This window comes from Rhinoderma darwinii, chromosome 3 (assembly GCF_050947455.1).
Source record: "Rhinoderma darwinii isolate aRhiDar2 chromosome 3, aRhiDar2.hap1, whole genome shotgun sequence".
Taxonomy (NCBI): Eukaryota; Metazoa; Chordata; class Amphibia; order Anura; family Rhinodermatidae; genus Rhinoderma; species Rhinoderma darwinii.
In genome coordinates, this window is record NC_134689.1 from 258,286,455 (window position 1) to 258,430,633 (window position 144,179).

Genomic DNA, 144,179 nt, shown 5'->3' on the forward strand with positions numbered 1-144,179 from the left:
GAGTGGTCAAGGAGCACAGATACTAGATGAAAGACTGGCTTTATTGGCTAAACGAGAGGTCGAGTCTCATCTAGCCGAACTTTCACCCCCGAAACCTTTACGGGATCGCCAAGGTCGATGGGATCCTACTGGAACTGTTCCTGGTTCCGGAGAATGTTGTTCTTCAAAAATGAATGCAGTTTTTTATGTTTCTGTTTTTCCCGGTTGTCTTCCCGGTTGTTTTATCCAAGCAGCTTTTTCAAGAATATCCTTTTCAGTACAGTCCAAAGATGTAATGTAAAAATGATTCAGTGCCTTATGTATGTTATATCGCAGCTTTGTAATAGAGATTATGGCGGTTAAAATAATGTCTCTTAATGTCAAAGGTCTAAATAGTCCTTTCAAAAGGTCGTCAGCCTGGAAGGAGGCTTTGAAATCTGGGGCAGACATTATGTGTCTGCAGGAAACGCATTTTCAGCAATCGAAATGTCCGGCCTTTACAAATGCTAAATTTCCTCATGTTTTTATGTCTAATGCGGGGAAAAAAAAGGCGGGAGTTTTAATAGCTATCAGAGATACGATAGATTTTAAATTGGTGGACTCCCGGGTGGATGAGGGGGGGAGATTTCTTGCTCTGATATGCTCCATTAATGATACCCTAGTCACACTAGTCAATATATATGCTCCTAATGTTTCTCAGATTAGATTTCTAAACAAAACCATAAAGAAAGTTCGCAAAATCCAGCAGGGACAGCTTATTTTCTGTGGAGATTTCAATATCATTCCAGACAGAGTTTTGGATTCTACCAGTAGGAGCAAGAGGTCTCTCCCCACTTTGTCAGGGTGGGTTCAACAACAGGACATATATGATGTGTTTAGATGTCACAATGCTTCGACAAGAGAATTCTCCTTTTACTCGCCTTGTCACCATACTTTCTCTAGGATAGACCTGTTTTTGGTAGATAAGTGGTTGCTGAATTCAGTGATAAAAGCTGAGGTGGGAGACATTACGTGGTCGGACCATGCTCCGGTCTCCATGCAGGTTGCGCTGTCACCCTGGAGTCACCCGCATAGGTCATGGAGGAACAATACCTTTCTGATGGCCTTGACCCAGTATAGAGGGCGTATTTCCTCCCAGATAAAGGACTATTTTGACCTAAACGATTCACCGGACATAGACCCATTTGTGCTGTGGAACGCCCATAAGGCGGTGATGCGCGGGCTGTTGATCCAACAAAGTTCTCATTATAAAAAACAAAAACAGCTGAACACAGACCGCATACTAGCACAGATTAAATCCCTGGAGATGCAACAGCAATCCTCCCCGTCTTTTACGGTTCACGATGCTCTGACTAAACTAAGACGGGAATTGAGAGAAGTACTGATTGCAGACTTTGATAAAAGTTTGACCTCCCTTCGCATGACATACTACACCTCACACAATAAGGCGAGTAAATATATGGCAAACAGGGTGAAACAAAGACGGCAGAAGTCGAAGATACCGTTTTTGATAGCGGAAGGAAGTGAGCCAAAAATCTCTAATCCCCAAGGGATAGCGGATAGGTTTAGCCAGTTCTACTCCAAATTATACAACTTACGGGGAGACCCCAGTATAGTGCCACCTACAGCAGAGGCAATAGATAGATTTCTAGATCAGATTCAGTTGCCGAAAATAACTCCTCTTCAACTAGAGCAGCTAAACGCTCCTATTTTACCAGGCGAAGTGTCCAAAGTTATAAAATTAGTTAAACTAGGTAAAGCCCCGGGGCCGGATGGGTTTTCATCCGAATATTACAAATTTAACGAATCTATTTTGACCCCTTACTTAGCTCGTATTTTTAATGTAGCCATAGATAGGGGAAGCCTCCCGGCCGAGATGTTGCAGGCTACTATTGTAACAATACCTAAGCAGGGGAAATCCCCGACTCTCCCAGCCAATTTCCGACCCATCTCATTGTTAAATTGCGACACAAAGCTTTATGCAAAAATATTGGCCCAACGTCTTTTGACAATACTCCCCACAGTGATTCATAACGATCAAGTGGGATTCACTAAGGGGAGACAGGCGCCAGATGGCACAAGGCGCATTATAAATCTAATTTCCAGGGTGGAGGCAGGTCGAACGCCCTCTGTTCTCCTTACTCTGGATGCAGAAAAGGCGTTCGATAGGATACACTGGGGATTTGCCTTTGAAACTATGAGGAGATTTGGTTTTTCAGGAGCCATACTAGGAGCAATCGGGGCCCTGTACTCTGCACCTTCAGCCCGGGTGTTGGCTAATGGGATGCTGTCTGAGCCATTTAGTATCACCAATGGAACAAGGCAAGGTTGCCCATTGTCTCCTCTGCTCTTCACTATGGTAATGGAGCCGATGGCGGAACTGATACGAATGGATATGGGGGTGCGGGGGATCTCTGTAGGACATAGACAGCATAAAATTGGATTGTTTGCGGACGATGTCATACTGACCCTTACAGAACCATTGTCCTCTCTCCGCAGAGTAGCAGAGATTTTAGCACAATTTGGCAACGTGTCCTATTATAAAGTTAATGCCTCCAAGTCTCAGATATTGGGAGTGGCCATACCATGGACACTGCGACAAGATATACAGAGGGAGTTTCCGTTTGGCTGGGAGGAGATGTCGATCCCTTATTTAGGCATAAAATTGTGCTCGCCAACATCTAAATTAGCTCATATTAATGTTCTTCCTCTTCAGGATAAATTGCAAGACGAATTAAATCGTTTGTCAGATACGGAACCATCCTGGATGGGCAGAATAATCCTGTATAAAATGCTTATTCTCCCCAAAATACTCTATGTGTTTAGGACAGTGGTGGCGCCTGTACCGGCTTTTATTCTCCGTAAGTTACAAGATCAGTTGATGCGGTTTATATGGAAAAATAAGAAACCTCGGGTAGCCAGACAAAGTCTATACATACATAGACAGAGAGGAGGAATGGGAGTACCGAGCCTAGAGGCCTACCATAAGGCCATAGTGTTACGACAATTGCGATACTGGTGCACCGCATCCTCTGGCTCTAGTTGGCCGACGATTGAGCAACACCTGATAGGGGATATTCCCCTGACCTCGCTACTATTAGTTCATGCAAAGTTTCCAAGGAAGGTACTTCCTAAATTTCCTACAGTAAGAGTATCGTTACAAGCATGGAGACATATCCTGACAGGGACACCCTCCTCTAATCCGGGGTACAAACTCTTTTTACCAATAGATGCTCTTGAACTGTTAATTCCTGATCTGAATGTACGTAACTGGGTCAGGTTAGGAGTGGCGACGCTGGCAGATCTTTATGGAGAAGATAGCATTAAACCCTTCTCAGAATTAAGAGAAGAATTTGCCTTGGCTCATTCCGAATTCTTTAAATACTTGCAGATTCGACATCTCCTCCCGACAAGGGCACACGCACAGGTTTGCATCCCCTCTAGGATACATCATCTGCTATTCGAGACATCAGTCATAGAATCTAGCTTAACAAAGTCCTTCTATGAAGTGCTATTGGGAGATATGATGATGGCCAAAAATAAATATATGCTACAATGGGAGAGGGACTTGGGATCCACTTATACCATAGAGGATTGGTCCAGGGCCATTAAGTGGACGTTAGGATCCACCGTGAATTCGAACCTCCTGGAAGTATATCATAAGCTGGTGTTACGATGGTATTATACCCCCCTTCAGATCTCCAAGATATACCCAGGGGCTAACGCGGAGTGCTGGAGGGGGTGTGGAGGGCTGGGGACCCTACATCATATATTTTGGGAATGTCCCATTATCGCTTCGGTGTGGGTGTCAGTGTTCAATCTGGCCTCCAGACTGTTGGAGGTTCAAGTGACACCAAATGCAGATCTAGCCCTTCTGTCTCTAAATATGGGAATAATTTCACCGGAAGATAGAGCCTTGTTTTGCCATATTTGTCTGTCGGTTAAACTATTGGTGGCCAGAAACTGGAAGTCAGTCTCGGTCCCGTCTTTGAGGGAAATTATAGAAGAAGTCTCATCCCATTGTGTATATGAAAGATTATTTGCACTCCGTCAGAATAGAATGAATAGATTCGAAGCTCAGTGGCAAAGGTGGACTGACATGTTCCCAGGTTAGGACAGACGAAGGTAAAATGGGGACTCACACGTGGATTACAAAGCAATAAGAGGAGAAGGGGTTAATAATAATGGTGGAACACATTAAAGGATATGAGAATGTTCTGAGAAAGCCTTCCCTGTTTCCCTATCCCTCCCTTTCCTCCCCACCTTCCCTTACGAGATAATGTTTTCAGGTTGCCTACCTCAGTTGTACAGGATAATATTACTCTGTTTGGTGAACATCTTCTTGATGATATAATTTATTTGCTTCTGTACAAAATGTTTTCTATGTTTAAAATCAATAAAAATGTAATGTTTAAAAAAAAAAAAAAAAAAATCAGGATGGGATGAGCTGCGCCCTCTAGTAGATGTCTCCACTCCTCCAGAGCTAATTTGTGGGCCAGTAACTCCCGATCCCCAATCGAGTAGTTGCGTTCTGCGGAAGTGAAGCGCTTAGAAAAATATCCACATACCATTGATTTGCCCTTGGAGCCTCTCTGGAACAGGAGTGTGCCAGCACCGATAGAGTATGCGTCCACCTCCAACGAGAACTGTAGAGTGACATCTGGATGATGGAGGATAGAGGCTGACGTGAAGGCACTCTTCAGGGTATTGAATATTGGAATAAACGGTCTGTAAAAATTGGCGAATCCCAGAAAGCGCTGTATGGCCCTCAAGCCTTGAGGGCGTGGCCACTCCAGGATAGACTTTAACTTTTCAGGATCCATCTTGAGAACTCTATTCGAGACAATGTAGCCCAGGAAGGGTAGAGCATCTTTTTCAAACGAGCACTTCTCCAACATGGCGTACAGACTATTCTCCCTTATCCGCAGCAAAACTTTACGGACATGTCTCTGATGCGTCATAGGATCTAGTGAAAAAATCAAGATATCATCAAGATAGACCACAACACAAACATAGAGGAGGTCACGGAAAATGTCATTAACGAACTCCTGGAAGACCGCGGGGGCATTATACAGGCCGAAGGGCATTACTAGATATTCATAGTGTCCATCACGGGTGTTAAAAGCAGTCTTCCATTCGTCACCCCGGCGAATCCGGACTAGGTTGTAAGCCCCACGCAGGTCTAGTTTGGAAAAAATCTTGGCACCACGTATACGATTAAACAGTTCTGAGATCAGTGGCAACGGATATTTATTTTTCACCGTGATCTGGTTGAGACCTGGGTAGTCAATACAAGGACGTAGGGAGCCATCCTTCTTTTTGACAAAGAAGAACCCGTCTCCTGCCGGGGAGGAAGACTTCTGTATGAAGCCCCTCTCCAAGTTCTCTTTCACATAGGGGGACATGGCAAGGAGAGAGGATATACCCTACCACGGGGATGGGATGCACCAGGAATCAGCTCGATAGGAAAGTCATACGCCCGGTGTGGGGGCAGCGTCCACGCCTCCCTCTTGCTGAAGATGTCCAAACATGCAGCATAATGACCAGGTAATCCTGCCAATGACCAAGGCAGAGGAGGCTGAGCCGAACAAATCTGCACCAGGCAACGGCTGTGACACACGGGGCTCCACTGAAGAACCTCTCCAGAGTTCCAGTGCAGGACTGGGGCATGTAGTTGGAGCCAGGGCAGGCCCAGCAGCATGGGGTTAACGGCCTTGGACTGGACATAGAATGATAGCAGCTCGGAGTGGAGTGCTCGTACTTGGAGCCTCAGTGGCTTGGTCACAGCTATAACTGGGTCTGGCAGAGGTAGTCCATTTACCGATGCTACCATCAATGGTCTCTCCAGAGGGGTAGTGGGTAATTGAAGAAGATCCACCAGGTCTCTACAAATGAAATTAGCAGCGGATCCAGAGTCCAGATATGCAGAGACCTGATGCGTTTTCTCACCGGACACTATGGTCACGGGTATGGACAATTTAGACGGGAGTCCTTCTTTGCCCAAGGTTGTATCTCCTACCAACGCTAGGCTTTGGGGCTTTTGGGGACACAGACGCACAGGATGGCCTCCAAGGCCGCAATAAAGACAGAGTCTCTAAGTGCATCTGCGTTGTCTCTACTGGGTAGATAGCTTACATAGGTACTTCCACACAGACTCTTTAGGAGGATCGGCATCTGAGGACAGCAGGGGTTGCTGCAAGGTAGAGACCGGACTAGGAAGACCTCCCTTCCGACGAGCTTCTTGGAGCCGTTCTTGGAGCCTTCTATCAATCCGGGCGGCCAGAAGGATGAGGTCCTCCAGGGTAGATGGCAGATCTCGAGCGGCAAGTTCGTCCTTAATTTTAGGAGACAGTCCATGCCAGAATTTAGCCACCAGGGCCTCATTGTTCCACAAGAGTTTTCCCGCCAGGGTGCGGAAGTGGATGGCGTATTCGCCCACGGAGATGTCTCCTTGGCGTAGGTTCAGAAAGGAAGGTGCAGCAGAGGAGACTCGTACAGGCTCCTCAAACACTGTGCGAAATGTCCGGACGAACCCCTGGAAGTCACGGGTCTCTGGTCCCTGTCTCTCCCAGATAGGGTTCGCCTATGCAAGGGCCTTGCCAGTAAGAAGAGAGATGATGAAAGTGACCCTTGCGCCATCGGACGAAAATGCCCTTGAATACAGGCTGAAGTGGATCTGGCACTGGTTAAAAAATCCACGACAGGTACCTGCATCTCCATCACAGCAGTCAGGAAATGGCAAAGAAAAACGAGGATCAACACTGCCAGGAGGTGTAGCAGGAGGAACAGCAGCTCATGCCTCCTGCCGACGTGCGAGAATGTTCAAGGCCTGGAGGAGTTGGTCCTGTCAAGACCGGAGGTCTAGCATATCCACCCGCATCTCTTGTGACGTCGTCATGGTCTTGTATCGACCAGCGGGGTCCATGGACTGAGTGTACTGTCACGTAGGGCTCGTGGACCCACTGGGCCATACTGCCTTGGCGGTATGGCAGCTGGCCAACAGGGCGCAGGTTAAAGTCTATAGTTCTTATAGGGTACCTGTGGCAGCTCGGACAGTAGCAAAGCAGGCTCGGCTGGGACTAGGCAGCAGGTAGACGTCAGGCGTGGAGTAGCAAGACAGGCATAGATACAGCACAGCACGACTACAGCACAGCACGGCACTTGACCAGGATAGCACGGGATATAGGTTACAGGATACAGGAACAGGGAACACCGGAACTGAAAAACACTAGGAGACCATTTGCGTAGACAAACTAGGATATGACAAACAACGCTCAGGCATCGAAGCAAGGGGCTAGGCCCCTCTTATAGTCCAGGGCACTCATGGGCTGATACTCATTAAAGTCCGGGATCCGGCCGAGGTGAGTGGAAGTGAGCGCTGGAGTCTCCTGAGGAGGAGACTGGGGCCAGCGCTCGCCGACCCATGGCTGCGGCCGTCAGGGGGAGAGTGAACCTGATGGCCCGCTGCCACGGTCATGACAATCTGTAATTTAATTCATTTCAATTAACTTCAAAACATTACAACATTAAATCTTATCACATACAGTGGAGGAAATAAGTATTTGATCCCTTGCTGATTTTGTAAGTTTGCCCACTGTCAAAGTCATGAACAGTCTAGAATTTTTAGGCTAGGTTAATTTTACCAGTGAGAGATAGATTATATATATATAAAAAAAAAAAAAAGAAAATCACATTGTCAAAATTATATATATTTATTTGCATTGTGCACAGAGAAATAAGTATTTGATCCCTTTGGCAAACAAGACTTAATACTTGGTGGCAAAACCCTTGTTGGCAAGCACAGCAGTCAGACATTTTTAGTAGATCTCCGGTAAATCCCCCACCTCCAGGAAAACTGGCCATGTCTGCCGACAGATATCTCTGACTAGTCTATCTCGAAGACTGTCTTACCATTATATCAAAAGTCGTTCCTCCAGACATTCTAGCAGTAGGGTATCCTTTCCTCTGATCCCTCACTGTATTGAACATCAAGACCATTGAATCAAACAGGAGTTACATAGTTACATAGTTAGTACGGCTGAAAAAAGACACATGCCCATCAAGTTCAACCAAGGGAAGGGAAAAGGGAAGGAAAAATTTCTACACATAGGAGCTAATATTTTTTTGTTCTAAGAAATTATCTAACCCTTTTTTAAAGCCATCTACTGTCCCTGCTGTGACCAGCTCCTGCGGTAGGCTATTCCATAGATTCACAGTTCTCACTGTAAAGAAGGCTTGTCGCCCCTGAAGCTTGAACCTTTTTTTTTCCAGGCGGAGGGAGTGCCCCCTTGTTTTTTGAGGGGGTTTTACAAGGAACAGGATTTCACCATATTTTTTGTATGTGCCATTAATATATTTATATAAATTAATCATGTCCCCCCTTAGTCGTCTTTTTTCAAGGCTAAATAGGTTTAATTCTTTCAATCTTTCCTCATAACTTAAATTCTCCATGCCCCTAATTAGCTTCGTTGCTCTTCTTTGTATTTTTTCCAACTCCAGGGCATCCTTTCTATGAACTGGAGCCCAGAACTGAACTGCATATTCTAGATGAGGCCTCTACTAATGCTTTGTAAAGTGGTAATATTACATCCCTGTCCCGCGAGTCCATGCCTCTTTTAATACACGACAATATCCTGCTGGCCTTTGAAGCAGCTGATTGACACTGCATGCTGTTATTGAGTTTATGATTTACAAGTACACCCAGATCCTTCTCAACAAGTGAATCCGCCAGTGTAGCTCCCCCTAGGACATATGATGCATGCAGGTTGTTGGTACCCAGATGCATAACTTTACATTTATCTACATTAAACTTCATCTGCCAAGTGGACGCCCAAACACTTAGTTTGTTTAAATCTGCCTGCAATTCATGAACATCTTCCATAGACTGAACTACATAGCTTGGTGTCATCTGCAAAAATAGAAATAGTGCTATTAATCCCATCCTCTATATCATTAATAAATAAGTTGAATAATAGTGGTCCCAGCACTGAACCCTGGGGTACACCACTTATAACCGGTGACCATTCAGAGAAGGAATCATTGACCACAACTCTCTGGATACGGTCCTTGAGCCAATTCTCAATCCAATTACAAACTATATTTTCTAAACCTATAGTCCTTAATTTACCCATTAGGCGTCTATTGGGGACAGTGTCAAATGCCTTTGCAAAGTCCAAAAACACTAAATCCACAGCGAACTCTCTGTCTAGACTTCTGCTCACCTCTTCATAAAAACAGATTAGGTTAGTTTGACAACTTCTGTCCTTAGTAAAACCGTGCTGGCTGTCACTTATAATGCTATTTATTGTCACATAATCCTGTATATAGTCCCTCAATAGCCCCTCAAACATTTTCCCCACGATGGATGTTAAGCTTACTGGTCTATAATTACCCGGGGAAGACCTAGAGCCCTTTTTGAAAATAGGCACCACATTTGCGCTGCGCCAGTCCCTTGGCACTATACCAGTCACTAGAGATTCTCTGAATATTATGAAAAGGGGGACAGAAATAACTGAACTAAGCTCTTTAAGAATTCTAGGGTGTAACCCATCTGGTCCCGGGGCCTTGTGCACATTTATTTTATTTAATTTAGTTTGGACCATCTCTACATTCATCCAATTCAGTATATCCACTGATATATTAACAGCACTGGCAGCGGCTACATCAGCTGCTCTTTCTTCAGTTGTATATACAGAGCTAAAGAACCCATTTAGTAACTCTGCCTTCTCTTGATCCCCTGTGATCAACTCCCCATTACCATTATCTAGGGGTCCTACATGTTCAGACCTTGGCTTTTTAGCATTTATATACTTGAAGAATTTTTTTGGATTTGTTTTACTATCCTTGGCCACCTGCCTTTCATTTTGTATTTTTGCTAATTTTATTACATTTTTACAGATTTTATTAAGCTCTTTATATTTTACAAAGGCTACAGCTGTACCCTCAGATTTGTATTTTTTAAATGCCCTTTTTTTGTCACATTAATTTCAAACATCTACAAACCCCTCACTGCCGGGTTATAGCTTTTGGTTAATACAGCCTGTGCTGCATTTTGGTGATAATTTCTTTAGGGGCCCTGGGTGTGAGCTAATATCAAAATGTAATTTGTGTAGGTAGTTATACTACTACGACACAGGTGGCAATTGGGGTAAGTGGCAGGGTCATTGATTGAATACAGGATGTTATTTTACAACGGTATTCAATCCAGCGGTCTGATGTTATACTACGACTGACTGACTGACTGACTGAGGATGTTATACTACATCAAAAGTCCATGCCGGATTTTCAAACACGTGCTAGAAATCAGTCTGTACGGATTCCCACCTTATGCCGGTCTGACAATGCATACAACTGGTGGTTCTTAAGGACCCTTACATACAGTATTACAATCTGGCAGTGTGTGCTAAAAGTGTATCAATGATTATTTAAAACAACATTCAAAGTTTTCCCTATTGCACTGGATTCTCCATTATCAGGACTTAACCATCGAAGCCCTTGTGGTACTACAGGATATTACTCACAAATATCCAACTTTTCTGCCACCTACAGTCAGTACCTCCCAGCTATTATCTCAGAGCAAACGGGTAACAGGATAACTATTAATCCTTAAGGATTTTACACAACAACTAAATAACAAAATGACACACTACAACAGAGCAGCACAAGTTGTTGTTTTTTTCCTCACTGTCCAAACTACAATCCTTCCATTTCAAAAACTTCACATGTGAGTTACAGCTTCTCTCAACCATGCACTACATCACTGCATTCCAAAGGGGGAGATCATCACTTCTCACAACTTTTTCTGGTTAACAATGTAATTTTCGGCAAAAATTCTCTCATGTCTTTCATATCAACAGTTCAAAATTACGTACGCACCTGCAATCTTTCATCACACAAAGTTTAACATACCTTTTTGGATCCATCTCTCATACCATTACTGGATAAAGTGCCCCGTCCAGAAGATGTGACGTAATGACAGCTAAATTTCGAGGCTTACGCAATATATGTGTGAATGGTGTAAGAATAAGCTCTTTACCTACCGCGTTTTTTTGTAATTCACAGATGTAAAGCCAGACCTCTCTAGTGAAAGCTATCAGACGAGCAATCGCCCAGGTTTTTTTGGCGCCATTACTGTCATGGAAGTCACTGACACAAAATATATTAGACTAAAATTTAGACAAGAGTTCCAACAAACACTCATGCCAGGAACTTTATCCAGCATCCTAATTAGGAGATTTCATACCGATATATATCGAGAGAGGAGAAATAACACAGACGCTGCTGATGTGCTCAAAATACTCATCTGGGGATTTATTGCCGAACTCAATGTGACAATATTTCTTATTAAGCTAATAGCAGACCATAAGAATATTTCAAGTACATCTTCATTAAAATGCTCACATCAGGTAACACCTGGAGACAAACATACAATAGATTGTTGTTAACTGTTCTTTCCCATAAGGGAGTTTGAACGCCCAGACATAAAGTACAACTACTTCAACAGCCAACCCGCTAACATAGATGTATGAAGGCCATGCAAAGAACACTAAAATACAAGACATTTCTTTGAGACCCCTCTAGAATTATATAGAGGAAAGGTCATTACAAAATGGAGAATACATATCTTAGTAATTCGGCATCATGCATGAGAATTCATATTGTAATTTAATACAGCAAATACACCATCCTTCACAGAGGTCAGAAAGAGGTTCCATTACTACTCATCTGTTGTATCCTAGCCGACGTTCCCGTTTACTATGATGACAGCCTGCCCTGACCATTGGCTCTGCTAATCATGAGTGACCATCTGCCACCTTTTCTGACTTTGGCTAGAATGGACCCTGCATCTAGTCTTCTGTTATTTATACCTCATCTGTCCATGTCAGTCGTTTTCAAACAGAGACTACCCTGGGGCTAGCGACCTAGAGATTCTAATGCCAAGTCCACAAAAAGGTAAAGTGTGGAACCCTAGCAAGCACTTAGATCCCGCTCCCCAATTCAGCCCCATGTCAAATCTATTGGCAACACAAAGGGTCCTTACCATTCTCAGATGGAAGTGATGAGACAATGATGGCTCCAATGAGGGCACATTCTGTGACCAAAATAAGAGGCGCACCCATGATGGTGTAGGGGATGTGGAACCAAACGACATTAGGTTTATTTGACTGCTGCAGCATGGAGAAGTACATGGGGGGCTAGCCTGGAAGTCAGGGGCAGAGGTCAATGGATTTAACCATTCTGGCGGCAGGGAAATCATGGCATCTTTTGCGGCGTTATTTTGGTACAGAGAATATTGGCCATCAGTAGGCTAGGGAGCAGAATCTAGATTAGATGAAGTGTTCACCTCTATTTGTAAATCCTCCATTCCTCGTGGGGGTAAAGGGCTTCTTTAGTGGTGGGCAGATATTAATGTGTCAGGAGTACTGGATGCCTTTCTTCTGGTTTTGGGGACTATGAAGACCATTAAAAACATTGTAAGGCTGGGTTCACACTACCTATTTTCAGACGTAAACGAGGCGTATTATGCCTCGTTTTACATCTGAAAATACGGCTCCAATACGTCGGCAAACATCTGCCCATTCATTTGAATGAGTTTGCCGACGTACTGTGCCGACGACCTGTCATTTACGCGTCGTCGTTTGACAGCTGTCAAACTGCGACGCGTAAAATGACTGCCTCGTAAAAGAAGTGCAGGACACTTCTTTGAAACGTAATTTGAGCCGTTTTTCATTGAATTCAATGAAGAACAGCTCAAGATTACGGGCATCAATGACACCTCGCAAAATGCGAGGAGGAGCATTTACGTCTGAAACGACGGAGCGGTTTTCTCTTGAAAACAATCTGTAATTTCAGACGTAAAAGCCAGTTATCGTGTGCACATACCCTAAGGGTATGTTCACACGTAGTGTTTTCAGACGTAATTCGGGCGTTTTACACCTTGAATTACGCCTGAAAAAAACAGCTCCATTACGCCTACTAACATCTGCTCATTGCTTGCAATGGGTTTTACGGTGTTCTGTTCCCACGATGTGTCATTTTACGTGTCGCTGTAAAAATACGGCGCGTAAAAAGACCCCACGAAAAAGAAGTGCCGGTCACTTCTTGGGACGTTTTTCATTGACGCCATTGAAAAACAGCTCCAATAAAGCCCGTAAAATACGCAGCGAAAAACACAAGTTGCTACAAAACCGTCTGAAAATCAGGAGCTGCTTTCGCCTGAAAACAGCTCATTATTTTCAGATGTTTTTGGTCACTGCGTGTGAACATACCCTTAGGCTATGTTCACACGCTTAACAAAATACGGCTGAAAATACATAGAGGTTTTCAAGGGAAATAGCTCCTAAATTTTCAGTTTTTTTTTTTTTTTTAGCAACGAGCGGTTTTTGCAATGTTTTTTATGTCCGTTTCTGGGGCTGTTTTTCTATTGAGTCAATGAAAAATGGCTCCAAAAACGTCTCAAGAAGTGACATGCACTTCTTTTTACGTGCCATTTTTTAAAAATGAGGCGTAAAAAAAACTCCCCGTCGGAACAGAACGCTGCATTTCCCAAAACGGCTGAAAATAGCCCGTGTGAACATATCCTAAAGGGTATGTTCACACGCTTAACAAAATAAGGCTGAAAGTACGGAGCTGTTTTTTTAACCAAATTAGCGTTTTTTGCGTCCGTTTTTGGAGCTGTTTTTCTATTGAGTCAATGACTCAAGAAGTGACATGCACTTTTTATGGGGCGTCTTTTTACGTGCCATTTTTTAAAAATGAGGCGTAAAAAAACTCCGTCGGAACAGAACGCTGTATTTCCCATTGAAATCAATGGGCAGATGTTTGTAAGCGTTCTGCTTCCGATTTTTCAGCCGCTTTACAGGACGTGTGAACATATACTAGCAGATTAAAAAGAAACCTTGCATGTAGTTTGACCCCTCAAGTGATATGTTACACATAGCTAAAAATATAATTATTTTTTCACAACAAACATTAATTTCTATAGACTTCTCCGGCTTTATGAGAGTCAATCAGCTATTTTGAAACCTCAGCTGCTTAGACTGGCTGTTGAGCGTAACAATGTGTTAAAGGGGTTGTCCACGACCGGACAATCAGTGCGGGTGCGACACCTAGAACCGGAATCGGTCAATTGCTCCGGCTGCCTCCAGGCGCCAGATGTTTTGAACTGTATGCAGTATTTGGAGCTGGAAGCAGATGGCTCCGACCACTGCATAGCTGCCGTGCTGTAGAGCTCAGCCGCTATTTCGCGAACGGAGCCATCTGCTTCCGGCTCCAACCACTGCATATCATTCAAAACATCCGATGACCAGAGGCAGCCGGAACAGCTGATCTGTGCGGGGCTTTGGGTCCGCACAAATCATATACTGATGACCTATCCGGTGGATAGGTCCTTCAGTTGTCCAGTCATGGACAACCCATTTAAGGTCTGTAAATATCTACATCTACTAAGACTTTACAAAAATATCACTATTGGAGCAACTGGAAAGGTGCCCAAACTTTTGCACATGCCAAATTTTAAGTTGTTCAACACTATCATGGGTTCAGCAAAGAGTAATGGTGGACTAAAATTAAAAATATAGAAATATTATTTTATTTATTTTTTTATCATGATGCGTTTTTTTCATTTGGTTGATGAACACCAATTGAGGAACATGCTAGTTTTTCTAGCAAAAAAACCAAAAACATGTTAAAAACGCAACAAAAACGCACAATGCAAACCCAGCCTTAGGGGGACTTCAAACAGAGTTTGACGAGGAAACCACGCCGCAAAATGCGCCAAAAAACATCCGAAAATGCCTTCCATTGAATTCAATGGGAGTCGGAGGCGTTTTTTCCCGCGAGCGGAAAAACCGACTCGTGGGAAAAAGAAGGGACATACCCTATCTTCGGGCGTTTACCCCTCTGACCTCCCATTGACATCAATGGGAGGCAGGGAAAGCGTATTTCGTGGCGTTTTATGCCCACGGCGCTCAATGGCAGATCGGCATGCAGGCAGAGGAAAGTCTGCCTCAAACTTCCTTCAGGAATTTTGAGGCAGATTTTGACCTGCTTGCACTGTTTTTTTGCAGTGTTTTTTGGCCGCGGCCATTGAGCGACGTGGGCAAAAAGCGCAACGAAAAGCTCTTTCTCTGCCTCCCATTGATGTCAAAGGGGAGGTCAAAGATGGAAACGCCTCAAGAAACACCATGACTCTTTATCCCGTGAGCGTTTTTTTTTCCGCTTACGGGAAAAAAAACGCCTCCCATTGAAATCAATGGGAGGCATTTTCGGATGTTTTTTTGGCGCGGTTCCCGTGTCAAAAACAGTGCCAAAAAACTATGTGAACATACCCTAAAGTACACAGCTTTGTCCCCTATATGTTGGGTAATTGTCTTTTCACTGTGCAAAATTTGAGGTGAGATGTTAAGACCTGCCTCTGATTCACGTCTCAGACCACAGGCAGTCACAGGGTCAGTTGCATCAGAGCTCCTGACTCAGCCAGATCAAGTCATAAGCTCTTTATGATGCATCAGCACAGACTGGGAATGACAGGACCAAAGCTTAACAGAGTTCAAAGCATGCAAAGTAAGCAGTTTATTTAGACTGGCTGGGGTTTCGTGAGCAGTAAAGGTATGTTCACATGCAGCGACCAAAAACGTCTGAAAATACGGAGCTGTTTTCAGGCGAAAACAGCTCCTGATTTTCAGACGTTTTTGTAGCAACTCAAGTTTTTCGCAGGCGTCTTTTTACGCGCCGTATTTTGAGAGCGAAGCGTAAAATTAAGGCTTGTCAGAACAGAACACCGTAAAACCCATTGAAAGCAATGGGCATATGTTTGTAGGCATATTAGGGGTGTTTTTTCAGGTATAATTCAAGGGCCAAAGCGCCCAAATTACGTCTGAAAACACTGCGTGTGAACATACCCTAAAACAGAAAAAGTGGAATTCTGTAAAATTCTCACAATTCATCTTACAAATTCGGTGTTCACATTTTTATAGGACTCTAAATATGGAACAAATTGACAATTCAAGTGGTTTTCTGTCTTTATGCAAATAGTGTTTATTCACTTCATAAGAAAAGGTTATGCAGCTTTTTAATACATTTTGGGTTTTAATTCAACATTTTTAAGAAGTCTGCTTGCTGACTGTGAATGTACGCATCCAGAGGCTGAAAACCTGTCTCGTTCATACCCAAAAGGTGCAAAGCTTCTTAAAGAGACTCGCCACATTATAAGTGCCCTGTCTCCTATATAAGGAGATCGGCGCTGTAACGTAGGTGACAGTAATGCTTTTTATTTTAAAAAACGATCTTTTTTCACAACGTTAGGAGCGATTTTGGTTTATGCTAATGAGCTTTCTTAATGCCCAAGTGGGCGTACTTTTACTTTCGACCAAGTGGGCGTTGTACAGAGGAGTGCACGACGCTGACCAATCAGCATCATGCACTCCTCTCCATTCATTTACACTGCACTAGTGATATAGTTATATCACTATGTGCAGCCTCATACACAAGCCCTAACATTACTACAGTGTCCTGATAATGAATACACATGACCATCCAGCCTGGACGTCATGTGTACTCAGAATCCTGACACTTCTGACTCTTTTTTGTGAGATTCCGGCAAGTGAAACCAAATCTCGCGAGATTACGGAGCTAAACGAGATTTGGTTTCACTTGCCGGAATCTCACCAAAAAAAAAAAAAAAAAAGAGTCAGAAGTGTCAGGATTTACCGCGGGAAAAAGACTCCTCTGCCTCCCATTGAAATCAATGGAAGGCATTTTCGGAACGTTTTTGATTAGTTTTGCGGCGCGGTTTCCGTGTAAAAAAACTCGTAAAAAAAACAGTGTGAACCCAACCTTTAAGTGTATTGAGCGAAGCACTTATCATATGATCATGACATGATCAGGACAGGTTCTATCATCTGCCTGTGTATTTAGTTAAATACAGGCTTAGGCCTGATTTACACGAGCGTGTGCGTTTTGCGCACGCAAAAAATGCGCCATTTGCGTGCGCAAAAGGCACTTAACAGCTGCGTGTGTCATCAGTGTATGATGCGCGGCTGCGTGATTTTCGCGCAGCCGCAATCATTATGACACTCCGTTTGGATGTTTGTAAACAGAAAAGCACATGGTGCTTTTCTATTTACATTCAGAGTTTGACAGCTGTTGCGCGATTCACGCAGTTCGCACGAAAGTGCTTCCGTGCGGCATGCACGGTTTTCACGCACCAATTGACTTCAATGGGTGCGTGATGCACGAAAAACAGAGAAATATAGAACATGTCATGAGTTTTACGCAGCGGACTCACGCTGCGCAAAACTCACGGACTGTCTGCACTGCCCCATAGACTAATATAGGTGCGTACGACATGTGTGAAAAGCACGCGCGTATATTATGCTTGTGTAAATGATGCCTTATATACTGGCATATAGATATCGTATAAGTGCATTACAGTGTACAAATAAAGAGAAGTAATCAAAAGTGGAAAAATAAATAGATGGAAAAAAATTACACTTCGTGTATATGCACACAGGACAGATAAGTTGCGGAGATTCCAATCAAATTTTTCGTGCGGGAATTCTGCTGCGTATTCGCAAAAGAAAAAGGCTGCACATTGAGAATCCGTAGTGCAAGTCAATCTCCACACCAGTGTCTTAACTACCGCTGTAGCAACTGCTACAGGGCCTGCGGCATGAGGGGGGCCATGCCCCCCCCCAAGCCCGTTGGCGCCGCCATGGCTGCTACACCGGTAGCGACACTACTAACCCTCTAACATTTATCGGCTGGGCAGCATGGGCCCTCTCATGCCCAGTGGCGTCGCTAGCACCGGAGGGGGCACCGGTTCTAGCGACAGCCACCCCCTCTTGCACAAATCGTACCTGCGTCTATAGCACGCAGGTACAAATACATGCATTAGCGCTGAATGGCCGGGCACGTTTCGTGCCCGACCATTCAGCGCCTTACAATGTCGCTGATTGGAGGGGCAAAATGACTTGCCCCGCCAATCAGCACCTTTCAACAACACCCCGCTTGTGGCGTTCAGCTCCAGCAGACCTGCTCAGAAGAGAGCAGATCTGCATTGCCACCGAACGGCACGGGAATGGGATCATGTATGTAAAGTTGTTTTTTTCCTACTAAAACTGTGAGTGGCATTATCTACAATGGGGGCTCTATCTAAAGGGGGGGGGTCTATATGTGGAGCACTACATACAGGGGGAGCTATATGTAGGACACTATCTACAGGGGTGGGCTAAATGTGGAGAAATTTCTATAGGGGAGCTATTTGTAGGGCACCATCTACAGGGGTGGGCTATATATGGGACACTATATACAGGGGTGTGTTACCTGTGGGGCACTATCTACAGGGGGGCTATATGTAAGGCACTGTCTACAGGAGTGGGCTATATGTGAGGCACTATCTACAGAGGTGGGCTATATGTGGAGCAATATCTATAGGGGAAGCTATATGTAGGGCAGCACGGTCGCGCAGTGGTTAGCACTATTGCCTTGCAGCTCTGGAGTCCATATGTGGGCACTATCTACAGAGGGCTGTATGTGGGGCACTATGTACAGGGGCTACTATGTAGGGCACCATCTACAGGGGGGCTATGAGGGCACTATGTACAGGGTGTGTGTGTGTGTGTATGTGTGTGTGTGTGTGTGTGTGTGTGTGTGTGTCACAATATATGGTACTATTATAATCAGGGACACAGTGTATGGCACTATTATAGTTAGAGGTGTTGAGAATTTTATCTTCGTTTATAGGTGTAGAAAGATTTTAAAAGTGAGACGCTGAAGATATCTGAGCGGAAAACTGCAGAAATGGGTCGTGGCCAGGAAAAATCCATCATAGAGGTCTGGACCGGAGGAAGAAGAAAATAGAAAAAGAACTAGAATCTGAGACTTCACCGGTGAGTCAAATTAATGTAAATGGTTATTCTGCCTCGAACCAGTACTGTAATCAATGTATGATCTGCAGCGAGATGATGGGTGGCATGAGTTTTATTTTTGTGAAACAGCATCTCCCAGCATATCCTTACCATTGTTCGGGCCATGCTGGGAGCTGTAGTTTTACGCCGTACAAACCTATACGGCAGGGGTGGCACTAAATTGAGCTTTATTTGTTCTGGTGTTGTATATATGTAATGAGCTTGGTTCTGGGGCTGTATTTCTGTATTGAGTTTTGTTCTTGTGCTGTATTTATGTACGGAGCATGGTTCTGGTGCTGTAGATATGTACTGACCTTTGTTCTGGTGCTGTAGATATATACGGACCTTGGTTCTGGTATTGTATATATGTACTGAGCTTGGTTCCAGTGCTGTATTTATATACAGAGCTTGGGTCTGGAGCTGTAATTATATAGGATATATTTCGAACAAAATTGCAGGGCAAATAGAGTTGTTTTTAATTCATTGTATATTTAACGGGAACCTTTCTGGTAGTTTTAACCCCTTGAACCGCCACCATGAGATAATACATGACCTGACAATATTTCCAAATGTATGTTTTTTTTCAGATGCTGCAAAATCTATAAAATCAACTTTTAAAATGGCGCACACCATATGCCAATTACTCATTAAAGGGTCATGGGGCGATGCCGCTATCCTGAAAAGTCACATAGTCCTGCCTTCAAACCCACCTTTCCATGTTTGCTTGACATCCCCCTGGCTGATACAACTTTTTCAGATGCGCTATTGCCTTGTACTACTTGGGGGGCTGTGTGGCACTATACACATGGGGGAGGGCTGTGGCTCCATCTACAGGGGGATGTGTGTGGCGCAATCTACAGGGGTCTGTGTGGCATTATCTACTAAGGGGGGTCTGTGTGGCACTATATACAAAGGAGGGGGGCTGTATGGCACTATATACAAGGGAGGGGGGCTGTATGGTGCTATATACAGGGGGGCTTCATGGCGATATCTACAGAGGAGCTGTATGACACTACAAGGGGAAGGTGGGGGCGGCATCTACGAGTGGGGTGTGACACTGTCTACGGGCAGGGCTGTAAGGCACTGTCTACAGGGGGCACTATCTCTAAGGGGGGGTTGCGTGTGGCACCTGGAGGGGGCCCAGTCAAGAGTTTGCTATGGGGCCCAGTCTTTCCTAGTTACGCACCTGTCCCACACAATTCAGCCTATTTTTTACGCAGCGTATGGATGACATTTGTTGAAATCTCATCCACTTTGTTGCTATTGTAATACGCTGCAGATGTTCTGCAATAAAATCAGTTTCAGAACATTTGCCTTGTTTGCACATACCCTGTGTGCACCTGTGTTATAAAGCAGAGCTGCCCCTAAAATATTCTGTCCTATTCAAGAGCACCATATTCTAATGTCTGATGAGGTATATTAAATGGATAAAAAAAAAAATAAAAAAAGATTGACAGAGATAGAGATATGTACATTAGATTAGTTGTGATTCATTGTATTAACCCCTTAAGGGATGTGCACACACACTAATTACGTCCGTAATTGACGGACGTATTTCGGCCGCAAGTACCGGACCGAACACAGTGCAGGGAGCCGGGCTCCTAGCATCATAGTTATGTACGACGCTAGGAGTCCCTGCCTCGCTGCAGGACAACTGTCCCGTACTGTAATCATGATTTCAGTACGGGACAGTTGTCCTGCAGCGAGGCAGGGACTCCTAGCATCGTACATAACTATGATGCTAGGAGCCCGGCTCCCTGCACTGTGTTCGGTCCGGTACTTGCGGCCGAAATACGTCCGTCAATTACGGACGTAATTAGTGTGTGTGCACATACCCTAACAGTACATACCCTGACCAGCCTATTTTGGCCCTTAATGACCAAGCTATTTTTTACGTTTTTCAATCGTCGCATTCCAAGAGCTATAACTCTTATTTTTGCGTCGACATAGCTGTATAAGGTCTTGTTTTTTGCGGGACAAGTTGTGTTTTTTAATAGCACCATTTTGAGGTACATATTTATTGATTAACTTTTATTAACTTTTTTTTTGGGGGGGGGGGAATAGAAAAAAATCTGAAATTTCGCCACTCTTTTTTGCATCCTAAATCTACGCCGTTTACCATGTAGTATAAATAACACAATAACTTTATTCAGCGGGCTGTTACAATTGCAACGATACCAAATTTGTATAGTTTTTGTATGTTTTACTACTTTTACACAGTAAAAACGCTTTTTTTTCAAAATTATTTGTTTTTGTGTCTCCATATTTGAAGAGCCGTAACGTTTTTATTTTTTCGCCGATGCGGTTGTATGAGGGCTTTTTTTTTTTGCGGGAAGACTTGTAGTTTTTATTGGTACCATTTTGGAGTAGATCCGACTTTTTGATCACTTTTTAATCACATTTTTTTTAAGTCAGGATTCACAGAAAACAGCAATTTTTCTGCCGTTTTTTATTTAATTTTTTACGGCGTTCACCATGCGGGTTAGGTAATATAATAGCTTTATAGTCGGGATCGTTACGGACGCGGCGATACCAAATATGTGTAACTTTACTTTATTTTGGTTTTTTAATAGTAAAGCAGTTTGGAAGGGGAAAAAGTGGGTTTTTCATTTTTTTTTTCACATTTTTTTTTAATTAACGTTATTAAACTTTTTTTTTAACTTCTTTACTAGTCCCACTAGGGGACTTTAATATGCGATTCTGCGATCGCTATTATACTACACTGCAATACTTTTGTATTGCAGTGTATTATGCCTGTCCGTTTAAAACGGACAGGCATCTGCTAGGTCATGCCTCCGGCATGATCTAGCAGGCATTCATTACAGGCAGACCTGGGGGCCTTTATTAGGCCCCCGGCTGCCATTAGAGACACAGACACTCGGCGATCGTATCGCCGGGTGTCGGTGGGAGAGGGAGCTCCCTCCCTCTCTCCAAAACCACTCAGATGCGGTGCTCGCTATTGAGCACCGCATCTGAGGGGTTAAACAGGTGAGATCGATACTAATATCGATCTCACCCGGCAGAGCAGGGACGCTCCCAGCCCTCAGCTGCCTCTGGCAGCTGAGAGCAGGGAGATTTGACAGCTCCCTGCTCTGTTTACTTATTCCGATGCCGCGACGTAAAAAGTCTATGGCATCGGAATAAGGCCCGTTAGTGACCGACGTAAAAACACGATGGGCCGGTCACTAACGGGTTAAGCCCAGAGCTCCAGAATTAACACCTGCCCGACATTTGCTGTATGGATACGTCATGGAAAGATAGTGCTTCCCGCATTTTGCCATATCCATATGACAAATGGTATTACAGCTGACATCCGGCTGTAATGGCGGGGACTGAAATTATCTTCGATCCCCGCCATTAACCCCTTAAATTCAACGGTCAAATGCGATCGCTGCATTTAAGTTGTTTGCAGCTCATCGGAACCCCTGCAATGAAATTGCAGGGGTTCCGGTGGCTGCAATGGCAACCGGAGGCCTAATACTAGCCTCCCGGTCTGCCTAGCACGGAAGCCTTCCAGGACCAGCCTGGCGGCGGAGCCTGAAAGGTCTCCGTAGCCAACGGCTGTATGTTACAGCTGACATCTACCTGTAACGGCAGGAACCGGAGCTAGCTCCGATTCCTGCCATTAACCCCTTAGATGTAGCGATCGTTGCATCTTAGAGGTTGCTAGCAGATAGGCAGCCCTGCAGGTGCCTGCGGGCTGGCGACTGCTGCTATGGCAACCGGAGACCTAACAATGGCCCCCTGCTCTGCCAATACGGAAGCTGATTAGGCCGCGCCGGGAGGCGAAGCCTAATCGGCTTGCTGTCAGTGAATGACTGACAGATCTAATACATTGCACTACATATGTAGTGCAATGTATTAGAAAAAAAAAATCTGACTGTTGGACCTTCAAGTCCCCTAGGGGGACTTTAAAAAAAAAAAAAAGGTATAAAAAAAAAAAAAAGTTTATAATAAAAGTTTCAAGTAATAAAATAAAGCACAATCGCCCTGTTCCCTTATCAAGTCCTTTATTATTGAAATAAATAAACCATACATATTTGGTATCGCTGCGCCCTTAACGTCCTGAACTATAAAAATATGTTATTTATTGCACGCGGTGACCGGCGTAAAACAATCCCGTAAAAAACTACACCAGAATCTGTTTTTTGGTCACTTTGGCATACAAATATTGAAATAAAAAGTGATCAAAAAGTTGCATGTATCCACAAATGGTACCTATAAAAACTATAGCTCGTCTCACAAAAAACAAGCCCTCATACAGCTCCATCGACTAAAAAATTAAACCGTTCTGGTTCTCACAACTTGGCGACAGAAAGAATAAATTTTTTACAAAAGTAATTTTATTGTGCTAGAAATTAGGTATCGCCGGAATTGTATTGACCCGCAGAAAAAATTTAACATGTAGTTTATAACGCATGGTGAGTGCCTTATAAAAAAAAATAAAAAACAAAAAAAAAAATAAACACTATGCCAGAATTGCAGTTTTTTGGTCATCTTGCCTCCTAAAAAATAGGATAAAAAGTGATAAAAAAGTCGCATGTACCCCAAAATGGTACCAATAAAACTATAGCCCGTCCCGCAAAAAAAACAGCCCTCATACCACTATGTCTATGAAAAAAAAAAAAAAGTAGTTTAGGCTTCCATATGTCAGGAAATAAATATGCAGTTGCCAGGCCCGAGAGGAACATTTCTTCTGTTCAAGAGGCGAACTATCAAGGCCCTAAAATTAGGGAACCAGGAAGGGGAGGGTCCAAACATATCTGCTGGAAGAGAGGGTGCCCGTATTATACCAGGTTAACGCTTCCCAGCAAAATTCCCCAAACTGCAAAGGTGCGGAGTGTGGACCAAAAGGCGGATAAGGAAGGACATTTATCAGTGCGACACCGGCCTGTGCAGAAAGGATTGTGTCACAGCGTAACACACATCTATGGATTTTACGTTTTTTTTTAACCCAATTATTATACCACCTGACTATGCCCCTGATGCCCAGCTTACATGTAACCCCACATTATAAACGGAAACACCAGCAATACTCAAACAAATCTTCTACTAAGCCAATCCACGCTCAAAAAGCCAAATAGTGCTCACTCCCCTCTGAACCCTACAGTGTGCCCAAACAGCGGTTTACTTCGACATATATGGCATCACCATACCCAGGAGCACCCTTTTAACAATTTTTGGGATGTGTGTCTCGAGTGGCATAAGCTGGGCATGACATATTTGCCACTGAAATAGCATATATAGGGAAAAATTTGAATTTTTACTTTGCACCATCCGCAGCGCAATAATTTATGGAAAAGTCCTGTAGGGTGAAAATGATCACTACACCTCTTAATAAATGCCTTGAGGGGTGTAGTTTCCAAAATGGGCTCACTTGTGAAATAATAAAAGAAACCCCTGACAACAGAGCCTCTGCAATTGTGAACCAATACTTTGTAAATCGCCAAATTAGGCCTCAATTTTACATGGTCTTCTTTCACTCCAGAGCCCTGTCAAATGTCCAGGCAAAAGACTAGGGTCACATTTAGGGTGTTTCTAGAATCGGGAAACACAGCATAATAATTAGAGAACTGTCTTGTTATGGTAGCACAAGCTGGGCACCACATATTGGCATATCTATGGAAAAAAATCCCATTGCAACATCGAGTGCACACTAATTTCTGCAAAACACCTGCAGGGTTAACATGCCCACTACACCCGTAGGTGAATACCTTGAGGGGTGTAGTTTCCAAAATGTGGTCACTTCTGGGGGGGGTTTCCACTGCTTTGGTCCCACAGGGAGTTTGCAAATGCAACATAACTACCAGAAACCAATCCAGCAAAATCTGCACTCCAAAAGCCAAATGCCGCTCCTTCCCTTCTGAGCTCCGAGGTGTGCCCAAACAGCAGTTTATGACCACATATGGGGTATTGCCGTACTCGGGAGAAATTGCTTTACAAATGCTGGGGTTCTTTTTTTCCTTTATTTGTTGAGAAAATGAAAAATTTTGAGCTAAAGCTACGTCTTATTGAAGAAAAGGGATTGTTTTTATTTTCACTTCCCAATTCTAACAAATTCAAAAGCAACACCTGTAGGGTCGAAATGCTCACTACACCCGTAGATTAATTCTTTGAGGGGTGTAGATTAACCCCTTAGCGCACCAGGACGCACCGGTACGCCCTACATTGAAGTGCTTTAAGGCACAGGGACGTACCGGCGCGTCCTGGCTAAAAACGGTCACCCTGTCAAAGGACAAGGTGACAGAACTGTGCCGTCAACTGTTTATGACAGTTGACCGGCACAGTAAGACGGCAGGGGACCATTCACAGCGGTCTCCTCCGGCGATCGCTGTGATTGGTCAGTCAAAGCAGACTGACCAATCACAGCTCCATGACGTGTGTATGTGATGGCGCTGGCTCAGAAGCTGAGCCAGCGCTATCACCGCCGGGAATCAGCTATCCGACGCCCCTCTGCAACGGCCAGGACCGGAGCTAGGCTCCGATCCGGCCGATTAACTCCTTCGATAGATCGATCAACGTGATCGATGCATCGAAGTGTCTTGTAGCCTGTCGGCAACCACGATGGTTGCCACGGGAGTGGGTGTCAGCTGTTTGTCACAGCCGACATCGTGCCCCAACAGCCAGGACCGGAGCAAGGCTCCGATCCGGCCGATTAACCCCTTAGATGCAGCTATCGCTGCATCTAAGTGATTAGATCGTACCCTATGGTTGCTAATGACAACCATCGGCACCCGCGGGTGTTCCGATGGTTGCTATGGCAACCATAGCATAACAATCGCTTCCTAGTACGGAAGCCTATTAGGCCCCGCCGGGAGGCGAAGCCGAATAGGCTTGCTGTCAGTGAATAGCTGACAGCTCTAATACACTGCACTATGTAGGTACTGCAGTGTATTAGAATAACGATCAGGGATTCATGCCTTCAAGTTCTCTAGTGGGACAAAAAAAAAAAAGTTAAAACAAGTTAATAAAAACGTTGTAAAAAAGTAAAAAAAAATAAGTGTCATGTTAAAAAACACTATAACAGCCTTTTTTCCTATAAGTCTTTTATTATAGGAAAAACCAAAAAACATAAAAAAAAGTACACATATGTGGTATCCCCGCGTCCGTAACGACCCAAACTATAAAAATATCACGCTATTTTACCCGTACGGTGAACACGTAAAAAAATTTAAGAAAAAATTATTCCAGAATTGCTGTCAGTCACTACCCCTCGCAAAACAGAATAAAAAAAGGGATCTAAAAGTTGCATGTACCCCAAAATTATACCATTAAAAAACGCAGCCCGTCCCGCAAAAAACAAGCTCTCCCACCGCTTTTTTGACAGAAAAATAAAAAAGTTATGGCTCTCAGAATCTGGTGACACCAAAAATAAATTTGAAACAAAAGTGATTTTATCGTGCAGACGCTTCAAAGCATAAGAAAAACTATATACATCTGGTATCACCGTAATCGTACTGACCCGCAGAAGAACGTAAAATTGTCATTCATAGCGCATGGCGAACGCCGTAAAAAAATAAATAAAAAACATCAGAATTGCAGGTTTTTGGTCACCTTTCTTGCCAAAAAAATGAAATACAAAGTGATCAAAAAAATCGCATGTACCCCAAAATGGTACCAATGAAAACTACAGATTATCCCGCAACATATAAGCCCTCACCCAGCTCCGGTGGAGAAAAAATAAAGACGTTTTGGCTCTCAGAATATGGCGATGCAAAATGTGCAGTGTCCAAAAGCGGATAAGATCGGGCGCCATTTATCAGTGTGACACCGGCCACATATCTGTGGATAATTATTTATTTACCCCATTATACTCTCTTATTATACCCCTGATGTTCTCCGCACAGCTTACATATGCCCCCACATCATAAATGAAATACCAGCAAAACCCCAAACAAAACAACTAGCGAGCAAAATCCACGCTCCAAAAGCCAAATGGTGCGCTCTGCAGCGTGTCCAAGCAGCAGTGTACGTCTACATATATGGCATCGCCATACCCGGGAGAACCCGCTTAACAGTTTAAGGTATTTGTCTTCAGTGGCACGAACTGGGCACAAAATATTGTGCACTAAAATGGCACATACCTGTGGAAATTTGCAATTTTCACTTTGCACCATCCACTGAGCATTCATTTCTAAGGGGTGCAGTTTCCAAAATGGGGGTCACTACTTGGGGGTTTGTTTTACTATTTGACCTCAGAGCCCTGCCGTTGTGGGCTAATGCTGCGAAAATCACCAAAATAGGTCTCACATGCGCCTTTCACTCCTAAGCCCTGTCATATGTCCAAGCAAATGATAAATGCCTTGAGGGGTGTAGTTTACAAAATGGGGTCACTTCTCATGGTTTTACACTGTACTCTGGTACCTAAGAAGGCTCTGCAAATGCGACATGGCGTCCATACACCAGTCCAGCAATATCTGTGCTCTAAAAGCCACATGGCACTCCTTCCATTTTGAGCTCTGCCATGTGCCCAAACAGCCGTTTAGGGCCACACATGGGGTATTGCCGTACTCGGGAGAAATTGGGTAACAAATTATGTGTTGTTTTTTCTCCTATTACCCCTTGTGGGGAAAAAAATTGGGTGCAAAACTACATATTTTGGGGAAAAAAATTATTTTTCATTTTCACTGCCTCATTCTAATACAATCTATGAAACACCTGTGGGATCAAAATGCTCAGTACACCCCTAGATGATTACCCTGAGGGGTAAAGTTTCCAAAATGGAGTCACTTCTCAGGGGTTTCTACTGTACGGGTACCTCAGGGGCTCTGCAAATGCGACATGGCGCCCAAAAAACAATCAACCAAAATCTACATGCCAAGTAGCACTCCTGCCATTCTGAGCCCTGCGGTGTATCCAAGCAGCAGCAGTTTATAACCACATATGGGGTATTGCCGTACTCGGGAGAAATTGCTTTACAATTGTTGGAGCGCTTTTTCTCCTTTATTCCTTGTGAAAATGAAAACAATTCAACATTTTAGTGGAAAGAATGTCGATTTTCATTTTCACTGCATAATCCCAATAATTCAGCAAAAAAGCTGTGGGGTCAAAATGCTCACTATACCGCTAGATAAATTCCACGAGGGGTATAGTTTCCCAAATGGGGTCACTTTTGCCAGGTTTGCACTATTTTGGCCCCTCAGTGGCTTTGCAAATGTCACATGGGGCCGCAAACCATTCCAGCAAAACTTGAGCTCCAAAAGTCAAATGGCGCTCCGTCCTTTCTAACTTCCGCCATGTGTCCAAACAGCAGTTTATTACCACATATGGGGTATTGCTGTGCTCAGAAGAGTTTGCTTTACAAATATTGGGGTGTTTTTCTCCTTTATCTGTTGTAAAAATGAAAAAAATCTGAGCTAAAACTACATTTTATTAGAAAAAATTTAAATTTTCAATTTCACGGCATAATTCCCATAAATTCAGCAAAAACCGTGTAGGGTCAAAATTCTAACTATACCCCTAGAAAAATTCCTTGGAGGGGTGTAGTTTCCAAAATGGGGTCACTTTTGGGGAGTTTCCACTGTTATAGTCCCTCCAGGGCTTTGCAAACACGACATGGCACCGAAAACCAATGCAGCAAAATCTGCGCTCCAAAATCCAAATGGCCCTCGTTCCCTTCTGAGCCCTGCCGTGGGTCCAAACAGCAGTTTATTACCACATATGGGGTATTACCGTAATTGGGAGACATTGCTTTACAAATGTTGGGGTGCTTTTTCTCCTTTATTCCTTGTAAAAACTAAAACATCGTATGTTTTTTCAAAACCTGTGGGCTAAAAATGCTAACTATACCTCTTAAAAAATTCCTTGAGGGCTGTAGTTTCCAAAATGGGGTCACTTTTGGGGGGGTTTCCACTGTTTTGGCACACAAGACCTCTTCAAACCTGACATGGTGCCTAAAATATATTCTAATAAAATAGAGGCCCCAAAATCCACCAGGTGCTCCTTTGCTTCGGAGGCCGGTATTTCAGTCCATTACCACACTAGGGCCACATGTGGGATATTATTAAAAATTGCAGAATCTGGGCAATAAATATGGCGTTGCATTTCTCTGGTAAAACCTTCGGTGTTACAGAAAAAACTGTATTACAAATGAATTTCGTAAAAAAAAAATTGAAATTTGTAAATTTCACCTCTACTTTGCTTTATTTTCTGTGAAATGCCTAATGGGTTAAAATAATTTCTGAATGTGGTTTTGAATACTTTGAGGGATGCAGTTTTTAAAATGGGGTGTTTTATAGGGGGTTTCTAATATATAAGGCCCTCAAAGCCACTTCAGAACTGAACTGGTCCCTGAAAAAATAGCCTTTTGAAATTTTCTTGAAAACGCGATAAATTGCAGCTAAAGTTCTAAGCCTTGTGAGGTCATAGAAAAATAAAAGCACGTTCAAAAAACGATGCAAAACAAAGTAGACATATGGGAAATGTTAACTAGTAAATATTTTGTGTGGTATTACAATCTGTTTTACAAGCAGATACATTACAATTTAGAAAAATGCAGATTTTTGCAAATTTTCTCTAAATTTTGGTGTTTTTACAAATATTGAATTTAACGACGAAATTTTTTCAGTATCATAAAGTACAACATGTCACGAGAAAACAATCTCAGAATCGCTTAGATAGGCAAAAGCATTCTGGAGTTATTACCACATAAAGTGACATGTCAGATTTGCAAAAATCGGCTGTGTCCACAAGGCCAAAATAGGCTGTGTCCTTAAGGGGTTAAATGGAGTCAGTCATTTTTTGGGCGTTTTCATTGGTTTGCCCCCTCACGGGCTTTGCAAATGCGACATGGCCCCCGCCAACCATTACTGCAAAATTTTAGCACCAAAAGCCAAATGGCGCTCTTTCCCTTCTAAGCCCTGCCGTGTGTCTAAACAGCAGTTTATGACCACATGTGGGGTATTGTTTTACTCCGGAAAAATAGCTTTACCAATTTTGTGGTAGAAATTAGAAAAAATTAGCTAAACCTACATTTTCTTTAAAAAAAATTAGATTTTAATTTTCACAGCCTAATTCCAATAATTTCTGCAATAAACCTGTGGGGTCAAAATGCTCACTATACCCCTAGATAGTTTCCTTGGAGGCGTGTAGTTTCCCAAATGGGATCACTTTTGGGGGATTTCCACTGTTTTGGCACCGCAAGAGCCCATCAAACCTGACATGGTGCCTAAAATATATTCTAATAAAAAGGCCCCAAAATCCTCTAGGTGCGCCTTTGCTTCAGAGTCCTGTGCTTCAGTACATTACCCCCACAAGGGCCACAAGTGGGATATTTCCTAAAACTGCAGAACCTGGGCAATAAATATGGAGTTGCATTTCTCTGGTAAAACTTTGTGTTACCAAAAAAAAAAAGATTACAAATAAATTTCTGCAAACAAAAAAAAATGAAATGTCTAAATTTTACCTCTACTTTGCTTTAATTCCTGTAAAACGTCTAAAGGGTTAAGAAACTTTCTAAATGCTGTTTTGAATACTTTGAGGGGTGAAGTTTTTAAAATGGGGTGACTTGAGGGTTTCTAATATATAAAGGCCCTCAAAGCCACTTCTCAACTGAACTGCCCCCTGTAAAAATAGCCTTTTGAAATTTTCTTGAAAATGTGAGAAATTGCTGCTAAAGTTCTAAGCCTTGTAACGTCCTAGAAAAAAAAAAGGACGTTCAAAAAACGATGTCAATCTAAAGTAGACATATGGGGGATGTTAATTAGCAAGGTCCACTGCATGGTCCCCCAGCCTTCACATAAAGTTGTTCTGCAGAGGATAAAAGACAAAATCGGGAGCAGACTGCAACGTTAGTTAAAATCTTTCGGTACTTTATTCCAAATACTCAAAGTAAAAAGCGCTCATAAATATTTAAAATCTCCATGTTTCACACCAAGCCTCTCCTGCCCGACCCTGGGTTTCTCCTAGTCTGGCTTGTTCCGTGGCATCATGCATCTACCCACACATAGTAACCCTTACCAGATACACTTACTAATCCTAGGTTTGCAACAGGCTCTGCAGATTTAGGGTATGTGCACACGTGAACTGTCTTTTACGTCTGAAAACACACTGTTTTCAGGAGAAAACAGCTGCCTCGTTTCAGACGTAAAAGCTCCTCCTCCCATTATGCGAGCCGTCTGTGACGCTCGTAAATCTTGAGCTGCTCTTCATTGACTTCAATGAAGAACGGCTCAAATTACGTTGCAAAGAAGTGCCCTGCACTTCTTTGCCGAGGCAGTCAATTTACGCGTCAAACGACGACGCGTAAATGACAGGTCGTCTGCACAGTACGTCGGCAAACCCATTCAAATGAATGGGCAGATGTTTGCCGACGTATTGTAGCCCTATTTTCAGACGGAAAATAGGTAGTGTGAACCCAGCCTTAGAGCTGTGCTACCTGCATATTGACTTTGTTCCTAGACCATTAGAATAGTAAAAAGAGGTTTACCTTAAATTGCAGACCTCAGATCAGGTCAACCACACTGAAGCCAAGAAGCACAATGTTTTTGTTTTTTTTGTGTACCCCGCCCACCACTGGGGAGTATGCAGAAGAACATGGCTGGGGAACTCCTGAACGAGACTGGAGTCTGAAGAGTATAAGCTGGGTATGCTATGTTCAGAGAGTCCAGGAGGGAAATACCAGGTGCCACACACAGTACTCGCCTGAAGCAGTAAGTAAAAGGAGGAAGCCAAAACAGTACCTCATGAGAAAGCGGAAGCAATTTAGCGTCACAGCAAGATACATTCCTTCAGGTAGGTCTACTCTAAAGGGCTTCTCCAGTCGTTCACCATCCGGTTCATGGCCAAAAATACGGACAATTCAGTCACATTCATTGTTAAAGGAAACTATGCAATATTTACACAATTCAACAGTAAAAGGTTTAAAAGTCCACTTACTAGACATGTAACTCACATGAACAAATGCTATATTACGGAATAAGAAAAATAACTGTACATTGAAGTAAACAAATGCTCATTCGTACTGGCCGATCGCTGAGTTTCTGGTTTACTCACTATGTAGGTAATGTAGTTCAAAAAGTGTGAGACAGAACTGCTCTAAAACTACATGCCGAATATGCCCCAGACCCACTAGTCCTCCTCAATGAATTAGAATATCACTTTTTGAAAAGAATTACTGAAATAAATTAACTTTTTGATGATATTCTAATTCATTGAGAAGGACTTGTATGTGGGAAGATCACAGAAGTCTACCAGGCAGGGCACGACTGGGACTGAAATTCAGCCCAGGCATTTTAGGGTATGTTCACACGATGAGAGGCATTTACGTGTGAAAAGACAGACTGTTTGCAGCTGCCTCGTTTCACACGTAAATGCTCCTCCTCGTAATTTACGAGGCGTCTGAGACGCTCGTAAATCTTGAGCTGTGCTTCATTGAGTTCAATGAACAGCTCAAATTACGTGGCAAAGAAGTGCCCTGCACTTCTTTGCCGAGGCAGTCCATTTACGCGTCGTCGTTTAACAGCTGTCAAACGACGACGCGTAAATTACAGGTTGTCTGCACAGTACGTCGGCAAACCCATTCAAATGAATGGCCAGATGTTTGCCGACGTATAGCAGCCCTATTTTCAGACGTAAAACGAGGCATAATACGCCTCGTTTACGTCTGAAAATAGGTTGTGTGAACCCAGCCTAAAAGTACACAGGCCCAATTTACACATTTTCCTCCAAAAGATATCAGTGGTGTTAAAATGGGAGTGGTTTGGGGGGGATGTGGCTTCACACAGAGTATGATTTGCCACATATTTTTGGTATATAATTGTCGTCAAGTGTCATCTCAGTCACTTTACATGCGATGCCAGGAATAAAATGGTTATTTTCTGACTTGACAGCCTATCGTTAAGGGTATGTCACACGGCCAAATTTCAGACGTATACGAGGCGTATTATGCCTCGTTTTACGTCTGAAAATAGGGCTACAATACGTCGGCAAACATCTGCCCATTCATTTGAATGGGTTTGCCGACGTACTGTGCAGACGACCTGTTATTTACGAGTCGTCGTTTGACAGCTGTCAAAACGACGATGCGTAAAAATACAGCCTCGTCAAAAGAAGTGCAGGACACTTCTTTGGACGTTTTTGGAGCTGTTTTCTCATAGACTCCAATGAAAACAGCTCCAAAAACGGACGTAAAAAACGCCGCGAAAACGGCGCGAAAAATGCGAGTTGGTAAAAAAAACGTCTGAAAAGCAGGGTCTGTTTTCCCTTGAAAACAGCTCTGGATTTTCAGACGTTTTTGTTGACTACGTGTGAACATACCCTAAAGGGTATTTCCATCTTAGATATTTACCATGTCTCTTTTTTCCAATTGCTGAACCCTTGTAGAATACCTAAAGACTACAACAAGACCCCACCCTCGAATCAGGTAAGTACTGGCAACTTTTCCATTAAGTCACGCCCTTTCCAGACATTGAAACTTTCTAAAAAAAAAATCAAGACTCCGCACCCTTGCCTACTTAGCTTCCAATCCCTAGTTTTACTGTTGCATAGAGGTCCCACCCACATTTTGGGGCCCCTGTGCAGCTGCCCCTGCTGCAAAGGCAGTATGTCCAACCCTGATGCAGAGTTCAGAGGGGTGGAAAGAAGACTGCATCATGCAGAAATAGGTCAAGGGAGGAGAGAGTCTCACTGCAGAATCCGGCTCATCTGGCATTTGACAGTTGCCATATGGGCAATCCGGCCCTGGAAAGCAGCATAGTAACTCATCATTTACAAACATATATGAAGGTGGAAAAATACATAATTAACATTTGGAACACATAGCTGGTAATTAAGAAATGTTCAGCAGTTAACAAGAATATCTGCAACATTGAAAATTATTTTCCACATGGAAAGTCAATCCGATCACTGACCGGGTGTGTGTGCGTGTGTGTAATTGTTACCGACTACGGCCCACTTATGAAATCAGTGGGCCTGATGAATTGTCAGTCCCCATTACATTAAGGCTGGATTCACACGAGCACATTACGTCCGTAATAGACGGAACGTATTTCGGCTGCAAGTGCCGGACCGAACACAGTGCAGGGAGCCGGGCTCCCAGCATCATAGTTATGTACGACACTAGGAGTCCCTGCCTCGCTGCCGGACAACTGTCCCGTACTGTAATCATGTTTTCAGTACAGGACAGTAGTTTCACGGAGAGGCAGGGACTCCTAGCATCGTACGTAACTATGATGCTAGGAGCCCGGCTTCCTTCAGTGTGTTCGGTCCGGGACTCGCGGCCACAATACGTTCCGTCCATTACGGACGTAATGTGCACGTGTGAATCCAGCCTAAAAGTGTTTTAAAGCAGACCCTGGAGACCATTCTCGCTACATGGTTTTGCTAAAAAAGCTATTTTAAATAAAATAAAAAGGGGAAGAGGCACAAGAAAAGCGTAACAGATGAAAACGTATGGTAAACCTTAAATCACAAAAACTTGCGATAGCATATTATTCTGATCAGTATGTGATGTAAGTGGAGGTATCCTGTTTAGGGGTTTTCTAGTCCCTAAAAATTGATGGCCTATCCTCAGGATAGGCTATCAATAGCTGATGGGTCAAGGTCTAACTCCCAGGACCCCCGCCAATGAGCGGTTTTGAAAGGGCCGCAGCACTTATGCGAGCGCTGCTTCCCCTTCATTTCTACTTGCTCGCAGTGAATAGTGAACACACATTTAGTGGCGATTCACGGGTATTGCAGCCTTCTTCTACCATTGACGTGAATGGGAGAAGGCTGCAATACCTGTGAATTGCCGCTACATCCGTGTCGACGATTCAAAGTAAGCAAATAGAAATGAAGGGGAAGAAGGGCTCGCACGAGTGCTGCAACCCGTTCAAAACAGCTGATCGTGGGGTTCCCGGGAGTCAGACCCCGACCAATCAGCTATTGATGGCCTATCAGTAGGATAGGCCATCAACTTTTAGACTGGAAAACCACTTTAAGTCTGACTTGAGCATTTCAAATTACATTTTTCTTCCAAGAGGAAATGTATTTTTTGTTAAGAGGGAACAGAAAGTAGCTGCTTCCTGCACCACATGACCATTTTCTAGTCCTCAGTCAGGACCACTTGCACGTGCTCTAAAAGATCATTTGCTGAACAAAGCAAAATCTGCTATATATAGACTGTAAACTTCATATTGAAAGGTTACCGAGAATACAAAAATGCTGTCACTGTAAATGCATAGCTATATATTCCTTTGTAAATATAAACTTTCCAGGCTATATACCTAACCTACTACATATAAATACACAGACACCTGGAACCAAGTTCTTGAAAGGAAAATATTTAACCTATTGCATTGGCGTAAAACAGAACCCCAACTTTTTATAGCTGACAGAAATCAAAAAGCATTTGATATAAAAAAATAAATAAATAAAATAAACAAAGCATATTTTATCTGATCCTGGAAAACTAATCAGATTAGATAAATTAATAGGGACCATGCTCAACGCCATATGATGATTTTTGGTATCGCTAGATGTAACTAGCTTAAGAGTAGCTTGTACTATGCTTCAACCTCAAACTCATCATATACCTGTTCTAGCATCATTATTTAACAGACTTTTCACTTACCTACACTTTCAATAGTGGTTAGTGCATGCAATTAGACTACATACGGTTTTTGTTTTTTTTACAGCTACTATGTTGAAGGTCTTCACTATTCCTTTACATCACTCAGACATAAGGCTGTTCTATATCTGTTCACCTCTAACACTGCTGCAAGACAAAACCTAGGCAATCCAGAACAGAAAACACAGATAAGTTATGGGTGGAGTAACGCTAACCAGTGTATTTCATTATAAGCCAGTGACATGTCATTTTTATAACAAGACCGATGTATAGCTTTATGAGGTGCAAAATTTCAAGCCAGGCCCATCGGCCACTTAAAGTGGATTTGCATCCTCAATATGTTGCCCTAGGTAGAGGCAGCATATTACAGGGACAAGTCCATTTGACTAATAGGATATGTACAAATGGAAGCGATAATACGCCAAACTCAGTTATAAATCCTGTGTAGTGATGAGGACGAGTGGTCTAGTCATAAATATACCAGACTCCTAACGATTAGTCCTGTATATTGTTTGATCGTTCCCGTTAGTCAAACGGCGCAATATTTTTTTTGTGCCGTTTTGGTTAATTGGAGAACAGAACAGTACCTGTAATATGCTGTGCTCCAGGTGACAGCATTAGAAGCATAGTAATGTGATGACCTATTACGACAACCAACTGCACAGTAATGTTGTAAGGCATGGATAGTGCTAACTATTCATATAAAGACTTTTCTTTTATAAAATGTATTAGAGGGGGGCTGTAGAACACATAGCCCCTTTGCATATGGTACGAAGTCAAAATCCAAACTATGGCAAGGCAGCAATGATAGCCAATAAATCACCCTACAATGATCATGTGACGCTTCCATTTCTACACCCAGATATTCTAAACACATGGGAACACACAAGAACATTTGAATTATTTTATTGAATAACTGTGTGGTTCTTGTAGAATAGAAACACCCCATTCTTTGTGTCTGTGTGACAGCCAAAAAAATATACATTATATATTTATATTAATAAACCCTCCCAAAAAATTCCCACTAGTTTAAATGTTTTTTTATTTTTTTTCCTTTTTTCACAGAAAGCCCTAAATTATCAATTTGTAGAGTTAATACGAAAATATATGTGAAAGTTAATGGAAAATATACACAAGAAATGTTAACAGATGCAGGTGTGTCCTTAAGTGCTGGGATATAAATGCTGTCCTCATCTAGGTTTACGTTCGTCTGTCAAACCAGTCTGCAGTTCTATCAGCTAATGTCTTCTGGCTGATCAGGCAGCAAGAGGAAATGTTGAATGCGTGTCCATACGTGAGGCACTAGGCTGTAATAGTAAAGATCCATCAACGCTCTGCACAGCAATGCGGAACAGACCTGACTCAGCACTGACGGGATTAGCAGAGAGTGACAGCATCAAGTAGATGTAGAAGTAAAACTTGTGATTCTAGGGTCTCTAAAAAGGCAAGAGGTATAATATTTATATATATTTAAAAAAATGGCAGAAGAGAAGTAGCATAGTTCGGGCTGTAATTCTGTTCAACGGCAGTTAGGATATAACCTTTGCTTCTGGTAGAAATGCTTCCCAATACTTGGCGAGCTGAAACAAAGAAACATTTAAGGTTATTCGGTCTGGTAAAACATAACAAAAAAAAAAAAGTAGGTATGATGTGGTAGGTGTCACAATCTCCTAAATAGCTGCATGACATCAATAGGATACACATGGGTTCTGTGCCCTGTCTCTAATGAGGCGTCCTGTAAGAAAGGCATGAGACAACTGCAGGCAGAGGAATAAGCGAACCACAACCTTAAAAAATCACCAGTACCAAGTAGTATCAACTTACTTCCAGTTGTGCTTTCTACAGGACACCGACAAGTCCTCTATTATGTATCACTCTTTATTCTCCAAGTTACAATATTCATGTCCTGTTGCATATACAGCACCAACATACTCCACAGCGCTGTACAGACATTGTAATTACTCACATCAGTCCCTGATAGGGCTCACACTTCTTTCCCTGTCTCTCATACAAACATGGGCCAATCTCATAGGAAGCAAAACAGCCTACCAGTAAAGTCTTTCTTCTATTTCTCGCTCAGTATCCTAACCTTAAGAAGCGTAAATATTCTTGTTGGCTAGACAGCAAACTGGAGCAAATACTTTTCATTCTTTAAAGGGCCACTAAACCAAAACCAATAGCTTTTACAAATAGGTATGTTAAAGTAATGTTATGCGACATTGCTTTATGAAAGGCCATTGTGCAGCTTACACTTGTTTTTGTTTGCCAAAACCAGATATATATTGCTTTTTTCCATACAGAGCGCCAAATCCTCTGGTTCCCTTCATACAGCAATAGTGTAAATTATAAATTTATGTCTGCTTGGTGCCACCACTAGCAGGAGCGCATTGCATCCATATTTGTATACAGCTCCAATTGAACTTGATAATAAATTCTTCAGTAAGCTCCTAGGCTGCTCTTGATCTCCTCAGTCAGACCAACAGTGCACATGGTACTTTCCAGAAACAAGCATCGGAAAGGTCCCCAGAGAGGTGCCAAAGGCTCACTGACCCATAATAATGGCATAATCAAATAGTTAAACACAATATTGTGAAGATACATTAAAGCAAACCCATCACATATAAAGTCCCTAAACTGCTGCCCTAGCGTTATTCAGAATGGTTATAGGTTCTTAAAGATGTCCCTTTTAGTATAGAGGCAAAAAAATATGTTATAACACAGCTCACTACTGTGAAGCGTCATTTTAGGGGTTTGGCATACATCATTACAAGCCAGGTCCAGTGGCATTCGGCTAATGTGCACATAAAGCCAAGGAGAGTATACCTAGCCTCACTGCGCATGCACCGGATGCCGCTGAAGCTGGCTTGTAATAATGTATCCCCGCCTGTGGGACATCAATAAAACCAGGACTGCATGACTCCTGAGGAGAACGGGACCATACCCCTGACTCTTCACAGGTAAAGCGTCCACCTTTTAACTTTATTTTTCCCTTTATGCTGCAAAATAAAATTTCAGAGTGTGAAATCTTTAGAAAGCTATTCCCATCCTGTGCAATGCTATGGCGTCAGATTGGGAGCTGCATATCTGATGACAGGTTCCCTTTAACTTTACTTTCCTTTCTGGGTCCTGTTCTATCGCAAAAATTCTACTGCATCTGCCTACCTCCAGAGTGTAATCAACCTGAATAACTATCCATAGATACATACACAAACATAACGTAATATATAGGTAAGTAATATAAAGTCTGAGGCAGGTCACTTACTTTGTGCTGTGAATTCAAGAGTGTTTCCAAGTATTTCACTATGTGACTTTTAAAATCCTTGGATTTCTCTTTCTGGAAAAATACACACAAAGCTTAATAGCATGAACTCCAGGACTTTTATTTTGACTGACTATTCTTAGAATAGGCCATCAATATCCGATCAGTGGGGGTCCGACTAGGTTCAGCGCCATAAACATCTGTAGCGGCTGTGCCTGGGATTGCAGTTCTCTGCAGCCCAACCCAATTTACTTGAATGGGACCAAAACTGCAATCCAAGAAACAGCTGCTACGGAAGTGTACGTCGCTGTGCCTAGTGAACTATAAAGAGGCCGGGGCATTAGTTGCTTTGGCCCTTTCAGTCAACTGATTGGTGGGGGTGCCAGGAGTCGGACCCCCACCAATCGGATATTCATGACCTATCCTAAGGATAGGCCATCAATATAAAACTTCCGTAGAACACCATTAATTTTGAATAAATGACTTTCTGGGTCTCATGCATCAAATAATTTTCAGCTAAAATAGATATAGTCCCCAATAAATATAAGTCCTTCTGTTGTCTTTTTTTGTAAAGTTAATATTCTCTTCAGCCATTTATTTCTACCTGCTTCTTAAAAACAAGGTATGATAACCACTATGGCCACAATTATGGCTAGCACATGGCTCCTCACCCAGCATTCCCAATGCTTGCATACCCAGGCAAACTTTCCATTCAGTTCTCTAGGTATTAAACGTGATGAAAATCCCTGTGGAAGACTTAAAATGGTGCTCCATGACACTTAAATTGATGGCCTAGCCTTAGAATAGGTCATTAACATCAGATTGGTTGTGGGCTGACGCCCACCATCACTGACTCCAACCAATCAGCTGACTGATCACACAGTTTACTTGGCACAGCGCCATACAGTTCAGAGAAAACGTGCTTTGGATTGCAGTTCTCTGCAGCCCGGTCCCATTCACTTGAATGAGACAAGAGCTGCAATCCCAAGCACAGCCACTATAAAAGTGTAAGGCGCTGTACCCGCTAAACTGTTAAAAAAATGAATGTCAGTCGGAACCCCACCGGTTAGACATTATAGTGACATGCCGCAATTGCATCTGGTGGGAAAACGTATTTAATATACACTATATATTCAAAATTATATTGAAGGGTGTTAACATGAAGTTGGTCCCCTTTTGTGGCCGCCACTCCTCTGGGAAGGCTTTTGTGAGGTCAGGCACGGATGTAGGATAAAAAACGTCGTGCCTGCAATTGACATTCCAATTCATTACAAAGCCTTTCAATGGGGTTGAAGTCAGGCTTGTGCAAGTTCCTCCACACCAAACTCTTCAAACCATGTTTTATGGACCTCGCTTTGTGCACAGTCATAACAGAAAAATACTTTGCCACAAAGTTGGAAGCATAGAATGGTCTAAAATGTCATCGTATGCTGTAGCATTATACTTCACTAGAAATAAGCGGCCTAGTTCAAACCCTGAAAACAGCGCCAGACCATTATCCCTCCTCCACCACCAAAATTTTACAGTAGGCATTATGCATTTCGGTAGGTAGAATTCTGCTGGCATCCGCCAAACCCAGATTCGTCCATCAGACTGCCAGATAGTGAAACGTGGTTCATTACTCCAGGGAACGTGTTTGCACTGCTTCAAAGTCCAGTGGCAACGTGCTTTACTCCACTCTAGCCGACACTTGGCATTGGGCATGGTGGCTTGTGTGAAGCTGCTCGCACAGTTCTTGAGCGGATATCACTTCCAGAGGCAGTTTTAAAGTCTGTAGTGAGTATACAATAAAGAATAGACTCCTTTTACGTGCCATGCCCTTCTGCACTCGGTGGCCCTCTCTGAGTTTGCATAGTCTACTGCTCGGTGGCCTTGCAGTTGTTACTCCTTAGATGCTTCCACTTAATAATAATAACAACACTTACAGTTGACCGGATCTAGCAGATCAGAAATTTCGCAAACTGACTTGTGGCAAAGGTGTCATCCTATGAAAAAAGTCACTGATTTCTTCAGTACGACCCATACTTCTAGCAAGGTTTGTCTAAGGCGATGATATGACTGATTTTATACACCTGTGTAATGGGCGTGGCTGAAACATCTGAACTTAAGAGGTGTCCACATATTTAGGCATTTAGTGCATGTTTTTACCCAAATTATGTATATTTACGGACACGGTCTTCTAAAATGTGTTATCAAAACAATTAATTTTACAAAAAGTCTTGAAAAATTCTTATTTTACACAATATATAACGGACTAATATTTGTTTGGTCTTGTAAAATATAAGCAAGAAAGAAAATATATCAGACCGCTGAAGAGTCGTGATTTAAAGAGAAGCTGTAATGGAGATACAAGTTGGTGTAATGAAGAAGCTTGTGTCTCCATGACTTGCAAGCTTCTTTTGCTACTTAGTAGACATGACTGTCTGGAGGACTGAAAAGCAAACAATTTTGGCTAATTCCACTTGTGTGCCCAGGGGCTGTGAGGACAACCAGAATTGCCATCATGCTCTTATTTCCAAACCGCATGTAAAAATTGTCTGGAGATTGTGTGGACATAGAAATTAAAGCATCGTCATTATATCAGATTGTAGTCATGCAGCTTATTATAAACGGACATGACACATCATGTTATGTATGATGTACAGGTACGTATCATTTTTACCAATATGTACCTCAAATCTTGTGACCTCCTTTCGAACGTTCACAGAAATCCTTTCAAAATCCCTCTCGAACTGTGTGACCCTGGACTCCCACTAAGACAAAACGTATAACAGATGGATTAGGAAGCAACCATGTTTATAGGAGTTCTGACAGCGTTGTCTTTTAAACAGAGCATTTGTATTTAGCAGTTCAGATTAACCTAAATGACCAGATTGTAAAATGCTAAATGGTGAAATTAGTTGTCTTTTTCTGGAAAAAGCACCATCATTGTCCATAGGCTGTATCTAGATTGCAGCTCAAGTCCACTCACTTAAATAAAGCAGAGCTGCAATACCAGGCACAGCCCATGGACAAAAATTTCACTTTTTTTTCCTGTAAAATAAGCAGACCCGTTTTTTTAATCTTAAACAACCCCTTTAAAATCGATATAAAGTAGGGGTTGGTAAATAACCATAACATACAAATCCGGCGTTGAACATTCAAATTAACGAAGCTGTTGGATATCTCAACCCCTTTCTGCCGCAGCTATTTTTTGGATTTTCATTTTTGCGTTTTCCTCCCCACCATTCAAAAGCCATAACTTTATTATTGTTTCTGTCGATAAAGCCGTATGAGGGCTTGATTTAGCGGGACGAGTTGTATGGTTTCATGGCACCATTTATTGTACCATGTAATGTACTGGGAAACTGGGAAAAAAAATTGTGAGGTGGAATATGAAAAAAAAGAAATAATAATTCCTCCATTATTTTATGGGTTTTGTTTTTACGGCATTCACAGTGCGATAAAAACAAATATGTTAACTTTATTCTGCGGTTAAATAAGATTATGGCAATACCAAATTTATATTGTTTTTTTTATGTTTTACTACTTTTACAGGGAAAAAAATAATAGTTAAAAATAAAACTTGTTTTGTGTGACCGTATTCTGAGAGCCATAACTTTATTTTTCCATCGATGGAGTGGTGCGAGGGCTTCATTTTTGCAGGGCGACAAAGCTTTTATTGGGGTACATGATCACTTTTTATTCAATTTGCTTGTGGGAGATGAAGTGAAAAAAAAATAATAAAAAGTTCCCCCTGCGTTCATCATGCGGGTTAAATAATGTTAAATTGTAGTAGTACTTTTACATAAGCGACAATACCAGTTCGAATTATATTTTTTTTTATAATGCTTTAGGGGGAAATAAAAAAAATAAAAATAATCTTTAATATAGATTTGGTTTGTACATGAATAAAACTTTTTATTTTTTTTATTTTTTATTAGTCCCCTTAGGGAACTTGAACCAGCGAACGTGGAATCACTTGCACCATATACTGCAATACTAATGTATAGTAGTATATTGGCAGGACTTAATAAGAGCACAAGGATGGCAGACCTGGGGGCCTTCATTGGGGCTGGTGTTTGGGAAGCCATAGGGGGCCGCCACCTTCTTTCTAACAGCTTAGATGCCATGATCGCAACATCTAATGGGTTAAACAAGAAAGTTGCATTGAAGTGTCAGCTCTAACATACAGCAGACACCCGCTTAGTATGGAGCAGGCTCAGTTGGTGAAATGTCAAACGTTGGCAAGGGTTTAAATGTATATGTGGTTCAGTAACACTTATTTTTTCCTGGCTTCTAAGATTGGATTACTTAAGATTTAAAAGGGAACTTGTGAGTGACTTTATGCTGCCATTTCGGAGGACATCTGAAATCACCTGCTCTCTGAACTACAGCACTGTGGCTAAGAGCGGTTCTCTTATTACAGTTGTGGGGGATTCGATATTGTTAAAACATTTGAGGGCATTTTAGGAATTTATATATAATTTAGCCTATACATCCAGTTTTTATTTTCATGATAATTTTACACTTGAAGTAAAACAAAACCAAAAGGTACAAGATAATGTTTTAATATAGTGTTTCTAAGGCATAGCCAAAATTGTATTTCATTCCATTGTTTGGTGGGGCATTATAGCACAACATATTCTCATTGCTGTTAATTACTTCCAAATCTTTCTCAGTAATACAGTGTATGCTCCCCCATTCACGTCCTCAGTGAATAGATCTAGCAGCAAGAAATTGCACATACATGTACAGGCCGGTATACATCCATACACACCATAATGCATATAAGAAGCGGTTTCACTTGATTTACTTCCCACTCACCTCAGAGATTTCATCCTTCGCCTGCTGTAATTTATCTGGCTTGTTGGCCCACAACAGGCGTGCTTCGTTCTCCCTCCTTTTCTGTAAGTTTGACTGGGCATCCTGCCAGCGCTGCCAGGACTTCATGCGTTGGTCAAATGCACCCTATAGTGGGCACATTGAATTAGTGATGCATTGCATGTACTGCAGAATACGTTTGCAAATCTGTACCTTGAACAAATACAACATGCTCTAAAACAATCAGGAGGATACACGGAAAGTAGTTAAAGAGGGTGTCCAAGATCAAACAAACATGGCTGCTTTCTTCCAAAAATAGTGGCACACCTGTCCAAAGGTTGTGTGTGGTATTGCAGCTCAGTTCTATTCACTTCAACTGGGCGGAGCTGCACCCATGGGCAGGTGTGGTGCTATTTCAGAAAGAAAGCAGCCATGTTTTTCTAATCCTGGAAAACCTCTTTACATAAAAAGTTACTTGACGCTTCTAAAAACAGTAATAAAACCTTGAATATTTGGTAAGGAACTTTGGTGCCAGCTAATCTGATTACTGGCAACGCATGAACACACAAATCTTCTAAAATAGAGTAAGATATCGGCACAGTGGGCAGCAGCATGCTTTTTAATAAGGACATTTCAGTCATTTTACACAAGATGTGAATGTTTTGACAGTTAATATGCCACCCTGTGCTCTGTGTGATAGCACAACAGGGACACATATCTGGCAAGCTGTGGTCTGCTTTGCCAGCTGCTTATCTCCCTTCTAGAAGTGAACTTCATCAGGGATTCCACGATTCACAGAAAATACACACCAAGTGGCTAGCAAGAAAAATATTAACACGGCACAATGGCAGTTTCCGTAATAGTATAAGTCATTGAACTGTCAGTGTCTACTAAACACAGTGAGCAACACAAAATCACTCATAGGCAAACACAGTACCAACTTATGTGCATGCTGGATTTTTCTTCTTTGCCACTTTGAGAACACCGTTCAGTTATCTGCTGGCATCATGTGGCCCAGGCACCCAGGGCAGGTGTCCCAGATATCTAGTGGCAATCACCAACCTGATCTGAAACTACCGTATAGATGCATTGACAGTATTGCGGCCTAAGGCCTCATGGACACGACCTTAACACAGCTCCATATTAGTTCAAGAGGACGAGTCATTTTTTTTTTTAAGCCACATACCTCCCCTTATTTCTGGCGTTGTCATATTTTATTCCCCCTAACAGTTATACATTTACGCCGTTTACTATGCAGCGTAAATAACATGTTACCTTTATTCTATAGGTTGGCACGATTACGAATTATATAAAAAGGTTTTATATGTTTTCCTATATTTGCACAATAAAAACCCTTTTAAATTTTTTTTACTTGTCTTTGCATTGCCGCATTCCAAGAGCCGTAACTTTATTTTTCCGTCGAGGTGGTCGAATGTGGGCTTGATTTTTGTGGGTGAAGGTGTAGTTTTCAATAGTACTATTTTGTGGTACATGGGACTTATTGATTAAACTTTTATTTTATTTTTAATGGTGGGAATGGGAGGAAAAAAAAAAATAAAAAAAACTTTTGCCGTTGCTTTTTGCATGTTTTTTTTGGAACGCCGTTCACCCGGCAGTTTAATTAATGTGTTAATTTTATTGTTCGAGTCGTTACGATTGCGACAATATCATATATGTGATTTGTTTTGACACTTACTAAATAAACCCACTTTTTTGGGGGGGGGAGGGGGGGGGGGGGAATGGATTTTATTTTTACTGTAATCTTAACGTTTATGAAAAAATAAATATAAACTATTTAACTTTTTTTTTTTAGGTCTGACTAGGGGGCTTCACTTTGCAATCTTTTGATCGCAGATATAATGCGTATACTTAGATTTAAACTGACATGAAATAATGCTTTGGTATACTGACTGGCAATCTATTAGGCCATCGCTCTGGCATGGCCTAATAGGCAGTTGCTGAAGGCAGACCAAGGGGCCTTTGTTAGGCCCCTGGCTGCCAAGGAAACCCAACGGCGCCCCACGGTTTCTTTGCGGGGGTGCCGATGGGGTGACAGAGGGAGCTCCCTCCCTCTGTCAAACATTAGATGCTGCCGTTGACAGCGGGCATCTAATGGGTTAAACTGCCGGAATCGGAGAGCGCTTCGATTCTGGCAGTCGTAGAACAGCTGTGCTCCTGCCGCTGATCACGTGGACACAGTGGCAGTACCCACGCGATCAGAGGACGGATATATCCGTCCTTATGCAGGATTTAGCTCCTGCATAAGGACGGATCAATCTGTCCTTCGTCGTAAAGGGGTTAAAACACATTGAACATACTCAGACTTTAGGACTACACTTGAGTATGGGGTGCTAGAATTTTTTCCAGACGGCAACAATAGCTGGGGGTGATCATGGTGTCCAAAACTACTTGTGAAATAGCTTTCCTGCTTACAGTATTGAGGAATAAAATTTAATGAATTGCAAAATAAAAATTCAGGTTTTTATAACAAATACCTGAGTGCCGAGTCTTACATTAATTTTGTTACGGAGTGGAGTCCTACTCAAGCACGGTCATTACTCGGAGTGCTGTATATCCTCTATACATTAAAATGGAATGACTTATGGATTCCAAATATCCACATTGCTGTGAACTCCATCACAGTAATGGGAAAAAAAACCAACTTTGTTGAATGGCCATGTTTTGATTGATCAAGCGTGTTGATTCTTTAGAAGAGTTATGTCCACTCACTCTAACTCCAGACAGGATACGGATATAGTCGGCCAAAAGCTCAGCCAGTAGGTAGAAGTCACTATTAGCCTGTTCCTGGTGTAGTTGTTCTATCTTCTCTTCTACTTCAGCTAGCTGGGACAGTGCCCGGGAAAGGGCAGTATTATCCTCAGAGCTCCCTAGCATAGCCAGGCTTTTGGCAAACTGAGCAGTATTCACAGCAAGGTCTGCAAAAAGAAGCAGACAATAAGTATCAACAAAATCCATCAAGACACATGACAATAACATGAGAACTTTTACCATGCAAATGTATTATGATTAAGGGGGAGAGAGAGGGGGAGGGGGCAGACAGTGAGAGAGACAGACATGCTGCCATACAGGTCTATGGATAGGGGAGGGGGAGAAGAACACACAAACATGCTGCATTTGCTGGTAAGAGTTACTGCATATTTCACCTCCGTACTGAATTCTCAGTCTGCTCATTACTGCTGTATAATCTCCTTCATGCTGCTGCAGAACACACACACACACACACACACACACACACACTTAGAGATAGGAGAGCAGGACTCCACCCAAGCTGACAACCATGAAAAAAACCTTGAATAAACAAATGGGTGGGAGCTGTGTGCCACCAAAGGGGACGTCCCAGAGTAGTCCCCAGGGGGTCACCTATTGCACAGACGCCTGCAAGACCTTGTGATCATGGAAAGCAGCTGCAGAGGCAGATGTGTGCACCTGATAAAAACAAACAAACGTGGAATCGGTCCCCCCAAGGGAAGCAGTTACAGAAATGTAAGTCTGCAAGTCGCAGACAACATCCAAGATGTGGAGAGAATGTTCCCTCGGATGACTGGGAGACTGACAATAGGACGGCAGAACATTGTCCTTATTCACGTGAAAAGCTGAAACAACCTTAAAGAGGCTCTGTCACCACATTATAAGTGGCCTATCTTGTACATAATGTGATCGGCGCTGTAATGTATATTACAGCGGTGTTTTTTTATTTTTGACGGAGTTATGACCTATTTTAGCTTTAGCGTCAAAAGTGATCGTTTTTCTAAATAAAAAACACTGCTGCGATCTACATTACAGCGCCGATCACATTATGTAGGAGATAGGGCACTTATAATGTGGTGACAGAGCATCTTTAAGCAAAAAGGAGGGCACCGTGAGAAGAACTGCCTTATTCTAATGAAGAGTCCGGAAGAGCGGCAAGACACAGCAGCCAGTTCCGAGACTCTCAAGATGGAAGTCATCGCTACCGAAAAAAAACACCTTCCAGGAAAGATGAAGGATGAAATGGAGCCGATTGCAGTAACTCCAAAACCAAGTTGAGAACCCAATATGAAATCGGAGGTTGACAAGGGTGTAATCGCGAGAACAACCCCCTGCAGAAAGGTCTAGATGTCGGACTTTGATGCCAACGGGCGAATGAATAAGATGAAAAGTTACGACACCTGTCCATTCAGGGAGGACAAACCCTGATTCAGGCCACCCCCTAAAGCTAAGAAAGAACTCTGAACTGGGCACCTGAATAATGACTCCTTGAAAAAGCAGAGTCGATTGCTCGAGAAAAAAAGGAGGCCGTCCTAGGAGGGGACGGAGAACAACGGACTGGAATAAACGCGCTGGTGGAAGACTTATAAATTCAATTTTGTATCTTGAGGATACTACTTCCTGAACCCAGGTGTTTGAAATGATGGAAAGCCAGACGTCCTTAAAGTCTGCCACCCGAACCGAGCGGGAGCGCACCTTCAGGCGGAGGTGGACTTACGGACTTACCAGTAGCTGTCTTTGTGGACTAAAGTCGGGGTCGCCTCGAGGGATGAGCCTCAAAGAAAAGTTTGGCCTACTGGTCCTGGTGGGACGGTTGTCTGGAAGACAGAATGTGGGAGAATCCACGAAAAGATCGAAAAACCGAGGACCTGCCTTCCTGATAGGAGCGGTCTGTTTGACCCTGTTCTGGGGGGAGGTGAGTGCTCTTACCATTAGTAGCCTCTGAAATTATTTTGAGAACTAGGACACCTGGAACCAGAAAGGACTGGTTGTAGGCCTCCTTTTCTCACTACAGTAGTGTTTGTACTTGTGTCTTGCAATAACATTACAAACACGGTCAGGTGGTCCTGTGTCCCCAGCAGCATCTGTAGAATGAAGGCGAGAGCAAGGAAGCTAGATAATGCCCCCCAACCTCCGCTACTGTGCAACCAATCAGAGGAGAGATGCTGAATCCCCATGAAGGGAGAGTGAAAAAGCACGCGGTAGTGGTTGAGCAGAGGACCCACCCTCCCGCTGTGAACCCATGCAGCCACAAAATGGTGCCGCCAGCACTAACCGGCAGAAAATGGTGCCAGTTAAAAAATGATTTAGGGGTCTGTAAAACCATAAAAAGGGAAGTAGTCAGTGGGCAGAGTTCAGGTGACCCCAGGTAGTGTGTTCTCTCGCGCTATTAAGCGGAGACCTCCATCTCCCAGATGTCAAAAGCAAAAGCACATCCTCAATGGTTCACCATTTGGTAAGGGAAGAAACTTGGTGAGAGGGATTGCAAGGTGCTCCTTAGGCTGGTGGGTGACCAAGATTAGCTGACGCTATTGTCCCACTTGTCTTCATATTCAGGGGGACAACGACGCATTTGTAGGACGACTCCATCTGCCGTTTTGTAGGTTTCCCAGCTGAAGAAGTATAAAATAGGAATTAGGCCTAACGGTAATTGTATTTCCAGGAATCCATCATGACAGCACTACAGGAGGTTGCCCTATTGACCTCTGTAGGGACAGGAAGACAGAGAGGTTAAAAGGCCCCTCCCACCACCCACTTGCCAGTGTTTTTCAATTACTACACCAGGATGGATGCAACCCTATTTTATTTCTAGGGATAATAACTGACATGTTCATTGCACAAATCAGAATTCAATAAGGGAGGGAATGTAAGAGTGCTGTCATGATGGATTCCTGGAAATACAATTATCAGTAGGTCTAATTCCTATTTTCCAGTACATCCCTCATGACAGCACTACAGGAGCAATACCAGATTATAATGCTCAGGGCGGGACTACGGATTGAAGGACTTTCCATCCAAAACTTAAATCCGTATCGGACAGAACATCGAGCCTATAATGTTTGCAAGACGTATGATGGTTTGACCAAGTGGCAGCTCTGCAGATTTGGTCCATAGAGGCTTCTCTTCTTTCTGCCCAGGATGCCGAAACTGCCCTCGTTGAATGGGCTCTGATGCCTTGTGGGGCACATAGTCCTTGGGACTTGTAGGCTTCTTGTATGGTAGTTTTTACCAATCTCGCTAGAGAGCCTTTCTTTCCTCTATTCTTTCCCCCAAACAGGACAAATAGATTTTTATCTCGTCTCCAGGAGGAGGTTCTATCCAGATACTGAAGAATGGTTCACCTGACATCCAGGCAATGGAATATTTATTCTTGTTGGTTTTTTGGATCTGGATAAAAGGAAGGTAGAATTATTTCTTGTGCTCTATGGAAAGCAGTAGATACCTTTGGAATAAAGGAGGGATCCAGCTTTAGGATGATCTTATCCTCTTGTACTTTTAGGTACGGTTCTATGACTGACAGAGATTGGATTTCTCCAATCCTTCTTGCTGAAGTAATAGCGACTAAGAATGCAGCTTTTAGAGTTAAAAAGTGCATACTAATTGTGTTGAGCGGCTCAAAGGGGGGCTCACAAAGAGTCGTTAACACCACATTCAAATCCCAGGTAGGAACAGATTTCTTTAGGGAAGGTTTCAGTTTAGAGACCGCTTGAGTGAATCTTCTGATCCACCGATGTTCAGCCAGGGGAGTATTAAAAAAATTTCCTAAGGCTGAAATCTGTACTTTTAAAGGTACTAGGACTAAGCCCTTTTTTGAATCCCGATTGTAAAAAATCTAGGATTTTCGCGATGTCGGGAGAAAAGGGGTCTGGTCCTGGGTCTCCATACCAGGAACAGAATTTCTTCCAAATTTTTTGATAGATTTGAGGTAACTTCTTTATGACTTGATAAGATAGTTGAAATTACCTCATCTGACAGACCGTGGTTCCTCAAGATCTGCCTTTCAGGATCCAGGCTGACAACTTCAGAGTTTCTATTCCCTGAAAGAATAAGGGACCCTGGGAGAGAAGATTCTCCCTGACTGGGAGCATGATAGGGTCTTCCAACGCTAGGTATTTTACGATTGGAAACCAACTTCTTTTTGGCCAATAGAGAAGAATAATGATGAGCTTTATCAAATCTTCCTGGATTTTTCTTAATACCATTGGTATTAGAGGAAACGGAGGTAAGGCATAGGCCAGATCCATGTCCCAGGGTTGGGACAATGCATCTACTCCCAATGGGTTGTCTCTGAGATTTAGGGAGAAGAATGTCTCTACTTGGGAATTTTTCCTCGTGGCAAACAGGTCTATTTGTGGATAACCCCACCTTCGGGTTAAGGACAGAAAGACTTCCCTGTTTAGGGACCATTCTCCAGGGTCTACTTTTTCCCGACTCAGGAAATCTGCTGATAGGTTCTCTGAGACTTTTAGGTGGACTGCAGAGACTGATCGGACATTTTCTTCTGCCCAACTGAAAATTTGTGTAGAGACGGCCTGAAGAAGAGTGTGTCTTGTTCCCCCTTGATGGCGAAGAAAGGACACCGCTGTCATGTTGTCCGATAAAATTCTTATATGCTTCCCTTTTATGATGGGTGAAGCTCTTATAAGTGTCTTCCATACGGCTTTTAGTTCTCTGAAGTTTGAGGACATCATCTTCATTTGAACAGGCCATGTGCCCTGAAAGTGCTGGTCTTGGATTACCGACCCCCAGCCGTGTTTGCTGGCATCTGTGGTAATCACTACATAAGGAGAAGTTCTCCAGGGGACTCCCTTGTCTATGTTTGTGCAGAGCCACCACAGGAGGGATGATTTCACAGTCTCGGAAATTTGAATTCTTGAATTCAGGGAGCTCTGTTTTCGATCCCACTGGGACAAGATCATATTCTGTAAGGGTCTGGAGTGAAATTGACTCCATGGAATAGATTGGATGCAAGACGTCATCATTCCCAACATCCGCATACATTCCCTTATGGAACAGGCATCTTTCCCCCAAAATTTCCTTACTTCTGCCAGTAGGAGTATTTGTTTCTCTCTTGGGAGGAAGGAATGTTGAAGGGAGGAGTCTAGCAGTACTCCTAAGAAGACCTTCTGTTTTTGGCGAGGAAGACTCTACTTCTGAAAGTTGATTATCCATCCCAATTCCTGTAGTAGGGAAAGAACCTGTGACCGATGACTGTCTAAGATAGACGGAGTATCTGCCGTCAACAAGAAGTCGTCTAGATATGGTATAATTACTATACCCTGACTTATGAATGCCATGATCTCTGCCATAATTTTTGTAAAAATTCTGGGGGCGGAGGAAATGCCGAAGGGGAGGCAGACAAACTGGAAGTGAAGAATGGAAGGACCGTCCTGAATTGCGAATCTGAGGAATCTCTGGTACGCGGGGTGGATAGGAACGTGATAATACGCATCCTTTAAATCGATCGTACACATTGATGCCTCTTCCCTTATTAGAGGAATAGTCGATCTGATAGACTCCATCTTGAATTTTCGATATTTCACGCATTTGTTTAGGACCTTCAGGTTGATTATTGTCCTGTAGGAACCGTTTGGTTTTTTAGCTAAGAAGATTTTTGAATAGTGGCCTTTGCATATTTCGTTGTGGGGAACTGGAGAAATGGCTCTCAATTTGAGTAGTTTCTGGACGTCCTGGATAAGGATCTGATGAAGGTCTTTTGTTTGGTACTGGGTTATTAGAAATTTCTCTGGAGGAAAATTCTATTTTGTATCCTTCTTCTATGATCTTTAGAACCCAGGGGTTCTGGGTTATTCTCGACCATTTGGGATAAAATTGTAGGAGTCTTCCTCCTATGCTCTTGGCGTCATTGCTTTGAGGGCTGGAATGAATTATTTGGGTTAAGGAGATATCCTCGACCCCTTTTTCCTTTGGGGTAACTCCAGCGACCGGACTTCCCTTTCCCGCTGTAGTTCTGTAAGGTAGGATCCCTCTGTTGGCGAAACCTCCCAAACTGAGGGTTTTTTTTTGGTTTCTCTTCAGGAAACCCCTTTTTCCTATCTGCTGCATTCTCCAGCATGTTATCGAGGAGAGGACCGAACATCAGAGACCCTGTAAACGGGATAGAACACAATTTGTTCTTGGACTTCGTATCTCCTGACCACATTTTGAGCCATAATGCTCTTCTAGCAGCATTTGAGAGAGCCCCATTCCTGGCAGCAAATCTAATAGATTCCACTGAAGCGTCTACCAAGAATCCGGTTGCCATTTTTAGTAAGGGTAGAGATTCTAATAGATCTTGTCGTGATGTCTTCATCATCAAATGGGTCTCCAGCTGGTTTAACCATATAAACATTGCTCTTGCTACTGATGTGGCCGCGATATTAGTCAAGATCAAAGCAGAGGATGATTCCCACGCTCTTTTCAGTAGTCCGTCTGCCTTTCGGACCATGGCGTCCTTCAACTGCGAGGAATCTTCAAATGGGATTGCATTTTTTTTTTAGCAACCCTGGCTACTGGGACATCTACTTTTGGGATCTCATCCCAAGGTTTAGTGTCTTCTGGATCAAAGAGAAGTCTGTTTTTAAAATCTCTTGAAATGAAGAGCCTTTTTTCTGAATCTTCCCATTCAGTTGTCACCATTCTTTTGAGATTTTCGTTTACCGGAAAAAACTTTGTTTTCCTTTTCCGTTAGACCTCCAAACATCTCATCCTGGATGGTATGTGGTTGGTCTTCTTCGGGAATATCCATTGTTTCCCGTATTGCTTGAATTAAGGTATCAGACATCTAGGAAGAGAAGAAATTTTTTTTCTCTTGAGTGGAAGAAGTTGAAGGCAAGAGTTCCTCTCCTTCTAACTCACCCTCCGATAGGTAATAACACTCCTGCTCCGAGTCAGACCCCTGAGAGGGAGGACAATATTTTTGATCCACTTCCATCCGTGGTCTTTTTGCCCGGGTGTGGGAGGGAGTTTCTTGAGGAGGGGTGAGGGAGGCTACTGACTGACCCACTTCTTCACGTATCATAGCCCTAAGTTCAGACATGAACGTTGGTTGTTCCTCCTTTAGTATTTTTGCAATACAATCCTGACAATTGTTTCCGATGTGTCTGGCAATTTTTTTGCACAAGTCGCAAATTTTTTAACCTCCTTTTTATCAGTTTGTCTCTGAGAGGAATCTTTATCCTAGAGAAAACAGAAGGTAGGTAAAGTATGGTGTACATACATAAGGAGTCATAACCCGTACCCCAAGGGTGACACTCACGTGACCCTGGGACATATCTGGAGTTCCATCAGGACGAGGAAGTTCCATACCGCGACAGGCAACGCAATATGCAATCCACAAAAATAATCCAAGTTAGAGTTATCAGCTCTAACTACATACCTGTGCGTGTCCCTTTAAATGTGGGCGTTTTGAATTTCCCGCCTTCCATGATGGCCGCGGACCAGAAGTAGCCCAACGTCATTTCCGGTCGGCTAGTCGTCCTTTCCTTGGAGTGCAGCCGCCATAGCCGGCGACTGAGGCTTGCTATGCGGCGCAGTGAGGATCCCTGCCGGTGTGTCCACGTCTATGGAGCTGCCGGGTCCGCGGCCAGGCCGAAGCCTGCTTGGGAATCCCCAGCCCCCACACACTACCCGAACCCTGCCTAGGATTCCTCCGGTAGGTGTCTCAGGGTGGGAGCTAAGGGACCCCTCGTTGGAGGGGTGTTAGCCTGGGCTTTAGGGGGAAGAGAAGGGGGAGTGCACGGACCCCCCGATCTTGCCCCCTGCCCGAGTTTCTTTCCTGCATAATACAGGAGCGACGTCTCTCGGCTCCTGACCCTGTGGGGACAGGAAGAACACTGGCAAGTGGGTGGTGGGAGGGGCCTTTTAACCTGTCTTCCTGTCCCTACAGAGGTCAATAGGGCAACCTCCTGTAGTGCTGTCATGAAGGATGTACTGGAAAATAAGAATACAAAAATTGGTAGACACTGCTGCAAAAGAAGGGTATCTGTCTCCTACGGACACTAAGCGGAGACTGAATAGCTCATGGTCTGTAGCCGAGGTATATCCTGTAGGAGGGGCCGCCTTATTAATTTTTAGCGTCAAGCCTCCTAGTGGCCACAGTATATAACCACAGTCTGTATCCCCCAATGTAACGAACGAGAAAGTGTTATTCCTCATGTAAACACATGGCAGCTTATGCAACACCACAAATATTGTACCTTTCCTGTGGTTTACTAGAGTTTCCACCACAGCATGAAGTTTACGAAGATGTTGCTCTTCACATTCCACCTCTTGCAACTTGTCTTCAAACCACTAAACAAAATTAAAAAAAAATGGTAAACAACAGTATATGTAACCTTAAGACAAAGGACCAATCCAACATAAAAACCTACTCTTGGCACCTTCTATGAAAAAGAAAGATCACAATGTTCTATCTGAAAGTAAGGGCTCTCCATAATGGAGAGCCAACTTACAACTAGTACCCCATCTTCGTGAATCAGAATTGGTGGACTTTTTAAAGGAGCAAATACACAGGAGATTGATACAGCTTTAAGGTCCTCTTATATGGCCCGTCCTGGGCCATGTAAAATGAGAGCCGATCAACTAGACTGCTCGTTTATCGGTGCTTGTTTGCTCCTTTCACAAGGAGCTATGTATGGGGACGAGTGCTCGTTACTCCGATCGCTCATCCCCATACATTCACGTCGGCAGCACGTCTCCCTGTTTACATAGGTAGATGTGCTGCAGACAACGATAATATTTTAGGCAGCTAAAACGATACGATCAGCAGATGAACAAGCGTTTGCTTGTTCATCTGCTGATCGCTGCCCTGTTTACACTGGACAATTATCGGCAACGAGCATTCTATGAATGAGCGTTTGTTTATAATTGGCCCATGTAAAAGGGTCTTTAATCACAAGCAAGATACTATGACAAAGTTGTCATGATGCTAGTCTCTTTCTCCCGTTAATTCAGAGAAAAGCAGCAGTTTCTTAATTATAACTCCTTATTTCTGAACTACGGTATCAAGCATCAATTTAGAGATTGCTCGCAAAAAATCCAAAACAATTAGCTGTTTTAATAACAGGAATGAGCAACACTGCTAAACGCCACTAGGTGGTGTCAGTGCACTGTACAAATGATAAACGTTCTTCCTTTTGATTTAAAAATGTACTGAAATAACTGGTGTATTGTTGGAAAAAATTGTAATTAGTAAACTAGTAGGGACAAAGTAGCTCCATCCTTTAGAATAGAGTTCATAAACTTTCAAATGCATTGGTCTATGCAGTCCCCAAGCCAACACATTAAAGTCCGCTCTGTAGAGATGTGCGTTCTATTTACAAGCGGCGAGAGAAACCCTCAACAAGGCAGGAAAGTAGTACTACAGGCTGTATAAGAGTATTCCCGCACTCTGCAGGCAGGGTAAATTCCTGCTCCATGTCGCACAAGATACATTCGATGCAGCAGATATCTAGCATATTCACTGCTTGAAATGAGCCATACGCTTGCCTTGTAAATTATGTTTAAAGCTTCAAATGGTCAGGTGATATCATTCAGGTTGTTCTTTAGATAAAGAAAGAACGCTTTCTGATATTATATACTGTACATATAGCCATCAAGCAATATTAGTATGAAAGGTGTCTACAGGAAAAAACATATACATGCTTATGTTGTGCTTGTCAAAGTTAGGTCATCAAGGATTGATTCTATTTTTAAATGACACTGCTCTGTTGGTCTAAAAAGCTGAATCCAGTACTTACAACATCGGATTCATTCATCTTGATGGTCATTTTGTTGACAGCATCAGTGGCTCTACTGAACATCTTGAGGAGACCAGCTCCACTAAGAGTCTGAGTACTGACAGCGCGAGGAAGCTAAAAGAGAAAAAACTTTGGTTGGAGTATTATAAAGACATAATGCAAAGACCAATGTTGTTCATTAATAATGCACAGTTAAGATTGAGAACTTATTAAGTGTTATCAGCATAAGTATAACCCACTTCATATCAGATAGAATTCACTCACAAGCTCTGTAAAACACAATAGAGTACTTCGAATCTAAATGAGGACATAAAACGTACCTCTTCCTTCTCCAGAAATTCACGGACATCTGGGTCTTGTAAAAGAGTAGGGTGGTTAACAATTCTTTGAAGGTATCTGTAATAAATACCAAGACACAGTGTACATATATCAGTCTGAACAAAAATGTTATCAATCTTTTTATAATAGAGTGTAATAGATCACCGGTTAGATCTAGTTGTCCTCCCAAGTTTAGTACGTTTTCTTTACACGTCACTTTGAAAATTAGTCAGATTGTTCTGCCTTTAAAACTAAATACTCTAACCAAGAGTTTACATGAGTGCAGGGGGAGACTACAGAAAAACTGCCTAGGAGTTAGACCTGGAGCACTCACATGGTTAAAAATACATAAGAAACAGTCAATGTAAGATGTGGCATTACTGGACATGCAGTCAAATCTCTCTAGAAAGGGCTAAGTAACTAATACTAGCCCATGCACATTGGTTTTAGACAGAGGAAGTCAGTGTAATGTCATTTACTGTCCATGGTACGGTAGACCTGGGATTTTAAGCCATTGACTGGGGGCAATAAAAGCATGTTTATTTTAGTGTCCTCAGCTTTGGGTTTACAGTCACCAAAACAGCATTTCTTTAGCTACTAAATAGAACTCTGAACGGTCTACATATGAGATGCCTTTTTATTACCATACTGGTTCCTACCTCTCCAAAGCAGCGCGCCTTCTCTCTAGAAAATCAGCTGAAGAAGAATCCTCTTTCCCCACCTTCACTTTGGTCATACCTGAGCAAAAACAGTGTCCATCAGATAAATGGTATTTTCCAGGTATACACATCTAACAATGCAATGAAACTACCGTAGTTATCTGGCCTAATGGCATTGAAAACCGTGGCGTTCAAGCTCAAACCATATTTATCAAGTACCATACCACTGTTTCCAACATCGATGACATTTTTGTAATTGTTGGAGAAGGGGCATGACATTGAACTTTAATTTTTGCTTTTTTATGCTTACATTTGACTTCTGTTTTGATTACATAATATATGCAATGCTTATGCAAAGAAAAAAGTTCTATTTCTTCCTCGGGGATAAAAATGTCTGTACCAGTACTACTCACCTATGAGGCTTTTCTCAGGAGGTGGAGCGATTATGACGCCTTGATGGGCATGCTTCTCAGAAAGCTTCTCAAAAAGGCCCAGGAAGTCACTGAACCGTCTCTTCACAGTGAAATGCTTGCTTCTGAACATTGGCAAATTGGTCTGGCATAAAAACAGGCCCAACTAATAAACAATTCAAGCAAATTGCATATTTCCAATTCTGTCTGTATTCTCTCTAGGGCTTCTCTGCCAGTGCATGACTCAACTGCGGGTTCCTAATTGCCGAGATAGATCGGGAACACTGGCTCTGTTTATGTGAGGCATTTAAACATCGCCCCCTACCCCACTTATAAAATGTAGTGGAGCCCTGCTGGACCTTCCAGGGCTGTCCCGTTTCAAACTCACGTGACAAAGATAAACCAGGGTTTGACAATCAAAACAAATCCATCCTTTGTCATTGCTCGGCGAGTAGAGAGGAAGCTGTTAAATAGTAAAAAACCTTCACCAATCTCAGTGCTAAGGGATAATAGACTATTTGGGGGCTTGGATATCGCAGAAAACTCCACTGGATTCCACTTAAACTGAACAAAATATTAATAAATTGATCACTAAGAGGAATGTTTCCTAGTTGTCCTTATTAATTCATCCAAGACTAAATAAATCCTGAAAGCATCTTGTTCTATTTGGACTGTTCATTAGGTAGTAAAGATAAAAATGTATTCTGTACAAATACAAAAAAAGGCGGCAATAAATATTTTACTCTATTCTTCCACACAAGTATGGAAACCATAGAATCTAATTAATGCTTCTGTTCTGTTGTTGCAGGTGCTAGATTTCAGAAAAGACTCCAAGAGGAAATCATAGAATTAAATAAAATACATCTGAATATAGAAAAGTTGGCATTCATTACTTACCTGAGTTGATACTTGATAAGCTACATATGCATTCATACCGTCACCTATTAGAAAGGAAACACAATTATTCTTTCCACAAAAGTAACTTAAAGGGGAACTGTGGTCTCCGTTATGCGATCCCCTCTGAGGGCAGCATAAAGTAGTGACAGATATTGATTTCAGCGGTCTCTCACTTAAAGGGAACCGGTCACCAGCATTTCACCTATTAAACTCTACTCCTCCCTCGCTGGCCGCTGCTGTCCAAAAAGTTCATTGCAGTTATCCCCTCTCCTAAACGCCTCCTCCGACCGCAAATAACGGTCTGCAAACAATTTGCGGCTTTTTTTGGTAATAATCCGTCAGTCTCGTTCGTTCCTCTTCTGCCTGCCGACTACCGAAATATCATCTAAGATAGCGCGCATGCGCCCGTCATGTAAGGAGGCGGGGTTCACTCGGAAAGGCTTGAGGAATGAAGATATGACTCTTATGCTCATTAGTATATGGCACATGAACACTAAAAAACTGAATACTAAAAAGGTACAGAGCCTACTTAGAAGACAATTATAGGTTATATAGAAATGATTGTTCACCCACTTCCACCAGGTAGTGCTGGTTTAATAGGTGAAATGCTGGTGACAGGTTCCCTTTAATGTTCAGTAGCTTTGGATAACTTACACCTTAATCCTTGGACATAGAAGTGTCACACTTATAACATAAACCACAGCTCCCGCCACAGCGGATTGACAGATTCTCCCTACTACTGTGCATAGAGGAAAACCTGTTAATCAGCAGCGGGTGGGCAGGGGCAGTGGCAACTCAAATAAGCATGACGCTTCTCTGGCCGCACGCTGCCAAGGATTAAAGCGCAACTTCTCCAGAGCGACATAATAGCACATAATTGGCAGAACGATGAACTGTCTGTCACTACTTTATGCTGCTCTCAGTGAGGACACGATAACAAAGATGACATGTTTCCTCTAAAAATGACAAAATGGGCTGAGCACAAGAACTGCATTATGGGTTAGTTATACTATACAAAGGAAAGTACAATGTATTCATTTTTAATGAAACAAAATACCATGATTTGGATAAGACAACAGGTCAAGAGCCAAAAAATGTCTTAGAATTGACCTCTTCTACACTGTAGCCTTAAACCATACAATCACGATTAACAAACAAGCTATTTTGAATTAATGTGTCCACTGCCACATACACAGCTCACCTTAACCATGTTCAAAACATTCAAAAGATGATTTAGACCCGTGTTTGCATCTGCGTCAGAGGCTCCATTAGGAGCCCCCATTGCAGATTCTGTTATTTTTGCTGGACAAAATAGCGCAGTCTACAGTGACATATTGTCTGGCAAAATGACAGAAACCATGACGGAACCCATTAATGTCAATAGGTACTGATGGGTGCCTTTGGTTTCAGTCATGCTACGGATCCGGCCCTTCTGTTTAACCCATTTAATGGAAATCGTAGCGCTGATGTGAACAGAACCTTAACCCCTTAAGGACGCAGCCTAGTTTTGGCCTTAAGGCTCAGAGCCCATTTTTCAAATCTGACATATTTCACTTTATGTGGCAATAACGTCGGAATGCTTAAACCTACCCAAGCGATTCTGAGATTGTTTTCTCGTGACACATTGGGCTTCATGTTCGTGGTAAAATTTGGTCGATATATTCAGTGTTTATTGGTGAAAAATTGCAAAATGTAGAGAAAATTTTGAAAAAATAGCATTTTTCAGAATTTAAATGCATCTGCTTGTAAAACAGACGGTTATACCACCCAAAATAGTTACTAGTTCACATTTCCCATATGTCTACTTTAGATTGGCATCGTTTTTTGAACATTTTTTTATTTTTCTTGGACGTTACAAGGCTTAGAACATAAACAGCAATTTCTCATATTTTTAAGAAAATTTCAAAAGCCTTTTTTTTAAGGTACCTCTTGAGTTCTGAAGTGGCTTTGAGGGGCCTATGTATTAGAACCCCCCATAAAACACCCCATTTTAAAAACTAGACCCCTCAAAGTATTCAAAACAGCATTTAGAAAGTTTTTTAACCCTTCAGGCATTTCACAGGAATTAAAGCAAAGTGGAGGTGAAATTTGCAAATTTCATTTTTCTTGCTGAATTTCAATTTTATTCATTTTTTTTTCTGTAACAAAGAAGGTTTTACCAGAGAAACACTACTAAATATGCATTGTCCAGATTCTGCAGTTTTTAGAAATGTCCCACATGTGGCTCTACTGCGCTCGTGGAATAAAACAAGCCCTAGAAGCAAAGAAGCACCTAGTGCATTTTGAGTCCTCTTTTTTATTAGAATATATTTTAGGCAGCATGCCAGGTTTGAAGAGGTGTTGAGGTGCCAAAACAGTAGGAATCCCCCAATAGTGACCCCATTTTGGAAACTACACCCCTCAAGGAATTCATTTATGGTTGTTACCATTTTGACCGCACAGTTTTTTTCACAGCACGTATTTGAATTGGGCTGTGAAATGAAAAAAATTTCATTTTTTCCAATAAAATGTCATTTGTGATCAAAATTTCTTATTTTCACAGGGAACAAAATACCCCATTTTGTTGCCCAATTTGTCCTTAGTGCGGCAATACCCCATTTGTGGTGATAAACTGCCGTTTGGGCTCATGGGAGGGCTCAGAAGGAAAGGAGCGCTATGTGTTTGTTGGAGTCCAGATTTTGCTGGATTGGTTTTCGGGTGCCATGTCGCATTTGCAGAGCCTCAGAGGTATCAAAGCAATGGAAACCCACCAGAAGTGACCCCATTTTGGAAACTACACCCCTCAAGGAATTCATTTATGGTTGTTGTTAGCATTTTGACAGCACAGTTTTTTCACAACACCTATTTCAATTGGGCTGTGACATTAAAAAAAAATGTCATTTTTTCCAATAAGATGTAATTTTTTATGAAAAATTCTTATTTTCACAGGGAACAAAATACTCCATTTTGTTGCCTAATTTGTCCTTAGTGTGGCAATACCCCATTTGTGGTGATAAACTGCCGTTTGGGCTCATGGGAGGCCTCAGAAGGAAAGAAGCGCTGTGTGTTCTTTGGAATGCAGATTTTGCTGGTTTGGTTTTCGGGTGCCATGTCACATTTGCAGAGCCCCAGAGGTATCAAAGCAATGGAAACCCACCAGAAGTAAACCCATTTTGGAAACTACACCCCTCAAGGAATTCATTTATGGATAATGTGACCATTTAGACCCAATAGTTTCTTCACAGAACTTATTTGAATTGGGCTGGGAATTAAAAAAAATATATATTTTTGCAAATAATATGTCGTTTTGGCTGAAAATTTCTTATTTTCACAAGAAACAAAATACCCCATTCTGTTGCGCAATTTGTTCTGAGTGCAGCAATACCCCATTTGTTGTGATAAACTGCCGTTTGGGCCCATGGGAGGGCTCAGAAGGAAAGCACCACCATTTGGCCTACTGGGGATTTTCTAGTGCTAAGTCATGTATGCAGAAGCCCCTGAGGTACCAGTACAGTTGAAACCCGCAAGAAGTGACCCCGTTTTAAAAACGACACCCTTAAGGCATTCATCTAGAGGTGTAGTGAGCATTTTGACCGGAGACCTACACCCCATAAACTGTAATGTGGGTTCTCCCGGGTATGGCAATACCCTACATGTGACTGTTATCAGCTGCCTGGGCACACAGCAGGGCTCAGAGGGGAAAGACGAGGGGGGATAAGCTGTGCGGGGGGCGTCAGGGTAAGTAAAATTGGGGTAAATTATAAACCAAGGGATGTATGATAAATTTTAAAACACTCTTTCATACAGAGCTCTGGTTATTCGGGACACGTGTCACATTGATATATTGTGTCATCCCTTATAGCAGAGTTTGCACCTCTTTTGACTTTTTCCCTTCTTGCCAGTTTGGGGAACTTCTCCTGGAAAGTGTTGCCCTGGTACGATGCGTGTGGCCCCGCTTCCAGAAGTACTGGGTGCCCCCCCTTCTTGGTCCCTAAAGATTAGGTTCTTGATAATCACCTCTTGAAATTCCAGGAAAGTTCCCGTCTGGCCTGCACATCGACGTAGCACGTACGCATTGTACAATGCCATCTGTATGATGTGCCCGGCCAGCTTCTTATACCACACCGCATGGCGCTGTAGGGCTTCAGGATTTGATCTGACAAGTCCACCTCTCCCATGTACCTATTGTAGTCCAGGAAGCAGTCTGGTTTGGGGGTGGCCTTTCCTTCATATATCCTAAATTTGTAGGTATACCCTGATGCACTCTCGCAGCTTATATATCTTCACGCCATACCTTGCCCTCTTACCCGGCAGGTACTCGCGGAATTGAACCCTCCCTTTAAAATGTACCAGGGACTCAATAGAAATACACTTCTCAGGGGTGAATGCTTGGGAAAACCGGGCACTGAAACGGTCTAATAGGGGTCTCCGTTTATACAAACGGTCAAAACTGGGGTCACCTCGGGGTGGGCATGGCTCATTATCAGTATAATGTAAGAAGCGAAGTATTGCCTCATTTATTTATTTTTTTAGGTTCCAGTTCAGTTCTGAAGTGGCTTTGAGGGGCCCATATATTAGAAACCCCTATCAAACACCCCATTTTAGAAACTAGACCCCTCAAAGTATTCACAACAGCATTTAGAAAGTTTATGAACCCTTTAGGTGTTTCACGGGAATTTAGAGCAAAGTAGGTGTGAAATTGACATTTTTTTTTTGTCAGAAAATCCTCTTTATACCATTTTTTTTACAACACAAAAGGATTTATCAGAGAAACGCAACTCAATACTTATTGCCCAGATTCTGCAGTTTTAAGAAATATCCCACATGTGGCCCTAGTGCGGTAATGGACTGAAGCACCGGCCTCCGAAGCAAAGGAGCACCTAGTGGATTATGAGACCTCTTTTATATTAGGCACCATGTCCGGTTTGAAGAGGTCTTGTGGTGCCAAAACATTGTGTGACCCCAATTTGGAGACTAAACCCCTTGAGGAATTCATTGTAGTTTTCTTGGGGTGCATGCAGCTTTTTGATCAGTTTTTATTCTATTTTTAGGTGGCGTGGTGACTATAAAACAGCAATCCTACTATTATTTTTTTATTCTATTTTTTTTACTGCGTGCACCGTGCGCTATAAATGACATATTCACTTTATTCTGCGGGGCGATACGATTACGGCGATACCAGATGTTTATAGTTTTTTTTATGTCTTATGGCGTTTGCTTAATAAAATACGTTTTGTAATAAATCACTCACTTTTGGTGTTACCTTATTCTAAGAGCCATAACGTTTTTATTTTTCCATCAATAAAGCCGTGCGAGGACTTATTTTTTGCGTAACGAACGGTCGTTTCCATCAATTTTTAGGTACATGCGACTTTTTAAACTCTTTTTATTCCATTTTTTGCGAGGTGAAGTGACCAAACAATTGTGATTCTGGGACGGTTTATTATTATTTTCTTTTACGGCGTTCACCGCGTGGGATAAATAACGAAATAATTTTGTAGTTCAGGCCGTTACGGACGCGGCGCTACCAATTATGTACAGTTTATTTGTTTGTTTATATATTTTTATTAATAATAAATGACTGATAAGGGAAAAAGGGGGGATTTTTAATTTTAATACTTTTAAATCTTTTATTTTCTTATTTTTACACATCTTTTTTTTACTTTTTTACTTTGTCCCACTAGGGGACTTGAGGACAGGAGGCCCTGATCGCTATTCTAATACACTGCACTACATGCATAGTGCAGTGTATTAGAACTGTCAGCTACTCACTGACAGCAAGCATAGTGGGTCCTGACGTTGTCAGGACCCACTAGGCTTCCATCTATGGCATAGCCGGACGCCATTGTTTGGTGTCCGTTGCCATAGTCACCATCGCCGGCCGCTATCGTGTAGCAGGCCGGCGATAGCAGCTTAACCCCTAAAAAGCCGCGATCTCTATAGAACGCGGCTTTTAAGGGGTTAATCAGCGGGGACACAGCGATCGGTCCCCGCTGTAGGAGCTGTGACAGCTGCTGTACGAGACAGCAGCTGTCACAGCTCCTGTATGTGTAGGGAGGACGGCCGAAACGGCCGTTACTCCCGAGACGTACTATTCCGTCATGGAGCGCGAACAGGGTGCTTTCCATGACGTAATAGTACGTCACTGAGCGTTAAGGGGTTAAGGAACAATGTTCTACGTATAATCGCACAATATCAGAAGTCAACATGATTAAGTAACACTGACAAGTAATAGCAGAAGATAATGTGATACAACTAGCTCTCTTCTTGTATGTACGCTGCTTGCAGCCAGTGCTTCTTTATCCTCTGGAGGATCTCTGCTAATCACAGGCTTCATAGAATATAATTAGCCGGTCTGCCAGGGACCACAGGAGGACTCACCAATCTTTTCTGGATCTGTGATACTGACGTACAGCTCAAACTCATCCTCTTGCTCTTCCTCTTCTAACTGAAAGCAAAGAAAACAAGCAATAAGAGAATACAGTGTCATGGTTTTAGTCATCCAGCTTTTCACTAGGAGTTATGAACTTCATTTAACCCCTTAATGACCGGGCCATTTTGCACGTTAATGACCAAGGATTATTTTTTGTTTTTTCACGGTCGCATTCCAAGAGTCTTAACTTTTTTTTTATTACGTCGACATAGCCGTATAAGGGCTTGTTTTTTGCGGGACGAGTTGTATTTTGTAATTGCACCATTTTTAGATGCTTACAATATATTGATTAACTTTTATTAACTTTATTTTAGGAGAGAATTGAAAATAAGCAGCTATTCCAGAATTAATTTTCACGTTATAAATTTATGCCCTTTACTATGCAGCATAAATAACATGTTAACTTTATTCTACGGGTCGGCACGATTACAGGGATACCAAATGTGTAAAGGTTTTATATGTTTTTTCTACGTTTGCACAATAAAAACCCTTTTAGAAAAAAATTACTTGTTTTTGCATCGCCGCATTCCAAGAGCCGTCATTTTTTTATTTTTCCGTCGATGTGACCGTATGTGGGCTTGATTTTTGCGGGCCAATGCGTAGTTTTCATTAGTACTATTTTGGGGTACATAGGACTTATAGATTAACTTTTATTTTATTTTTTATGGGGGGAATGGGAGAAAAGAGAGAATTTTGCCGTTGTTTTTTGCGGGTTTTTTGGACGCCGTACATCCGGCGGTTTCATTAATGTGTTCATTTTATTGGTCAAGTTGTTATGATCGCGGGGATACCATATATGTGTATGTGTTATTTGTTTTGACACTTTTACTGAATAAAACCACTTTTATTTGATTTTGACTGTAATTATTTTATTTTTTTTCAACAAACTTTATTTAACTGATTGACATTTTTTTTTTAAGTCCCACCAGGGGACTTCACTATGCGATGTGCCGATCGCATATATAATGCTTTGGTATACTTAGTATACCAAAGCATTATTGCCTGTCAGTGTAAAACTGACAGGCAATCTGTTAGGTCATGCCTCCGGCATCGCCAAACAGGCAGTTGCGGAAGACAGACCTGGGGGTCTTTGTTAGACCCCCGGCTGTCATGGAAACCCGAAGGCGACCCGCGATTTGTTTGCGGGGGCGCCGATCGGGTGACAGAGGGAGCTCCCTCCCTCTGTCAAACACATTAGATGCCGCTGTCACTATTGACAGCGGCATTTAATGGGTTAAACTGCCGGAATCGGAGCGCGCTTCGATTCCGGCAGTTGCAGCAGGAGCCAGGCTGTGTATAACAGCCGTGCTCCTGCCGCTGATCGCGTGGGTACACTGGCAGTACCCGCGCCATCACAGGACGGATATATCCGTCCTCCTGCGCGAACTAGCAGCTGCTGAGGACGGATATATCCGTCCTTCGGCGTTAAGGAGTTAAAATTCCCTAAGACTGCATACAGCTATAACTGAACACCAAGCATGTTGGGTTCAATTTGACAGTTCAGTTTGAACCAACGAAATTGCTCCAAAAGTCTACTGGCTTACAGCAATACCAAATAATGTGCTCCAAGATTTAAAAAAAAAAAAAAAAAAAAAAGAAAAAAAGGATCGAAATGTCAAGTTAAATGTACAAGTAAATGTAAGTTTTACATTACATGTTAATGGGGTTTTGTCAAACTCCATTCACTTGTATTGAACTTTGATTAGGATTTTCCATGCAGAATCTGAACTCACAGCCACAATACCCAGTTCTCCTATGGTTCTACTGAACAAACCTTAGGTCATCAAAGGGTGAAACTAGCATTAGGCTTTAGATGCGCAGAAATTTTTTTTTTTAACATTCTCACGTTCATCACTGCTAAAGCATTGCGTATCACACTAATGTCTTGCTGCTTCACAAAGAGAATATGTCCCTATTCAAATCTCTTAATTAGGTTATCTATTAGATACTCTAATGATAATTAATGCACCCACAGTATAGCTCCAAACTCATGTGACCATAGAAATGTAAGCTTTATGTAAAACAGAACTTCTCTCTCAGCTGACTGGTTGAGAAAGATCACCTGACCTGCTCCATAACTCCTTTAGAAGACACGTGCCAGTTACAAGAACCATCTTGGTCAATCAGCCTGTTTAACATACAGGACACACTTTCTTGGGGACCACCTTTGGAGAACATGCCAATCCTTAAATTCTCATCACAATCTTAAACATTCTTCAGTCATGTTAGACAAATTTGTGTTGTACTTTGTCTATAATTAACATGTACCTGCCGTATCTGGTGACCTTTCAGAATAAACCGTCATATGTATGTACATGAGGAACACTATTCCTGATTATATGGCTTTTAACCTGAATTTCCCTGAGCTAGTAAGTGTACTAGGATGAGAAAGAACCCTTACTAGAAGCTGAAGCAGTGTCTCCGTGTGTCTCTGCCAGATCATCAAAAGGGCTTTTGAAGTGGTCGCCGGGGGGGGGACGACGACGACGACGACGGACCCACCTAAAGTACATTGCAGTTTTGTAGCCGCGAATCGTGACTACAACCACAACAAAACTGCATTGTGTTTGTCCTGCAAAAGGACCTGCATACAAAGTCAGATGACCTTATAAGTTTGCAGTTCTTGTTACTGTTGAGACCTGTAGGTCACATGACCATGTTGGCATGTCCTAGTACAGCAGCAAGACTCCATAGAGAAGATTGAGCAGTTATGTAAGTATTAGGGTGGAGGGATTAGTTCAAGGGGTCTGTATTAGTTTAGGGGGCCTGTATAAGTTTAGGAGGTCTAGGGTCTGAATTAAGGGGTCAGTCCTGATGTGTGCATTAGTTTAAGGAGTCCGGTCTGGGGGTCTGTATTGATTTAGGGAGTCCGGTCTGGGGGGGGGGGTCTGTATTGATTTAGGGAGTCCGGTCTGGGGGGGGGGGTCTGTATTGATTTAGGGAGTCCGGTCTGGGGGTCTGTATTTATTTAGGGAGTTCGTTCTGGGGGTCTGTATTTATTTAGGGAGTCAGGTCTTGTGGTCTGTATTTATTTAGGGAGCTTGTTCTGGGGTCTATTTGTTTAGGGGGGTCTGGGGACTGCAATAGTGTGTGTTTTCTAGGGTCTGTGGGTTTTCTAGGGTCTGTGGGTTTTCTAGGGTTCGGTGTCTGAATTTATTAGTGAGTGTTAATGTATGGGCATCGGTTCTGAATTTGCTTAGGGGTCTGGTCTATGAAACAATTTAGGGGGTTTGGAGTCTGAATTTTTGTGTTTCTATAGAGTCTGGAAATGGCTGCAGAAGCGAGTGGCAAAGAGGTCTCGACAGAAAACTCTGCAGTGGTCAGGAGAAGTCGCCCAACAGTCTATGTCAGATGGAGAAGGACATAAAAGAGAACAACGTTACCTGTGAGTTGCTGGAGTTATAGAGGAGCCGTCACCTCTTCAGACATGACATAGGAAATCCTTGTATTCCACAAAAAGTCTGTGTAGTCCAGGACTAATATACAAATGGGCGTTATTCCCATTATCAGAAAGACGTGTCCCTACACAGTGTGATGCTGTCAGCAATGGTTGGAGAAGGTCAGTATGTAGGGACACCGCCCTTTGACAAGGGGAATCGTAACACCTATGGTCTATTTTATCCGCCACTGGTCTCTGCATCCCTTAAAGAGGCTCTGTCACCATATTATAAGTGCCCTATCTCCTACATAATGTGATTGGCGCTGTAATGTAGATAACAGAAGTTTTTATTTTGAAAAACGATAATTTTTTAGCAAGTTATGAGTTATATTAGATTTATGCTAATGACTTTCTTAATAGACAACTAGGCGTGTTTTTACTTTTTACCAACTGGGCGTTGTACAGAGGAGTGTATGACTGACCAATCAGCGACCAATCAGCGTCATACACTTCTCATTGTTCCAGCTCAGCTTCTTTCACTGCACAATCACGCTGGACTGGAACAATAAGAAGTGTATGACGCTGATTGGTCAGCGTCATACACTTCTCTTTACAATGACCAGTTGGTAAAAAGTCAAAACATGCCCAGTTGTCTATTAAGAAACTCATTAGCATAAATCTAAAATAGCTCATAACTTTCTCAAAAATGATCGTTTTTCAAAATAAAAACCCCAGCTGTTATTTACATTACAGCGCCGATCACATTATATAGGAGATAGGGCACTTATACTCTGGTGACAGAGCCTCTTTAAGCAGTTCCCTCCCTTCTCTATAGACTACTTTGGGCAGCATGTAACCTGATCCCTCAGTAAACTGATAAGCCATGGTTTCTCTCAAAACCAATAATAGCAGTAAATTTGAAAGTGAATGATCAGTGCAGGAGGCAGGGAGAAGTGGCTCATGAATGGAGAAGAGGTATTTTTCTCTAACAAGATGTATTAAAAAGCTTCTTATATTTGCTTGCACTATTTATTTATGCATTTTGTTGAGGGGTTAGTGACCATTTACAATACAAACAGCATGCATTATTAAATAAATATCTTAGACCCGATGAAGCTAGTGTACTTTGAAAATCCATGTCAGAACTTCCTTAAATTTCTCCTGCCTGAAATTAAAACGAGCATTTTACTCATAAAATGCTCATTTTAATGTCACGCAGGAAAAAATTAGTAAGAGATCTATTTAATAATGTGAAATGTGGTGACAGACCCTCTAACATCTTGAGGACCAGAACGATATCTTGATTTTTCCTCTTTACATCCCGGCACGCAAACTTTTTTTATTCTTTGCTCGATGTAGCTACATGAGTCTTTGTTTTTGCGGGGCGAGCTATACTTTATGTTGTTGCCATTTTTTGGTACGTTTACATTGATTTAGATTAATTTTTAATAAAAATGAAGAAAAAAAAAAAAGGTAGTTTTTACAGCATACACCAATCATAGGTATACTATAAAATTGTCGTGTAGGTTACACCGAAGAGGTGTATATTATTTTATGAATATTTTATGAATTGGGACTTATATTTATGAAAGTTTATTTCTTGTAAAACATGTGAATTTATTTGTATTTTTTAAATCTTTTATCATTTTCCCTTTTTTTTTTTTTTAAATCTCATAGGGGGACTTTTAGTTTTGATTTAGTGGTTAGGGAACACCTAAGTATTTTCCTCGATCGCGTCACAAAGATTACCAATCTGTAGAATGGCAGCATGTTATAAACCTGCCATTGAAAATATAAAGCAAGTATTTAGGCTGCTGAGAAAGGGCTTTGGTGATTATTTTAATGCCGGAGGTTGATTTTAATTTTGTAATGTACATGAATATGTGAAATGGCTGCGGTTACTGGAGAAAAAGCAATGGATTCTTGTGCAAATTACCTCTTCATAAGTTTTCTGCTTGGAGGTAGCGGAAGCGGCTGCAATAAGCGCAGGGGTACTAAGAGGAGTCTCCTCTTTTTGATTGTTGCGTGAATTGTCCACTGAAAGCTTGACAGTGGATTCTGTAGAGAAAAATAAAAACAGCAGAATAGTTACAGTTTAAAATGTTACCAAATGGTTTTCCCTTTATTACATGGTGGCTTATGTACATTGGAATATGATAGCTCTTTATTTACACCACAATTTGTTTAGGGTGGAAGCATGTACTGTTCTGTATTCCAGGTTGATCATTCTACTTCTAAAAACATTACGCAAAAGCCATCAGCCCTGACTACCCCATTAACATTATGCACATACAAATAAAAGCATATGGATCAGACAGGTATAATCCAACCTATCCAGTTCATGTATCCACAACAGCAATTGTTGACAGAACGCCCATAAGAAGTTACATTGATGGAGGATTCAGAAAATAACAATGTCTACAAGGAACATAAAACTCTACTCTCTGCACTCTCTCAGACTAGTTTCTAAAGTGCTATAGCACTACAAAATTCTTTATGTATACCTGCAAACAAATCCTGGTCATCATCATCCAGGAACATTCCATTTTCTCTTGAAGCTTCTGGGACCACCTCCTTCTGGAGCGGCGGAGCAATCAATTCTTTGCTCTGAAATAGAAGTAAACAGTGAGTTGAAGGAATTATGCAAAAGTGAAGACAAGTATCATGATAACAGGGGATCCTGGCCATACTTTCCACAAAACAGCTGAGCTAAGATTACAAACAGGATCGGAGGAGCAGGTTTCCAGTAATAGCACTAGGATGTATTGCTGATATACTGGTTAGACAAGTCAACACGGGAGACACTGAGGATCTGGCCCAGCTAACGCTCATCACATACAATAACATTTACAAAAACACCCGTTTCACCTGTAAAAGACAAATTTACAATTTTGGGAAATCAGTCAGAAAAAGACACATGCGGATTCACTACATGCTTTTTGACAGCCCAGTACACTAGCGGCATGGGTCCCTTATCTCCCACGATACAGGCAGGTTTTTACAACTCTTTTTTTTACATGCTCTATTTTTCTGACACTGGTATACAGAGATTGCAATAACTCAACTGCCCCTGTACCCAATGGGGATCACAATCTAATTTCTTCTCTTTCACCCTGACTATAATCCTACAAAATCCATGACTTTGTGCAAGTGTACCAAGAAGAATTGATGCTGTTTTGAAGGCAAAGGGTGGTCACAACAAATATTGATTTGATTTAGATCTTCTGTTCATTCACTTTGCGTTTTGTTAATTGATAAAAAAAAATTATTAGACACTTCTATTTTTCAGAGCATTCTTACTTTTGCAGCATTTTTCCACAACTGCCTAAAACTTTTGCACAGTACTGTATAAATGAAGGAACCAAAAGTTATACCATAAATATACCCTCCTACATTTGCCTTTAGATGTGAAATATTTTGGAGAGGGATATAAATATAGCCGTATGGCAGAAATGAGAACGCTACGTACATATAAAAAAAGCTCTGGGACTGGCGCTGGAGCGACAGCGCTTGATTGATGGGGCCAAGGATAGCGAAGTATTTCTTTTTTTGTTTTACTTATTATACATCTATTATAATATAATACATCTAATGATACATCAGCAGCCCCTTAGAAAAAAATTTTACAACCCGGATAACCCCTTTAAATAGCAATTGCCCTGGGTAAATAAGCAAAACAAACAATAGAAACAAAACTGATCGTTCATACATAAAAATCTAAATCTCTTGGAATTTTCTGGTTTGTTTCATTAGGTAAAAACAGTAGACTAAATGGAATGTTATCAATCTGTGCAAGTGGTCTGGACCAAAACGATAAGCCTCTGTTTACATCATGTTCAAGCCATATGCATACCTCTGACGGAAGGCTACAACATATCCCACTATATAAGGATATGTAAAAGAAAAAACTATACCACGTGGCATACTTATGAATGTATCCACCTCTATAGAATAGTGCAGTCTACTACACTATTCTATACAGCAAATAAAATAAAAATTATGCTGACGCACACAGACTCTTTTGGCAAATGCCAGATGAATGTGGGGACCTATGTGTGCATCTGACATATACGCCGGTAGCCTTCCTGGCATATATGCTGAATATAGGGCTCTAACGTGATGTGAACAGAGTATAAATTACCAACAAAAAGCACTGGAGTGATCTGATCACTGTCATACTACCTACACACTTGCAGTACTAGTGTGCACTCTTCCACAACCTACCAGAGATACTGGTTTGTTTGGTTTAACTTATGATGACATATGTGGAAAAGTAAACCTTACTGTGTACACAAGACAGGTAGTCTGACAGATCTGGTAAACTTAAAATACAAAAAAGTCATAGACCACTGAGATCCACGTCGAAGGTGTCCTACAATTTACCTTTGGCCCTTAGGTCTTGATAATATGGTTTAAAAAAACAAAACAAAAAAAAAAAACCCACTGTATTTGCGCCATTCTTTGGGTACAAAAAATTTCTAATCTGCTGTGACCTTTTTATTAACCAATAGTGCCTAAATTTTGAGCCATTTGCGCCATGCAGGTCAGTTTGTAAAAGTGGTGTGAAAAGTGGTCTGGCTTACTGATTGTCCAGGATTGAAACATTTATAAAATGTTTTGTGTTTTTTTTTAAAAATAAGTTGCAAATAGAAAAAGTTGACTATTCCACAGAGACCCTGGTGTAGAAAAAGTGAAGTAATTTTAGTTTTCTTCTTCATGGTTGGAAATCACACTTTTCAGCTACAACACATAGCAGTAGAACGGGGTTTAGGGGGCCTTGTTCTACAGATAGGTGCAGGTCCCACAGGTGGGACCCACATCTAACTGACATTTATGACATAGCCTGTGGATAAGTCATAAATGTCTCTGATAGGAAAACCCCTTTAACTCACTCCCACTGAGATCTAGCTGACTGGAAACCATTTTACTATAAAAAAATTAATTGTATCGGCTATTGTTTAGAATGGCATATCCTATCACTATTACAGTATAATATTATTTATCGAGCACGGAGAACGACGTAAAAAATAAAACAAAAAGTAACCCTCCAGAATTGCTGATTTTTTTTTGTCACTTTATTTCCCAAATAAAAGTGATCAAAAAGTTGAACGTACCCCGAATGGTACCAATAAAAACGACAACTCGCCCTGCAAAAAACAAGTCCTCACATTGCTGCAATGTCTGAGAAATAAACAAAATATATAGGTATAAAATATGGCGGCACAAAGCAATCTTATTTTTAACAAATTGTTTTTCCTTTGTAAAAGTAGTACATTATAGAAAATATATATATAAATTTGGTATCGCCATAATTACAGTCTCCCCCCGCCCATTCCACCCTACAAAGATTATTTTTTTCCAGTTTCCCAGTACAATATATGGTGCCATTAAAAACTGCAACTTATACCGCAAAAAACAAGTCCTCATATGCAGGGCCGGCCTTTGGGGCGTGCGACCTGTGCCATCGCACAGAGTGCATGACTCCAGCAGCTGGAAGGGAGAGCTGCGCTGGCTCCCTTCCCCTGCTTGTGTTTCTGAAGTGGTAATTACGCCGAGAGAAAAGAAGGAGAGCCCGGGTGGAAATGCAGTTGCAGAGTCACCGGGCCCACCTTCCCTGCTCTCGGCGTAACTACCGTTGTAAGAGCCATAGCGGTTTCTATCGGTGCCCTAGCCGCCTGCCAAACAGGCAACCCCATGCCCGGCGGCGCCGCTAGCAGATACTATTGAATACTATAGCAGAAAAGGAAGGTAGTGGGGCACTAAATTATACAGTGGGGAGGCATTATACTTTTTTATGGGGCATTTTTTGGGGTGGGGCGCCAAAATAAAATATTTCACAGGGCGCTATCTATCCGGCCATGCTCATATGGCTATGTTGAAGCAAAATAAAAAATAAGTTAACTTCTAGAAGGCGGGGAGAATTTTAAAAAAATAAAATAAATGGCTGTGGGGCCAGGGGGCTTAGGGTACTTGCAGCTTATCCACAAATTTGCTTAGGATTGTATGTGTTATAACGGCAGCTTCCTCAGAAGAACCTACTGAGGGGTCTCCAGTTTCCATCCGAGTTCCTGAGTCATATTTGGACGCTGCACACAAGTCATGTGTTCTGGGAGGTCAATGAAAAGCGGACTATTCTTTTCAGATGGTGAATGTGTAGTTTGTTGGAGAATTCCTGCAGCCCACAGAAATGTTTTCCATCAGCAAAATGTTTTGAAATCTTGCCAGAAATACAGCTTATATAGAGACAATAGAGATTTGTACTATCCACAAATAAGCAGAGGGAGAGGTGGTTTATGTGTTTCTTTACAGGCACGGTCCCCAATACCAACAATAAAAGGAGCGGCTCAACTCCCATTGACTTTTGGTGTGCCACACTCCTAACCCCATTTTATCCAAGTCGGGAACCTTATATTTCCCGTTTTGGAATTGCATATGAGATACAAGTCTTTATACTGTATCTGTGCTACAGTAACAAGCAGAACTGCCTATAGGTCTAACGTAAGGAATTGTATATACAAAACCCTGATATACCTGTATTTCCAGATTTCTCTCTTTACATGCAGGGAACATTTGATCAAAGAAGAGCAATGGAAGGGAAATGTGCTGCAAGAGCCGCAGGCAGGTAGTCATTTCAAGACATTAAACAGCCTTGGGGATTGTATAAAACGAACATAAAAAAAATCTGCCACGTCTGAACGCGCCCTTGCTTAGTTATCGGATTATTCCAGTATATAAGGTGAGCAAGTCTGATAATGCATGTATACACTATCCTCTAATATGCAAGAATAGATTCACCTTTAGTTACAGAAAAGTAAAAGTTTCCAGAACTGATGGAAAATGTTGTCACAATGTAAAGATTTTCCTACACACATTATCTGGGCACAATCACATGAGGGGTGTGGGGTGCCAGAAAAGTCACAAATATGGCATGTATATACAAGCGGTTTAACCTCCATCGCAGTCATGAGACAACTCCTTTAAACCTGTCTATATTAGAAAAATGAGGATCATATCAGCAAGTCTTTGTGTTGTTATCTGGGTCATTTTTATATGAAGCCACACAGTTAGGGTATGTGCACATGATATCGACCATTACGTCTGAAATTACGGAGCGGTTTTAAGGAGAAAATAGCTCCTGCATTTCAGACGTAATTGCTCGTACTTGCCTTTTGCGAGGCGTCAATTACGGGCGCAATTTGGAGCTGTTCTTCATTGAATTCAATGACGCGTAAAATGACAGGTCATCGGCACAGTAAGTCGGCAAACCCATTTAAATGAATGGGCAGATGTTTGCCGACGTATTGGAGCCGTATTTTCAGGCGTAAATCGAGGCATAATACACCTCGTTTACGCCTGAAAATAGGTCGTGTGAACCCAGCCTAATAGTTCTTTATATGCCTTATGACATTACTGAGCCATGAAAAAAAAGAAATCCCAAAATCAAGAGTGAATGAGATTGGCACTGCTACCTCTACTCAACGCACCTGGAGACTCAACCACCCCCTGGGAACTTACCTTTGTGGTGCTCTGCAGAACAAGCGTAGTCAAAGTAAGGGTATGTGCACACGAGAAGTGGCTTTTACGTCTGAAAAGACCAGACTGTTTTCAGGAGAAAACAGCTGTGTCGTTTCAGACGTAATTGCTCCTCCTCGAATTATGCGAGGCGTCTGTGACGCTCTTAAATCTTGAGCTGCTCTTCATTGACTTCAATGAAGAACGGCTCAAATTACGTTGCAAAGAAGTGCCCTGCACTTCTTTGCCGAGGCAGTCAATTTACGCGTCGTAGTTTGACAGCTGTCAAACGACGACTCGTAAATGACAGGTCGTCGGCACAGTACGTCGGCAAACCCATTCAAATGAATGGGCAGATGTTTGCCGACGTATTGTAGCCGTATTTTCAGACGTAAAACGAAGCATAATACGCTTCGTTTACATCTGAAAATAGGTCGTGTGAACCCAGCCTAAGAACAAAACCTGCAGCACTCACCAATTCTTTAAAGTGAACCTGTCATGTAGGTTATGCTGCCCCTTACTGATGTCAGCATCAATAGGTACCGGACACACTAGTGTGAAGTAGGTTTAGAGAACTTACATGCAACACCAAAGCCATCAGAGAAGAATCCCACTAATTCACGAGCTGCTACTCCGTCTGCCCCCTTCCCGCTGATAAACAGATTTCTCCCAATGCACAGTAATATTGAGAAATCTGTCAATCACTGGCGAGTGGGAGCGGGAAAAAGTAGCGTCATGCCCTTTCTTCAGGCGTTTCCATCTCTGACCTCCCATTGACATCAATGGGAGGCAGAGAAAGCGGTTTTCACTGAGTTTCTTGCTCGCGGCGCTCAAAAGCCGTGGCCGACAAACGCAGCAGAGTGCAGGCAGGTTAAAATCTGCCTGGAATTTTGAGGCAGATTTTTCCACCTGCAGAAAAAAAACTCAGTGTGAACAGGGCCTTAGATAGCTTGCTTGTAAGGAGAAAGTGGGAACACAGCGTTTTGACACAACATCCATCATCCCACCAGCAGATGGATCATGTACGCCAGGAATGCAACCAAGGGTGGAGTTGGAAAACAGTCGTTTGAATGTCTTCTGCTTAAAACTGAAATAGAACTAGGAACTAGCACGTTCTACCAGGATAAAGTAGCTGCTTCCTAATAACGCTTCGTTATTCATTTGCATATTTGGAAAAGTAGAACAGTAAAAAAACAGGAATATGGGGACATACCAATTTGCAGTCTACATGTTAGTTCTACATAGAACATGCAAAGTTCTTTCACCGAGCACACCTGCGTGGCCACCGAGCCTTTCACCGTGCACACCTGCGTGGCCACCGAGCCTTTCACCGTGCACACCTGCGTGGCCACCGAGCCTTTCACCGTGCACACCTGCGTGGCCAACGAGCCTTTCACCGTGCACACCTGCGTGGCCAACGAGCCTTTCACCGTGCACACCTGCGTGGCCAACGAGCCTTTCACCGTGCACACCTGCGTGGCCACCGAGCCTTTCACCGAGCACACCTGCGTGGCCACCGAGCCTTTCACCGAGCACACCTGCGTGGCCACCGAGCCTTTCACCGTGCACACCTGCGTGGCCACCGAGCCTTTCACCGAGCACACCTGCGTGGCCACCGAGCCTTTCACCGTGCACACCTGCGTGGCCACCGAGCCTTTCACCGAGCACACCTGCGTGGCCACCGAGCCTTTCACCGTGCACACCTGCGTGGCCACCGAGCCTTTCACCGTGCACACCTGCGTGGCCAGAGCCTTTCACCGTGCACACCTGCGTGGCCACTGAGCCTTTCACCGAGCACACCTGCGTGGCCACTGAGCCTTTCACCGCGCACACCTGCGTGGCCACTGAGCCTTTCACCGTGCACACCTGCGTGGCCAGAGCCTTTCACCGTGCACACCTGCGTGGCCACTGAGCCTGTGCAGTCACAGGACAGCAACGGATCACAGACATGACACTGTTACTAGTGTTACTCACAGCCCCGGTAAAGATGTCTTCTCCCTCGGTGTCACTGTCAGTGCCCGGTGCCTCCTCATCTTCATCTAGTTCCGGGGGACCGTGCTGTACTCCACTTTCATCCGCCATCACTGGAGCTACCGGAAGCGGGGGGATTACACAGGAACTCCGGACAGTAGCGGGCTGAGGGCGATGTCGAGCTGACGTCAAGCACTAAAAAACCAAAACAAATGCAGAACAGCGCCCCCGTGTGGTGGAACGTCGGTAATGTGAACTCTGGAATCATTAAAACTTATTATCCAGTATAGTCATATCGCCTATAAGTAAAATAATAAAACGCTGCAATAAACGTGTACAGAATAAAAAGGTGAATAAAAACTGTAGTAACAAAAACATGTACTAAGTACAGTGCATGTTAACTGGCCCCAACTACCTTTGATATGTTGGTTTAAAGCAGGGGAATGCAACTTTTGGAGAGGCAGAATCTTTGCAGAATCTCAGGATCTGGCTGACATTAGTATGCCACATGTATGTGATATGCAACATGTGTATTTTGCAGCTTGTATATTCCAGGCAAAGCGATTTTCCAAACATATGGAAAAAGAAAGTGCATTATGCTGGTGGCGAGTTCCCTGGGACATTTCTTCTGATCTATTTGACATAGGGTTGTAGTAGGAAATATTTATGAATTTGCAGATCTATAGGAGTATGATGGAAGGCTAAGAACACCTAGCTTACTCAGGACATGCTCTTTTATTAGCTGCCCCAAAAATCACACAATTACATCAATCTATGGAATTACCTCAGTTTTAATTGAACTGTGAAAATGCTTTTTGTATGGAGGTCCCCTGCCACTTTTGGTGAGGCCTTGCAGTTGCATGAAGTATGACAGATTTACTAAACATTCTTTACAACATTTCACCTTAGGTGACGGAGAACAGTGCCAGGTGAGAACTCTTCAACATCTGTGATGTTTGATGCCCTGTTTGAATGTGCCAGGACTTATTTCATTACCTGCCATTGATTTCCCTTAGTTCCTGGAAGTCCTCTTTAGCTCTTGCTTAAATGTGGATGTCTAATATGCTTTCTGCCTATAATATTGTTTTTCCTGCTGTTTTAACATGCCTTCCCCTCTCTTTTTCAATTTGTCTGTCATAATAGCGGTTTATACTTCTACTTTTGTTATTATACGCTGGGGAGCGCGGAATGCTCTTATGCATAGTTGTCACCTTCCCCCTGTAGGTGGCAGTCCAACCCGGAGCGCAGCGGACGCTTCTTGGTCCTTTGCAATTTTGTGCTTAGCTAAGGTGGCAGTCTCTTTTTTGCTGCCTTTTTTGTTGATGTCTTTGTTTTCCTTTAATGCTGTGATTTCTATCCCTAGGCTTTACCCCGTCCCCGTCCCCCCCGCCCTTCATTTACTTGTGGTGATCCTGGACTCCTGCTTTTCCTGCCTGTTCCGGAATGTTTCAAAGTGCGGTTCTGCCAACGCCCATGGCTGACCTCACTATAGCCTCCTCCAATGTGAAGGGGTTGAATACGCGAATCCTGCATCATCTTCACAAACGTAAGATACACATTGCATGTTTCCAGGAGACACACTTGGAAGTCTTAGGTCTCATGCACACGACCGCGCTCGTAATTACGCTTTTGCGAGCCGTGCTGCCATTATAAAGTATAGAAGCACGGCACGTAAAATGAAAAAATAGAACATGCTCTATTTTTTTAACGGCACGGGCACCTTTCCGTGAGAAAACGGGAAGGTACCCGTGACTAACAGAAGTCTATGGGACCCTTATTGCGGGTCGTAATTACGACCCGCAATAACGGGTGTTTTTACCGTCGTGTGCATGAGGCCTTAGTCCCACATGAGCCTACAATTGGGACATAGCATATGCAATGTCCTATAAATGAAATGAAAATCCTAACTCACATGAATGGTGCTATTTCTGGGTGGTTGAGGACAGGCGCGTAGCTAGGGGGGGCAGGCGGGGCATGCGCCGCGGGCGCAGCTTAGAGGGGGGCGCCAGCACCACCCCCTCCTGCACTATAATTGTACCTGCGTCTATAGGACACAGGTACAATTAGAATCAATGAATGGCCGGGTACGTTGAGCCAGCTCTATCACCGCCGGTAATCAGATGTCCGGCACCCCTCTGCAACCAGGACCGGAGCTAGGCTCCGATACGGCCGATTAACCCCTTCGATTCATCGATCAACGCGATCGATGCATCTAAGTGTCTTGTAGCCTGTCGGCAACCGCGATGGTTGCCACGGGCGCGGATGTCATCTGTTTGTCACAGCTGACATCGTGCTCTAACGGCCAGGACCGGAGCTAGGCTCCGATCCGGACGATTAACCCCTTAGATGCAGCTATCGCTGCATCTAAGTGATTAGATCGCACGCTATGGTTGCTAATGACAACCATCGGCACCCGCGGGTGTTCCGATGGTTGCTATGGCAACCGTAGCCGAACAATCGCTTCCTAGTATGGAAGCCTATTAGGCCCCGCTGGGAGGCGAAGCCTAATAGGAATGCTGTCAGTGAATAGCTGACAGCTCTAAAACACTGCACTATGTAGGTAGTGCAGTGTATTAGAATAGCGATCAGGGCTTCATGCCTTCAAGTTCCCTAGTGGGACACAAAAAAAAGGTAAAACAAGTTAATAAAAACGTTGTAAAAAAGTTAAAAAAAATAAGTTTCATGAAAAAAAAAGTTTCAAAAAACACTAACAGCCTTTATTCCTATAATAAGTCTTTTATTATAGGAAAAACATAAAAAAAGTACACATATGTGGTATCACCGCATCCGTAACGACCCAAACTATAAAAATATCACGCTATTTTACCCGTACGGTGAACACCGTAAAAAATTGTAATAAAAAACTATTCCAGAATCACAGTTTGTTAGTCACTACCCCTCACAAAACAGAATAAAAAAAGGGATCTAAAAGTTGCATGTACCCCAAAATTATACCATTAAAAACTGAAGCCCGTCCCGCAAAAAAAAAGCCCCCACGCAGCTTTTTTGATGGAAAAATAAAAAAGTTATGGCTCTCAGAATCTGGTGACACAAAAAATAAATTTGAAACAAAAGTGATTTTATCGTGCAGATGCTGCAAAGCATAAGAGAAACTATATACATATGGTAACGCCGTAATCGTGCAGACCCGCAGAATAAAGTAAAATTGTCATTCATAGCGCATGGCGAACGCCGTAAAAAAAATTATAAAAAACATCAGAATTGCAGGTTTTTGGTCACCTTGTTTGCCACAAAAAATGAAATACAAAGTGATCAAAAAAATCGCATGTACCCCAAAATGGTACCAATGAAATCTACAGATTGTCCTGCAACAAATAAGCCCTCACCCAGCTCCGGTGGAGAAAAAAAAAAAGTTCTGGCTCTCAGAATATGGCGATGCAAAATGTGCAGAGTGTCCAAAAGCGGATAAGATCTGGCACTATTTATCAGTGCGACACCGGCCACATATCTATGAATTATTTATTTACCGCATTATTATACCCTCTTATTATGCCCCTGATGATCATAAACTGAAATACCAGCAAAACCCCAAACAAAACTACCACTAAGCAAAATCTGCGCTCCAAAAGCCAAATGGCGCTCCCTCCCTTCTGAGCCCTGCAGCGTGCCCAACGGGCAGTTTACGTCCACATATATGGCATCGCCATACCCGGGAGAACCCGCTTAACAGTTTGAGGTATTTGTCTTCTGTGGCATGAACTGGGCACAAAATATTGTGCACTAAAATGGCACATACCTGTGGAAATTTGCAATTTTCACTTTGCACCATTCACTGAGCATTCATTTATTATAGAAAAAAAACCCCTGTGTGGTTAAAATGCTCACTACACCCGTTAATAAAATGCCTTCAGGAGTGCAGTTTCCAAAATGGGGGTCACTACTTGGGGGTTTGTTTTACTATTTGACCCCAAAGCGTTGTGGGCTAATGCTGCGAAAATCACCAAAATAGGTCTCACATGCGCCTTTCACTCCTAAGCCCTGTCATATGTCCAGGCAAATGATAAATGCCTTGAGGGGTGTAGTTTACAAAATGGGGTCACTTCTCAGGTTTTTACACTCTACTCTGGTACCTAAGGGAGCTCTGCAAATGCGACATGGCGCCCGTACACCAGTCCATCAAAATCTATGCTCTAAAAGCCACATGGCACTCCTTCCATTTTGAGCTCTGCCATGTGCTCAAACAGCCATTTAGGGCCACACATGGGGTATTGCCGTACTCGGGAGAAATTGGGTAACAAATTATGTGTTGTTTTTTCTCCTATTACCCCTTGTGGAAAAAAAATTGGGTGCAAAACTACATATTTTTGGGAAAAAAAAAATGTTTCATTTTCATACTGCCTCATTCTAATACAATCTATGAAACACCTGTGGGATAAAAATGCTCAGTACACCCCTAGATGATTACCCTGAGGGGTATAGTTTCCAAAATGGAGTCACTTTTCATGGGTTTCTACTGTACTGGTACCTCAGGGGCTCTGCAAATGCGACATGGCACCCAAAAAACAATCAACCATAATCTACATGCCAAGTAGCACTCCTGCCATTCTGAGCCCTGTATTGTATCCAAGCAGCAGTTTATGACCACATGTGGGGTATTACCGTACTCGGGAGAAATTGGTTTACAATTGTTGGGGCGCTTTTTCTCCTTTATTCCTTGTGAAAATGAAAAAATTCAACATTTTAGTGGAAAGAATGTAGATTTTCATTTTCACTGCATAATCCCAATAATTCAGCAAAAAAACTGTGGGGTCAAAATGCTCACTATACCGCTAGATAAATTCCACGAGGGGTATAGTTTCCCAAATGGGGTCACTTTTGCCGGGTTTGCACTATTTTGGACCCTCAGTGGCTTTGCAAATGTGACATGGGGCCGCAAACCATTCCAGCAAAACTTGAGCTCCAAAAGTCAAATGGCGCTCCATCCTTTCTAACTTCCACCATGTGTCCAAACAGCAGTTTATTACCACATATGGGGTATTGCTGTGCTCAGAAGAGTTTGCTTTACAAATATTGGGGTGTTTTTTCTCCTTTATCTATTGTAAAAATGAAAAAATCTGAGCTAAAACTACATTTTATTACAAAAAATTTAGATTTTCAATTTCACGGCATAATTCCCATAAATTCAGCAAAAACCGTGTAGGGTCAAAATGCTAACTATACCCCTAGAAAAATTCCTTGAGGGGTGTAGCTTCCAAAATGGTGTCACTTTTGGGGAGTTTCCACTGTTATGGTCCCTCCAGGGCTTTGCAAACACGACATGGCACCGAAAACCATTCCAGCAAAATCTGTGCTCCAAAATCCAAATGGCCCTCGTTCCCTTCTGAGGCGTGCCATGGGTCCAAACAGCAGTTTATTACCACATATGGGGTATTTCCGTAATCGGGAGAAATTGCTTTACAAATGTTGGGGTGCTTTTTCTCCTTTATTCCTTGTAAAAACTAAAACATTGTATGTTTTTTCAGAAAAAAAGTAGATTTTCATTTTCACAGACCAGTTCCAATAAATTTACCAAAAAACCTGTGGGCTAAAAATGCTCACTATACCTCTTGAAAAATTCCTTGAGGGGTGTAGTTTCCAAAATGGGATCACTTTTGGAGGTTTTCCACGGTTTTGGCACCACAAGACCTCTTCAAACCTGACATGGTGCCTAAAATATATTCTAATAAAATAGAGGCCCCAAAATCCACCAGGTGCTCCTTTGCTTCGGAGGCCTGTGTTTCAGTCCATTACCGCACTAGAGCCACATGTGGGATATTTCTAAAAACTGCAGAATCTGGGCAATAAGTATTGATTTGCGTTTCTCTCGTAAAACCTTCTGTGTTACAGAAAAAATGTATTACAAATGAGTTTCATGAAAAAAAATTGAAATTTGTAAATTTCACCTCTACTTTGCTTTATTTCCTGTGAAATGCCTAAAGGGTTAAAATACTTTCTGAATGCTATTTTGAATAATTTGAGGTGTGCAGTTTTTAAAATGGGGTGATTTATGGGGACTTTCTAATATATAAGGCCCTCAAAGCCACTTCAGAACTGAACTGGTCCCTGAAAAAATAGCCTTTTGAAATTTTCTTGAAAATGCGAGAATTCTAGCTAAAGTTCTAAGCCTTGTGAGGTCATAGAAAAATAAAAGCACTTTAAAAAACCGATGCAAAACATAAAGTAGACATATGGGAAATGTTAACTAGTAACTATTTTGTGTGGTATTACTATCTGTTTTACAAGCAGATACATTACAATTTAGAAAAATGCAGATTTTTGCAAATTTTCTCTAAATTTTGGTGTTTTTTACAAATAAATATTGAATTTAACGACAACATTTTTTCAGTATCATAAAGTACAACATGTCACGAGAAAACAGTCTCAGAATCGCTTGGATAGGCAAAAGCATTCTGGAGTTATTTCCACATAAAGTAACACATGTGTAGCGTCCATGGCCCGGGCCGTCGGGTTTACTCATCTCCCGACGCCCGCAGCCATGGATCTGTGAGCGCTGGTCTCCGTCTCCCTCCTAGGAGATGCCAGCGCTCACTTCCGCTCCGTTCGGCTGGGTCCCGTAGGGTGCGCGCACACGCTCGCGCCCGGTCTTATAGGGCCAGCGCACGCAATTAGGAAATCATCATCACTATCAACTGCCACGATTTCCTGGTCTATAAGAAGGCCCCTGGCCTTCTAATCCTTGCCTGAGCGTTGTTAGTCTTTCCCAGTCTGTCTCGCAATGGTCCCTTAGTGTCTCCCGTTCCAGCTGTTACCCGTGCCCTGTTACCGTTCCTGTATTGCGTATTGTTCTAGTTCCTGTGCCTACCACCGTTGGAGTGTCTTCTGCCACGTCAAGTGTCTTCTGCCACGTCAAGTGTCATCTGCCACGCCAAGTGTCATCTGCCACGTCAAGTGTCTTCCGCTTCATCAGATACTGCCCGCCACGTCTGGCGCCACCTGCCGCACCTGCCTCCATCTGTGCTGAAGCCACAGCCACCGCCCGGACTATTTCAGGTACCCAAGCATTACTGTCTGCCATTGACTTCCGCATAGACTGTGACCTGGTCAGCTGCCTCCCCGCTACGGCGGAGCGGCCTAGTGGTCCACATACCCTGTGTCCGTGACAGTACGCTCAGGCCATGGAACCCGCTGGCCAGCCCAAGACCCCAGTACAGAAAATTCAAACAGAGATGCATGACCTACGCACACGTCAGGATCAACTCCTTGAGGCGGTGAATTCTATCCTGGTCCGCCTGGATCTACTCGCTGTTCTACCCCCGGTTCTTCCCCCTGAAGCTGTTGCCGTGCCTCTGCCTGTTGCTCCCCTTGTTTGTTCCGGATCCTCAGTTCCTCTGCCCCTTCCTCCTCGCTATGACGGTGACCCCAGAGCATGTAGCGGATTTCTCAATCAATGCACAGTGCATTTTAGGCTACGGCCTCATCTCTTCCCCTCCGAGGAGGCCAAAGTGGCATTTATTATCTCCCTCCTCGCTGGCAAGGCCCTCTCATGGGCGAACCCAATCTTGGAGCAACAAGGACCTGTATCCGCGGACCTAGCCTTGTTCCTGCAGTCCTTTCGTTCGAGGAGCCGGGTCAAACATCCTCTGCCGCAGCTACTCTGTTGACCCTCAAGCAAGAGGGCTCCACAGTAGGGGAGTATATTATCTCCCTCCGTACCCTAGCAGCCGAGCTGGCATGGAACAATGAGGCTCTGGTGGCGACCTTCTGGCAGGGACTGTCCTCTCACATCAAGGACGAACTGGCAGCCCGCGACCTTCCTTCTACCTTGGATGCCCTCATCCTATTAGCCACCCGGGTTGATATGAGAATCCGGGAGCGCTCTCAAGAGGTTCGTCAGGAGAGCTGGGCCCACAGACCAGCACCCTCTGCCCAGAGACCACTATTGTCCACTCCTAGTGCGCTACCTGAAGAACCCATGCAGGTAGACAGAGTCCGGTTGTCTGAATAGGAGAAGCAGCGCAGACGCTCCTCTGGACTTTGTATGTATTGTGGCCTCAAGGGTCATTTTGTGCGCCAATGCCCACAGAAACCGGGAAACTCCAGTACCTAGGGTTGGTTGGAGAAGCAACTCTAGGTGGAACGTCTCCAAACGTTTAAACCTCTTCCAAATTATCAATACCTGTGGCCATCGTCACCGGACAGGCATCCCATCCTTCCTCCGCCTATCTTGACTCTGGAGCGGCTGCTAATTTTATCCACCAGGATCTAGTGGATCGGTTTCAACTACCCATAGTCCGTCTGTAGAGACCCCTGGCAGTTGCCTCTGTGAATGGTCTACCGTTGCCTGATCCGATCATGCTCATCACTGAGCCGTTGACACTACGGGTCGGAGCTCTTCACTCAGTACAGATCACCTTCCTGGTACTACCTAAGGCTATCAATCCTATCCTGCTGGGTCTGCCATGGCTCCGTCTACACGCCCCGACACTCGGCTGGAATTCTGGAGAGGTTCTTCAATGGGGTTCCAGATGCCATAGCCATTGCCTGTCACAAGTCCGTCCTGTTGTGCCCCCTCTGCCTCAGTCACTTTCCGGCCTACCATCTCAATATGCCAGTTTTGCGGATGTCTTTTGCAAACGAGAGGCTGAGACGTTGCCTCCACATCGGAATTATGACTGTCCCATTGAACTGGTTCCCAATGCTTCTCTTCCCCGTGGACGAGTATATCCTCTCTCCTTGCCAGAGACTTTATCGATGTCAGCCTATATCAAGGAGAACTTGGAGAGGGGTTTTATTCGAATATCTACCTCCCCGGCCGGGGCAGGCTTCTTCTTCGTTAAAAAGAGAGATGGATCTCTCCGACTCTGCATTGACTACCGTGGTCTCAATCAGATCACGGTCAAGAACAAATACCCGTTGCCACTCATTTCCGAGCTATTTGATTGCATACGAGGAGCCCAAATTTTTTCCAAGCTAGATCTGCGGGGGGCCTATAATCTAATCCGGATTCGCCGGGGTGACGAATGGAAGACGGCATTTAACACCCGCGATGGGCACTACGAATACCTAGTGATGCCCTTCGGACTGTGTAACGCTCCCGCAGTATTTCAGGAGTTTGTTAATGATATCTTCCGAGATCTCCTCTATATGTGTGTTGTAGTTTATCTCGATGATATTCAAATTTTCTCCCCAGATCTGATGACCCATCGGAGGCATGTTCGTCAAGTTCTTCTGCGACTAAGAGAGAATCGCTTGTATGCCAAGTTAGAGAAATGCATCTTTGAAAAAAGGTCTTTGCCCTTCCTGGGCTATGTCATCTCGGATCAAGGCCTCAAGATGGACCCTGAGAAATGAAAGTCTGTCCTGGAATGGCCACGTCCTCAAGGCCTAAGGGCCATACAGCGGTTCCTGGGTTTCGCCAATTTCTACCCGCAGTTTATTCCGAACTTTTCTTCTCTGACGGCCCCCATCTCTACCCTTACCAAGAAGGGTGTGAACGCCAAGGTATGGACTCCAGAGGCAGAGTCCGCATTCATTAGCCTCAAGAAAGCCTTCACTTCAGCTTCAATCCTCCATCACCATGACGTATCTCGGCAGTTCTCACTAGAAGTGGACACTTCCTCTGTTGGTGCAGGCGCACTTCTGTTCCAGAGGAGCTCCAAAGGAAAGGCAGTTGTATGTGGCTACTATTCAAGACTGTTTTCTTCTGCTGAGCGCAATTACTCCATTGGAGATCGGGAGCTACTGGCTATCAAATTGGCCCTGGAGGAGTGGAGACATCTTCTTGAGGGCGCTGCTCACCCCATCCTGATCTTCACCGACCACAAGAACCTCACCCACCTTCAGTCCGCTCAAAGACTGAATCCTCGTCAAGCCAGGTGGTCGCTGTTCTTCACCCGTTTCCAATTTCTGCTCCACTACCGTCCCGCTGACAAGAATGTGAGGGCCGATGCCCTGTCCAGATCATTTGAGACGGAAGACACGGTGGAGTCCCTTCAGACGATCATAGACCCATCCTGCGTTGTCACCGCCAATCCTCTGCAGCTTAGAAATATCCCTCCGGTGAGAACTTTTGTTCGGTTGGCAGAAAGAAAAAGAATTCTCCGCGGGGGACACAGTTCTAAACTAGCTGTGTACGCCGGTGTCCGTAAAACCCAAGACCTGATTGCTCGTCACTTTTGGTGGCCCACGCTACCTAAGGATGTTCTGGACTTTGTCTCTGCTTTCACGGTCTGTGCCTCTAATAAAGTGACTCACTCCAAGCCTGCCGGCCTGCTTCAACCTCTGCCTGTACCCAGTGCCCCCTGGCAGCATATCGCTATGGACTTCGTCACAGACCTTCCTCTCTCTGCAGGATGCAACACCATCTGGGTGGTGGTGGACCGGTTCTCTAAGATGGCACATTTTATCCCGCTGACCGGCCTACCCTCTGCTCCCTGACTTGCGAGTCTATTCATTCAGCACATCTTTCGCTTGCATGGCTTGCCTCTTCACATTGTGTCCGACCGGGGGGTTCAGTTTACCTCTAAGTTCTGGAGAGCCCTCTGTAAACTCCTGGATGTGAGTTTGGACTTTTCCTCTGCCTATCACCCCCAGTCCAATGGGCAAGTTGAGAGGATCAACCAGATCATGGAAAATTATCTCCGCCACTTCATCTCTTCACAGCACGATAACTGGGTACAGCTTCTTCCATCGGCCGAGTTTTCTTACAACAACCACACAAGTGAGTCCACCACTTCCACTCCGTTTCACATTGTGTACAGTCAACATCCCAGAGTTCCTCTTCCTGTATCAACTTCATCTCAGGTACCCGCTGTTGTCTCTGCATATGGGGACTTCCTGCAAATCTGTCAACAGACCCGGTCCTCTATTTTGCTGGTGGTGGATCGCATGAAGCGAAAGGCAGTACCAAGAGAAGAGAGCCGCCTCAGTATCTTCCTGGGACTAAAGTCTGGCTGTCCTCTTGGAACATTCGCTTGAGGGTGCCTTCATACAAGTTTGCTCCCAGGTTCCTTGGTCCTTTCGAGATCCTGCAACAAATTAACCCTGTCTCCTATAAGCTGCGGCTGCCTCCTACCCTCAGAATCCCTAACTCCTTCCATGTGTCCCTCCTGAAACCAGTGGTCCTGAACCGCTACAACAAGACTTCTAGTTCCACAGTTGCTCCCAGTGGTCCTTCTGATGTATTCGAGGTAAAGGAGATCCTGGGCTGCAAAAGGGTAGGAGGAAGGACTTTCTATTTGGTGGACTGGAGAGGGTTTGGTCCTGAAGAGAGGTCCTGGGAGCCAGAAGAGAACCTCAGCGCCCCTGCTCTTATTAAAAAGTTCCTCTCTCACTCTGGCCCCAAGAAGAGGGGACGTAAGAGGGGGGATACTGTAGCGTCCATGGCCGCGGGCCGTCGGGTTTATTCACCTCCCGACGCCCGCAGCCATGGATCTGTGAGCTCCCTCCTAGGAGATGCCAGCGCTCACTTCCGCTCCGTTCGGCTGGGTCCCGTAGGGTGCGCGCGCACACTCGCGCCCGGCCTTAAAGGGCCAGCGCGCCCAATTAGGAAATCGACATCGCTATCAACTGCCACGATTTCCTGGTCTATAAGAAGGCCCCTGGCCTTCTAATCCTTACCTGAGCGTTGTTAGTCTTTCCCAGTCTGTCTCGCAATGGTCCCTTAGTGTCTCCCGTTCCAGCTGTTACCCGTGCCCTGTTACCGTTCCTGTATTGTTCTAGTTCCTGTGCCTACCAGCGTTGGAGTGTCATCTGCCACGTCAAGTGTCTTCTGTCATGTCACGTGTCATCTGCCACGCCAAGTGTCATCTGTCACGTCAAGTGACATCTGCCACGTCAACTGTCATCTGCCACGCCAAGTGTAATCTGCCACGCCAAGTGTCACCTGCCACGCCAAGTGTCTTCCGCTTCATCAGATACTGCCCGCCACGTCTGGTGCCACCTGCCGCACCTGCCTCCATCCGTGCTGAAGCCACAGCCACCGCCCAGACTATTTCAGGTACCCAAGCATTACTGTCTGCCATTGACTTCCGCATAGACTGTGACCTGGTCAGCTGCCTCCCCGCTACGGCAGAGTGGCCTAGTGGGTCCACATACCCTGTGTCCGTGACAACATGTCAGATTTGCAAAAATCGGCTGTGTCCACAAGGCCAAAACAGGCTTAGACACTAAGGGGTTAATTAGCTCAAATTTGTATTTTGGCAAGATTGAAGAAAAAATTTTTTTTTGTTTTCTTTTCACAGCATACACTAATCATCATAAATTACGCTATAAATTTATTTTGCAGGTTATTACGGTCACGACAATACCAAATAGGTGTATATTATTTTATGTATTGGAACTTATATTTTAATCATGTTTATTGTAAAAAAAAATAGCATTTGTTTATTTTATTTTTTATTTAAGATTACTTTTTTTAAATTAATTTTACTTTTTGATTTTTATTTTTCAACTTTAATGTAGTGGCAGATATCTATATGCCAGTACATTATCCTGTGTACTGATAGTACACAGGCAGTTGTTAGGGCATAGCTAAGTATGCCCTAACAGGAAATATGGTAAGACAGCCCTGGGGTCCTTCAATGGACCCTGGGCTGTCTGTCCATATAAGTTATGTCCCTCTATTGTGTCACAGGGATTCCCTCACCTGTGGGGTGGAGATTCGCTCGACATTTATGTACAATGTCCCTTCCACTGTCATCGTACTCACAATCATGTTCAAGTCAGCTGAATACTCATGTCACAATCTGACTTCTCAGCAATGACCGTAAACACGCAACACTTTTACATATATTTGGCACTCCACACTGATACATTTTAATGTTTTACAGAACAGTAGGAAAAGTCTGTTTGCCCTCCTTCCATTTTCACTGTGCAGGAAAAGGGGCAGTCCACTTGACATGGGCAATGTTTTTTTGAGTAAAGACTTTTTTTAGAGGTAATCCACGCAAAGAATCTCGTAGCTGTGATACAACACTGCAAAACAAACATGTACAATATAAAATTAAAATCCAGTACTGCACAATTTTGGTAATAAAACCTATTATTATTAATATTATTATGTGAAATGTGGACATACAGTACAGACAGTAAAGTTCATAGAGGATAGGTCCTTGTAGACCACTATTAGCATCTTACCCTGAAAAAATGTATCTCACAATAATATTCACATATGAACTTCGTTAAGGCCTTGATGAAGCAAGGGCCAACTCGACATGGCCGTTATCCAATACCTCTTGTTTCACTGCGTGGTATTTTTATATGATAAGATGCAAAAATGAAGATTGAAATCAGGGCGAGTGCCACAGATTATTCCTTACATTGGAGTCTAAGGCCCCATGCACACGACTGTAAAAACTTCCGTAATTACGGACCGCAATTACGGACCTATTCGCTTCTATCATGCACAGACACCTTCCCGTTTGTTTACGGGAAGGTGTCCGGGCCATAGAAATGTTCCGAAAATTATGGAACATGTCCGTTCTTTTGCATTTTACGGGCCGTGCTCCCATACTTTGTATGGAAGCATGGCTCAAAAAATGCGGCCGTGATTATGGCAACGGCCATGTGCATGGGGCCTTATACTTGATTTTTTTTACTCACCAACATTCCTTACACAAGTATCTGTGTATATCCATCTCCAGCAATTTAGGCGTGACCACTAGTGGTCTCATCTCTGTGTGGGTGTGCATATACTTCCATTTCTTGGTCACATGAGAAGTAGATATACCACGACAAGATATTCCATCCTTAAGAGGAAAAGAAAAGACTGTTGAATAAATGCATGATATTATAGTATGTTATTAACTAGCCCTTCAATACATGCATTAATCTTTTTGTAAAAATGTAAATTCTGAGCTACAGGTAGTTTTTAACAACTGATATTACCTGCCACAATGGAGGCAGAGAAGAGTGCCGTACAGGTTTTATATTAGAGTTGATTTGCTTCCGAGTCTCCAGTACAGAACTAAATGACAAAAGGAAATATAAAACAAAGAAATCAAGGCTCTACACCCGCTGAGCTGCACTGTTGCTGTAAGTCCCATAGTAGTGAATCACAGTTACGGAAGCAATGAGGCATGAGAGATACGCTGCTTCCGTAACTACCATTTAGTTCTATGGAAACAGCATAGCTCAGCTACAAGGTTCGGATAGCACTAGGTAATGGTGTGGGTGCATGAGTAGGGGCCCAACCCGATCCAGTAGCGAAACGAAGTACTATGCACACCAATATGGAATTATTTATCCAAGTAAATAATTTATTTATTTGTAGCCAGTGACAGTGCGTGCGACGTTTCGGTCAAAACCTTGACCTTCCTCAGGCACTTTAGTCAATGCTGGTCCTGCGTGGCTGGCGCTGTAAGATTGGCGGGTAACCGCTGTGTGAGGCGCTGCCTAGCTAGCTACTCTGTTTCCTAAGTCAAGGTCGGAATTCACCGGCTTCTACCGCAACACAGAGCGGCAGAACAGGGTTTAGGGGGCCCCGTTCTAGAGATAGGTGCGGGTCCCAGAGGTGGGACCCGCATCTATCTGACATTTATGACATAACCTGTGGATATGTCATAAATGTCCCTCATGGGAAAACCACTTTAATGGTTTGTGCAGTGTTTTTGCCACTGCAGTAAATTACCACAACTGCCAGAAACTGTTAGGGTACGTTCACATGTAGCGTAAATACTGCGTATTTTCCAGAACGGATTTGGTTATGGAAAATTCGCAGCATAATACAGTACCAGCAAAGTGCATGAGATTTGAACAAATCTCATCCACACGCTGCGTAAATGATGAGCAGAAAAAACACTCAGAAATTGACCTGCGGTTTTTTAATCCGCAGCATATCAATTGTATTTGCGTAAACGCTGATATTTGTTGCGGTTTTTTCCCATCAAGTTCAATGGGAGGATTCTGCTGCAAAAAAACACAACTCATAAAAAAATAATATATATATTATACATACCAAGAATTCTGTTTCTTTATCCAGGCTGACCTCCTGGGATGACTTTCATCCCATGTGACAGCTGCAGTCAATTACAGTCACATGAAATGTAACATCATCCCAGGGCTGCAGAACGTCATGACGTCAGTGAGACACGTTGCCATGGTAAGTATCCATTCTTTTTTTTTGTGCAGTTTTCCGCAGCGGACATTCCGGCCGAAAAACTGCAGCACAATTTGGTGCGATTTTTCGCCTGGAAATTCCTGCGGCACACGGGGCGGATACGCTGTGTGCTTTTACACAGCGCATCCGCCCTGTGTACACATACCCTTACAAAGTAGTAAATTAAATTTTAAGAAAACTCATTGCCACTGTGAGGTTAAAAAAACAAATGTTTTGCAGGGACATGTGCAATTTTTGAAAACTACAGCATTCTTTTTTATTGCCTTTTTCTGTCGCTTTCTGGAGGTTCGTCCCCCATTGACTTCAACCACATAAACACAATGAAAACTAAAACAATTACTTATGATTCCAGAGCTGGTATTCTCTCATTTATATTGAGGCCCAGCTCAATATGTGTTGACATATATGTTGTCTACATGTTGACATAATATTATAAATAGTAGGCGTATTTTCATTTGAAGACTTTTTTTTATCAGCTGGCCAGCAAACAGTATAGGGGGGGGGAAAAACATACTTAATACATTACCTTCCAGCCCAAGAAATCAGAGGCTTGATCAGAAATATCCCAGTGTCTTCATGCACTTTTTGAAAAGTCTGGTTGAGAACTGCAGAGAGACGCAACCGCTGTTCTTGGCTTTGCAATATTTTGTCCTTCCATTGTAGAAATGCCTGAAGTACACATACATTCACAAATAATACAATTATACGTTATCATTAACCCCTTTTCACTGCAGCCAGTTTTGACCTTCCTGACCGAGCCTCATTTTTCAAATCTGACATGTGTCACTTTTTGTGTGTCAATAACTTTGGAATGCTTTTACCTATCCAAGCAATTCTGAGAATGTTTTCTCATGACACATTGGACTTTATGTTAGTGGTAAAATTTGGTCGATACATTCAGTGTTTACTTGTGAAAAACACCAAAATGTAGTAAAGAATTACAAAAATTATCATTTTTATAAATTTAAATGTATCTGCTTTTAAGACAGATAGTAATACCACACAAAATAGTTGCTAATTAACATTTCCCATATGTCTACTTTAGATTGGCATCGTTTTTTGAACATTCTTTTATTTTTCTAGGACGTTACAAGGCTTAGAACTTTAACAGAAATTTCTATTATTTTCAAGAAAATTTCAAAAGGCAATTTTTTCAGGGACCAATTCAGTTCTGAAGTGACTTTGAGGGGCCCATACAATACAAACCCCCATAAATCACCCCATTCTAAGAACCACGCCCCTTAAAGTATTCAAAACACCATTTAGATAGTTTCTTAACCCTTTAGGTGTTTCACAGGAATTAAAGCAAGTAGTGGTGAAATTTACAAATTAATTAGTTTTTTGCAGAAATGTATTTTTTAATCCATTTGTTTCTGTAACACAGAAGGTTTTACCAGGGAAATACAACTAAAAATGTATTACCCAGATTCTTCTGATTTTAGAAATATCCCACATGGCTTCCGAAGCAAAGGAGCAGCTAGTGGATTTGGGGCCTTCTTTTTATTAGATTATATTTTAAGCACCATGTCAGGTTTGAAGAAGTCTCGGGGTACCAAAACAAAGGAAACACCCCAAAAAATACATTATTTTGGAAACTACACCCCACAAGCAATTTATCGAGGTGTGTAGTGACCATTTTAACCCCACAGGTGCTTTAAAGATTTTATTAGAATTGGGCTGTGAAAATGAAAAATTATTTTTTTTCCAAGAAAACTTAGAATTTTTTGATTTCCACAAGGACTAAAGGAGAAAAAGCACCCGTACATTGTAAAACAATTTCTCCCGATTACAGCAATACTCCATATGTGGTCATAAATGGCTGTTTGTACACACGGAAGAGCCCAGAAGGGAAGGAGCGCCATTTTGCTTTCGGAGCTAAAATTTTGGTGGAATGGTTTGTGGAGGCCATATCGCATTTGCAAAGCCCATGAGGTGCCAAAACAGTGGAAACTCCCCACAAGTGACCATTTGAGAAACTACAGCCCTCAAGGAAATTATCTAGTAATATAATGAGCATTTTGACCCCACTGTTATTTTGCAGAAATTATTGTACGTAGGCCGTGAAAATGAAATTTTTTTCCAATAAAATGTTGGTTTAACTATTTTTTTTAAATTTCCACAAGAACTAAAGGAGAAAAAGCACCCCAACATTTGTAAAACAATTTCACCCGAGTATGGCAATACCCCATATGCAGTTATAAACTGCTGTTTGAACACACGGTAGGGCTCAGAAGTGAAAGAGCGCCATTTAGCTTTTGGAATGGTTTCTGGGCGCTATGTTGCATTTGCTGAGCCCCTGTAGTACTAGTACAGTGGAAACACCCCAAAAGTGACTCCATTTGGGAAACTATACCCCTTGAGGAATCATCTAGGTGTATAGTGAGAATTTTGACACCATAGTTTTTTTGCTAAAATAATTAGAATTAAGACGTGAAAATGAAAGCAATTAATTTTCTTCCAATAAGATGTCATTTTAGATCAACATTTTCACAAGGAATGAAGAAGAAAAAGCCCCCCAACATTTGTAAAGCAATGTCTGCCGAGTATGATAATACCCCATATGTGGTTATAAACAGCTTTTTGGACATATGGGAGGGTTCAGGAGAAAAGGAGTGGTTTGACTTTTGCAGCGTAGATTTTGCTGGAATGGTTCGCGGACACCATATCGCATTTGCAAAACCCTGATTTACCAAAAAACAAAAAACGGGACCCCATTTTAGAAACTACAACCCTAAAGGCATTTTTCATGGGCTGCAGTGAGCATTTAGACCCCACAGGTGTTTTTCAGAAATTAATATGCTGTGGATGATGCAAAGTAAAATTGCAATTTTTCCACTGATATGCCATTTCACCACACAATATGTTGCGCCCAGCTTGTGCCACTGGAGAATCTTACCCCATAAATTGTTAAGCGGGTGCTCCCGGGTATGGTAATGCCTTACATGTGGACGTAAACTGGTGTTTGGGCACACTGTAGGGCTTAGAAGGGAAGGAGCGCCATTTGGAGAGTGGATTTTGCTTGGTAGTAGTTTTGGTTGACTATTACTGGTATTTCAGTTTATAATGCGGGGGCATATGTAATCTGTCTAATATTAAAAACTGGGCTAAACTAGCCAAAAATCTATTAAAGTTACAGCCTAACTATTAGAGTAACAGCAGGAACCAAGATCAGTGGTGGATTAAGTAGACCATGGGCCCTGGGCTGTTACCCAAAGATGGGCCCCCATTCTCCACCGCCGCCCTGTAACTATTGTTAACACTTCCTTTTTGTCCAGACATGAACAAATGGGTGTTACTACTCCCCTTGTGAAAAGGCAGTGTCCCCACATACTGACAGTCTCCAACCATCGCTGACAGTATCGCACAGTGTAGGGACACATTCTCCTGACAAGGGGAATAGCAACACTTATTTGTCTATCAGTCCTGGACTGCACAAAGACTTGTTGTGAAATACAACGATTTCCTATAATAAACATGTCAGGAGAGATGACAGTTTGTCTATAAATCTAGTGACTCACAGGTGACGATGTAGTTTTTTTCCTCTTTTCTACTCCATCCAGTCTGGACTTCATGACGACTTTTCCCGGCCATGACCCATTTCTGCAAAATGTGCCACTCAGATGTCTTTGGCTCCTCACTTTTCCCAACATTTCCACACCTATAAACAAAGATAAAATTATCATGGTGCCACACACTGTGCCCCTAAATATAATAGCACCAAACACTGCACCCCTGAATAAAATAGTACCAAACACTCGGCCCCTAAATATTATAGCACCATAGACTGCGCCCCTGAATATAATTGTGTCAAACACTGTAGAGTAAAGCACCACATAAACACAGCCCCTGTAGATAGCACCATACACAACCCCCTGTAGATAGTGCTACACACAACCCCCTGTAGATAGCGCTACACACAGACCCCTGTAGATAAAGCCACACAGCCCCCTATAGATAGAGCTACACACTGACCCCTGTAACTAGCGCTACACAGCCCTCCCCCTCTGTAAATAGCGTCACATAGCCCTCCCCCTCTTGTATATAGTGCTACACAGCAATCCCCCTTAGATCTAGTGATACACAGCGCTCCCCCCTTCTATATAGTGCTATACAGCAATCCCCCCTTCTATATAGTGCCACATAGCGCCACCCCCCCTTGTATATAGTGCTACACAGCTCCTCCCCCTTGGACCTGCAGCTCTTGTAATTGCTCAGTATAATGTCCCCCATAGCTGCCCCCACAGTCTATTGTGACCCATAGCTGCTACATAGTATAATGCCCTCCATAGCTGCTACACAGTATAATGCCCCCATAGCTGCTACACAGTATAATGCCCTCCATAGCTGCCTCTACACAGTATAATGCCCTCCATAGCTGCCTCTACACAGTATAATGCCCCCATAGCTGCTACACAGTATAATGCCATCCATAGCTGCTACACAGTATAATGCCCCCATAGCTGCCACCACAGTATAATGCCCTCCATATCTGCCTCTACACAGTATAATGTCCTCATAGCTGCCCCCACACAGTATAATGCCCCCATAGCTGCCTCCACACAGTATAATGCCCTCCATAGCTGCTACACAGTATAATGCCCCCATAGCTGCCCCATACAGTATAATGCTCCCATAGCTGCCACACAGTATAATGCCCTCCATAGCTGCTACACCGTATAATTCCCCCATAGCTGCCCCATACAGTATAATGCCCCCATAGCTGCACAGTACAATGCCCCCATTGCTGCCCCATTCTGTATAATGCCCCCATAGGTGCTACACAGTATAATGCCCTCCATAGCTGCCTCTACACAGTATAATGCCCTCCATAGCTGCTACACAGTATAATGCCCTCCATAGCTGCTACACAGTATAATGCCCCCATAGCTGCTACACAGTATAATGCCATCCATAGCTGCTACACAGTATAATGCCCCCATAGCTGCCCCCACAGTATAATGCCCTCCATAGCTGCTACACAGTATAATGCCCCCATAGCTGCCTCTACACAGTATAATGCCCTCCATAGCTGCCTCAACACAGTATATTGCCCCCATAGCTGCTACACAGTATAATGCCCTCCATAGCTGCCTCTACACAGTATAATGCCCCCATAGCTCCTACACAGTATAATGCCATCCATAGCTGCTACACAGTATAATGCCCCCATAGCTGGCCCCACAGTATAATGCCCTCCATATCTGCCTCTACACAATATAATGTCCTCATAGCTGCCCCCACACAGTATAATGCGCCCATAGCTGCCTCCACACAGTATAATACCCTCCATAGCTGCTACACAGTATAATGCCCCCATAGCTGCCCCATACAGTATAATGCTCCCATAGCTGTCACACAGTATAATGCCCTCCATAGCTGCTACACCGTATAATGCCCCCATAGCTGCCCCATACAGTATAATGCCCTCCATAGCTACACAGTATAATGCCCCAATAGCTGCCCCATTCAGTATAATGCCCCCATAGGTGCTACACAGCATAATGCCCTCCATAGCTGCCTCTACACAGTATAATGCCCTCCATAGCAGCTACACAGTATAATGCCCTCCATAGCTGCTACACAGTATAATGCCCCCATAGCTGCTACACAGTATAATGCCCTCCATAGCTGCTGCACAGTATAATGCCCCCATGGCTGCTACACAGTATAATGCCCCCATAGCTGCTACACAGTATAATGCCCCCATAGCTGCTACACAGTATAATGCCCTCCATAGCTGCCTCTACACTGTATAATGCCCCCATAGCTGCTACACAGTATAATGCCCCCATAGCTGGCCCCACAGTATAATGCCCTCCATATCTGCCTCTACACAATATAATGTCCTCATAGCTGCCCCCACACAGTATAATGCCCCCATAGCTGCCTCCACACAGTATAATACCCTCCATAGCTGCTACACAGTATAATGCCCCCATAGCTGCCCCATACAGTATAATGCTCCCATAGCTGTCACACAGTATAATGCCCTCCATAGCTGCTACACCGTATAATGCCCCCATAGCTGCCCCATACAGTATAATGCCCTCCATAGCTACACAGTATAATGCCCCAATAGCTGCCCCATTCAGTATAATGCCCCCATAGGTGCTACACAGCATAATGCCCTCCATAGCTGCCTCTACACAGTATAATGCCCTCCATAGCAGCTACACAGTATAATGCCCTCCATAGCTGCTACACAGTATAATGCCCCCATAGCTGCTACACAGTATAATGCCCTCCATAGCTGCTGCACAGTATAATGCCCCCATGGCTGCTACACAGTATAATGCCCCCATAGCTGCTACACAGTATAATGCCCCCATAGCTGCTACACAGTATAATGCCCTCCATAGCTGCCTCTACACTGTATAATGCCCCCATAGCTGCTACACAGTATAATGCCCCCATAGCTGCTACACAGTATAATGCTCCCACAGCTGCTACACAGTATAATGCCCCCAAAGCTGCTACACAGTATAATGCCCCCATAGCTGCTGCACAGTATAATGCCCCCATGGCTGCTACACAGTATAATGCCCCCATAGCTGCTACACAGTATAATGCCCTCCATAGCTGCTGCACAGTATAATGCCCCCATGGCTGCTACACAGTATAATGCCCCCATAGCTGCTACACAGTATAATGCCCCCATAGCTGCTACACAGTATAATGCCCTCCATAGCTGCCTCTACACTGTATAATGCCCCCATAGCTGCTACACAGTATAATGCCCCCATAGCTGCTACACAGTATAATGCTCCCACAGCTACTACACAGTATAATGCCCTCCATAGCTGCTACACAGTATAATGCCCCCAAAGCTGCTACACAGTATAATGCCCCCATAGCTGCTACACAGTATAATGCTCTCCATAGCTGCCTCTACACGGTATAATGCCCTCCATAGCTGCTACACAGTATAATGTTCCCCTTAGCTGTCCTATATAGTATAATGTTCCCCTTAGCTGTATTATACAGTATAATGCCACCATATGTACGTACCTAATAAAAAAAATAACATAATTACTTACCTATCCCCGTTCCCACGTCCCGTGAGTGACTCGGTGCAGACAGGCGCGATGATGTCACTACATCGTGCCTACCTGCACCGAGCTGCTCACAGCAGAATGAATGCTGGAGCGAGGCTCCAGGAATAAACCCAATTGAATCTGCGTCCTGCGGACGCAGGTTCAGTTGGAAGCGGGACCAGCGCGGTTCGCAGCAGCAGTTAGTAGCGCTAGAGCGCTGCATAGTTTTTTAAGATTATGTGCGGTTCGGGCGTTACTTTATTCTTTCATGAGTTATTTATGTCATTATGGGTGTCAGGTCCGAGCATTCCTAGATGAACAGTTTCCTGGAAAGTGGATTGGTCATCGTGGGCCAGTTGAATGGCCCCCTAGGTCTCCCGATCTGACCCCCTTAGACTTTTATCTTTGGGGTCATCTGAAGGCAATTGTCTATGCTGTGAAGATACGAGATGTGCAGCAACTGAAACTACGGATACTGGAAGCCTGTGCTAGCATTTCTTCTGCGGTGTTGCTATCAGTGTGTGAAGAGTGGGAGAAGAGGGTTGCATTGACAATCCAACACAATGGGCAGCACTTTGAACACATTTTATAAGTGGTCACAAACTTGTAAATAACTCATGAAAGAATAAAGTAACGTTAAAACCAAGCACACCATTGTTTTTCTTGTGAAATTCTCGATAAGTTTGATGTGTCACATGACCCTCTTCCCATTGAAAAAACTAAAGTTGGATACAAAATGGCCGACTTCAAAATGGCCGCCATGGTCAACACCCAGTTTGAAAAGTTTCCCCCCTCCCATATACTAATGTGCCACAAACAGGAAGTTAATATCACCAACCATTCCCATTTTATTTAGGTGTATCCATATAAATGGCCCACCCTGTAGTTTTTTTCATGTATTGCAGCTTTTGCACAATAAAATAAAATAACTTTTTGAAAAAAATCATTTATTTTCTGTGTCGCCATATTCGGACCCATAACTTTTTTATTTTTTCGTGGGCAAAGTCAGGGATTTTTTTTTGCGGGACGAGCTGTCATTTTTATTTGTACTATTTTGGGGTAAATGTGACTTTTTGATCACTTTTTATTACATTTTTTGGGATATGTGTAGTAAAAACATTGATTCTGGCATTGTTTTTCTTTTTTTTTAAGGCGTTCATCGTGCGGGATAAATTATGTAATAGTTTTAAGGTTTGGGTCGTTAAGGAAACGGCGATACCAATTATGTATAGCTTTTTATGGTAAAAAAGGCAATTTTGGGGGTTTTGACTTGAAACTTTTATTTTTTTATTTTTTTACAACATTTTTCTTAACTTTTTCTTTTGTCCCACTAGGGGACTTGAAGGCCTGCATGTCTGAGCGCTGTGCAAATACACTGCACTACATACAGTGAAGTAAATAAGTATTTGATCCCTTGCTGATTTTGTAAGTTTGCCCACACTCAAAGACATGAACAGTCTAGAATTTTTAGGCTAGGTTAATTTTACCAGTGAGAGATAGATTATATTTAAAAAAAAAACAGAAAATCACATAGTCAAAATTATATATATTTATTTGTATTGTGCACAGAGAAATAAGTATTTGATCCCTTTGGCAAACAAGACTTAGTACTTGGTGGCAACACCCTTGTTGGCAAGCACAGCAGTCAGAAATTTTTTGTAGTTGATGATGAGGTTTGCACACATGTTAGATGTAATTTTGGCCCACTGCTCTTTGCAGATCATCTGTAAATCATTAAGATTTCGAGGCTGTTGCTTGGCAACTCGGATCTTCAGCTCCCTCCATACGTTTTCGATGGGATTAAGGTCTGGAGACTGGCTAGGCCACTCCATGACCTTAATGTGCTTCTTTTTGAGCCACTCCTTTGTTGCCTTGGCTGTATGTTTCGGGTCATTGTCATGCTGGAAGACCCAGCCACGAGCCATTTTTAATGTCCTGGTGGTGGGAAGGAGGTTGTCACTCAGGATTTGACGGTACATGGCTCCATCCATTCTCCCATTGATGCGGTGAAGTAGTCCTGTGCCCTTAGCAGAGAAACACCCCCAAAACATAATGTTTCCACCTCCATGCTTGACAGTGGGGATGGTGTTCTTTGGGTCATAGGCAGCATTTCTCTTCCTCCAAACACGGCGAGTTGAGTTAATGCCAAAGAGCTCAATTTTAGTCTCATCTGACCACAGCACCTTCTCCCAAACACTCTCAGAATCATCCAGATGTTCATTTGCAAACTTCAGACGAGTCTGTACATGTGCCTTCTTGAGCAGGGGGACCTTGCAGGCACTGCAGGATTTTAATCCATTACGGCGTAATGTGTTACCAATGGTTTTCTTGGTGACTGTGGTCCCAGCTGCCTTGAGATCATTAACAATTTCCTCCCGTGTAGTTTTCGGCTGAGCTCTCACCTTCCTCAGGATCAAGGATACCCCACGAGGTGAGATTTTGCATGGAGCCCCAGATCGATGTCGATTGACAGTCATTTTGTATGTCTTCCATTTTCTTACTATTGCACCAACAGTTGTCTCCTTCTCACCCAGCGTCTTACTTATGGTTTTGTAGCCCATTCCAGCCTTGTGCAGGTCTATGATCTTGTCCCTGACATCCTTAGAAAGCTCTTTGGTCTTGCCCATGTTGTTGAGGTTAGAGTCATACTGATTATTTGAGTCTGTGGACAGGAGTCTTTTATACAGGTGACCATTTAAGACAGCTGTCTTTAATGCAGGCACCAAGTTGATTTGGAGCGTGTAACTGGTCTGGAGGAGGCTGAACTCTTAATGGTTGGTAGGGGATCAAATACTTATTTCTCTGTGCACAATGCAAATAAATATATAGAATTTTGACAATGTGATTTTCTTTTTTTTTTTTTTATATAATCTATCTCTCACTGGTAAAATTAACCTAGCCTAAAAATTCTAGACTGTTCATGTCTTTAACAGTGGGCAAACTTACAAAATCAGCAAGGGATCAAATACTTATTTCCTTCACTGTACATAGTGCAGTGTATTAGAGCTAACTGTCATACACTGACAGCAAGCATATGAGGACCTGCCGGAGGCGGGTCCTCAAAGGCTTCCACACACTGCAGACACGGAGGCCATACCAACCATCGGCACCCCAGTGATCCCGGTTGGCTGAAAATCCCTCAGAAGCTGTGATCTCAATTGGGCGCAGCATCTCAGTGGTTAATTGGCCCGATCGGAGACTAGCTCCGACCCTGGCCGTTACAGCAGGGTGTCAGCTGTAATATATAGCTGGCGACCGGAGGTGATGGTGTGGGCTCTGCTTCTGAGCCCACACTATCACCGCAATGTAATGGTACTGCGCTTTGCGGGAACCTCTTCTCGACAGCGTCGTATATATATGGCGGATGTCGGGAAGGTTTTAAAGGCTACGGACACTTGCACTAATTTTGTTTTATTGTTCACTTGCTTACTAAATGCAAAATTAAACAACTTTCTAAATAGTCTTCATTAAAAATGTCCTACCATTTTGTTGCTGTAGAATCTGTGCAACGTCTTTACTTAGCTGACTGAGATGCTGCTTCTGACATAGAGCCGACAGCACATCGCTACTGGCTGTGTTGGCTATCTCTGCTCTATCCTTCCCTTTTCTCAATGTTAGAGATACCAGCAGGGAGGGGAGGAAGTTGTATACAGCAGAGCAGGCTGTATTAGACAGGGAGGAGAGAACCAACAGCAGAGTGTGCAGGGATGAATCACAAAGGCAGACTTGTATTAAAGTGTGGGCACACTCTGCAGGGGTATGTGGATAGATCACACAGCAGCATCAGTGTCTATGTCAGCAAAGGAGAGAGATCACACAGGCCCAATATAAATGTTTCTAGAAGGAGAAAGCCGTACAGGAATCTAGAGAGCTGGTGAAGGTAGCAGCATCCAGGACACACATAACTCACATCCAGCATGTATTACTGGGAGGGATACGCCCACATAAGAAAACTCTGAAACTAGAGGTGGCTTTACACGGGCACATTTTCTGCCCATTAACGCGCGCCAAACAACAAAAATCAGCATGTGGATCGGCCCTTGTTTGCTCCATTTACATGAAGCAATGATTGGGAGTATGGGGATGAACAATCAATATGATTGTTTGTCTCCATACAGTGTACATCTTGGCAGCAGCACATACAGTGAAGGAAATAAGTATTTGATCCCTTACTGATTTTGTAAGTTTGCCCACTGTCAAAGTCATGAACAGTCTAGAATTTTTAGGCTAGGTTAATTTTACCAGTGAGAGATAGATTATATTTAAAAAAAAAAAGAAAATCACATTGTCAAAATTATATATATTTATTTGCATTGTGCACAGAGAAATAAGTATTTGATCCCTTTGGCAAACAAGACTTAATACTTGGTGGCAAAACCCTTATTGGCAAGCACAACAGTCAGACGTTTTTTGTAGTTGATGATGAGGTTTGCACACATGTTAGATGGAATTTTGGACCACTCCTCTTTGCAGATCATCTGTAAATCATTAAGATTTCGAGGCTGTCGCTTGGCAACTCGGATCTTCAGCTCCCTCCATAAGTTTTCGATGGGATTAAGGTCTGGAGACTGGCTAGGCCACTCCATGACCTTAATGTGCTTCTTTTTGAGCCACTCCTTTGTTGCCTTGGCTGTATGTTTCGGGTCATTGTCGTGCTGGAAGACCCAGCCACGACCCATTTTTAATGTCCTGGTGGAGGGAAGGAGGTTGTCTCTCAGGATTTGACGGTACATGGCTCCATCCATTCTCCCATTGATGCGGTGAAGTAGTCCTGTGCCCTTAGCAGAGAAACACCCCCAAAACATAATGTTTCCACCTCCATGCTTGACAGTGGGGACGGTGTTCTTTGGGTCATAGTCAGCATTTCTCTTCCTCCAAACACGGCGAGCTGAGTTAATGCTAAAGAGCTCAATTTTAGTCTCATCTGACCACAGCACCTTCTCCCAATCACTCTCAGAATCATCCAGATGTTCATTTGCAAACTTCAGACGGGCCTGTACATGTGCCTTCCTGAGCAGGGGGACCTTGCGGGCACTGCAGGATTTTAATCCATTACGGCGTAATGTGTTACCAATGGTTTTCTTGGTGACTGTGGTCCCAGCTGCCTTGAGATCGTTAACAAGTTCCCCCCGTGTAGTTTTCGGCTGAGCTCTCACATTCCTCAGGATCAAGGATACCCCACGAGGTGAGATTTTGCATAGAGCCCCAGATCGATGTCGATTGACAGTCATTTTGTACGTCTTCCATTTTCTTACTATTGCACCAACAGTTGTCTCCTTCTCACCCAGCGTCTTACTTATGGTTTTTTAGCCCATTCCAGCCTTGTGCAGGTCTATGATCTTGTCCCTGACATCCTTAGAAAGCTCTTTGGTCTTGCCCATGTTGTAGAGGTTAGAGTCAGACTGATTAATTGAGTCTGTGGACAGGAGTCTTTTATACAGGTGACCATGTAAGACAGCTGTCTTTAATGCAGGCACCAAGTTGATTTGGAGCGTGTAACTGGTCTGGAGGAGGCTGAACTCTTAATGGTTGGTAGGGGATCAAATACTTATTTCTCTGTGCACAATGCAAATAAATATATATAATTTTGACTATGTGATTTTTTTTATTTTTTTTTTTTATATAATATATTTCTCACTGGTAAAATTAACCTAGCCTAAAATTTCTGGACTGTTCATGACTTTGACAGTGGGCAAACTTACAAAATCAGCAAGGGATCAAATGCTTATTTCCTTTACTGTACCCTTTTACACACGGAGATGTGCTGCCAACAAACAACCATTTTTATGGCGGCATAAAAGATTCAATCAGCCGACGAAAGAGCGTTTGCTTGTTCGTCGGCTGATTGCTGCCATTTTTACCTGGGCCAATGACCAGGAACGAGCGTTCGTACGAGCGCTCGTTTGCCTGATCATTGTCCTGTGTAAAACTGGCAGGTTGTAAACTATGTCAGGGAGTCTGAAAATGAAGTAATGCAGCATAAAACTTAGTGTAACCTCTTTTTAACTCTTGGTATCCACTGACAGGTAAAAATATTTTTTCCCATCTCAAAGGTGTCCATAGCCTAAATATAGAACTCATTAGGACATACTAGGCACCCACTAATGTACATCAATGTGCTGCTATTAGTGGGAACATTACCAAAATTAGTTTTTGTACAGTTCCATGCATGGTTAACTTTTACCTGATTTTTTTGCTTTTGCAGTTTATATAAGGCAGGAGTGATTTGTGGTCTGCTGAGGCACTGCCTTCTTAAGAGATTTTCAGCCCTATTCCAGGATATATACTGCACATATCCCCAAACCAGGCAACGTAGTCTATCCTGACTCAGCATGCGGTACTTTGACATCATTCTACTGGTATCCTGCAGGGATAGGTAAAGGGATTACCAAAATAGCTGTCTACAAAATCAATCTGCATGACTTCTCATCTGTTATATGGGAATTAGAATCCTGCCCTATTGCAGTTCTTGTTTTCTGTGTTCTTCATCCATACGGGTAAATATTAATGTGGTATGATTAAAATCATAACTGAGGCGAGTTTTCATATAGGCACACAGAACCATTAACATTTTGACTTAAAGAACAATTAATTCCTTGCACTTTTATTTTTTATTAAGTTGATAATTGAAGAAGGAGTTGACACTCAAAAGGAATTTACAATGCCTTCTTTTGCCTGTTAATACTAAGCTGTTGGGGGGTACCACTGTTACTATCTGCAAGAGTTAGTATGAAATATTTTATAACAGGGATAAATAACATTTCAGCAGCGCCTTCCATGGTTCAGAAGAGAAAGAGCCAAGGATAGGATTGGATTCTGCCCTGCGAGAATAGGAAACTATTTGCCAAAGAAATCTGATCTTGTCCTTGGCCCTAAATATGTGACTCATGCATGGAGCCTTAATGCCCTCATGTAAAGCCTTAAAGGCTATTTAAACCTTTGCATACTTTTTTTTGTTTGATTAAATAACGTATTATGGTATTTTAAAAAGCTTTTTAATATTTTTTTTAATTAAAAAAATGTTTTTACTTTTTGAGATACAGTTTCTATGTATCTTGGATACATAGAAACTATATTTTGCGCTCAGAGCTGAATCTGTCAGGTCAGCAGGACTAACAGCTTCGGTGACAGCAGGTCCTGCGTGTCTCTGACCTGCCGGATCCACCTATTGTCGATCACATCTAAGTTCATGAACTTAGATGTGATCAATAACAGGTAGATCTGACACACAGGACACTGTGCTGACTGAAGCTGTCAGTCCCGCTGACCTGACAAATTCGGTTCTGAGCACAAGATCCAGGATACATAAAAAATATTTTTGTGAAAGCCAATTAAAAAGTTCTTTCAAATACCATAACACATTGTTTTATTTAAAAAAAAAAAAACTGCAAAGGTTTTGAGCTCATTTGAGTCTACATTGGCATTCTTGGTCAGAAGCTTTTTTTATCTTTTAAAATGTTTTGTCTCTTGTTCGCCAAATTTATAAACTTTTGTAAGGCCATCTGTAAAGACAGTACAGAAATTATAAATAGCACACATCAAGCCAAAGCTATTCCCCTGAAATATTTCCTTTTAAAATTAGATAGCAAATAGAATAGTTCTTACAATAAAATGTATTAATAATAGTAAAAGTGAAGTCATCTTTTTATATGAAGAATGTTGGCTTTCAAATTGTTCAGATTTTAAGGCAATATGCATGATTTTTATGCAGGGGGATCTCTTGATGATAAGATGAGAATACAACTTTTTAAGCAGCATCCACATGAAGTCACTCGATGCTGCACGTCACCATTCTCACTCTTTCCAAAGAAGATTAAAAGCAAATGTACGGTAACAGTATGCACCAACATATGAATTCAAACAATCGTGCCTTTCCTGAATGGGGAACTGGTAACTCAAAATACCCTAGTGTTGGAAATTTGTTTTCCTCTTATGGAATTCCCTCCCTCATTCGATCTGACTCTTGCTGAAAACATACCTCTTCTGACAAGCGTATACACCGTGTTCCAAATTATTATGCACATTGGATTTTAGTGTCAAACATTTAATTATTAGTTTTTCAATTAAACTCATGGATGGTATTGTGTCTTAGGGCTCTTTGGATCTTTGTAGTCAATCTCAGACACCTGTGATAATTAGTTTGCCAGGTGTGCCCAATCAAAGGAAAACTACTTAAGAAGGACGTTCCACATTATTAAGCAGGCCACAGGTTTCAAGCAATATGGGAAAGAAAAAGGATCTCTCTGCTGCCGAAAAGCGTGAAATAGTGCAATACCTTGGTCAAGGTATGAAAACATTGGATATTTCAAGAAAACTTAAGCATGATCATCGTACTGTGAAAAGATTTGTGGTTGATTCAGAGCACAGACGGGTTCGTTCAGATAAAGACATAATGAGGAAGGTTTCTACCAGACAAATTAATAGGATTAGGACAGCAGCTGCTAAAATGCCATTGCAAAGCAGCAAACAGGTATTTGAAAATGCTGGTGCCTCTGGAGTCCCGCGAACCTCAAGGTGCAGGATCCTCCGCAGGTTTGCAAGTGTGCATAAAGCTATTAAACAATGCTATTTAATACCCTTAAACAATGCTCACAAGCAGAAACAGTTGCAGTGGGCTCAGAAATACATGAAGACTAATTTTCAAACCGTGTTGTTTACTGATGAGTGCCGTGCAACCCTGGATGGTCCAGATGGATGGAGTAGTGGATGGTTGGTGAATGGCCACCATGTCCCAACAAGGCTGCGACGTCAGCAAGGAGGTGGCGGAGTCATGTCTTGGTCTGGAATCATGGGGAGAGAGCTGGTAGGCCCCTTTAGGGTCCCTGACGGTGTGAAAATGACCTCTGCAAAGTACGTAGTTTATGACTGACCACTTTCTTCCGTGGTACAAAAAGAAGAACCGTGCCTTCCGTAGCAAAATTATCTTCATGCATGACAATGCACCATCTCATGCTGCAAAGAATACCTCTGTGTCATTGGCTGCTATGGGCATAAAAGGAGAAAAACTCATGGTGAACACCCTATGTTCCCCTGACCTCAACCCTATTGAGAACCTTTGGAGCATCCTCAAGCAAAATATCTATGAGGGTGGGAGGCAGTTCACATCAAAACAGAAGCTCTGGGAGGTTATTCTGACACCCTGCAAAGATATTCAAGCAGAAACTGTCGAAATACTCACAAATTCAATGGATGCAAGAATTGTGACGGTGATATCAAAGAAGGGGTCCTATGTTAACATGTAACTTGGCCTGCTAAGTTTTTTGGGATTGAAAGAGCTTTTGATTTCTGTAAATATGACCTCCTGATGCTGCTAATTCAACAAATTATCATTTTAGTTCTCTTTACAACCTTTCAAATGTTTTGATCTCTGTTGTGCATAATAATTTGAAACAGTGCATTTTGCGTTTTTTACTTCTAAAAAAAAATCTGTTATCATTAGGAGATTTGTTCAATAAAATTCGCATTATACTCCAACGGTTGATGGCTTGAAGATTATACTGACTGTCATTTGCATCGACTATTTAGGAAAATCAGCGAAAAATAACATTTGCATAATAATTTGGAACGCGGTGCAGTATAAGAAGAAAGATTATCACAGCACCGGAGACTAATGCAAAATAATGGGTGCAAGTCTTAAAGGAACCTGATCCAATGTCCAACAAATGGTATCTACAGGGAAAAGAGAGACGAGGCAGCACTTCCAAAATATATGGGAATTTTGTTCACCCACCAGTGCAACGTTTCAGTCCTACAGGGCCTTTCTCGAGCATGTCAACATACAAAAAGTACTCCGTATATAAGGACTCATAGAGTCATAAGTGGCAATAATACAATCAATTTTAAAAAAAACAAACATTATAGTATATATAATAAAAAACATCACATAGTGAATATCAGAGAACATACAAGGTAAATATATCAGATGATAATGATTATCATTTTTATATGTAGGTTGAAACACAGTCATTAGCTGTAACGGAAACAGCTGTGTAGGAGGCTTAATACTGGGTGAGAAACATCCAAACTCTGCTACAAAGGTGAGGTTGTGGAAGGCAGTTTCATGTCATAGGTCCACCATGGCAAGACTGAGCCCCTCAACAAGACACAAGGTAGTTACATTGCATCAGCAAGGTCTCTCCGAGGCAAAGATTTTCAAGCAGGCTGGGGTTTCAAGATGTGCTGTTCAAGCCCTTTTGAAGAAGCACAAAGAAACGGGCAATGTTGAGGACCATAGACGCAGTGGTCGGCCAAGGAAACTTAGTGCATCAGATCAAAGACACATCATACTTACTGCCCTTCGAAATCGGAAGATGTCCAGCAGTGCCATCAGCTCAGATCTGGCAGAAACCAGTGGGACCCACATACACCCATTTACTGTTCGGAGAAGTCTCGCCAGAAGTGGTGTACATGGAAGAATTCCGGCCAAAAAGTCATACCGTTGATGTGTAAAAAATAAAGAGTGACTCAACTATGCATGACAACATATGAACTGGGGTGCAGAAAAATGGCAGCAGGTGCTCTGTACTTATGAGTCTATATGTGAATGATTTGGCTGTAACAGTGTAAAGGATCTGCCAGACACAGCTTCTGTGTCGACGACCGTGGTTAATCAGTCTGCACCTGCTCCTAGGTCTGATAGAGTGACTCGATCTGCCACCACTCAGGCTGGTAGGCTCAGGAGTGGGAGAACGTATCACAGCCTGGCCAGACGGTTCTAGCTCCCGCCCTCGGCCTATTTATACCTTCATTTCCTGCTTGTCTTTGCCTGTGATTCTTTCCTGTTTCCTGGCTCTGCTGCTCCTGCTATTATTATTGACATTGCTTCATTTTGACCCTGGCTTTACTGACTACGCTCCTGCTCTGCGTTTGGTACCTCGTACACTCCTGGTTTGCCTCGACTCGTTCACTACTCCTGTTGCTCACGGTGTTGCTGTGGGCAACTACCCCATTTCCCTTAGCTTCTGTGTACCCTTGTCTGTTTGTCTGTCGTGCACATATTGAGCGTAAGGACCGTCGCCCATCTGTACGCCGTCGCCTAGGACCGGTCGTGCAAGTAGGCAGGGACTGAGTGGCGGGTAGATTAGGGCTCACCTGTCTGTCTCCCTACCCCGTTATTACATAATCACAGGCCTATATACCTTTTCTACCCTGGTCCCTGACACAACTATGGACCCCCTTGAGACCCTGGCTCAGCAAATGCAGGGCCTCTCCCTACAGGTCCAAGCCTGGCTCAGAGGGGCAACCAGCGTGATGTTACCCTGGTAGTGCCCCCCACCTCACCTCTTGAACCCCACCTCAAGTTACCTGACCGGTTCTCAGGGGACCGGAAGACTTTTTTCTCCTTTCGGGAGAGTTGTAGGCTCTATTTCCGTCTAAGGCCCCACTCCTCAGGTTCTGAGAGCCAGCGAGTGGGTATAATTATGTCCCGGCTACAGGACGGGCCCCAAGAATGGGCCTTCTCCTTGGCTCCTGAACTTTCCTCTGTTGATCTTTTTTTTTCTGCTCTCGGGCTCAAATATGACAAGACTAACAAGACTGCCTTTGCCGAGAGTCAGCTGGTGACCTTATGTCAGGGTAAGAGACCCGTTGAGGAGTACTGTTCTGACTTTAGGAAGTGGTGTGTAGCTTCTCGGTGGAATGACCCTGCCTTGAGGTGCCAGTTTAGATTGGGTCTGTCGAACGCCCTGAAAGAACAGTTAGTTAGCTATCCCTCTTCAGACACTCTAGATCAGGTTATGGCTTTAGCGATACGTCTTGACCGACGTCTCAGGGAACGATGACTTGAACGTTTTTGTGCTTTCTCCTCTGGCTCCCCCATGATGGCTCCCGAGGTTCCGTTGCTTTGTTCTTCCACGGAAAACTCGGATGAACCAATGCAACTCGGGGGCCTCCGTGTCTCCCCAACAATGTAGAGAGCTCTGCAGGAAGAATGGTCTCTGCTTCTACTGTGGGGATGACAAGCATCAAGTGAACAACTGTCCTAGGCGTAAGAATAAGCAGCCGGAAGAACTTCCGCGCCTAAGTGATCATCGGGGAGGTCACTTGGGCACACAGGTATTTCCCGTAAATATGAAACCTAATATGATCTTGCTTCCCTTTCAGGTCTCTTTTGAGGGTAGGTCTGCTACCGGCAGTGCCTTCGTGGATTCAGGGTCTTCTGCTAATATTATGTCTGTGGAATTTGCTATGTCTCTAGCTATGCCATTGATTGATTTGCCTAAACCTGTCCCGGTAGTGGGTATCGACTCCACTCCACTTGCTAATGGTTATTTTACGCAGCATACCCCTGTTTTTGAACTCATTGTTGGCTCCATGCATTTGGAGCAGTGCTCTGTACTGGTGATGCAGGGATTATCGTCCGATTTGATTTTAGGCCTTCCCTGGTTGCAGATGCATAATCCCACGTTTAGCTGGAATACTGGGGATCTTACCAAATGGGGTAATGAATGCATGACGTCATGTTTTTCTGTTAATTTTATTTCTCTCCGAGGAGGTGAACACTTTACCTGAGTTTATTCAGGACTTCGCTGATGTTTTTTCTAAAAAGGCCTCCTCATAGAGAATACGATTGCGCTATCGATTTGGTACCAGGAGCTAAGCTCCCTAAGGGTAGGATATTTAATCTCTCTTGTCCCGAACGTGAAGCCATGAGAGAGTATATCCAGGAATGCCTGGCCAAGGGTTACATTCGCCCCTCTACTTCTACGGTAGGTGCTGGCTTCTTCTTCGTAGGGAAGAAGGATGGTGGTCTTAGGCCGTGCATCGATTACCGAAACTTGAATAAGGTCATGGTAAGGAACCAGTATCCCCTTCCTTTGATTCCTGATCTCTTCAATCGGGTCAGGGGGCCCAATGGTTTTCTAAGTTTGATCTTCGGGGGGCTTATAACCGTATCCGCATCAGAGAGGGGGATGATGACATACTTGTGTTTACCAAGGACTGGTCCTCCCACATTGAGCATGTCAGGAAGGTGCTCCAGGCCCTTCGGGAAAACAAACTCTGTGCTAAAACCGAAAAATGTGTGTTTGGGGTGCAGGAGATACCATTTTTGAGTCAAATCCTCACTCCTAATGAATTCCGCATGGACACTGCCAAGGTTCAGGCTGTAGCTGAATGGGTCCAACCTGCCTCACTGAAGGCGTCACAGTGCTTTCTGGGGTTTGCTAATTAATACAGGAGATTTATTGCTAACTTCTCGGTCATCGCTAAGCCTCTTACGGATCTTACTCGCAAAGGTGCTGATCTCCTCCACTGGCCTCCAGAGGCGGTCCAGGCTTTTGAGGTCCTTAAGAAGTGCTTTATCTCGGCCCCAGTGCTGATTCAGCCTAACCAAATGGAGCCATTCATCATGGAGGTTGACGCCTCCAAGGTGGGAGTGGGTGCTGTCTTGTCCCAGGGTACCAGGTCCCTCACCCATCTCTGTCCCTGTGCCTACTTCTCCAGGAAGTTCTCGCCCACTGAGAGTAACTATGACATTGGCCACCGCGAACTCTTAGCCATTAAATGGGCATTAAATGGGCATTTGAAGAGTGGCGCCACTTCTTGGAGGGGTCTAGGCACCAGGTAACGGTCCTTACCGACCACAAGAATCTGGTTTTCCTAGAATCTGCCCGGGGGCTAAACCCGAGACAAGCTCGATGGGCGTTGTTTTTTACTAGATTCAACTTTTTGGTCACCTATAGGGCTGGGTCTAAAAATATTAAAGCTGATGCACTGTCGCGTAGCTTCATGGCCAGCCCTCCTTCGGAGGAAGATCCTGCTTGTGTTTTGCCCCCAGGTATAATCATTTCCTCTGTTGATTCTAACTTAGTCTCCGAAATTGCGGCTGATCAAGGTTCAGCTCCCGGGAACCTTCCTGAGAACAAGCTGTTTGTTCCCCTGCAATTCCGGCTAAGGGTACTCAGAGAAAATCATGACTTTGCACTATCTGGCCATCCAGGCATCCTGGGTACCAAGCACCTCATTGGCAGAAACTATTGGTGGCCTGGGTTGCCTAACGACGTTAAGGCCTACGTCGCCGCTTGTGAAACTTGTGCTAGGTCCAAGACTCCCAGGTCCCGACCAGCGGGCTTACTATGTTCTTTGCCCATTCCCCAGAGACCTTGGACCCATATCTCCATGGATTTTATCACCAATCTGCCTCCATCTCAAGGCAAATCGGTGGTGTGGGTTGTAGTAGACCGCTTCAGTAAGATGTGCCACTTTGTGCCCCTCAAGAAACTACCCAATGCTAAGACGTTAGCTACCCTGTTTGTCAAACACATCCTGCGTCTCCATGGGGTTCCTGTCAATATTGTTTCTGACAGAGGGGTACAATTTGTTTCATTGTTTTGGAGAGCTTTCTGTAAAAAGTTGGAGATTGATCTGTCCTTCTCCTCGGCCTTCTATCTGAAACTAATGGCCAAACCGAGAGGACTAATCAGTCTCTAGAACAATATTTAGGGTGTTTTATCTCTGACTGTCAATATGATTGGGTCTCCTTCATTTCCCTCGCCGAATTTTCCCTTAATAACCGGGTCAGTAACTCGTCAGGGGTCTCCCCCTTTTTCTGTAATTTTGGGTTTAATCCACGGTTCTCTTCCATTTCACCTGGTGGTTACAGCAATCCCGAGGTAGATGTCGTTCATCGGGAACTGTGCACAGTCTGGGCCCAGGTTCAGAAGAACCTAGAGGCGTCCCAGAGCATACAAAAGACTCAGGCAGCTAGAAGACGTTCTGCTAACCCCTTGTTTGTGGTCGGGGATCTGGTGTGGCTGTCTTCAAAAAATTTGCGCCTTAAAGTCCCGTCCAAAAAATGTGCTCCCCGGTATATAGGGTCGTACAAGGTCATTGAAGTCCTTAACCCTGTCTCCTTCCGACTGGAGTTACCCCTGTCTTTTCGAATACACGACGTGTTCCATGCCTCCCTCCTGAAACGCTGCTACCCATCCTTGGCTACCTCGAGGTAACCTCCGGTTCCTGTTCTTACCCCTGAAGGGGTAGAATTTGAGGTGGCCATGATTGTGAACAGCAGGATGGTCCAAGGCTCCCTCCAGTACCTGGTCCATTGGAGAGGATACGGGCTGAGGAGAGGACTTGGGTACCCGCCCGGGATGTTCACGCTGGGGTATTGCTCAGAAGGTTCCATATTCGGTTCCCCAACAAGCCAGGTCCACCTAGAAAGGGTCCAGTGGCCCCTCATAAAAGGGGGGGTACTGTAAAGGATCTGCCAGACACAGCTTCTGTGTCGACGCCCGTGGTTAATCAGTCTGCACCTGCTCCTAGGTCTGATAGAGTGGCTCGATCTGCTACCACTCAGGCTGGTAGGCTCAGGAGTGGGAGAACCTATCACAGCCTGGCCAGACGGTTCTAGCTCCCGCCTTCGGTCTATTTATACCTTCATTTCCTGCTTGTCTTTGCCTGTGATTCTTTCCTGTTTCCTGGCTCTGCTGCTCCTGCTATTATTATTGACGTTGCTTCATTTTGACCCTGGCTTTACTAACTACGCTCCTTCTCTGCGTTTGGTACCTCATACACTCCTGGTTTGACTCGGCTCGTTCACTACTCCTGTTGCTCACGGTGTTGCCGTGGGCAACTGCCCCATTTCCCTTAGTATCTGTGTACCCTTGTCTGTTTGTCGTACACATATTGAGCGTAGGGACCGTCGCCCAGTTGTACGCCGTCGCCTAGGACGGGCCATGCAAGTAGGCAGGGACTGAGTGGCAGGTAGATTAGGGCTCGCCTGTCTGTCTCCCTACCCCGTCATTACAAACAGATGGCAGTTTGTTCGCTGAAGGGCTGTCGAGCGGTACAATAATGTGTCTGCAGGCAACAGTGAATCATCGTGGAGGTTTCGTGCAAGTTTGGGGCTGCATTTCAGCAAATGAAGTTGGGGATTTGGTCAGGATTTATGGTGTCCTCAATACTGAGAAATACAGTCAGAGAATTATACATCATGCAATACATCAGGGAGTCGTCTGATTGGCTCCAAATATATTCGGCAGCAGGACAACGACCCCAAACATACAGCCAATGTCATTAAGTACTACGTTCAGCGTAAAGAAGAACAAGGAGCTCTGGAAGTGATGATAAGGCCCCCACAGAGCCCTGATCTCAACATAATCGAATCTGTCTGGGATTACATGAAGAGACTGCAGAACTTGAGGAAGCCTACATGCACAGAAGATCTGAGCTTAGTTCTCCAAAATGTTTTGGAACAACATCTCTGCCGAGTTCCTTCAAAAACTGTATGCAAGTGTACCTAGAAGAATTGATGCTGTTTTGAAGGCAAAGGGTGGTTACACCAAATATTGATTTGAATTAGCTTTCTCCTCTGTTCATTCACTTTGCATCTTGTTAATTGATTAAAAAAAACTATTAACACTTAATATTTGAAAACATTCTAACTTTGCAGCATTTTTCCACAACTGCCTGATGATCAGATCTACAGAGCAACAAGAACTCCAAGGAGCAATCTTCTGGAGTACAAAATGAAGGAAGACAACAGCAGGGTGCCCCTAGTGGTCATATACAACCCACAAATGAACATACTGAGGAAAATTGCTGCTGATCTCCAACCTGTATTTAACAAAGGCAATAAACTGAAGGAAATTACCTCTCCTTGCATACAAACAGCCACCAAACCTAAGGAATCTCCTGGACAGAATTCCCTCTCATCACCATCAGACACTGGCACCTTTCCTTGCAACAGTAGAAAATGCTAGACCTGTACCAACATCTTGTCATCAAACACCATCCACATACCAAACACGCAGCAGGGCTATAAAATCACTGGCATGTTCTCATGTACATCCTCCAATGTAGCGTACATGATACTGTGTACAAGGTGCATAGATAAAGGAATCTACATTGGGGAAACCAAACAAAAACTACAAACCAGGATGAATCTTCACAGACATACAATAAAACAGGAGGTGGATACACCCGTGGGAAAACATTTCTCTGGACCTGATTACAGTTTGGCAGATTTAAAGGTCCTAATTCTGAAGGGTCATTTTAAAAACAACAGAGAGAGAAAAATTTGTGAATTCAAGCTGACGATAAAATTCCAGTCATTGACACAAGGCCTCAATCTAACACCTGGATTTATGAGCCACTACATGGACACACGTCACATCCCCCATCAGACTGACTCCAGATGCCTTAACTCCTAAGCCATCACCCCTATAACCTCAGTTTTATTGCCCCGGCTTATCTTGATGATGTATCACCTCATGTACTAATTGTCTTTATGTAACATCTAAATGTTGTGGTTTTTTCTAAGACATTCATTTGTAATTATCCTGAAGAAGGAGCCTGTGTGCTCTGAAAGCCGCATATAGAACTTTTATGGTTAGCCAATAAAGGTATTATACCTGCTATACTTTTGTCACAAAAGTATTTAACATTCCACAACTCCCTAAAACTTTTGCACAGTATTGTATGTCCATCAAGTTCAACTTGAAGGAGTCCTTCAAATGGTATTCCAACACTTCCTCCACCTGATATGTCTAGAGCTGCTTACTCCATTTCATGACCTCTTGTATCTACTCCCTATTCCTCTGGCATGGTTCCAACCTTATCTATCTCATAAATACTGTTTCCCTTATCCTGTACCACACCTGTCTTTTGTATCATTACAATGTGCTGCCCCAATATAATGCTCTGTAAAGTGCTATGATAGTTTAATGCTCTATATAATCAAATAATAATAATAAAAAATAAATAAAAATGCAGAAACCTAAAAAAGAAAAACATTTCTGCCATCTGGGTGTCTGGCTGTCATACGTCTCTGGGCAACCGCAATTTTAGAGTGACATAAAAAGCTGGAGCTGGAATAAAGCCCCTTAATGACTGCTGTAAAAAAGAGGTATTCCAATTTCCCATTCATTAAATAATTGTAAAAATTTCACCCAGCAAAATTAAAACTCTGGTCTTTAGAAGCCCAGAATGTCGTCTCATTGCTGATGTCTGCACCTGTGCAAATTTTGTTTTGAACAAAAGTGGGAAAACTGCAATTTCAAATTGCATTTCATGACTGCGGTCCACGAAACATAAAGGAACCACACTTTAATGGTGCTATTAAAAAGGATGCAGTTCATCAGGGCAGCTTTGGGTTGTGAAGTTCTGGAGAGCTGCCATTTTGACAGGCCTCAGGCTGCAGACACAGTACTTACAAGAAGTCCATGACACTTTTGACTTTCTTCAGTATCTTTCACTGGCAGAGAACTGAAAGGAAGGAAAAAATAATGTTTTCCAAAAAATTGTTTGTTTTAGGCGAAAAGGATTTATCAGCATATGGTAATTCACAAGTATATTTTGTATTGATTAGAACATAAAATTTGTAGGTTCTAATTTAAAAGGTAACTAAACATTTGACAAACTTCTGACATGTCATAGTGACATGTCAGAAGTTTTGATTGGAGGGCGTTTGAACACTGAGACCCCCACCAATCGCTAAAACGAAGTGGCAGAAGCCGATGTATCGGAGTACGGGCTCATAGACTTTCTATTAAGTCCGTCCTCCGATACATTGATTTGCGGAAAAGGCCGAACAGAAATGAAGCGGCTGAGCGCTCACACGAGCAATTCTGCCGCTTCGTTTTAGTGATTGGTGGGGGACTCAGTGCTCGGACCCCCACCGATCAAAACTTCTGATATGTCACTATGACATGTAAGAAGTTTGTTGAACGTTTAGTTACACTTTAAACACCTACTAGTGGTTAATCTCGTGGTGATTGAACTCAGATCCTCAGAGTTCTGAGACCTGTATAAATGCACTCTGTCTGCGACCTTGTGCATTTATATGGCCGCAGAACCCTTCGGTGACATCTAATATTCTTATTATTTACAGTACAGGGTATATTATGTTATGTCATATGTTGTCACACCTGTCTATTTTATTCCTATCCTCTTCATTTCTTATGAGAGAATCTGGTGGATGTTCATCTGTTAACTCTTCATGTTCTGTGATCTTCCTTGTGATGTTATGGAGTAAACTCTGTAGCACTGATAAAAGATAAGCAGTTAAACATTGTATGAGGGCTTGGGCCCTTTTACATCGGCCATTGATAGCGCGAATGCGCGCTCATATGAATGCTTTTTTCCAATCATTTCCCTGTGTAAACAGTGCAGTAATCAACCGCCGAACAAGAAAAAATGTTCATCAGCTGATTGTATCTTTTATGGAGCCAAAAAAAGTTAGCTAGTCAGCAGCACATCTTTCTGTGTAAATAGGGGATGTGCTGCCGACAGGATGAAAATGTATGGGGACGAACGAGTGCCGATCAACGTGCTGTGTGGTCAATTAGCACTCATTTAATGGCCAGGAATTTTTCCATGTAAAAGCATCCTTACACCTGCAAGTTGAGGGGTTTATCACCTTCACCATAAATGACCACAATCTGCTTTTGTACAACGAAACGAAATGTGTACCTGTTGGGAAGTTTTCAAGTTGAGTAAGATTTGTAGATAGACCTTCTTCACTTACATCTTGTATCCCTTCTGTTAACGCATCTGTCAATGAGTGATAACCTTAAATCAAAGGACATAATTATTATTATTGCTACTTTTATAGAGCAAAAATCAAAACTAAGGGTAGAAGAGGTTAAAGGGGGCTTCCCATTACAGTAAGTGATGGCATATTACTAGGATATGCCATCACTTACTGATTTGTTATGGTCTGGCTGCAGGTACCCCCACCAATCCTCAGAAAGAGGGAGAACTTGAATGGGACTCTGTTTCAGTTCCCTATACAGCGGGTGGCCAGCAGTGCAACTGTGTAGGCAATAAACCAAAAGGCACCACAGTCTCTTTGTTCTTGTGTTCTGCGGGGATTCGAGAGAGAATATCCCTTTCAATAATAATTCAGAAAATTCGAACAAAAATCTAACCTTTTCGCAACCTTAGATCAAAATAAGAGAAAACTGCAGTGAAAGAGAGAACAGTGGTAATGGTATTAAGCAAAGCATAAGCCTGGGGGTACATAGCAACAGAAAGCCATGTGCTGGAATTTTGCAATGGTCGCATGAACGCTACCAACTTTTGTCCTCATAGGGGATAATAGGAGTTGCGTCACAACTGCACCCCCCTATTTTCTGGCACCATGTATCCCTATCCTGCACAGTATAAAATAACAATAATGATACTGATATTGAAAATATCAAAGTTATCTTACCTTTAGTAATAAGCAGATTTCTTATCTCCGTCACACATTTGTGTAATCTTTCTGAGATTTGACAGAACTCGACATGGTGATCACCACTGTCCACAGTTGCTTCCTCGCCCTGTCCTGGATTGAAAATTTGTTCTCTCTAAAGTCACACCAACAGAGATTGTTAAATCGCCTTATGACTTAATACATTATGTTGTTAATACTATATGTTCCACTTAAACCTTCATAATGTATATTTTTCAAAATAATGCCCAATACTAGAGCTGCTCTAATAACAGGTCAAATGTTCCAAAGTCAGGTACAGAAAACATCCATTGGTCACTCAAATTTTCAAAGTGTTGCTATCTCCTTTTAAATTGTGCTCCCTAAAGAAGCAAGCTTTGCAAAACTAGCTTTGGGATATGCATATATTATACTCTCAAACAAATCCGGTAATTATTATAGGTAAGTGGAATCTTGTTTTTGTTACGATTTGATCATGATAACAGAATTTATTCGATAACCTTCTAGGAGTATTTGGCCAACATAATGAGCAGGGAATTAATTAAATAATTTTCTTTGAATGCTGGCCAATATTCAGACTGTGTATATGTGTAGACACTTATGACTACATTTTTGTTTGGGCCCTTATAATGTTGTTGTGGCACAGTCACCTAATACTCTATCATGTACATACTCAGCCGGTGTCTTATATAATCTGCCCGTAAAAATTTAGGGCTTAGTCATTTAATACAAAAAGTCTTTAAACATTGGATTGAATTTATGTTCATATTTCTGTATATATTATAGCACAATAACTGTCTGTATTGGGGTGTTTATAACTTTTTTTTAATTGTGAATTACTTTTTATTGTAACCTTTATAAGAAATGTATCCACTATTCCTGTGTAGGTTGTGATGTATATTATTTTTTTTAATTAATTAGCAAAAAAGGGATGTGAAGACCATCTTATTCTATTTCTCCAGCCCCCAGATTTACGTGCATTTTGGGGTGTTAACAGAAATAAAATATAATTTCAACTGTTAAAAACCCAAGTCAATAGATCTAAACAAAACCATCTGTCTTATGCAATGCAGTCTGTGGCCTGCATACTTCTTGCCTCTGGACATTGTTAGACTTTTTGATTGTATATGGTTAAAGTGACCCTCCAGGAAAAAGCTGAAAAATGGCGCTTTTGCCACAAGGGTAAGCGCCCATCCCTCCCACAAAGTTAGACTTAGCTCGTTCCTACTGTTCCAAGGATCCATGGGGGTCTTCATAAGGGAGGCTCCTTCACATGGATGCCTGTTCATGTACTGAGCAGCAGTTGTCATGAGCTGCCTGGGAACCTGTATGTAACGGCCACTGCCCACTGCCGTGTACTTACCATTTCTTCTGGCCGGTGCCGCTCCTCTGGATTTGGTACTGGTAGGCTGCCCATGCAGCTGCCGCAGCTTACCTCCTGCCTTGTCCACTGCTGTTCCTAAGGACCCAGCTTTACCAGGCTATAAAGGGATTTTTCCCACTCTGCTCCAATGCCTGAGTAATTAGGTTCCTTCCTAGCTTGCTAGTGATAACCTGCATTTATTTAGTTTGGATTTCCCGTGATTGACCTCTACCTGTTCCTTTGACTATCCTTGCCTGCCGCCTCCCCTGCCCTCTTGCCTGTGACTCATGACAAACCTTTGCCATCAGCCCTGACCTTGACTCAACTAACCGCGAGTGCCCGTCCGCATGCACTGACTTATGCTATACCAGACCTCACATTCTGTTTTCGTTGGTTGTTGCCAAGGTGGACTACTCTGGGGGTAGCGACCGGGAGTTCCTTAGCAGATAAATCTAGATCCCTGCATAGGGGTTAAAGGGTAACTACCTGGTGTCCCCTTAGACTCCACTCCCTTGTTTTGCCCCACGTCAAATCTCATGATGACACAGTGGGTTTACACCATCCCTTGCAAGCCCTGCAACTGTCTCACTATCCACGGGCCCCGTGACATTGTTCAGGAAATAACATTCTGTGCGGCAGCTTTTTCCAGGAAATTTAATTTAAAGCACCACTATCTTGAGAACATTTACCAAATGCTAATAAGGGGTTAAACTGTGCAGTCCCCTATACTAAGCTCCCTTGGCATCACTACTGACATGGTTATTTTCCAGATGGGGTATAACCCTTTATGGGCACCACATACATGTCCTTATTTAAAGTGTCAACTGTGTTCTTACAGTGGTGCTTTTATTGTAAGGATTTATGAATAATAGCAGTATTATATTGCAGTTCTATGATAGAATAATCAGGCTTTCTGGTTTATCAGTTGCCTGATTAAAGGAATGTTACTGTACCACTTTTAATAACAGTTAAAGCAACAGATTTCATTATAGAAAGTCCGCAGAGTACTACAGTAACCGCTAAATGGATGAGATTTCAACAAATCTCATCCACACGCTGCAGAAATTATATGCAGAAAAGAAGTGCAGAAATTGATTTGCGGTGCAGATTCTCAATCTGAAGCATGTCAATTTCTCTTGCGAAAAAGTTGCGGAATTTCTGCACAGAAAATCAGTTTGGAAATTTTGCAGTGTTTACGCTGTGTGGATGTACCCAAAGAGTGATTCAACCTAAATGTTGAATTTATAACCCACAATCTGAACCACAAACTGGTCACTAACAACAGACTGCACTATTTGCAACAAGGTTTTCCTAAAACAAAAGATATGTTCACAGTTCAATCCCACAGTTCAATGCATTTAAAAAAGAAAACAATGTAGGTGTGTTATGGAGCATGCACATTTTTCTTTACTGCCCCAGTGGCTAGTGTGCAACTAGAAACACTGCTTTTTTTAATTATTATTTTATTTTAAAGCCCAAGAACATGCCTTCTCTTATTCAGTTGCAAAAGAAAAAAAGTGTGGCAAGGATCCAGTCCTTTTGTATACCCGCTCCAGTAGAAAGAACATTAGGCATTTCCCAACCCTCTAAAGCTAGATTCACACGGGCGTTGCGTATCTTGGAAGTGAAAAAGTGCAGTTTTTCACATCCAAGGTGAATCCTTTCTCTGTGCTGCAGGATGCGATATCACGCATCTCCCATAGATTGGAGTTTATGGAGGGATGCGTGAAGCGGGAAAAAATAGGACAAGTCCTAATTTCTCACGGACCCTTCACACAGTCCGTTGAAACAACGGCCGTGTGAACGGACACATTGAATTATATAGGTCCGTGTGACGGCCGTTGAACGTTGAAATGTTTGTGTGAATAAGGCTTTATAAGCATGTAAACCCTGCAAGAGTTAGGCTACATTCACACGAGCGTATCAGATTCACGCGTGTGAAAAACGCGCGTGAATCTGGTCCGTGTGCTGTGTGTTATGCATCAGTGTGCTTTGCGAGTGGCATGCGTTTTTCACGCACTCGCAAAGCACATCTTTTTTTTTTTCAATGGAATTGATGCGCAAATCATGCACAGCACACGGATGTGCATCCGTATGCTGTGCGTGATTTTCACGCACCTATTGACTTCACAGGGAATGTAGGTGCGTGAAAAACGCACTAAAGCCAATTGGCCAAATCTTATATGTACCACGGGATTTGGAGCTGTCAAGCTACCCAAGACTTTTGGGGGGAAATGTGCAGGTTTGCAACAACATTCTGGGCAACATCCCTACCAATGTCTCCACAATGTTTGTTATTCCATCCGGTGAGACCACCTGAGGAGGAGGATACAGCGATTTCTAGACGGGTGCCCTCAATAATACATACTGTCCTCATGTTAGCAAAAAGATGTCTATTGCAGAACTGGTTGCTTGGGGAAGCCCCAACAATATCGGAGGTGATTATACAGCTGAAGAAGCTTTTGAATATAGAACGCCTAGAAACAGAAAGACATAAAGAAAAAGAAACAACCCACTTTTTCGCCAAATGGAAAAGATTTATTGTTACTCAATTCGATGATCAGGAGCTCAGAGAATTGATGACCTCGTTTAGACATACAGCGTGGTACGCAAGAGAACACCTTAGTGGTTCTTTGGGAGTATTGGATGTATCCTAGATGTATCAGGGTGAAAGATATTAGGACAATAACATGTATTGTTAGACTACTTGCACAGGTTCTTTATGGTATGGGGGGAACTAGAGGGAATAGGGAGAGGGTGTGCAAAGTCAAGAAAGGATATGGACAAGGAACATCGGGTTGCTTTCTAGATTACACTAGATTAGGTTAGAAGGGTTGAATCGGACAGAATACTGGAGGTGGAATGGGATGGTTGGCTATGTGTCGGAAATAACTGTAAAATCTTACCTGAATGGACGTTCTACTGTGTAATATTTTGTGAATGATAATGATGTCAATACATTTTGGCAATTGTTCATTTGTTTTTCAATGTTCAATGCTGTATTGAAGTGTTATTATGTAAAATTGGAAAAAGGTAAATAAAAATGAAAGTTAAAAAAAAAAAAGCGCACTAATATAGGACATGCAGTGAGTTTCATGTGTGTGTGAATGGCCCCATTGAAATCAGTGGGTCAGTGTGCTGTGTGTGATTTTCACGCACAGCACACGGACGAGTTTTACGCTCATCTGAATGAGCCCTTAGGTCTTATTCACACGAACATGTCCGTTTTGCGTGCGTAAAAAACACAGCATTTTTGTTGCATTGCAGTTCCGTGTGGCATCCATGTACGGTGCACGTCTTCGTTTTTTACCTGTGTATGTCATCCGTATGTCACGCGTTTTTTACGTCAGCAAAAAAAACCTGAAGGAGGTGTTTTTCTTTTTCTCATCATTTCTTTAGCTACTGTTACGTGAATCACGGACAGCACACGGATGACGCCTGTGTGCTGTCTGTGATTCTTACGCACAAATTGAATTCAATGGGAGGGTGATGCGCAAAAAACGCACAAGAATAGGACATGCAGTGAGTTTCACGCAGCTGACACACGCTGCGTGAAAAACACAATGTCTGAATGGCCCCATTGAATTGCATAGGTCCGTGTGACGTCTGTTGATTAAACGTGCGTAACACAGACGTGAAATACGCTCGTGTGAATAAAGCAATAGGGGCCAATTGTTACCTTTCCTTGAAAATGCTTCAGGAGGCATCCTGTGTTGTGATTTTCAATACAGCTCTGCACTGACCAAGGGCATCAATAACCACTCGTGCATAGCTAGATACAGCCTATAAGTAGAGTCATCTATTCTAATGCTTATACAGCTGTTGCAGGTTTCTTAGTCTCCAGCATTACAAGATAAGGAAACCTTGGTACTACGGAGGAGGACGTGGGCAGTAAGATGGGATTGAACTATGTAAATATCTTTTTCTGAAGGTCTTTTTTACATAGGAAAAGGGCATTTGGTTGAGTCCTACTCACCCTAATCTTGCTGGCAACTATGACTTTATAAACACCTGTATAAGCACTTTTAAGAGCCTTGAAACAGGACTCAGGATATCAGCGAAGAGACAGGTTTGTACATTGACTTACATGGAAGCCACCTATAGGTAATACTAGAGAGACAGTTTTGTGCCTTTTAGAGGAGATCTATTTTGCATACTTTGATTCCCAGAGAGCATTGCCTTAGACACCCTATCAGCTGGATCTCCACAATCACAATGAACACCTGTAATAAGTGGTTAAAGGGACTTTTCAATTCTGTGTTTTGAAAATTATTTCATCCAATAAGCAAACATTCTTTCATAATGTAACCTGGGCATCATACACTAACAAAGCAGAAATACCTTATTCTCTTTTTCAATCAGAGTATCATTCAGCATGGGCGGTTCAGATGACTGGTTGTTAGAATAAGTTCTTATAGAGTGGATGGATCTCTTAGTTTCTTTTGCTGTAACTTCTGACTTCTGTGCTTCAGAAGGTGGGGTCTTCATTTCTGCAGTAACAATATGATATCATTGCTTTGCCAAGATTACCTTGTCAATTGCACAAGAATTTTTTGTACTATATATTTTTTTAGATTACTTTAACATATATAATATTAACAAGGAAAAGAGAACAGGGGAATGGTTGGAAGAATATATCATGGAGAAAAAATATAGAGAAGGGAATATGGAAGAAAGAAGGAAGGGCATCTTGCTATACTATATATATGTTTTATATTTAGATTATTAAACATTACCTAATATATAGCAATAAACTATAGACTATATAAATTCTCACTTCCTGGGAATGGAGATAAATATGAGATATTACATTCACAACTCACCAAGCATACAGTAGATGCTATTTAAATGTATATTCCTTTTTGTGTACTGTCATTCCGCGACAATTTTATTATACTGTCCTAAAATGTGTAGTAAACGGCTATTTATTTGTTAACCTATAAATAAAATTATATAATGTAATAATACAGAATATTTTACCTGGTAATGATGTAGTGCAAAGACTATGATCCATATTGGAATTCATATTGGTTAAAGGAATAGCTGTAAAGGAATGGATGCTGTTTCTTACTGCAGAAACTGATGTATTCAGCTCAGTGGTCTGAACGTGCACAGGAAGTGATGCAAAATATTGAATATTCTTGTCAGGTGGAGAAACTGATATGATTCCATGGACATCTTGGTCAGTCTTAGAAATTAAAGTAGTGTATGCATTTTCATATGTAGTTGATGGTGCTACCATGATGTCAACATCAGGAAAACATCCGTAGGTCTTTTCATCCAGCTCAGACTTTGGAGCAAAATAAGGATTTTTCAAATGGGTATCTGTGTTCGGTATATCAGTCGATGTCATAGGATTTGTGTCTTCATTAGACATGAGTGATATAATAGGGCTGGACTTATTGGGAACCAGTAGAATAAAGTCGCTGCTGTTGGCCTGAGCGCTTGGTGCTGCCTTATCAGAAATTGGACTGTTGCACCTTTCACTTGAAAGTATAGGCAATATAACATGATTTACTTGATCAGTTTCATTGTATGGTGCAGTAATATCAGATCCATTACCAGGAAAAGGGAATGACACATTAATACTATCTTTTATTTCTTCTGATTTTGGCTTTGATATTGTAGACTGATCATTTTCCTTTGTCACAGGAAGTAGTTGCTCCAATTTGTTTTCAAGCGAGGCTGTGATCTCTGGAGACATACAAAGTGTTGGAATTAACTCAATGATCTCTTGAGGAACAACAGAAGATATAGCGAAGTTCAACTGAGAATTATCGTTGACTCTCTGGGTAATAGCATCAGCTTGTATTTGTGGTAAATTGGTTGGAGTTGTCTTGCAAGATTTGTTATTGCCAGACTTATGATGTGATGTTGAGTTGTACTCTTCTACATTAGATAATGTTGTAGCTGAAGTAGGAAAAGATGGACTAGTAAATTCCAGATACTTGGTCATATCATCCATAAGTTCATTGTCAGTGTCTATATAATTCAAATCCAACCTTTGCATCTTATTGGGCTCATTGTTTGTCTCCTACAAAGACCAAGAACATGGAGTCATGAATCACTGATAAGAGATACTCTCAAGTTTTATTAAACTTAGTAGCACGTTCCATTAAATAGTGCAGTGTAAAACAATATAAGCCTCTTTTTTAATCAGGTTTTTTTCCAATTAACACCAGTGTTTAACACTTGGCACATGATGGCAATTCACATAAGCAATACTGCCATAATGCTGAATCAGGTAAGCAGTTTTTGGGGAGAGAGGTCTGTACCATTTGTGAAGACCAAATTAGCACAAGACAGAAAGTGACACATTGGTCAGTTCACATGTAGCATAAATATTGCGGATTTTCCGGAATGGAATTCGCTGCAGAAAATCCACAGCATAATACATAGGTATATCAAAGAAAAGAAGCAGCAGTCCAAATGGAAAGTATCCAACAGCAGTTTTTATTCACCCATATGTGTAAGGGGTGCAGCCTTTGCCAAGCCTTTGCATTGAGCAGCTGAAACGTTGCACCCCTTATACATACAGGTGAATAAAAAAACACTTTTGGATACTTTCCATTTGGAGTGCTGCCTCTTTTCCTTGCTATACCTATGTTTGAGGGATTTAGAAGTCGGATCCCTGGAGGCTTGCAACCAATTGACCCCTGCAAGGTCTAGCTCTACTGTGCTGCTCTTACCTTCAAGTTCACAGCATAATACAGTAGCAGCAAAGTGGATGAGATTTGAGCAAATTTCATCCACATGCTGCGTAAATGCTGAGCGGAAAAACCGCTGCGGATTATTGCGGGTTTTCCCTATTGAATTCAATGAGGAGGTAAAACATTTTTTGCAACGGAAAAGCAGCAATTCCACTGCAAAAAAAATGCAACTCAGAAAAAAACTCATACTTACCAAGAATTCTGTGTTTCTTCGTCCAGGCCGGCCTCCTGGGATGACGTTTCATCCCATGTGACCGATGCAGCCATTCACAGGCTGCAGTGGTCACATGGGATGAAACTTCATCCCAGGGCTGCAGAATGTCATGACGTCGGAGGAATTGTAATTTTTTTTTTAGGTGCAGTTTTCCACAAGGCCTTTTGGTGCCATTTTTCGGTCGGAATTTCCTTTTACGCAGCTTATCCGCCCTGTGTGAATGTAGCCTAAAGCTGACTTCTTTAACCCCTTAAGGACCCGGACAATTTTGGCCTTGAGTACAGAAATATAATGGCAGGAAGGAGGTGAAGGGAAAGTGAGCCCTAATCTACCCACCGCCCTGTCCCTGCCTACTTGCAACGACCCGCCCTAGGCGACGGGGTACAACTGGGCAGCGGTCCCTACGCTGTCTAAGTGCACGGGAGAACAAACAGGGAACACGCAAGGGAAGGGGCAGTAGCCCACGGAACGCCGCAAGGAAACGGAGCGGTGAATGAATAGTCAGGACCAGGATGAAGTGAAGTATACCAACGTGAGCACGGAGAAGGAAGCAAGCCAGGGGCAAAGCGAAGCAGGTTAAGCAGAACTGCAGCAAGGCAGAAGCACGGCAGAAGCAGGCTGGAGCAAGCAGCAGTGGGGCCAGGAATCCAGAAGAATTACAAGCACTGAGGAAGAGAACACGGCAGGTAATAAAGGACAGGGGGCGGAGCTAACTCCGACTGACCAGGCCGCGATAGGCTCTCCCACTCCTGAGCCTGCCACCCTGGTTGGTGGGAGACGGTGTCAGTCTAACAGGTCTGGCCTCAGGTGTGGATTGATTAATCCCAGGAGTATACCTAGACGTAGTACCTGGCAGATCCCTAACAGTACTCCCCCTTTTATGAGGGGCCACCGGACCCTTACTAAGAGGACCCGGTTTAGTAGGGAAGAGAAGGTGGAACCTCCTGATCAATACCCCAGCGTGAACATCACGGGCAGGTACCCAAGTCCTCTCCTCCGGCCCGTATCCTCTCCAATGGACCAGGTACTGGAGGGAGCCCTGGACCATCCTACTGTCCATAATCTTGGCCACCTCGAATTCCACCCCCTCAGGGGTGAGAACGGGAACAGGAGGTTTCCTCGAGGGGGACCAGGACGGGGAGCAGCGTTTGAGGAGGGAGGCATGGAAGACGTCATGTATGCGAAAGGATGGGGGCAGCTCCAGACGGAAGGATACAGGGTTGAGGACTTCAATGATCTTATAATGTCCAATAAATCGGGGAGCAAACTTCCTGGACGGGACCTTAAGGCGCAAGTTCCTGGACGACAACCAGACCAAATCCCCGACGACAAACCGGGGGTTAGCAGAACGTCTACTATCAGCCTGAATCTTTTGTGCGCTCTGGGACGCCTCTAGGTTCTTCTGAACCTGGGCCCAGACTGTGCACAGTTCCCGATGAACATCCTCTACCTCAGGATTATTGGAACAACCAGGGGAAACGGAGGAGAACCTTGGGTTAAACCCGAAATTACAGAAAAACGGGGAGACCCCTGACGAGTTACTGACCCGGTTATTCAGGAAAAATTCAGCAAGGGGAAGGAATGAGACCCAATCGAATTGACAGTCAGAGATGAAACACCTTAAATATTGTTCCAGGGATTGGTTAGTCCTTTCCGTTTGGCCATTAGTTTCGGGATGGAAGGCGGAGGAGAAGGACAGATCAATCTCCAACTTTTTACAAAAAGCTCTCCAAAATAAGGAAACAAATTGTACCCCTCTGTCAGAAACGATATTGACTGGGGCCCCATGGAGACGCAGGATGTGTTTCACAAACAAAGAAGCTAACGTCTTGGCGTTAGGTAGCTTCTTAAGGGGCACAAAGTGGCACATCTTGCTGAAGCGGTCTACTACCACCCACACCACGACTTGCCCTTAGATGGGGGCAAATCGGTGATAAAATCCATGATATGGGTCCAAGGTCTCTGGGGAATGGGCAAGGAACGTAGTAGGCCCGCAGGTCGGGACCTAGGGGTTTTGGACCTAGCGCAAACCTCACAAGCGGCGACGTAAGCCCTAACGTCTTTAGGCAACCCAGGCCACCAATAGTTTCTGGTAATGAGGTGTTTGGTGCCCAAGATGCCAGGATGACCAGATAGAGCGGAGTCATGGTTTTCCCTGAGTACCCTTAGCCGGTATTGCAGGGGAACAAACAGTTTGTCCCCAGGGACGTTCCCGGGAGCTGAACTCTGATCAGCCGCAATATCAGAAGCTAAATCAGAATCCGTGGCAGAAACGATTATACCAGGGGGTAAAATACAAGCAGGATCCTTCTCGGAAGGAGGATTGGCCATGAAACTACATGACAGAGCATCAGCCTTATTACTCTTGGACCCAGCCCTATAGGTAACCAAGAAATTCAATCTGGTAAAGAATAGTGCCCACCGAGCTTGTCTAGGATTAAGCCTCCGGGCCGATTCTAGGAAAACCAGATTCTTGTGATCCGTAAGGACCGTTACCTGGTGTCTGGTCCCCTCCAGGAAGTGCCGCCACTCTTCAAAAGCCCATTTAATGGCTAGAAGTTCGCGGTTGCCAATATCATAGTTACTCTCCGTGGGCGAAAACTTCCTAGAGAAGTAAGCACAGGGGCGGAGATGGGTGAGGGAGCTGGTACCCTGGGACAAGACGGCCCCCACTCCCACCTCGGATGCGTCAACCTCCACAATAAATGGCTCCTCTTGGTTGGGCTGAATCAGCACGGGGGCCGAGATAAAGCACTTCTTGAGGGTCTCAAAGGCCTGGACGGCCTCAGGGGGCCAATGGAGGACATCAGCACCCTTGCGAGTAAGGTCCGTAAGAGGCTTAGCGACGACCGAGAAGTTGGCAATAAATCTCCTGTAATAGTTGGCGAACCCTAAAAAACACTGTAACGTCTTAAGGGAGGCAGGTTGGACCCATTCCGCCACAGCCTGAACCTTGGCAGGGTCCATGCGGAATTCATGAGGAGTGAGGATTTGCCCTAAAAATGGTATCTCCTGTACCCCAAAGACACATTTTTCAGTCTTAGCAAACAGATTATTCTCCCGAAGGACCTGGAGCACCTTCCTGACATGCTCCACGTGGGAGGACCAGTCTTTGGAAAACACCAGTATGTCATCAAGGTACACAACAAGAAAATTACCCAGGTAATCTCTCAGGATTTCATTAATAAAATTCTGGAAGACAGCACGGGCATTACACAACCCAAAGGGCATGACCAGGTATTCGAAATGACCCTCGGGTGTGTTGAACGCAGTTTTCCACTCATCCCCCTCTTTGATACGGATAAGGTTATATGCCCCCCATGGATCGAACTTAGAAAACCATTGGGCTCCCTGAACCTGATTAAAAAGATCCGGAATCAAAGGAAGAGGGTACTGGTTCCTTACGGTGACCTTATTCAGGTTACGATAATCAATGCATGGCCTAAGACCACCATCCTTCTTCCCCACGAAGAAGAAGCCAGCACCTACAGGAGAAGTCGAGGGGCGAATGAAACCCTTGGCCAGGCATTCTTGGATATACACCCTCATAGCTTCACGTTCAGGACATGAAAGATTAAATATCCTACCCTTAGGAAGCTTGGCACCAGGCACCAAATCGATGGCGCAATCGTAATCTCTATCGGGGGGCAACACCTCGGAGGCCTCCTTAGAAAACACATCGGCGAAGTCCTGAACAAACTCCGGAAGCGTGTTTACCTCCTCCCGGGGAGAAATAGAGTTAACAGAAAGACATGACATAAGACATTCATTACCCCATTTGGTAAGCTCCCCAGTATTCCAATCAAACGTGGGATTATGCAACTGCAACCAGGGAAGACCTAATACCAGATCAGACGATAATCCCTGCATCACCAGTACAGAGCACTGCTCCAAATGCATGGAGCCAACCAGGAGTTCAAAAACAGGAGTATGCTGGGTAAAATAACCATTAGCAAGGGGGGTTGAGTCGATACCTACTACAGGGATAGGATAAGGTAAATCAATAAAAGGCATCTTTAGAGACATAGCAAATTCCACAGACATGATATTAGCAGATGAGCCAGAATCCACGAAAGCACTGCCCGTGGCAGACCGGCCAGCAAACGAGACCTGAAAGGGAAGCAAAATTTTATTGCGTTTCACATTAACGGGAAATACCTGTGCGCCCAAGTGACCTCCCCGATGATCACTTAGGCGCGGAAGTTTTCCGGCTTTTTATTCTTGCGCCTGGGACAGGTGTTCAGTAGATGCTTGTCGTCCCCACAGTAGAAGCAGAGACCATTCATTCTGCGAAACTCCCTACGTTGTCGAGGGGACATGGAGGCCCCGAGTTGCATAGGTACCTCCGAGTCCTCCGTGGAGGGGCGAGGAGACGGGACCTCGGGGGGAATCGCAGGGAAGTCAGAGGGGAGCACATTGAAACGTTCAAGCTGACGTTCCCTGAGACGTCGGTCAAGTCGTACTGCTAGGGCCATAACCTGGTCAAGGGAGTCAGAAGAGGGGTAGCTAACCAGCAGATCCTTCAGGGCGTCAGATAATCCTAACCTAAACTGGCACCTTAGGGCCGGATCGTTCCACCGAGAAGCTACGCACCACTTTCTAAAATCAGAACAGTATTCCTCAACCGGTCTCCTACCCTGACGTAAGGTCACCAGCTGACTCTCGGCTAAAGCAGTCCTGTCAGTCTCGTCGTAAATGAGTCCGAGGGCAGAGAAAAAACGATCAACAGAGGAAAGTTCAGGGGCGTCAGGAGCCAAGGAGAAGGCCCACTCTTGGGGCCCTTCCTGGAGTCGGGATATGATGATACCCACCCGCTGGTTCTCGGAACCTGAGGAGTGGGGTTTTAGGCGGAAATACAGTCTGCAACTCTCCCGGAAGGAGAGAAACGTCTTACGGTCCCCTGAGAACCGGTCAGGTAACTTGAGGTCGGGTTCTAGAGGTGAGGTGAGGGGTACTACTAAGGCAGCGTCACCCTGGTTGACCCTCTGGGCCAGGGCCTGGACCTGTAGGGAGAGGCCCTGCATCTGCTGGGTCAGGGTCTCAAGGGGGTCCATGATAGCGTCAGCGTAGGAGAATGGTAGACTAGGTATGGGCTTGTAATTATGTAATGGCAGGAAGGAGGTGAAGGGAAAGTGAGCCCTAATCTACCCACCGCCCTGTCCCTGCCTACTTGCAACAACCCGCCCTAGGCGACCGGGTACAACTGGGCGGCGGTCCCTACGCTGTCTAAGTGCACGGGAGAACAAACAGGGAACACGCAAGGGAAGGGGCAGTAGCCCACGGAACGCCGCAAAGAAACGGAGCGGTGAATGAATAGTCAGGACCAGGATGAAGTGAAGTATACCAACGTGAGCACGGAGAAGGAAGCAAGTCAGGGGCAAAGTGAAACAGGTTAAGCAGAACTGCAGCAAGGCAGAAGCACGGCAGAAGCAGGCTGGAGCAAGCAGCAGTGGGGCCAGGAATCCAGAAGAATTACAAGCTCTGAGGAAGAGAACACGGCAGGTAATAAAGGACAGGGGGCGGAGCTAACTCCGACTGACCAGGCCGCTATAGGCTCTCCCACTCCTGAGCCTGCCACCCTGGTTGGTGGGAGACGGTGTCAGTCTAACAGGTCTGGCCTCAGGTGTGGATTGATTAATCCCAGGAGTATACCTAGACGTAGTACCTGGCAGATCCCTAACAAGAAACAATTTTGTTATTCTTTCCTCTGCATCCCAGCTTTCATAATTTTTTTATTTTTTGTTTGATGTAGCTGTATGAGACTTTCTTTTTTTGTGGGACGAGTTTTACTTTATGTAGGTGCCATTATTTGGTACATTTAAATTATAATTTAATTTATAAAAATTACAAAAATAAATGTATTTAGTTTTTTTTGGGAGGGGGCAAAGTTGCAGAAAAAAATCAGTTCTGCGTTGTTGTTTTTTGTTGTTTTATACAGCACACACCGATCATCATAAATGACATTATACATTTATTGTGCAGGTTGTTGCAGTCTTGACAGTACCAAAATGTGTATATTATTTGATGTTTTGGAGCTTATAATTAATAAAGTTTATTTATTACAAAAATGTGTATTTGTGTGTATTTGTTTTTATTAATTTTACTCTTTTTTTAATCCCATATGGGAATTTTAATTTCGTTTTTCTTAATTATAATATACTGACATATATCTATATGCCAGTACATTAGCCTGTAGTATGCAGGCAGTTGTTAGGGCATATCTAAGCATGCCCTAGCAACAGGAAATGTGTTATACAGCCATGGAGTCCTTCAATGGACACTGGATTCCCTGTGACACGTTCAAAGGGGGATCCCCCTTCCCATTTTCCCTTTGAATGCCGCAATCTGCTTTGATCACGGTATTCAAGGGGTTAACGGCAGAGATCAGAAGTTTCTCTGATCTCTGACATTAGTTTGGAGCTGCGGCTGTGTATTACAGCCGTTGACCCGCTCCTGATCGCACAGGCACACTTGCTGTGGCCGCGTGATCAGCATACCGGCAATGATCGTCATGATGTGGCAACGTCAGGCCGCTCATGACTAGCATAGACGTCAAATGTCGGCAACCAGTTAAAAGCAGGATATTAGAGAATAATATGTAATGAGATGAGAAAGATCAAACTAATAAAGTGAGAAAATGCATTATACCTAGAAAATCACGATAAAAAGGGCATATACTGACATATCTTATTATATACACAAACAACATTGACTTATATCATTACTATCATAACACTTGAAGTCTCTGTGTTTATAATATCTTGTATTGGTCATAAGGGTACTTGCAGAAACCTGTACAGAACCGAGTATTAAGAAATCAAAGTGAGTCATCATACTTGATCTAAGAGATCTACTTTCTATTGTCTGTTGATAGTATTATGACATAGAGAAATGTTTCTTCAGAGACTCGTGACACAATTCTTGATGCATTCTTGTGAATGCAGAGCAAGTACTAGATCGTTCCTTCCCCAGTATTTCTGTGTGCCAGGCCAATTCTTTTCCCAATACTATAGATCTGCGTTTTTGCAAAATAGAGTGCCAAGTAAATGTAATTATAGATTTTGTAACTTTTTTACAAACAGTATCTAGAAAACCAAAATACCATTGCATTCAGATCACTATATTGCACAAAATATTGATTCTAATATTATCCTAGAGACAAACTACTATTTGAACCATAAGGAAATTCCTATGCAAAAAGGAATAACAATACCAGAATATTTTTTGCTTGCACACCATTGTCTGTCTCGGTAAAATGACTACTTACAAACCGAACAATCTCAGTGTCACTTACTATAAGGGATGTAACTTCGGCTGTTTCCATAGATTCCTCTAAGAAGTTCTCCTGTTCATGAATGGTTGTAATGTTCCCATCACTATATTTAGACATTATCTCCCACTTTTAAAGGGAAAAAAAAATTGTTTTTGGAATCAGCATAAAGAGGTTCTGTCACCAGTTTAAGGGCTCGTCCACACGCTCTGGAATTGCCACATTTTTTCCGGCATGAATTTTGGACAGAAAAAACGCAGCAGAATACAGTTGCCGGATAGTGGATGAGATTTAACATGCTGTATTTTTAGATTTATGCAAACTTTTTCTAAATGCCCAACTGGGCGTTTTTTTTTTTTCCGTTTCACCAAGTGGGCGTTGTAAAGAAAAGTGTATGACGCTGACCAATCAGTGTTATACACTTCTCTTCATCCATGCCCAGCTTTGTTCACAGCACAGCGTGATCTTGCGAGATCACGCTGTGACGTGACTTCCTCTCGCAGTTCCTTCACCGGAGCGATAGGAGAATGACCAGACATTATTCTTCCTTTTCTGGAAGGATACTTAGGCCCTGTTCGCCGGAACTTTTGCGGCAGATTCTGCCGCAAAATTCCGCCTCCGATTCATTTCAATAGGCGTCCCACTTGATCTTCGGGCGGATTCTGCCTGCATCTCCCATTGAATGGGAGGAGGAATCTTCCTGCCTACGGAAGAAATAATTCCGTGGCAGATATTGCAGCGGGACCCGCCACGCAAAATCCGCCGTGTGAACTGACCCTAACGGTGTGCCTTCTAAGAAAAAAAATTGGCTTGTAATGCTATGAGACATAAGTATAGGGGGACTGACTATGACTTCACTGACCTGAGTACTGGAATCAGTAAACTGTTTTTCTGTAACAGAACTTTTATTTTCAAGCACCTCCAACTGCCCAGCCTGTCTCCTGATTTCAGCCTCAAGAAGCGAATGTTGAATTGCTGTTTCCTCTTGTAGAGCTTCCAGACTTTTCTGGAAACAAAAATGGTTTAGTCTTAGAGTTAAATGTCCAAAACTGAACATGGTAATATAAATTACTGGAAGCAAACTCATAATTATAGAATCCATGTTTTCATATTAAGGTGCCCATATACATTACACAGAAATTGGACAAATTTACAGAGTAAGGCCTCATGCACATGGCCGTGCCTGTAATCACAGTCCACGATTACGGGAACGGCCGGCCGGTGGCGGCCGCGGACAGCCACCTGCATTTTTGGCAGGTGCTCCCATGCAAAGTATGGGAACATGTCCTATCTTTTGCGGAGGCTTTCTACGGCCCGGACACCTTCTCGCAAATATACGGGAAGGTGTCCGTCGTCAATAGAAATGAATGGGTCCGTAATTGCGTACTGTAATTACGGTCCGCAATTATGGATGAAATCTACGGTCGTGTGCATGGGTCCTTAGGCGGGATTAGCCAATGATATAATGTGTATAGGGCTCCCCGACTCTCCCCTGATGGCAGATGTTCGGGTGGAAGAAGGATCGAGGATGTAGGCAATGCGTGCATATTAATGGAGAAGTCAGGAGACATAAAGGGGATGTCCACTTTTAATTTGCTTTATTATTTTATTTATAGAATATGAAATCATAGAGATTTCTAATATATACGTATTTTAAAATTGGAATCACATACCTTTCTTATACCAGTGTAGTTGCCTTTGTCTAAAAAAAATGGTATAGCCCACAGATTAGTCCATAGAAATGCCTCCATAGGATAACTGAATGGACTAATGATGGTGGCATCATGTGACCACTGGTATTCAGGTAAGGCTTCGTTCAAGTCTGCGTCAGGGCTCCTTTCTGACGTTCCGTCTGAGCTTTCCGTCAGAACAAAGCTCTGACTGAAACAAAGAAAAACCATAAGTTTTCCGTTTGCATCACCATTGATTTCAATTGTGACTGATCTGATGCAAATGGTTTCCGTTTTTGTCTCCGTTGTGCAACGGTTACGTCGTTTTGACTGAATCAATAGCGTAGTCGACTACTCAAAATGACGGAACCCTTGCACAATGGAGACAAACTGAAACCATTGGCACCGGATCCGTCATTGGAAACGGAAACCTATGGTTTCTTTTTGTTTCAGTCAGGGCATGTGAATGAAGTTTAACACTGTCCAGGTATCTAACAGGTGAATAATAAATTATTGAGGAGCAGAAGTTATAAAGTATTACTACCTACAGCAACATCTCATCTTCATGTCTGTTAGTGTCTGTAAGAGTATGTTCACACTGCCTATTTTCAGCCGTTTTTCAGGCCGTAAACGCCCCGACAAATGGCTGAAAATACAGGGGCTGAACGCCTCCAAACATTTGGTCATTGATTTCAATGGGGAAACGGTGATTCGTTCCCACGGGGCGTTTTTTTACGTGCCGTTTTTAAAAACGGCACGTAAAAATACACACCGTAAAAAAGTGCATGTCACTTCTTCAGCCGTTTTTGGAGCCGTTTCTCATTGTTTCAATTGAAAAACAGCTCTAAAAAAAATGGCAGTAAAAACGCATCAAAAAATGCCTGATGCATAAAAAACTGCTGAAAATAAGAGGCTGTTTTCCCTTGAAAACAGCTCCGTATTTTACAGCCATTTTTTGTTAAGCGTGTGAATATAGCCTAAGGAGCCACTCTTACATTCTTCTCCATGTCTCCTGTGTTGTGTTGTATTTTTTTTTAATATTTAACTTTATTAACAACATGACATCTCAAAGAGACAGGCAGCCATTTTAAAAATAATCTAGGGACAGTAAATACACGCACAGTGATGTAACTGTTAGGCGGAATTCACACGACAGGGTTTCCCGGCCGGGTGCCGGCCGTTCATAAATCGGCCGGCACCCGGCTGCATTAGGAACAATAGACCCCTAATGGGGCTATTCACACGACCGATTTTTTGACGGCTGGGAAAACCGGCCGTCCAAAAATTGGACATGCCCTATTTTCGGCCGGGTGCCCGGCCGCCCGGCTCCCATAGAAGTCTATGGGGCCGGGTAATACACGGCCATCACCGGAATGTGTCCCGAGTGATGGCCGGGTCAACCGTCGCTCGCGCACTCTCTCTCCTCCTCCTCACAGTGCAGAGTGCATGTGAGGAGGAGGAGGGTCTTTTTATGCTCCCTGTAGGAGTCGGAATCCCCAATCCCCAGCCGGGGATTGGGGATTCCGCTACAGGAGAAGTGCGTGACTGCTCTGTCCATATATGGACACAGCAAAGTCACTCACTTCTGCAGCGGAATCCCCGACTCTATGGCCGGGGATTCCGCTACAGGAGAAGTGAGTGACTACACTGTCCATATATGGACACAGCGATGTCACTCACTTCTGCAGCGGAATCCTCGACTCTATGGCCGGGGATTCCGCTACAGGAGAAGTGAGTGACTACACTGTCCATATATGGACACAGCGATGTCACTCACTTCTGCAGCGGAATTCCCGACTCTATGGCCGGGGATTCCGCTACAGGAGAAGTGAGTGACTACACTGTCCATATATGGACACAGCGATGTCACTCACTTCTGCAGCGGAATCCCCGACTCTATGGCCGGGGATTCCGCTACAGGAGAAGTGAGTGACTACACTGTCCATATATGGACACAGCGAAGTCACTCACTTCTGCAGCGGAATCCCCGACTCTATGGCCGGGGATTCCGCTACAGGAGAAGTGAGTGACTACACTGTCCATATATGGACACAGCGAAGTCACTCACTTCTGCAGCGGAATCCCCGACTCTATGGCCGGGGATTCCGCTGCAGGAGAAGTGAGTGACTACACTGTCCATATATGGATACAGTGACGTCACTCACTTCTGAAGCGGAATTCCCGACCTGTGGCAGGGAATTCCTCTCCAGGAGAAGTCAGTGACTACACTGTCCATATATGGACATTGAAGTCAGTGACTTCTCCTGGAAGGGGGGGTGCAACCTACAGGGGGCTGTGTGGCATCACCTACAGGGGACTTGGTGGCATCACCTACAGGGGGCTGGGTGGCATCACCTACAGGGGGCAGGGTGGCATCGCCTAGAGGGGGCAGCGTGGCATCGCCTACAGGGGGCAGGGTGGCATCGCCTAGAGGGGGCAGGGTGGCATCGCCTGCAGGGGGCTGGGTGGCATCACCTACAGGGGGCTGGGTGGCATCACCTACAGGGGGCAGGGTGGCATCACCTACAGGGGGCTGGGTGGCATCACCTACAGGGGGCTGGGTGGCATCACCTACAGGGGGCTGGGTGGCATCACCTACAGGGAGCTGGGTGGCATTACCTACCAGGGGGGCTGTGGCATTATCTACAAAGGGCTGTGTGTGGCAATAAATTTAAATGAAATTCATCCGATTTTAAAACGGACAGGGAAAAAAACAGATGCAAATCGGGTCCAAATCGGCCGGTAAAAACGGCAACACGGCCCGGAACAGAATCGGAACGGATGCAAACCGGATGGGAAAATCGGCCAAAAATTTTCCCGGCCGACACTCGGACCATGTCGTTATTCCACCATTACTCCTATTAACTTAGTCCATTAATGTGTCCTCTACGTGGCCCGTGGCCCGTGGCCCGTGTGTGTGTGTGTGAGACAGGGGCCTCATGCACTATAATAAATGTATGTGAGCAGAATTTCTAATACATGTATATTAGAAAACTTTATGATTTCCTATTCTACAAATAAACAAAAAAAATAATTTAAACTGGGCAACCCCTTTAAGTCTGTCACCCAAAATTGATACTAGGAAGAAGTAAAATAAGAAGCCCTAAGGATAATCAGTGACAACTGAAGAATACACCAGTTTAACCCCTTAAGGACACAGCCTGTTTTGGCCTTCAGGACACAGCCGATTTTTTCAAATCTGACATGTTTCACTTTATGTGGTAATAACTCCGGAATGCTTTTACCTAGCCAAGCGATTCTGAGATTGTTTTCTCGTGACACATTGGACTTTATGTTACTGGCAAAATTTGCTCGATACATTAAGTATTTAATTGTGAAAAACACCAAAATGTAGCGAAAAATTGCAAAAATTTGCATTTTTCTAAATTTATATGTATCAGCTTGTAAGACAGATGGTAATACCACACAAAATTGTTGCTAATTAACATCACCCATATGTCTACTTTAGATTGGCATCGTTTTTTGAACATCCTTTTATTTTTCTATGACATCACAAGGCTTAGAACTTTAGCAGCAATTTCTCACATTTTCAAGAAAATTTCAAAAGGCTATTTTTACAGAGGCCAGTTCAGATGTGAAGTGGATTTTAGGGCCTTATATATTAGAAACCCTCGATAAGTCACCCCATTTTAAAAACTTCACCCCTCAAAGTATTCAAAACAGCATTTAGAAAGTTTCTTAACCCTTTAGATGTTTCACAGGAATTAAGGCAAACTAGATGTGAAATGTTCAAATTTCTTTTTTTTTTTGCAGAAATTCATTTTTCATCTATTTTTTTTGTAACACAGAAAGTTTTACCAGAGAAACGCAACTCAATACCTATTGCCCAGATTCTGCAGTTTTTAGAAATATCCCACATGTGGCCCTAGTGCGGTAATGGACTGAAGCACCGGCCTCAGAAGCAAAGGAACACCTAGAGGATTTTGGGGCCTCCTTTTTATTAGAAAATATTTTAGGCTCCATGTCGGATCTGAAAGGCTCTTGCGGCACCAAAACAGTGGAAATCCCCCAAAAGTGACACTATTTTGGAAACTATACCCCTTGAGGAAATTATCTAGGGGTATAGTGAGCATTTTGACCCCGCAGGTTTTTTGCAGAAATTATTGGAAGTAGGCCGTGAAAATGAAAATCTACATTCTTTCAAAGAAAATGTAGGTTTAGCTAATTTTTTCTAATTTCCACAAGGACTAAAAGGAGAAAATGCACCACTACTTTTGTAAAGCAATTTCTCCCGAGTAAAACAATACCCCGCATGTGGTCATAAACGGCTTTTTGGACACACGGCGGAGCTTAGAAGGGAAAGAGCGCCATTTGGCTTTTGGAGCTCAAATTTAGCAGGAATGGTTTTCGGAGACCACGTCGCATTTGCAAAGCCCCTAAGGGACCAAAACAGTGAAAACACCAAAAAAGTGACTCCATTTAGGAAACTACACCCCTTGAAGAATTCATCTAGGGGTGTAGTGAGCATTTTGAACCCACAGGGGTTTCATAGATTTTATTAGAATTGGGCAGTGAAGATAAAAAAAATCCTTTTTTTCCAATAAGACGTAGCTTTAGCTCAACATTTTTCATTTTCTCAACAAATAAAGGAATAAAAGAACCCCAACATTTGTAAAGCAACTTCTCTGGAGTATGGCAATACCCCATTTGTGGTCATAAACTGCTGTTTGGGCACACGGCAAGGATCAGAAGAGAAGGAGTGCCATTTGGCTTTTGGAGCACAGATTTTGCTGGATTGGTTTCTTGACACCATGTCACTTTTGCAAAGCTCCTAAGGTGTCAGTACAGTGGAAACTCCCCAAAAGTGATTCCATTCACAAAACTACACCCCTTGAGGAGTTCATCTAGGGGTGTAGTGAGCATTTTGACCCCACAGGTGTTTCATAGATTTTATTAGAATTGGGCAGTGAAAATAAAAAAATCCTTTTTCTTCAATAAGACGTAGTTTTAGCTGAAAATGTTTCATATTCTCAACAAATAAATGTAAAAGAGCACCACAACACTTGTAAAGCAACTTCTCCTGTGTATGACAATACCACATATGTGGTCATAAACTGCTGTTTAGGCACAGAGTAGGGCACAGAAGGGAAGGAGCGCCATTTGGCTTTTGGAGTACAGATTTTGCTGGATTGGTTTCTGGGCGCTATATCGCATTTGCAAAGTCCCTGTGGGACCAAAACAGTGGATCCCCCCCAGAAGTGACCCCATTTTGGAAACTACACCCCTCAAGGTATTCACCTAGGGGTGTAGTGAGCATATTAACCCCACAGGTGATTGGCAGAAATTGGTGTGCACGTGATGTTGCAGAGTGAAAATGGTTTTTCAATAGATATGCCAATATCCAGCTTGTGCCACTGGAGACACACACCCCAAAAATTATTAAAAGGGTTCTCCCGGGTATGGCGATGCCATATATGTGGAAGTAAACTGCTGTTTGGGCACACTGTAGGGTTCAGAAGGGAGGTAGAGCCATTTGGCTTTTGGAGCGTGGATTTTGCTTGGTAGTAGTTTTGTTTGGAGTCTTACTGGTGTTTCCGTTTATAATGTGGGGGTACATGTAAGGCGGGCGGAGTATATAAGGGGCATAGTCAGGTGGTATAGTGGGGTAAAAAAAAAACAATAAAATAATCCATAGATGTGTGTTATGCTGTGACACAATCCTTTCTGCACAGGCCGGTGTCGCACTAATAAATGGTCTTTACTTATCCCCCTTTTGGTCCGCACTCGGCACCTTTGAAGTTTGGGGAATTTTGCTGGGAAGTGTTGTCCTGGTATAATACGGGCACCCTCGCTTCCAGCAGATATGTTTGGGCCCTCCCCTTCCTGGATCCCTAATTTTAGGGGCCTTGATAATTCGCCACTTGAAACAGAAGAAATGTTCCCCTCGGGCTGCACAACTGCATATTTTTATTTCCTGGCTTATTGGTGCCTTGACTAATTTTATTTTTTCATAGACGTAGTGGTATGAGGGCTGTTTTTTTTTTGCGGGACGAGCTGTAGTTATTATTGGTACCATTTTGGGGTACATGCGACTTTTTGATCACTTGTTATCCTTTTTTTTTTGGGAGGCAAGGTGACCAAAAAACAGCAATTCTGGCATATTTTTTTAGTTCTTTTTATACAGCGTTCGCCACGTGTTATAAATTACATGTTACCTTTATTCTGCGGGTCAGTCCGATTCCGGTGATACCTAATTTATAGCACTTTTTATGTTTTACAACTTTTTGCACAATAAAATAACTTTTGTAAAGAGAATGGATTTTTTCTGTCGCCAAGTTGTGAGAGCCATAACGGTTTTAAATTTTTCGTCGGCGGAGCTGTATGAGGGCTTGTTTTTAGCGAGACGAGTTATAGTTTTTATAGACACCATTTTTAGGTACATGCGACTTTTTGATCACTTTTTATTTCAATTTTTGGAAGACAAAGTGACCAAAAAATAGCAATCATGTCAGTATTTTTTAGTTATTTTTTTTACGGCGTTCACTGTGCGGAATAAATAACATAATATTTTTATAGTTCAGGTCGTTACGGTCGCAGCGATACCAAATATGTATGGTTTTATTATTTTTTTTGAATAATAAATGACTTGATAAGGGAAAAAGGGCGATTGTGTTTTGTGTTATTATTTGAAACTTTTATTGTATTTTTTACAACTTTTATTTTTACTTTTTTTGACACTTTTCTTTAGTCCCACTAGGGGACTTGAAGGTCCAACAGTTTGTTTGATGTTCTAATACATTGCACTACCTATGTAGTGCAATGTATTAGAACTGTCAGTTGTTCACTGACAGCAAGCCGATCAGGCTCCGCCTCTGGGCGGGGCCTAATCAGCTTACGTAATGGCAGACAGGAGTCCATTGTTAGGGCTCCTGTTGCCATGGTAGCAGTCGCCAGCCTTGCCATCGCGTGGCAAGGCTGCCGATTTGCTACAAACCTCTAGGATGCAGCGATCACAATGGATCGCTGCATCGAAGGGGTTAATGCCAGGAATCAGAGCTAGCTCCGGTTCCTGGCGATAGATCGGGGTATCCGCTGTAACATACAGCGGACACCCACTGCTGATGACGCCAGCTCAGCTTCTGAGCCGGAAGCTGAGCC

General features: G+C 43.1%; 2 protein-coding genes across 2 annotated transcripts; both read right to left on the bottom strand.

The window, feature by feature from the left end:
* Positions 1-36,326: 36,326 nt before the first annotated feature.
* On the bottom strand, positions 36,327-77,740 carry SNX1 (sorting nexin 1). The gene is made up of 15 exons (XM_075857844.1): positions 77,569-77,740; positions 70,587-70,689; positions 70,019-70,140; positions 64,652-64,718; positions 58,292-58,335; positions 57,398-57,539; positions 56,985-57,063; positions 56,328-56,403; positions 56,008-56,121; positions 54,466-54,559; positions 46,229-46,434; positions 43,502-43,645; positions 41,368-41,448; positions 38,699-38,770; positions 36,327-37,016 (listed from the first exon to the last, which is right to left on the bottom strand). Exons 1-15 carry the CDS (start codon positions 77,674-77,676, stop codon positions 36,966-36,968), a joined length of 1,503 nt encoding a protein of 500 aa, XP_075713959.1. The 5' UTR covers positions 77,677-77,740; the 3' UTR covers positions 36,327-36,965.
* Positions 77,741-90,257: 12,517 nt separating this feature from the next.
* On the bottom strand, positions 90,258-127,171 carry LOC142748045 (uncharacterized). Its single transcript, XM_075855158.1, has 11 exons — positions 126,177-127,171; positions 125,538-125,686; positions 119,834-119,969; positions 119,092-119,190; positions 118,548-118,665; positions 117,834-117,885; positions 105,863-106,042; positions 93,171-93,313; positions 91,414-91,492; positions 91,129-91,274; positions 90,258-90,501 (listed from the first exon to the last, which is right to left on the bottom strand). The coding sequence occupies exons 1-11, from the start codon at positions 127,159-127,161 to the stop codon at positions 90,393-90,395; spliced, it is 2,196 nt and encodes a 731-aa protein (XP_075711273.1). The 5' UTR covers positions 127,162-127,171; the 3' UTR covers positions 90,258-90,392.
* Between the last annotated feature and the right edge of the window lie 17,008 nt (positions 127,172-144,179).

Coding starts and splice junctions, on each gene's coding strand:
- SNX1 (XM_075857844.1), bottom strand. CDS start 77,676: ATGGCGGATGAAAGTGGAGTACAGCACGGTCCCCCGGAACTAGATGAA. Junction 64,719..70,018: donor AGCAGAAAACTTATGAAGAG/GTAATTTGCACA, acceptor CTTTGCTTTCAG/TTAGAAGAGGAAGAGCAAGA. Junction 57,064..57,397: donor TCCTGAGAAAAGCCTCATAG/GTGAGTAGTACT, acceptor GTTTTTGCTCAG/GTATGACCAAAGTGAAGGTG.
- LOC142748045 (XM_075855158.1), bottom strand. CDS start 127,161: ATGGATGATATGACCAAGTATCTGGAATTTACTAGTCCATCTTTTCCT. Junction 118,666..119,091: donor ACTTGAAAACTTCCCAACAG/GTACACATTTCG, acceptor ATCTTTTATCAG/TGCTACAGAGTTTACTCCAT. Junction 91,275..91,413: donor CTCTGCCTCCATTGTGGCAG/GTAATATCAGTT, acceptor TTTCCTCTTAAG/GATGGAATATCTTGTCGTGG.